Below are 110510 nucleotides of genomic sequence, written 5' to 3' on the forward strand. Positions count from 1 at the left end.
TGTGTATATATATATATTTATTTATTTATTTATTTAAGATTTTATTTATTTATTTGACAGATAGCACAAGCTGGGGGAGCAGCAGGCAGAGAGAGAGGGAGAAGCAGGCTCCCTACTGAGCAGGGAGCCCAGATATGGGGCTCCATCCCAGGACCCTGAGATCATGACCTGAGCCGAAGGCAGACGCTTAAGCGATGGAGTCACCTAGGCGCCCCTCAGTAAAAATTTTTAAATAAAATTAAACTTTTTTCAGGGCCAGTGTATAGCAATGACACTGACTCTAAGTGTGGTTTGGTGCCGTGCCTTCATTTGTAATAAGGCACCGGAAGTTTTATCTGCCTTCGCTTTTGCATCATCAGGTTAACACAGTGAGAAAAGGCAAATGGCATCTAGGTCTTATTATGAAAATTGTTTGGTTCTCATGTTCCTCCTGCAAAATTCTTAGGGATCTCCAAAGATCCATGGGCCCCTCTTGAGAATGGTTGGATTATGAGGGAATCTTGTCGGGTTGCCGGTTTCTGACCGTACATGAGTCAGACTAACTTAGCATGAAGCATGGTACCCAAAACATTGGAAAATGGTCCGCATTCAAATCATCTGCAACAGAATCTCTGGGGCTGGGACTGGGGAACCCGAATTTTTCCCAAGGGCCTCGAAACCAGTGATGTGTGGGAATCACTAGCTTAAGGCATTATTTTGCTTCCCCAAAGCCATGGCATGGTCCCGTTGCTCATACACAAAATGACTTCGGGCAACTATTTCTTAATTTTAATAATGATGTGCTCATTAAATCTATGATTTCGTCAAAATCTAATTGTCGTCAATTGTAAGAGATATTATTTTGAGTTTCAGAAACAAAGGAAAAAATGCATCGATGACAGTTCTCCTTTCATGGATTACAAGATGCTCTTCAAGTTCAGAGATAAGACTTTGTGAAAAATGCAAAGAAAATGAAAATTGATCAAGTAGGGTAATGTGTATTGTATCCGTTCAGGCTGGTGGTATAAGGCAGTGTTTCTCACATTTCAGTGTGCCTACGAGTCCCACAGGGTGTCTTACTGAAATGCGTGTTGTGATTCAGCAGATCTGGGGTGGGGTTGAAATTCTGAATACCTAACACATTTCTCAGTGGATGGTCCACATTTTCACAGCAAGCCTACGGAGTGGGGTGACTTTCAAAAACAAATCTAAGGAGGGACTCCTGGGTGGCTCAGTCGGTTAAGCATCGGACTCGTGATCTCAGCTCTGGTCTTGATCTCAGGGTCTTAAGTTTAAGCCCTGCATCGGGCTCCACGCTGGGCAGGGAGCCTACTCCGAAAAGAAAAAAAAAAAAAAAACAAAACACAAAAACAAATCTAAGGGGAAAAAGGAATCAGTGTAAATGAAAGTATTAATTGACAGGACTGGTATTAAATGGGTGCCACAAAACGTGTGATGTAGCATAGGAACAAAGCCCGAAGTCAGGGGGAAACCATAGTGGCTCATGGTTATCTCCGAGAAATAAGACCTCTGTCTTGTGGGTTTCAAGTCATGACCAGTTTGGAGGTGCAGACTTCTCATTTTGGCCACTACTCTAACCCAGACTCAGAACCCAGTGTCTCCTAATGTTACGACCTAGATGAGGCACGAGTTGTGTCTGCAATATTCCCGCAGAGGCGTTAGCCCGCCTACTTGAAGACCTTCAAGGACAGACAGCTCTTTTCTTTTAGGGCAGTTTTCACAGGCTGAAGATTCTTCTTGCATTAACCTAAAATCTGGCTTCCTGTAACCTCAGGACAATCGATCCTCATTCTGGCTCACCCTAACAGCAGAAGGAGTTCAAACCTACATCTTAGGAGACCGCCGTACACCCACGTGTTGGCTGCTCCGTGTTCTCCTTCACTCTATCTTCTCCATGTGACACAACTTTATCCTCTCCATGTGACAGAACCCCAGCTGTATTTTCATCTGCTTCTTCCGTGACATGCTTCTGAATCTCCTTTACTTTCATGGTGACCCCACTCCTGTTAATCTCCCGAAGTGTGACATCCAAACCACATGTCGCCCTCCAGCAGCCTGTGCCCTCACCTCTCTTGACCCAGGTGTAATGCCTGAGGTGGTGACTGCCTTTTGGCAATGGCATCACCCTGCTGACTCATCGCTCACTGTCAACCCAAACCCCTCAATCGTCTGTCTGCGTGCGGTTGCTAAGTCAAATCTTCTCGCCATATTTTCGCACCTGTGCTTTGGGACCCAACGATGAAACCATCCATTCCTGCTGGTAAGCTTAGCCTTGTCAGGTCTGATCCAACTCTCTAGGTGTGACTCATGGTGCCCCGGGACTCTACCCTTCCAAAGTCCCCTAATTAGGTCCTTCTCTGTTCCCAAAGCTCGACCTGCTTATATCCCTGCAGAGCTGTGTCCCTTCAACCACCAACTCTGTTTGTTTTTTTGGGGGGTTCCTCATTGAGACAGCCATCCCAGCCCACTTAATCTCCGTTTGCCACCTGAGTGCTCCCCCTTCCTCTGTCTGCTGCTCTGGATTTTCATCCCTCCCCTGGGAATTTCCCGGCCACTGTATCTTGTCAACAATTGTGGGGTCATGACTCAATCATACTTTGCTTTCCTGGGTCCTGATTCGTCTAGAATGGTCTCTAATAAAAACACAAAATTTGCAGGATGAGTGGCAAGGAATAGGTTTTTTATTATGACCCTGAGTATAGGTTTGAATTGATCTCTCTTGATTCTCTCAGTGTTATTTGTGAGTAAAGGCACAGGTGGGTGGATTTAGGGGTGTAGACGTGGCTCAAGGAGTAGCAACATTAGCCCGTGGATGAAAACTAAGTCATGACAGTATAAACATTAGGTTCTGAGCCAACTAACTATAGTGACCTGGAGCCTGCATGTCAAAAATCTGCATTGTATTTTACTCCTCTTGGTATAATAAGCAAATTTGGAGAATGATTCTTCTTTTGGTAGAACCTCCATATTTTGAAATTTGCCTTTTGGAATACTTAAGTAATTGGCTTCAATTTCCTCCGTTTTCAGTTTCTTATGAATGCGGGAAGAATGAACATCCATAAAACAGCATTCGTTAATTTTAATTATTGCATTCTCCGTCTGGTTAAACTTACTCTTACCTTCTTGGTTTCCGAAGTGACGTCCTTCAGGAACAAGGTGTCTTCTCGGGGGTTAGTTCAGAAACCAAAAGGAAACAAAAACAAAGACCAGATGAACGACAAGGAATTTAAATAAATATAGAAATTGTGTTAGCTCCTAGTTCTGCTTTTAAATAGGTACACAGTAGATGTGGCGTGGAATTGTATTTGCCATTTCCCCCCTTTGCTTAAATGATGACTCCTTAAGTAATTGGTTAATTACCACATACGATTAACACTTTTTAAAAAAAAGTATGTTCTGTGTGTGCAAAGTGCCACATTAGCTCCCTAAGGAGGTACAGAGAAGAATAAAGACAGTTTCTACCCTACGTGAATGCAAAATTTAGTAAGGGCTAAGAGAAATGCTCAAATTAGTCTTCGAAAGATGAAGAGTAGCACCAATTCTCTAAGACCCTAAATGAAATGTTATGGGGACTTAGAGGATGCTTCCGGCTAAGAGTAGGGGACTGTGAGTGGTCAGGAAAAAAAGAAAGGAGGGAGGGGGAATGATTCAAATTGTAACTCGGATGCTTGGAGCCAGTAGCCGAATTCTTTTGGCAGTAAGAGAAAGTGGTGAATTATAGGAAAGGCTCCTTTAAAGGATCTAGGAAGGGCATCCTTTAAATATTCTAAATTCTCCTAGAGAAGATGAAGGTACGTAGGGCAGCTGAAAATTCATCTAGGACTAAAATATCTCTGATTGCAGGAGTTTATAATCTACGTGATGATCTCCAGGAGCTGTGAGATTCAGAAACATTTCAACATCAAATTTAATTTAAAGAGACTTCCCGCGTATTACACAGTACTTTGGTAGTAGAAGCAGGGGAGCATGTCGTGAAATGCCATTTGGGCAGGAAGAGACATTTCAACACTTGGCTTACTATTTTGGTTGCCCCTTCCTTCTTTCTCTTATGAGTCTCTGCTAATCTCCAGCTAGCCCCTAAAAGTCTTCCCAATTTTTTCAAGAAAGAACGAATTGGTTACGTATTATATCCTGAATCCTTAGTTCCAAAGAAGTAAGACTTGGACACAGAATCTCAGTTTCTAAGAAGCTCTTGTAATTTCTTTGTACTTTGGTTTCTTTTGTAAAATGGGACAGACAGACCAGAAAAAACCTCCAAGTTTCCTTTCAGCCCTGTGAATGTATGACAGAAAGCACTCTGGTAGAGATGGGGGCAGGGAGTGAAAATGTCACAAGCCTCCCAATCCTGGAGCCCCTCTGGAAACCCTGCTGGGTCAGACATGATCCAGCCCACACACAGTCTGCAAAGGATGCCATGGAAGACCAGTCTGGAAACCAGCCAATCATGACCAGGCTATGGTACATCCTAGAACAGATCAAATCCTTGGGAGAAATTCTTCCTGTAGTCATCTCCCAGAAATCCTGACATGGGAACAAAATTTTCAGTACCCATAAAAATCTCACATAATAGTTCAAAGCAATCACAGAAGAGAATATCACAAATTAACAGGGGTTTAGGGACACCTGGGTGGCTCAGTTGGTTAAACGTCTGCCTTCGGTTCATGTCGCAATCCCAGGGTCCTGGGATGGAGCCCCATGTTGGGCTCCCTGCCTTTTGCTTTCCCTACTTGGGCTCTCTCCCTCTCTCTGACCAATAAATAAATAAAATCTTTAAAAACAAAACCAAATTAATGTGTTTATTTGCCAACTCCAAGGTAGAACCCTGACCTAAAAAATCGGGGGTGGGGGGAGCTAGCATCATATTCCGTTTTATTCTGCAAGTCATTATCATTATTATTATTATTTGGTCTCTTGATGGCTTATATTCTTTTCTTTTTACTCCTTGTAAAAACTTCTTGAAAGGCAATAACCTGTCTTGCCATCTCGTCACCCATCTTGTCCTTAACACCAGACCTTACACCTAGTAGGTCTTCAATAAAGACTACTGTATGGCTGGTCCTCCTTGACCAGTAACCTGATCAGATTTAATCACAGCGGCATGGAGCAAACAAGTGGGCACTTGTGGGTACTTACCTTGAGATGCTGCGGCGAAGCAGTTTCAAGAGTGCGGGCCCCCAGCTCTCTTTATACTCCCAAATCTGCCAGCCCAGCACTCTAACTTGGCTATGTTTGGGGGATCACCGTTTACTTGTGAGATGTAAATGCGTCGTAGGCCTGATCTCTCACTCTTGTTAAATTACTTGGATAAATGACCAGCGGAGGCTGCATAATGCCAAGTCAGCTGCGTAGGGATTTTGACGTTGGACACAGATCTTTGAGACTTAGAGAGTCCTAGGGGCTGAGTGCACTGGGGCAGAGTGTGCTGAGAAGGTCAGCGCAGGGCAGGACCATAGGATGAATTGTCAAGCAATGGGCGATCGATAGCACGGACCGTAAAGCCATCTCAACCACCTAGCATGGATGTGAGGAGGTGTGTGCCTCTTCTCAGAAGTTTCTGGAAAATTTAAGATGGACCATTGGACCCATCCAGTGTTCGTTATTTATTTATTAGTTAAAAAAGTGCACTGATGAAGGAAAGCTTTCTAAAATGTATTACATACCATCTTGTGTTTTTAAATATGTATCTGCAATAGAATTTAACTTTTTCTGGCTCACTCAGTGTCTGGGAGATGATGGAATGCAGTCATCTGGGATATTGTTTTTTTTGTTTTTGTTTTTGTTTTTGTTTTTGTTTTGGGGGTATGTTTTTCCCTGTGCTGATTTTTTCTAGATTGTTATGGATTGTGTTTATCTTTTAGTTTTTTATTTCTTCACCTCCATGACCAGGCTCTCAGGTGTGGTTAGAATGCTTGCCTCTACCAGACTGAGTCTGCTTTTTCCAATCTAAAGGGGAAACCGATTACAAAAGTCATTCCGAGCCAGCTAAAAAGTGTCAAGGAGCTCCAAATGGAGTTCTGGAGTTCTGATGAAAATATATGGTCTTTGTGACAAATTTTGTGGTTGCTGGGGGGCGTTTTTTGGTTTCATTTTGTTTTTTGCTAAAACATAAGCAACGGTCGAATATGTAGGAACCTTCCAGCCGTGGACAGGGATACAGAGTGATCTGCTTCCATTGTCTGTGAGCAACGTTTGCTGAATCGAGATTCTCATTCAGTCCTCCCGTGGGTAGTCTCGTGCGGGTGGGGAACTGCCTAAGGACAGTCCTCGCGAGTTGGGATAAAATGGAGGGTAGAGGGGTGCCTGGGTGGGTTAAAGCCTCTGCCTTCGGCTCAGGTCATGATCCCAGCGTCCTGGGATGGAGCCCCACATTGGGCTCTTTGCTCCGCGGGGAGCCTGCTTCCTCCTCTCTCTCTCTGCCTACCTCTCCGCTTACTTTTGATCTCTGTCTGTCAAGTAAATAAATAAAATCTAAAAAAAAAAAAAATGGAGGGTAGAGGAGGAACAGACAGGAATAGGACCTCCGCGTGGTGTTTTCCGAAGCGGGCTTGACAGAGTGCTGGTTCTGAGGGAAGCTGTGAGGTAAACAGTCCCGGAGTTAACTGAGTTTAGGAAATGTGGCAAACCCTGTTCCCTGCCTCAGAGCTTTGCCACAAATATGTACATATTCAGGGATCAGAGGCTTCTCTCGGTGAAGAAAGAGGAGTAACAGAGGAGTAACTTTGGTACCTGGGATCTGGTGGGGGGTCACCATCCTGGTCTGGGCTTCAGAAAACAAAGGCGGGGATAGGGGGTGTGGGGGGTTGCTGAAGGCTGTAATCCACATGGAGGGTGTCTCTGTTCCTTAGCAGCATTTGTCTCAGAAGAAAATAGCAGAACCATCAGGCATAAACACAGCTGCCTTTATTCGAGGGACAGCCTTTTGTCTGTAGCAGATGCTCAGTCAATGTTCCAGTGAATAAATGAATCAAGAGGATTCATGGGGAATCTGTGAGGCGAGAAGAAGGGAAATGGAGTCAGGTTCAATCCGACTTCATCGTTGTGGCTTATGCTCATTAAGAACTCACCACACGCCAGGCTTGAACCATACTGGCTCACTGAACTTCATCACCGTTCCTTTTGAGAGGTAAGTGGTAATATTTTTCTACCGACCTTTTTCCAGGGAAGGAAATTGGGCTACTGACAATGGAAGCGGCCTCCCTAAGGCTACACAGCTAGGAAAGTGGCAGGAATGGAATTTGAACCTTCTCTGGCTTGAGAGCCACAAGGTCATTGCCCTAGAGGAGCTGATAAGGACGTGGGGACAGAGCACGTGGACAGGAAAGTCTAAGCCACTTTTCCAAGGTCAAGCTAAGTGCCCAAATGAGTGGAATGTGCCATGGATTAGAGGTAGGTACAGGGCACTTGAAACCCCTCAAGCATGTTGTATAGGTGAAGTTGGATCAGAATGGTTCTTAATGCAGGGATACTGCCTTGGAGGAGGAAGAGATCTGGAGCAGAGTGGGAACGGCAGAGATAATCATGAACTTCTTGTAGTACTTCACACAGCACTTGTGTATATTTCATTATGTTTAATTTTCTTTGTAAACCTGAGGGGTTCATAGTATTCATATTCAGATTATTATTATTTCCATTTTCCAAAAGGGGAAACTGAGGCCAAATAGGGGTCAAGTAACTGGTCAAAAGGTCCCCCAGCTGGTGGGCAATAGGGTCAGAATTGAAATCCAGGGTTTCTGATTCCAAAGACTTGCTTTCTCCTTTATTCTGTGCTCTCTCTCTCTCTCTCTTTTTTCTAAGCTTTATTTATTTATTTGAGAGAGAGTGAGAGAGCAAGAGAGAGCAAGAGAGCATGAGCACTAGTAGGGGAGGGGAGGGAGAGAGAGAATCTCAACCAATGGAGCCTGACTTGGGGCTTGATCCTACAACCCCGAGATCATGACCTGAGCCGAAATCAAGAGTTGGACGCTTAATCGACAGAGCCACCCAGGCACCCTATTCTGTATCCTGTCTTAAAGAAAAGGGACTATTCCATGGGTGAGAGGAATAGGGAGGAGGTTCTAGGCTTTGGGATCATGGCTTTGAAACAAGACTGCCCTGGGTGTGTTTCAGGAGGGCTGGTCGGGCAAGCCTGGAACAGAGGTTTGGGGTGGTCTCATGGGTAGTGCGGAGGTAGAGACCAGATAAGTGAGCAGGGCTCATCTGTGAAGATGGGCCTGTGAAGGAGTTAGGACATTGTTCTGAGATCCCTGGGAAACTCCTGAGGTTCTAAGTAGAAAAATGAGCGTATATATATTTGAAAATGATTGTAGAACTGATGGTAGGGTTTAATGGACGGGGAGAACGTTGGGGAGCCTAGAGCCATTTAGCAACTATTTAAAAAACCTTCTTGTAAAACTTGCTGAAATGATTACACAGGCTAATCAGAGCCCACGGGGCAGGTGGGCAATTAGAGAATTAGAATTATCCCCTAGGTGCCTCTATGGACTCAAATCTGTGTGAAAACTCCCAGCAGCCTGTCACAGGGGGTTGTGCCTGTCACAGGGGTTGTGCCTTGTCTCTGAGTCCATCAGATTCAAGGAGAAAGTCCATTTTCCTTCCCACAGATGCTGGATCAAATGTGGACCAAAGTGTTTCTGCCTCACTGGTTCACGTAGGCATAGCAAGAAGAGAAAACTTTTAAACCCCGAAGGGTGAAAGACACCTGTGAGTTGTAGACTTATTTTTTGAGGTCCTAACCCCACATTATATCAATATATTATAATCTACTTGCATTGAATGCAAAAAATAATCATGCTGTCAAATGAAGAGGGCCTTGATTCTTTAAGAGAACTGAGATATAAAAGGAAAGAGTAGGGGAACCTGGGTGGCTCAGTCGGTTAAGCGTCTGACTGTTGATTTCAGCTCAGGTCTTGATCTCAGGGTTGTGATTTCAAGCTCCATGTTGGGCTCCATATTGGTTGTGGTGCCTACTTAAAAAAAAATTTAATGAGAGGAAAGAGAAAAAGGAAAAGGAAAAAGGAAGACCCTGGAGGCACGATCCATGGGACTTGATGACTGCCAGGTTTGAGGAGGGAGGAGGGACCTTTCCTAGCTTTCTTATGGCTCTCATTTCAACCTAGGAATCTAGGGTCATGACCCCAGTCCTGAGGTTATACAGAAAAGAGAAAAGACGAGTTTAGACTTTTGTCATTTTGAGGTTGAGATGACAGGAGGGAGAGACAAGTGTTCAAAGTTTAAAGAAGTCAACGTTGAAGATGTAGGTCTATGGGGAAGGGGGCAGTGGCAGGGGGCTGTCACCTGTATGGGGTGACCTTTGAACTCATTAAGGAAGTTGAGCTCCCAGAGGAAGGCTGTATGTTTAGGAGGTGGGAGGAGGGAATGAAGACAGGAAGAGTGGGGAGAAAAGGTTATTCTGTAGATAAGCAAATACCTGAGTGAGGTCTTGTTGGAGCCAAAAGAGCCAATGTGTCCATATTTTACTTCTGCCGTTTATTGACTATGGCAAATCACTTTACCTCTTTTAGCAATGATGTAGATGCAAAAGCTTGAAGATAATTCTGTTTCTGTCCAAGCAATGAGGATGGTGTGGAGAATCAAATGAAATATTGTCATCTCTATCTAGACATGGCTGTCTCTGCATGCAGTCTGTTTCCAGCCCATGCCAAACCTTATGTCTCCATCTGTGTCCTCCTTGGCATAGACCAAAGCATGTAATCCATTACCACCAAAAACCCAAGTGAGCAATGTGGACTTTACTGAAGATATTGTAGTGGAGGCATGGAAGGGTTAAATTGCCACCCTAGATTTAAGTATTCAAAGTGTGCATCAGAAATGTCACTCTAGGGATGACTGGGTGGCTCAGTCAAGCATTGCATTTGGCTCAGGTCATGGTCCCAGAGTCCTGGGATGGAGCGCTGCCTTGGGCTCCCTGCTTGGTGGAGTGCCTGCTTCTCCCTCTTCCTGGGCTATCCCCCTGCTTGAGCTCTCTCTTTTTCTCTCTCTCAAAGAAATAACCAAAATATTAAGGAAAAAAAAAGAAGAGAAATGTCACTCTACAAAGTCCATTTTCCTTCCCACAGATGCTGGTGGTTTATTTGTTTTCTTCCTATGGGGTGTCTCCGCCTCTGCTGGTACTCAGCTGTTCCTCTGTTCTGAGAGCCTTTTAGCTCTGCCACAGACGTGCTTTCCCATCTTCTTCATCTGGTCACTCAACAACATAAATGTCCTTAACTAAAGAAGACCACTTTTGGCCTTCCCAAGTTTGGTGACCACCTACATTTATACTCATATGCCCTTTGGGGGAATCTTATCTTTATCCCACTGCTATCCCCCATAGACCATAGCTCAAACACCACACCGTCCTCCCATCTCTCCCACATCAGAGAGGGGTTCCGTGAAGGACGGCTTTCTCCATTCTTGTTACAAAATCAGTGTGTGAACTTGAAAGCCAAGGAAGACTTATTATTCGTGTCCAAAGAAGGCAAGGGAGGTGATATTTTCAAGAGAGAGGAACTCACGGAGAGCACTGCTGAGAAGCCGGAGAAAAACAAGACCCAAAAAAGGGCACTGGGTTGGTCAGGGAGGTGATCTTGACATTCATAGCAGCAGGATGGTGGGGGTGGAAGCTTTGAAGGTCAGGGATTAAGGAGTCAGCAGGTGTTAAGGAGGAGGAAAAAGTTTTCCTGGTTTTCCTAGGAGCAAATCTCTCCACCAACCATTGCATGAGGTGCAGTCAGAGGAACTGTAAATTTGGATGGTGCAAGAAGGAGAGAGAGAGCAGTAGCAGGGCCAAAGAGAGGGGACGAGGAAACAAGTGTGATGAAGGTCATTCCTCAGAGGGCTACTTGAGAAGAAAGGGCAATTAATTGTGCTGCTGGTGGGATTATACCTTACCCCTCACAGCTATGTAAGAGCTTATGTAACAGATGAAATTTCAAAAAGCAGCAGGAAGTTCCTTGGCCAGGAACAGAAATTTCTGGGTGAATGTCATAAGACAGGTACATTCATGAATGACACTACTGCCTATCTGAATTGCCTGATTAAAGATTTGGGTGAGAAAATTAGATTCCAGAACCAGAGGGGACCTGGAATATTATCTAATCCAACTCTGACCTTACGGAATCAGAAATTGAGACTCTGGGCAAAGTACCTAGTTAACGGTAAAGGTAGAAACAGACCTCCCACCCCTCCCCCCTTGCCGTTCTACTCCCAAACCCAAGAGACCTAGGTCAAACATTTTTATGTGTAACATATACCCTTCTTCACTGCTGGCGTTTATACATGGAAATTTTGCAAAGCACAGTTGATAGGGGATTAACAAGAGAATATTTAAATAGATTCTCTCTAAATCTCAATGAGGAAAATAAATAAAATCTTTAAAAAGGCGGAGGGCATCTGGGTGGCTCAGTCATTAAGCATCTGCTTTCAGCTCAGGTCATGATCTCAGGGACCTCAGGTCAGGCCTTGCATTGGACTCCCTGCTCAGAGGGAGGCTTGCTTCTCCCTCTCCCACTCCCCCTGCTTGTGTTCCTTCTCTCACTGTCTCTCTCCCTCTGTTAAATAAATAAATAAAATCTTAAAAAAAAATCTCAACGAGGAGATAGATTGATCAGCTTTACAAGTGGGAAAACTGAAGCTTGGCAAGGTTAAGGGACTAGTCAAACAGCTAGTCAGTGGCAGAGTGGGAACTAGGACAAATATCTCTGTCTCCAAGTCCAGTTTGTCTTTTCAGTACAAGACAGCTGCTTCTGGCTTTGGAAGAGCCTGTAAGACACTAACGCTCTCAGAATTATACACGCTTCTCAGAATTACACACAAGCCGGGCACCCTTCTCTGAAACAACACAGAGAGATTGCGGGGATGGTCTGGGAACACTGTGTTCGAGGAAGAAATCCTATCAGCGAGGTCTGTTCAGTAAACTGGAGATTTCCCTGCCTGGCCTCAAAACCTGGATCGGTGCCTGTGAGCATTAGGGTCTCCTGTCATTTGCCCGTCATTTTTGTCCATTAGTTGTGTTTTGGTTAGTCTGGTTGCTCAAAGCCTCATTCGAGCAAGGAACAGCATGACAACTTACTTTCAATTACTACTGTCAGGGTCTTAAATGATGTACCCTAAAATATGCACTTTTTTTTTTTTTGGTGGGCATAGACAAAATGTGTATTTATATGGTTAAAATCTGCATGTAATGTAAGAACTAAGAGTGGACTTTGAGAGTCAGGATAGAGGTTCAAATCCTGACTTCATTTAAACTCTGTGAATTTTGGCAAGCTAGTTAACTTTTCTGAGTATGTTCCTTGGGGGTGATAAGAACACATAACTCATGGGGTTCTTGTGGCAGTCGAGTTAATGGGTATTTGGTAGGGTATGCCTACCAGGTATGTCATGGAAGTGAGGCAATGGTTTGGGAAAGGGAAATGCAGGTAGGGCCATGTCACCGGAACAGCCTGAGATTTAGAAACTCAGAGCTTTCTCTGGAGCTTTCTACCAGTGCCAGAGGGCCCTGGAAGCCAGGACAAGGTCTTTGTTGTTAATTCATGTCTTCTTTGTTGCTATTTGGTAAAGCTCATCAGCTGACCACAGGCTGACCATTGTCCACCGAGTCCTCCCATCCTACCCACTGCGTTTGGCCAAATTCCTGCTCAGATGGCTCAGAACACCCTCAAGTCAACAGCACCCCTCCCCCCCAACACATACTCACACACACACACCACAGTAAAACAAAACAAGCAAGATGGAGCCTCGACACTGGAAAGTAGGGTGAGCCACCATCCTAGTTGGCGTGGGATCAAAGAGGTTCCTGAGACTTTAAGTTTTAAAATCAATTTAGTCCTGGGTAAACCCAGATAAGTTCATCACCCTATCTGGAAGGTTGTTGAGGCATGAGGGCAAAGCCCTCAAACCTGGCTCAGAAGGGGCTACATGGGACCAGCTTGAGATCTCCCTCCAAGCCAGGATGGTGACAAAATTCATACCCGGAACTGTTAATTTTGAGGCTATGATGCACAGAACCAGCAACATAGGGGGCATGCACTCATTCAATCGTTTATTCATAGAACATTCATAGAGCATCTACTATGTGCTAGATTTTAGGAGCTGGGGGAACAAAACAGGCAAAGCCTCTACCTTTACGGAGATTCTATGCAAGTGTGTGAAAAAGCAGGTTAAGGATATAGTGGCTATGTGGGGTCTAAACATTGATCCAGGAAGGTTTCTCTGAAGGGGTAATATCTGAGCAGACACCTGTTGCAGTGAAGGAGCAAACCATGAGAACGTCAAAGGGAGGCTCTATTCCAGGCAGAGGAAACAGAAATAAAGGCTCTGGAAGGTGAGCTGCCTGCACAGGAAGGGAAGAAAGGCCAATAGGGCAGGGGCGAAGGGAGCCAGCCATTGAGGGAATGAAGCAGCAGAGGTGGCCGGGGCCAGATGGCTTAGAGCCCTGCAAGCAAAGGTAAGGACTTCGGGTTTTAAATGTCAGCTGTTATCATAACGGCAGTTTATTCTTCTTTATTGTGTTCCGAGTGTTGGCCCTATGAGCATCTCTGCTTCATCCTGCCCAACAGAAAAGAATTCGGCTCATGAAAACACTGTGGCAGGTATTGGGGATAAAAAGCTGGTTTTCAGTTTATAATTTAGTTGGGGGCTGGGGTGGAGGGGATGGATGGGCCAGCGCTCTGAAAACCTGGGAAAACACACCTATCCTGGGCTCTGAGGCCGCGCTGATCTACTAGAAAGAAACAGTGTTTCCATGCCCTGAGAGGGGAGGGGTCACTTCCGGTGTGCCCCCAGAGCATCATGGGAGGAGTCGTGGTGGAGGTGGGGAAAGACCGGAAGTGACCCGTCGCCACGGTTGGGACCCAGTGGGAGGCACTGATGAGACCTGGCGGGTAAGTGTGCGTGTGTCTGGGTTTGTGAGGTGGGTGGGGTTTGCGCCTCCGCGTCCCCGGGACCTATTCGACCTGTTCGCACTGGAGGTGACAGAGAATAGGCCCCTGGAGGCAGTGTGGCGGGGAAGGGACGGAAGTGGGACTGGGGAGCGAATTTGAAGGCGGGGCCAGAGGAATGATTCTGGAAACTTCTCGAGCCGCCAACTTGCACATGGCGTGTGGTGAAATCAAGCAGAGTCGTGTGCTGCGGCGTGCCTCATCCTGTTTGGGTACCGCTGTGTGGGTGTCAACGGCGTTATTTCTCCGAGTCCTGAGAAACAGTACGATTCTGTTGCTCGAAGGCACCTCCCTTCCCCCATTCCCAACCGCGCTTTTCACGCCTCCTCTCCTGGCTCAAGACCTTGGGCTTTGAACCTTTGAACCTAGGACCCCCGTCTCCCGGAGAGAGCGCCTCGAACCCTAGTTTCTGGGAGAGGGGGTGGGCACACAGCCTGCCCTCCTAGGAAGGTCGGGCTGCTGTAAGCCAAGAGAAGCCCTTTCCTGGGGGCTTTCCTCAAGGAGGGACTGTTTTTCCTAATTTCTCTCCTTCCCCACCGGACAGGCTTTGTTTCTCCTTGTGGGCTCCGGAAGCAGCGTCTTGGTGGCCGCCCTGGGAGCCAGGAGGGAGGGATCGGGCTGGCAAATTCCAGCCTTAAGTAAGGTTCTTGCCTTCTGCCCACGGCTGATTCTTGGGCTTCCCACTTAGGAAAATGTGACCCGTGAAGGCCGCCCTGAAGGTGGCCCGGGACACTGGTATGTGTAACACGGTCCCAAACCCCAGCCACGGCCAGGAGGCAGAATTTGGGTTTGCTCCCTGACAGCTGCTGTGTTGGCTCTGGAATGTTAATCCCTGCCCTCCCGCTGATAGCTTGCATGAAGGGCAGAGGCTTTTAGCAGCTGTGCTGATGGGCTCCTCCATCAAATGACCCTCTCCGCTTCACCTTTCTGCAGTCAGTTATATCCACGTCTTTGATGAGAAGTGGGTGAGAAATGTCCCCGAGGAACGGGTCACTTTTATTTTTTCTTTAAAAAAATAATATATATGTGCCTTTAAAACAATTCCAAAGCCGGGGCTCCTGGCTGGCTCAGTCATTAGAGCGTGGGGCTCCTGGTGCTCAGGGTGGTGAATTCGAGCCTCACCTTGGCTGTAGAGATTGCTTAAATCAGTACACTTAAAAAAATTCTCCTAAAAAAATTTCCCACAAATAGTGCTTACGTTATAGACTGAAATGTAGGGTCAAACCGCAAAGGAAAATTTTAAATCTCTCCTAAAATTAGCATAGAGTTTATCTAAATTTTGGGGTAAGTTCTTTTGCATTTCTCCCGCCGTGTTTGTAAACATAGACACAACTTTTTATTTTTTTATTTTTATTTTTTATTATTTTTTAAAGATTTTCTTTATTTATTTGACAGACAGAGATCACAAGCAGGCAGAGAGGCTGGCAGAGAGAGGAGGGAGCAGGCTCCCCATTGAGCAGAGAGCCCGATGAGGGGCTCGACCCCAGGACCGTGGGATCATGACTGGAGCGGAAGGCAGAGGCTTTAACCCACTGAGCTTCCCAGGCACCCCTAGACACAACTTTTTAAACCAAGTTTTTAAATCCATACACAGCTGGGATATCAGCCAATAGACAGGATTTTGTCAGACAGAGATCACAAGTAGGCAGAGAGGCAGGCAGAGAGAGAGGAGGAAGCAGGCTCCCTGCTGAGCAGAGAGCGTGATGCGGGGCTCCATCCCAGGACCCTGGGATCATGACCTGAGCCAAAGGCAGAAGCTTAACCCACTGAGCCTCCCAGGCGCCCCACACATCATGATTTTTTAAAAAAGAATTTATTTACTTGAGGGGGGAGGGAGGGAGTGAGAGAGGGGAAGGAAGGGGCAGAGGGAGAGAGAGTCTCAGGCAGACAAGTGAGGAACTGGAAATGATGATGACCCAGTAGGTGCTCCACAAGGAGTTCGGTGTCAAAGGATTAGGAAGGCCCTTAAAAATATTGACGAAGCCATCATACACTTCTGCAAAAAAGGACATTCTTGGGGCACCTGGGTGGCTCAGTGGGTTAAGCCTCTGCCTTCAGCTCTGGTCATGATCTCAGGGTCCTGGGATAGAGCCCCGTGCCTGGATCTTTGCTCAGCAGGGGGTCGGCTCCCTCCCTCCCCCTCTGCCTGCCTCTCTGCCTGCTTGTGGTCTCTCTGTCAAATAAATAAATAAAACTTTTTTTTTTTTAAAAAAAGGGCATTCTTTGTGACTGCATTGCAGAAATTGAAGATAAGGGATGTCACAGCATATAAGGCTGTTTATTACAGTTTGGCTACTGTAAATAATGGTGCAGTGAACATGGGCTGGGAGGGTGGTGCATATATCTTTTCAACTCAGTGTTTTCAATTTTTTTCAGATAAATACTCAGAAGTGGAATTGCTGGATTGTAGGGTAGTTCTATTTACAAATACTTGAGGAAACTCTGTACTATTTTCCATGGTGGCTGCACCAGTTTGGATTCCCGCTTACCAGTACACGAGGGCTCCCTTTTTTCCCCACATCCTTGCCAACACTCGTTGTTTCTTGCTTGCCCTTCTGTCAGGTATGAGGTGGTGAAATGCTTATTTAAATCTTTTGTCTCTTTAGAAATTGGGTGATCTGTTTTCTTATTGAGTTTTTAGACTTTTTCCAATCTTCTGGATACTAGTCCTTTATCAGGGATGTAACTTGCAAATACTTCCAGTCTGTGACTTGTCTTTTCATCATCTTTAACAGTGTTTTCAAAAAGCAGCAATTATATTATGATGAAATCCAATTTATCAGTTCTTTCTTTCTTGGCTTGTGCTTTTGGTGTTGTAGATAAGAAATCTTTGCCAAAACCAGACTCACAAAGATTTACTCTCATGTTTACTCCCAGAAGTTTTTGTAATTGGGGTAGTTTTGGTTTTCTCATTGATTTAAAATTTTCTTTAACAAAATTTATTTTATCTATTTTGAATTTTTTTTCATTTTAAAATTTTGTTAGTAATCTTAGATTTGAGATCATGGGCTATACAGTTTATACTGTAAAGGCTGAAGCTGACAGTGTTGGGAGCTGGGGAAGCGTAGATGCTGGAAGAGGGACAGGAGCCCATAAAATATGGTCTTTGCCTAGGTCACTGTTTTTGCTCTACTGACTCCCCTTTTTCTGGAGACCAAACTCCTAATGTTTGCACTGTACCGTTTCTTTCTTTTATCCTTTGTCCCTCATTTCTTAAGTTTTTTTTTCCCCCTCTGTCTTTCTCTTTGACTTCCTCATTCACTTGGTCAGAAAGTCCTTGTGTGCTGCCTTCATAATTCACCTAGTATCCTGCACTATCAGCATTTCCCAGGGCTGTTTTTCCAGTCTGAGCCACTGTCATTTGTTATCTTTTATTTACTGTAGGATCCCAGCTAGTCTCCCCGTTTCCATCTTTGTTGTCTGCAGTCTTTTTCTCAACACAGCAGCCAGAGTAATTTTTTAAAAATGTGTGTTAATATGTCTTCTCTACTTTAAACCCTCCAAAGCTTTGACATCTCTCTGTAAAGACTTAAAACTGTGGAAAGGCCCTCAGACCTTACGTGATTGGGCCCCTGGTTCCTCTCTTATGTTATAACTCTATCTTGCTCATTCTCCTCCAGCCCCTGACGTGTCAGCTTGCCCCCACCTCAGGGCCTGTGCATTTTCTGTTTTTCCCTCAGCCTGGAAGTATTCTGACCTCACATACTCACTTGGCTTATTCTGTTGGTTCCTGCAGGTCTCTGCTCAAATGTCTTTTTTTTTTTCTTTTAAGATTTTAATTATTTGAGAAATAGTGTGCCTGCATGTGCCTGAGTGGGACAGAGGGAGAGGGAGATGCAGACTCCCCACCGGAAGTCCAGCCCTGCTTCTTTATTTCCCACTAGCACTTATCATCTGACATGTTACATGTTTTCTTATTCGTTGGTTGCCTTTCTGCCCTTGCAGAATGTAAGTTCCCAGAGGGCAGGAACTCTCTTTGCTTACTGCTCTACCCACAGATCATAGAACATTGCCTGGCATAAAGTAGATGCTCAGTAACTACTTGTGGAGTGGATCAATGAAGGGGTCCTGTCTGGAGAAGGGGACTTAGGGAGTGTTTTCCTTAGTGATTTATATTTATAACAATCTAGAGAGATTTAATAAAATCAAGTCCAGCAAAAGATACTTGTATGTGTGTTTGTGTGTGTGTTGCGGGGGTGTGGTAGGGGTGGGAAAGGTGATGTTGGGTGGTGATGGAGGTACAAAATACCGAATGCTCTGCAAGGCCATATATAGTATTAAAAAACAGTTAGGTGAGAGCTGTATTTGAGAGTAAATAAGTTTGTAAATGAAAAAAAAAATGAGTATGAGTTTGCTCGAGTTTTTATTTACTCAACATTAAGAGAAAAATGAACACCACAAGTGGCCCAGAATAGCACATTTTGTGCATTTCTTCAGACTCTTGGCAGCATCAGGCAGATGTGTTCACTCTGCACTGATTTTCGTGTGGACCTCCCGGCTCTTCACCCGCAGCTTGTTGACCTGGGACTCGGCAATGTCAGCGCGTTCCTCGGCCTCCTCCAGCTCGTGCTGGAGCTTGCGGAATTTAGCAAGATTAGTGTTGGATTGTTCCTCCTGAGAGGAAAGATAAAATTGTGAGAATTAGACTTTGTGATTCTCACTGCACTTGTCACCAAATAGGATTATTTCCTCAACTCAGATATGTCCTTCTTATGGTCTGTCTGGCATATCTGACTTCAAATCTGGACAGAACTTGTCACTTCAGTTGTGTATTTTTTTTCGCTCTAAAGAATGAAAGAAGAAACACTTTTGAAGTGGAAGGACAGCCTTAGTGTGTCAAAGCCATGTGTACGTGAAATCTGTTTCTGCTGCACGGACTGGGTAGAAAGAAAGAAGAGAGCCATGTGCCCTGACAGAGTTTAGTAAGTAAATGCAAGGTCAGTTTTCAACTTTGAGACAACCTCACTTAGCAATTTTTTGTCATATATTTTGACTTTGGCATACAGAGAAAGGGAAAAAGTGGGAAAAATGGGTCTGAGAAGATGCATGCGTCTGTTGGTTTTACTTATTAGCACTTGAGCTCCTCTCTTCCTTCTTCCCTCTCCTAACTTCTTGTCTACTTCCAACCTACCACATTGTGTCTGGAAGAATGGAGAACATCAGGAATAGTGAGGCTGGAGAATCTTCCAGCATGTTCTTATTTGCTACAGTACATGTGGAGAGATGAGCCCCTGATGATACTGGTAGTGTCAGGAACGAATCAGCTGGGGTAAAGATTTATGTTTGGCTCTTGAGAACACTTGGTCTTGTACATTTCTAGAGGGAGAGGAATATTTATCATGGACTACATTTGTGATGATGTAGTCTTTGCCGCTATCAAGGTGGGTTATTTGGAACTTTGTTTTATTCCCCCAAATCTTACAAAATGCCCAATAATAAAAATATCTCCTCTTAAAGTCCTATTCTGTAATCAGGATTTGGGGATAAGTTCATGTTTATAATATCTCATACAATATGAGTGGTATATTAATTGAATTTAAATTCAAAACAAAACAAACAAAAAAATGAGTGGTATAGTCTTACTTTGCTTGTTTTCTCATTGACACATTCTCTTAATACACTTTCTACCCCAAAAGAAGTTTTCTTCCTCCCTCAAGGGCTTAAAGGTACTCACAGCCTCCTCAGCTTGTCTCTTGTATGATTTCACCTTCGTTTGTAATTTATCTACCAAGTCCTGCAGCCTGAGAACATTCTTGCGGTCTTCCTCAGTCTGGGGGTGTGGAAAAACAGTCTGCATTCAGTACAATGGAATGAGCCTCTCTCAGGCGATAAAGTAAACCACTTTGGTATGATGGTAGGTGGACCTCGGGTAAACTTGGTCAACCTTGAGCCTTCCTCTGTAGTATTAACAGTAGCTGTTCTTGCTAAAATGTCCACACTGTGCAGGCACTGTGATAGGGAATTCTGCACATCTTCTCTGATCCTCGCCTCCCTACTCTGAAGAGTACATGCGGTTACTCTCTTTTATAGGGAATGAAACTAAGGTTTAGAGTGTTAAGTAACCTACCCAAGTTCAGAAATTAAGAGGGGCTGAATTAGGACTAATACCCTGTTTATCTGGCTTTAAAACCTGTATCGTTTTCTCGATATACAGTTTTCTAAAGTCTTACATGATCCTCCTAGCTTAGAAAAGGGTCTGAGACAAGCATTTTTATCATTTGCCCCTTATGTTTATATATTGAGTTCAGGTGGATTTGTTTGTGAGCACCACATAAATAGTTAAACAGATTGTCAGTTTCCCTTTGGACAGGAAGTCTGGATGTTCTAGAAAGTTTTTCCCTTTACCTGGTAGGTGAGTTCCTTTACTCTTCTCTCGTGTTTCCGCAAACCTTTAACAGCCTCAGCATTACGTTTCTGCTCATTTTCAACCTCTCCTTCAAGCTCACGTACCTACAACCAAGAAAGATACGTATATAGCCAGTCTTAGGGGATATTAATTAGCTCACGACCTGCTGAAGATATTTTGGCTGAATGCCTTCAGCCTCAGAACAAAGTTGGGCTTTAATATATAGGGAGAGAGAAGAAGAGAGGGAGTGTCCTTTTCCCCTTCCCAGATTCAGAGAGATTGAGAGGCCCACCCTGGCCTCCAGTTTCTGGATCTGCTTCTTCCCACCCTTCAGGGCCAGCTGCTCAGCCTCGTCCAGACGGTGCTGCAGGTCCTTCACCGTCTGCTCCAGGTTCTTCTTCATGCGCTCCAGGTGGGCGCTGGTGTCCTGCTCCTTCTTCAGCTCCTCGGCCATCATGGCTGCCTATTTAGTAAGTGCATCAAGACAATAAGGAAACCTGGTAATGGCAGGCAACACACCTGTGTCAGTAAAACCAATACTTAGCTTGCTCACATCAGTGATGGCCTTCTTGGCCTTCTCTTCTGCATTGCGTGATTCTTGAATAACTTCTTCCACTTCACTCTGGAGATGTGAAACGTCATTTTCCAATTTCTTCTTGGTGTTGATCAGGCTGGTGTTCTGTTAAAAGTAGTCAATGGAAAGTTATAAGACTTGTTGTTTGTCAGTGTGGGATTTTACAGATGTCTTACTTGTTGGCTTGTGCAGGGGACCTGACAGCAACAGTTTACTCAACTTTAAATATTTGTTCAGTGCAAAATATTAATCATTTGAAAGATTGGAACAGCTCCCTCCCATTACCGCAGTGTCTATCTAATTTATGCATGAGGACTTTTGAGATTTAAGAATGCCTGTATTAATTAATTGCTCTTTCAATTATATTTCAATCAGACATTACTAGTGTTCTGTCCTCAAAAGGTTGGAAATAACGGAAAATAATTGATTTTTTTGTCAGTGCCTGGCATTGGGAGTTTTTCAGTTGAGAAAGGATCTATTCTCTGATAACTTTCATGATTTGCTCCCAGGGGGAAGACTGAATTAGTCTTAGGAAAACATTTTATTAAAATTTTAACCCAGTGCTTCTCAAAGGGAATCAGCACTGCCTCAGTGTGTATTTGGAAACATTTGGTGGTAGGTGTTTTTGCTTGTTAAAATGACCACCCGATGCTACTGCATTTAATGTCCAGGCAAATCAGCAATATCCTGCAGAACTCCCGTACAGTAAACACAAAAGTGCTAAATGCAGAAGGACTCCTGACGAGAAACACTATGTGGCACATTTTTGGATTCCGGAGTTAACAAATCATCTTTATTCAAGTTTATTCTAAATCATGGTTTTCAAGATCTAAGAGTCAAAACTCTAAAGATTTTTGAAATAAAACTCTCCTTTTAGAAATTAGAAAATCTTAAAAAAGACATATAGGAACACACACCAAAAAATCGCCTATCGTCCCACCATTCCAAGATAACTGCAGTTAATATTTTAGAGCATATCCCCCATCTTTTTTAATATACATATATTTATAAAAATGGAGCATTTTCCTGCTATAATTCTGATCCATCACTCAGCAGTACACCAGCATTTGTCTGATGTGGAGGTCTTACCTGGGTGTGCAGGAGCTGGACGCGCTCACTGGCATCCAAGAGCTCCTGTTCTGCGGTTTTCCTGCTCCTCTCTGTCTGCTCCAGAGTGGCCCGCAGCTCCTCGATCTCAGCCTGCAGCAGGTTGGCTCTGCGCTCCACCATGGTCAGCTGCTCCTTCAGGTCCTCCTGGCCCCGCAGGGCATCATCTAGGTGCAGCTGGGTGTCCTGTTAAGTTTAAAAAAAAAAAAAGGCTTAGACACTCTGAAGAGGATGAGAACATCCCAGGAGGTGAACTGGCAGAATGTACTGATGCCAAGAGCAGGAAGTGACAGGCCTGTCATTTGAGTGTGAAAATGGTGATGTCACCAACTTAGGTGAGTGAGAATGATCAGGAGACAGAGTCTCATTCTATTTATGCCATTAGCTGGTTATTTTTTCATGTGTATTTTTCATGTATTTTTTCATGTTTCATGTATTTTTCATGTATTTTTTCATGTTTCAATAACTAATGTCTGTCACTTAGAGAGTATTTTCCATATGCTCTCCCTAGTACTTGACATCTGTTATCTCATTTGATTCTCACAGGAACCCTATGAAGTGGGTAGTTTCATTCTTACTTTGTAGAAGCAGCAGCAGAGGTTCTGAGAGGTTAAATCATTGGCTTAAAATCAGGCAGCCGGTAAGTAACTCAACTAAGGCTCAGCCTCAGGCTTATTGGTACCAAAGTCTTGTACTCTCTCCCATCTCAAAGCTTATCTCTGGGCTTCTGTTTGTTCTTTTATATGGCATTTCTGTAAAAATATTCTGTGCATATTTAATTTAGCTGTCTCCATACTGTGAGCTGTATAATTTGTTAAAAGAAAAAAAAAATCTGGTTTTTTTAGCACAAGGATGTTTTGCTGAATGGAGGATAGGTCACTTCCCTGACTTAGCTGTTGATGTGGACCCGTTTACCTTCAGGATGCCTTGGGTGTTCCTGTAGTTCCTCAAATTCTCTGCAGCCATGCGATTTGCATGGTTCAGCTGGATTTCCATCTCATTGAGGTCTCCCTCCATCTTCTTCTTGATCCTGATGGCATCATTCCTGCTCCTGATCTCCGCATCCAGGGTGCTCTGCATCGACTCCACAACCCTGATGTGGTTTCTCTTCAGCTGGTCGATTTCCTCATCCTTCTCAGCAATTTTCCTGTCGACCTCAGACTTGACTTGGTTCAACTCCAGCTGGATGCGCAGGATCTTTCCCTCTTCATGTTCAAGAGATGCCTTAACAAAGTAGTGATCAATTGATAATGAAAAATAACTTAAATATTTGGAGTGTATTGCCTTGTGAGCCAAACTCTTACTAACATCAGTTTGTCTGATTTTACAAAGTACAACACAACAGTTCCAGGAACCTGCTAGGTAAATCATTTTTTTTTGTTGTTGTTTGTTCAGTCAGATTATATAGGGCAGCTCTGTAATAACAGTGCTTTGTAAGGTATTAAGTGCTGTGTAAGTATTATTCATGTTAGTACTAACAGAACTTACTTTTAAACTCATGTAGGAAAAATGAACCCTCAGTCTGTTTTATACATTAAAATGTTTGTAGAAATTCTCAATTTAAAAACATTTTTCTGATTACAGAATATATGTATTCACTGTAGAACATGGGGCAATATATAAAAAAAGGGGAAAACTTCCTATTGTGTGCCCTACCCAAAGATGACCATTTTAATATGGTACATATTTTTTAGTCTTTCTTCCTACTTATGCATATATTTTTACATGATGAAAATTATGGTGTATGTTCGCATGTGTCTTGGCTTTAAAATTATTGTCCACCATAAATACTTCCCCATATTAATTATATTTAGTGGCTGGATACAGTTGCATCATATGAATGTTCCATAGTTAGCTTCATCTTGTTCTGGGATTGGAAATCTTTGTGCTTAAAGATTTACCTCCATTTAAGAGAATTTTCCTGAGGTAGATTCTTATAGAATTGATGGGTCAGAGTATTACATTTTTAAGGCTTTTTCTGACTATTGCCAAATCATCCTTGATAAAGGCTGTACAAGTTCATATTCTCCCAAGTGCTGTAATAATGGATCCATCGCCCACTTTGAGTGTTTTCACCCATGTCTTTGATTTTCCCCCTTAGCAGAATAATATGTACCTCTGCTTCTTCTAAGGCAGCCTGAATGTCACATTTCTCTTGTTCCACTTGCTTCTTTATTTTCTCCAGTTCATGGATTTGCTTCCCTCCCTCAGCAATCTGCTCAGTGAGGTCAGAAATCTCCTCTGTGGGTGAACAGAAGGGGAGGAGTGGTCAGATTCATGCAACATTGCAAAGGTCTTGCCAGGGCTGTTGGAAGTACGGAAGTTCAAGAGCACTCACGCTGCAAGTTCTTATTCTCTCGCTTTAGGGTTTCCACGTGATCCAGGGATTCCTCATAGGCATTCTTGACCTTGAACAGCTCAGTGCTGAGCGCTCGGGCCTCCTTCTGGGAGGCCTCAAGTTCAGCCTGAGTTTCCTCGTACTTCTGTTTCCACTCCGCCAGGACCTGAAAAGCACCAAATTGTCAGCTTCTGCAAGGAGAAAGGGAGACCAAGTTTTAAACATCGATGAAGTTTAAGCAGGGCGGGCCACCTTGTCGAAGTTCCTCTGCTTCTTGTCCAGGGCGGCACAGGCTGCATTGGTTCTCTCCACATCCAGCATGAGATCCTCCACCTCATTCTGGAGCCGCTGCTTTGTCTTTTCTAGAGAAGCGCATTTGGCGTTCACAGCTTCTACGTGCTCCTCGGCTTCTTGCAGATGCTGGGCCAGCTTCTTCCTGAAACGTTAGCCAGGCAGTTAAGGAGAGTGGTCTGGAACAGGGGCAAGCGATAACATCATAGAAGCAGGCCTGCTTCTATAATGGCAGAGAACATATGGCTATCCACACTGTGGCAGCCAGAGCTGCTTTTTCGATCGGTCCTTCATGAAGCGGTCCGAAGTGGTGAGCCCCTGGGTTCAGCCCTTAGAAGCTGCTGCTGGTGCTCCATTGAACGTGTCTTACTACAGAAGTAATTCAGCATTTGCAGGACTTGTGATTGAGTCTGGTCGCAGAAAATGATTCTTCAGGACAATTTTATTGATTGATGTATATATCTCATCTCATTCCAAAAAGGATTTGAGGCTAACTAGATATTTTACTGGGCAGAAATGTACTGCGCATACTCATTTGCTTTCTGACTTTCCATTTCATTTTATGTACTTTTTCCTTAGAGAAAAATAGATAGTTTCTGTTAATATGTATTTGGAGTTCTCACCAGAGAGAGAAATTGATGGATAAATCAGGACAGTTTAAGCAAGGCAAGTTTTCTTTTTTCCTTTTGAATTGCCCACATTCTTCATTCCCCATTGAGTGCTAACTCTACATCCTAGTGGTATAGAAAAGCCTTTCACCCTGAAGCCCAAGAAGATCTACTTGAAGGCCTTCTGTAGTCTACACACAGACTAAGGGTTTATTTTATTTAGACCAACCCTGGACATCATGTACAGTTTGGTGGCCTCCAACATGGGTTTGAAGAGCTGTGTCTTCCTACTGCAATACTAAAGAAGGTGGGCTCTGGAATCAGGATATCTGGTTTTAATCATGTGCCCTTGGGTTAGTGGGTAACTCTCACAGCCAGTTTCCTCGTCTGTAACATAGGGGTAAAACATGATGTTGCTATGAAAACTAAATGAGCTAATGTGTATATATAGTAGTTGACACATAGTGTGCGCTCCGTACTTGAGACATAGTGTGCTATTACTGTTATGTTACCATCATCGACATTATCATCATTGTGTTCTGGGAATTGCTGAGTTGTGCAGCTAGAAACCATGTCATTTTCCTCCCCCAGTGTTCACAGCACGTACTTGGCCTCCTCCAGCTCCTCTGTGCGTTGGATGGCATCCGTCTCGTATTTGGTCCTCCACTGGGCCACCTCGCTGTTGGCCTTGGACAGAGCCCTCTGCAGCTCGGCCTTGCCCTCCTGCTCCTCCTCATACTGTTCCCGCAGCAGGTCGCAGTCGTGGCGGGAGGACTGCAGGGCATGGGCCAGGGCATTCTTGGCCTGCAGGAGGACTAGTTCAGTGACTTGAACGCATTTTTTCAGTGATACGTAATTTATATACCCAGACTAGAACCTAACGGGATGTGCTTTGATTTGCTCAGCCAAGATCTTTGGTAAAACTCACTTTAGTTTCTTCTTCCAGCTGACGTTTCAGCTCCTCGATCTGCTGCGTAGATGCTTGTTTGCTTCTTGAAAGCTGAGAGACTAAAGCATCTTTCTCATCTAATTGTCGGGAATATTCTCCTAAGAATAACAGACATAAATGAATTGGTTAACGGCATAAAACTAAGCTTAAGTGTTCATATAGGTGTATACCTGTACATTTATATATGTATATACGTCAAATATATATTTTATCTGCTTCTAAATATGCATATAGAGCTGGTTGGAACTGGAGGCAAAAAGCAGAAATGCCACAGAAGCGTCACAGGTAAACTATTCTGCCGATTCTCGCTTTGCATTCTTTCTTACTTGCTCAGCACATTGCACCAGATTGTTTATTTCCCTCTAAAGTGGGAGGGAGTATTGCTGTTTCTCCAGAACCTCTGGAATCACTTTTATCTAGTATATAGTTCCAGGGCCCAGGGGAAGGTCCGCACCTGCTTCAGTCTGCAGATGCGCTCTCTGAGCCGTCAGGTCATTGATCAGCCGCTGCTGCTCCTCTTCCTTGGTCTTAAGTTCACTCACCTGGTCTTCTAGAGTGCGACACATCTTTTCAAGGTTCCCCTATGGGATGTGGCAGTGAAAGATGAGTCACTGAATGCAGTAAAAAAAAGTTAAAACTTGAATAAAAATACTTTCAAGTATTTTTAGAGTGAATAAATTCAAGCATGAGTAGAAAGTTATGGTGCCAACTTGGATGGGACAGGCTAAGATTTCAGCATGGTGAGGGTAGAATGTCCCTGAAGTAGCCCTTGTTGGAGCCCATTCATTTTCTCCAACAATACTGACACTTGCTTAAAGTGGATTTTGAAATCGTCTTACTAGGTCATAAGGAAATGCTAACAGAAATGAAGTAGAATGGAATATATTAGAATAGGAAATATTAGATTAGTGCTATAAACTGCCAGCAAACAATGTTTAGTGACAGAACAATGAGTATTCTGTCAGGTTATTAATTACCATCAGTTAGAGATGGTTTGGGGTACCTTGGCTTTGGAAATGGCCTCTGTGTTACTGGCGAGGTCATCGATCTCCATCTTCATCTCGCTCTTCTCCTTCTCCAGCTTCTGCTTCACCCTCTGCAGGTTGTCAATCTGCTCCCCGAGCTCGGCCACGCTGTCCGCGTGCTTCTTCCTCAGGGTGGCCGCTGTGGCTTCGTGCTGCAGGGTGGCCTCCTCCAGGTCCCTGCGCATTTTCTGGAACTCAGCCTCGCGCTTCTTGTTCATCTCGACCTGGGCAGAAGTGGCCCCACCAGCTTCCTCCAGGCGCTCGCTGATCTCCTCCAGTTCCCGGGAGAGGTCAGAGCGCTGCTTCTCTGCTTTGGCCCGGGAGGCCCTCTCTGCCTCGATTTCCTCCTCCAGCTCCTCGATGCGGGCCTGGGGGTGACACATCAACATTAACATAAACTCATCTCAGTCTCAGGGTTTTTGGGGTTTTTGTGAGATCGTTCACCTGCAGCTCTTTGATCTTCTTCTGTAGTTGAACTTCTACTGCCTGTTCATCTTCAATTTTGCTTAGCAGATTGCTGATTTCAAATTCTTTCCTGTAGACAGAAGACCAAGACATATTACTACTCATGAATTCAAAGATGATATCACATGGAATTTTTTTCTGGAGTTCCTACTTTTTGAGTTTCTCATCAAGTTGCTGCTTGTCATTTTCTATATCCATTGTGGATTCTTGGGCCAATTTTAGGTCTCCCTCCAGTTTCCTCTTTGCTCTTTCTAGATCCATTCGAAGTTTCTTTTCTTGCTCTAGAGACCCTTCAAGCTAATGAGAAAGGAAAATATGTTAAACATTGAAAATGTTTTTTAAAGAAATCCTTTAGATGGATATCAAAAACACACTTACATCATCCACTTGCTGCTCTAGCTTAGCTTTAGCCTTGGTCAGGGTGTTGACTTTGTCCTCTTCTGCCTGCAGGTCATCCAGGGTCTGCTGGTGGGCCTCTTGGAGGGCTTTCTTCTCCTTGGTCAGCTTTGCGATGGTTTCGTCTAGACCTGCCATCTCTTCCGTGAGGTTTTTCACCTTAAAAAATTAAAAAGAGAAATGATAGCTGTGCTAAACCATGTTAGTAGGGTGGCAGAACGTCTGTATGGTAGAACAGAATATGACGCATACCTTGTTCTCTGTGGCGTGCTTCTCCTTTTCAACCTTGGCCAGGGTCAGCTCAAGGTCGTCAATGTCTTTCTTGAGCTCTGAACACTCATCCTCCAGTTTCCTCTTCTTGGCCGTCAGCTCAGCGTTGATCTCCTCCTCATCCTCTGCTCTCTCAGTCACCTCCTTGATCTTGGCCTCCAGCTGGATTTTGTTTTTGATCAGTTGTTCACACCTTTCCTCTGCATCAGCCAAGGCATCAGCTTCCTGTGGAGAGGTTCGTTAAGGTCATTAGAGAGCTTGTTACGGTTTTGAACTTGTTCTTTGCACAAAATAGTAGTGTTTGCTGACTTTTCGTGCCTTTTTCGGTATGAATATATATTAAACTTAATTGAACATTATTACATGGCCTGGAGAAATGGAGCTAATTAAAAGCAAGACTATAGACTTAGAAGCAAATTAATTTGAAAAATGACTGGATTGAAGTGTCTAGGAGAATGATAGGCCATGGGAATCCTGAAGTCTTGTTTCAGTATTGTCTCCATATGGATGAACATGGGCAAATTACTTCATTCCTTTATCTTTAGTTTTCTGATATGTAGCTGAGAGGGTGGGAATAAATGATCATTGGGAACATTTCAGGTGTGATATCAAAAGATTTTTTAAAAAGAATTTATTTATTTATTTATTTGTCAGAGCACACAAGCATGGGGAGTGGCAGGTAGAAGGAGAAGGAAGCTCGCCACCGAGAGGGAGCCTGATGTGGGATTTGATCTCAGGACTCTGGGATCATGACTTGAGCCAAAGGCAGACGCTTAACTGACAAAGCCACCCAGGTGCCCCCAAAGATTTTGACTTAGGTTGGTTAAATTTGGTTTTGCTCATTCCCTATTCAACTCAAGAAACTAGTTGTTTGGCTGAATTTAAAAAGGAAAAGAAAAAGAATTTAAATAAATTTATGCCTGTGAATACATTTCCATGAACTGTTTCTTGATACACTCACAACCTTCCTGATAGTCCACAGCAGTGCTGTAAATGTCCATAGTTTTCATTTGTACTTTAAGGATCACCTGTTAGTCTCAACATGAATTTTAGAATATACAAGAATGTGTAATTTTGAGGCATTACATAGCCCTGAACAGTTTTTATGAGTGACTGAGGAATTCCAATACAAATCAGCTCAGCCTTATTAGATTACTCTTGCCTGGGGAATTTCTTTAACTTCTCACTCAGTGTTTGTTTTGTTCATAGCTTATGTTTTTTAAATGCTTAAATGAATGACAATGGGGACTTCCCAGGGGTCCTTTGCTCTTATTTTTAATAGTGATGTATTTGGTAAGTGTTTATTCACTCACTGATGACAAGAACTGTGAAGAGACGCTAGGCTGAAGCAGCTGTTGGTTGCGTATTTTGGGAAAATGTAACCTTCATGTAAGTGAAGGTATCAGAAGGGAAAGTTGAAAATAGCTTTAAGATTTTAGGGAAACTATCCTTTTCACAGGTTTTTTTTTTCCCGACAGTGGTGGCTTTTAGACCATGCAAATGAGAGGTTGTGCTTGGCCAGAGTACTGGTCCAGTCTGTCCCCCACCCTGATTACAACTTCTTCCTGAGCTAGTAAACAGAAGCTTTAAGAGCTTGGGATGTCTGTCAGAGGAGGGCTCACAGAGGGAAATTGGCTCTACCTTATACTCTGGTTGCTCAGTTCATGTAACTGCAGGCAGATTTATTGAGCTAAATCTCAGGGGTTAGGGATGGAGAGAAATAAGAATAAGGGGCACCTGCACCCCAGTGTTTATAGCAACAATGTTCACAGTAGCCAAACAGGCAAGAGCTGAGATGTCCATTTGACAGATGAATGGATAAAGAAGATAAAGAAGATGTGGTTCGTATATACAATGGGATATTACTCAGCCATTAGAAAGGATGACATCTTACCATTGACACTGGTTGGAACTGAAGGGTATTATGCTGAGTGAAATAAGTTAGTCAGAGAAAGATTGTTACCATATGGTTTCACTCATATGTGGAATATAAAAAACAGCATAGAGTATCATAGGGGAAGGGAGGGAAAACTGAATGGGAAGAAATCAGAGAGGGAGACAAACCATGAGAGACTCTTATGTATAAAAAAACAAACTGATGGTTGCTGGAGGGGAGAGGAGTGGAGGAATGGGGTAACTGGGTGACGGGCCTTAAGGGGGGCACATAATGTGATGATGAGCACTGGTGTTGTATGCAACTGATGAACCAGAAGTTTCTGCTTCTGAAACTAATGAGGTACGGTATGTCGGCTACTTGAATTTAAAAAAAGAATAATGGCCTTTCTTTCATTTCAGTACAGTTTCAGACTTGCATCTGGAGAATAGGATGATCCTCGTAAGGCTGGGATGAAGCACGCCAGGCAGATGGGTAAGCTGTCTGACTGCAAGCTGGGTCCTTGCCCTTAAAAGCCTTCGTGGCTGCTAGATTTGTGATCTATTGAATGGTCTTTAGTCCTCCCTTTCCCATTTGTAGTGCGGAAGTCATTGTGCGTATCTTCTCATAGGCCTACTGAAAGGTAAGTGAAACACCTAAAAAAGTAACTTGAGATGTTTCTTTTCCAAGACAAGGCTGTTTGTAAATCTGAAGTAGGTGTGCCTTCCAGAAACGCTGCGGTAACATGTTGCATTCAGAATACAGAATACTCACGGACTGGACCTGGAGCTGCAGGTCATTTTTCTCTTTTAAGAGAGTGACCATTTTTTCCTCCAGTTCCTTCCTTTTGGCCTCTGACTTGGCGAGCTCGTCTTTGGTTTTCTGAAACTCTTCCTTCATGGTGGCCATCTCCTTCTCGGTCTCCGCGCTCTTGAGGAGTGGCTTGATCCTGAAGAAGAGCTTCATCCAGGGCCAGTGCTTGACGTTCATGAAGGCGCGGACGTTGTACTGGATGCAGAAAAGGGCTTCTCTGAAATGATGTAAAAATATCAGCGTCGATCAGGTCATCGGGGCCAGTGTTACTGTTGTCAGTTTTTATTTTACTCACAGGTTCCCCCTGTGGTGAGCCCCAGGTGTGAATGATGCAACAGATTTTGTGTATGTTCCATGCGGGCTTTATACAGACACAGACACACTCATCGTAGTGCCCAGTGTAACCAGTTTGCTAAAGTGTATGGCTCATATTGAATAGTTCTGTGTTCTCAAGACCCTTACCACACTAGCAAAGGAGCAGACCGTAGAGCGGGAATACTTCGCACATATGAGAAACACATACCAGTTTAAGATCCTTTGAGATATTGCAGTATTGGTGATTTGGGAGTGGACGTGGCATTTGTGAGTTGGTTGTGCTGCCAGGCTGTTGGCCTGCAGAGTGAGCTGTGAGATGACACCGGATGCTGGGATGCCCCGCCTGAGGAGTTTAGGATTTAGCACATCTTTCTTGAAGCCTTTCCTCTTATTTTGATTACCACTGAATTATCCACTCATAACTTTTGTTAGCTTTTTCAGATAATGTACTGGCTTTCCTCAGATTCTTTCAAATGCCTCATTCTTATTTCCTTAATTAGATTGTTAATATCTATAGGTGATTTAGCATGCATTGAGCACCCAAATTTGTTTTATCTAAGTACAATTTTTAAATAGTAATAAAAGATGTCCCTTCTGCAAACTGTAGCACCAGACTAGCAAGCTTTGCTGTATACCTCTTCAAGCTTATTAAAATGAAAATTCACTTTCTGTATAGGTCCAAATTATAAGAACCATGACTCTGAGAAGGCAAATACCATGACACAAACCACAATGTAGACACGTGGGAAGGACTTGGGAACATTTACAATACCAGTCCAAGTAAGCAGGGGAGGAGCAAAATGAACGCAAAGTGTGTGTGGTCAGGGTAGGAGGGGGCAGGGAGTGCATCGGTGCTGGATAGATAGAGCTGGATAAGTCTCGCTGGAGAAAGGACAGAGGCAAGTTCTGGATTGGTAAATAAGTAAATTAGGAGGAAGGGGAAGGGCTGGGGCAAACAGGAAAACAGGAGATAAGCAAATTACTCAGCCTGGCTGGAAAAGGCTGTGTGGTTGGGAATGACGGACGTCCTGGGGAATACAGAGGGCCTTGACAGCCACGCAAGGCAACTGGATTTGTCATGGGGGGCCGGGGGGCCACAGACTGAGATACGCATGTTGGAAACTGTGCTTATTAAACGTTATTCTGGCAGCTCTGTGTGAGGTAGATAGACAGGGAGAAGCTGGAGGGAGTCCAAGTGTGAGGGCCCAAGAGAAGGCGGATATGTCTTAGCAGTATGTTCTAATCGTGTGAAAAGCATGTATTTGCCACAAAATGAGAGTTAATAAATGAGAAAGGCTGGGTGATAGTCCCATAGGGACTTTACAATGCAGATAATCTGCACTGTTGTTACCTCCTTTGCAACATCTTCTGATACTCGACCCTCATTAGGAATCCCCTGCAGACGGCCTGAGTTCTTGTTATAATCTGGGCCAACTTTTCATCTCTCATTTCTTCCAGAAGACCCAGAAGTCCAGCTTTGAAGAAAACCTGGAAAAAAGGAGAATCCCGAATCTTCCCCATGGTACAGGAGACACAGAAATAGAAGAAGGGCATGGAGCAGGAAGGAATAAATGACAGATATACCTTGGTATGTCCAAATTTATACTGGGTGTGGTCAATATCAATAGAGGCAAGAAGTTTCTCCGAAGCCTTCTTGCTGTCGATGAACTGTCCTTCTGGAATAGCACTTGCATTTAAAACTTTGTATCTGTTCAGTCAAACAAAGGAAAGAATGATTAGCGAGGTATGATTATATGGGGCAACCAAATGACCCCAAAAATCTGAGAGAAAAAGTAAAAGAAAATCCAGCTGTCCTTCAGGTGCAGATAGTAACACAGTGTGATTTTTCTGTAGTTTAATGCATGCGTCCTTCCTATTTATAAAAAATATCACTTCTTCGAACTGTCATCCTGTCCTACTGCCAGAAGACTATATTACCTGACTTCTTAATTTTATAGCATTTACTAAGCAGGGCACATGAAATACGATGAACAGAGGACAGCAATTAAGATGATAGAATGTTCACAGCATTCAGTGAAATACAACAAAGAGACACTGGCCTTTGTTTAAAATCCCCATAAAGGATCCTGCTTGGGAACCCCTTCCTGCAGATGCGGATCCCTTCCAGCACCCCGTTACACCGCAGCTGGTGCAGGACAAGTTCATGCTCCATGGCCCCTGAGAGGAAGAGCACACATGCCTCATTTCATGGTCTAAAGCAAGCATCCTGGAGCTTGTTCAGGCAATGGGTGGGTCTTACCTGGAGTCTTGGTTTCGTTGGGGATGATGCAGCGTACAAAGTGGGGGTGAGTGCTCCTCAGATTGGTCATCAGCTTATTTAGATTTTCCTAGAAAGCCAGACAGAAGGGACTTGATGAGAAAGTTTGATTTCAGATTGCTTTTTTGTAATTATTTGGAGTGAACCTAGGCAGTCCCTTAACTGTGAGGTATAAGCCTCTGAGGCTTCAACTGCTCTGTGTTTTTAAGGTCTTCGGAGTTCTAGACTGCGAGTTAGTCACAAGGCCAAGTGCTGGGAAGAAATGCAGGTCTCCAGGGTATTCATTTATAACAGTTAGGATCTATTCTCTAAACAAACTGCAAATCCCATAGCCTTGATGCATAGGAATTGCTCTCGTCTGGGAATCAGAAGACAGAATCTGTGGTCTCATTCTGCTACTGATGAGCTGCTTGACTGTAAAATCCCACTTGTCTTTCTGGACCTTAATCTGAAAAGAGTTGAGATTACCTCTAAATCCTCTTTCATCTGTCTCAGTGCTAGTAATTTTCACAGTTGTAGTTGACACTGGGAACCTAAGCTAGCCCTTGTCCCACCTTTGCCGTTCCTTCCTTGAGGTTATTATTCTCCATGGAACCTGTGACTTCTTGTTTGTAAATTTTTTTTTTTTTTTGACGAGTCTAAAATCACGAGACTGTATAATCTTGCATGGGTGGTTCTTGGGTGCCTGGGAATGATCCACAGCCTGAAGCATCTAGGGGATGTTATTTCAAAAATAAAGTAATTGCTTATGACTGATGATGATGTCTTACTCAACTATAGAAAACTCACATGTGAATATTTCTCAATATTTCTTAGGTATAGTCTTTGAGAAGGCACAGTTGCTTTTTTCTTCTTTCATATCCCAGTTAACTATTAGGAAACAAAATAAGTACTGTGGGCTTCTCTTCTTGAAGGCATGTGCAAGGATAAGTTTATGAAGCAAGAGCCTACTTGGTGAGATAAGGCAAATTGGTAGTGCAAAAGAAAAAGAACTGGCCAGTCTTCCTGTTCTAGTCATGGGTTATAGTCTTCAGTTTTAAAAGGAATGAGATTTAGCTGTGCAGATTCTGACAAAGCAGCCGTGGTCCAGACATTTCACACATTTCCCTTTGGAAGAGTTAGTTGTTAAGCTATCTGACAAAATCACATTATTTGTAGTAAAATTATTTGTTATTTTAATCTTAAGAGATATTTTTTAGCTTAATCATCCAAATAAATCATTAGTCTTGGTTTTAGAGGATTTTCTGCCATTATAAAAAATTAAATCCACGTCAGAGGACAAAGATGTATATTGGGGGAAGGATGTGCTAAAGAGCATGTCTCTGGTTCATTGTCAAAGAACTCAGGAGTGTTCTCGAAGGGCAACATTAGTAGAATAAAGATAACAGCTTTCCTTGGGTATAGCTTTGAAGTTCAGCTATGCTTCTTTAAAAATCAGCCTGATTACATAATATGAAAGCTGCTAAGGCTGTTTGGGCATTACTGAACACATTAGATGATAGTAATGAAGAATAATGGGTAGAGCATCTGGCCCTGTAAGAGAAGTATTGCTTGGTTCTACCATGATAAGAGTGAGTATTTGAACATTCCACTCTCTCCTGATTTATTCTAAACCCTGTAATTATGATAATTTATAGAAACCGAATAGAGTTTTTGGGTGAAATTTGTACTTTACCCTGAAAAGGGCTGACACCGTCTGGAATGAAGAACCCTTCTTCTTAGCACCTTTCTTTGCGCCACTATCTGAGGTAGAAAGAACAACCTGTCAATTGGAGCAGAATCCTAGAGGCTGGAATGTTATATTGACATTTGGTGGGAATGGGCTTGATTTAGTTTAAGGGCACAGAAAGTACCTGCTTCAGCACTTGCATAGGTGGAAAAGAGACTGGCCAGAGTCTTCATCGCGGACTTCTGGTACAGCCCAACCACAGTGTCATTCAGAGGGTCCTTGTTCTTGTCAAGCCAGCCACCAATGTTGTAGTCCACAGTGCCGGCATAGTGGATCAGAGAGAAGTGGGCCTCGGCCTTGCCTTTAACAACCTTGGGCTTCTGGAAGTTGGCCGACTTGCCCAGGTGCTGGTCATACAACTTGTTCTTGAAGGAGGTGTCTGTGGCCTTGGGGAACATGCATTCCTCTTCCAGGATGGAGAAGATGCCCAGTGGCTGAATTCAGAAAGGTGGACATTAGTGTCAATGTATCTTTCCCAAAAGATGCAGACCTGGTGGCTGTATCAGATTGAATTATCAGAACTGCCAAATAAATAAATAAATATATGAAATAAACCAGGTCATAGCCCACAAAGAAATCCTTTTGTTATCATTGGAGTGGCTTTCCCACCATTCCTTGTCATATTCAATCCATAGCACACTTTCAGGTAAAAGAATAGCAGAATACAAACTCCAAATGTCAGTCAGTATAGCATGTACGGGCATTTTGTTAAAATGTTCTGTGTTATCACACTTTTTGCCTATTTAATGCATTAATCTACTGTCACTTTTATTTTGTTACGAAAGGGATTTACTGACTTAGAGTGATGTTTACTTTATATGCAGTAGTTGAATAATATAAATAATCCAAACCTTATTTAAGACATTTTCTGTATTTAATCCCTTTTGGATTATGGAAAACTATAAGCACTTAGACTTCTTGACTTCCAAACAGATTATCTTTCATAGAGGTTCTCGCTGAGTTATATGTGTACTAATTTTTACCTAGAAAAAATATTTATTTATGTTGCTGATGTCTTCGATTGTGATGGAGATAGATTCAGAGCTAGTGAGGTAGTTCTGCTGGTGGAGCTGATCATCTCAATTGAGTTTTCAGAGCTGCTTTAAAATCAGGTTTGAGTTGCTGTTAGGACAAAACTGGTTAGAACAGAATGAAACTAAACACGCTGATCCTCCTCCTCCTCCTCCTCCTCCTTCTTCTTCTTTTAAAGATTTTATCTATTTATTTGTCAGAGAGAGAGAGCAAGCACACGGGCAGGCAGAGGTAGAGGAAGAAGTGGGCTTTCAGCTGAGCAAGGAGCCCGATGTGGGGCTCGATCCCAGGACCCTAGGATCATGACCTGAGCTGAAGGCAGACGCTTAACCGCTGAGACACTCAGGTGTCTGCTGCCACTCTGATCCTTCATATGCAGAAGTTGAAAAGAGGAAGTTAGTTCTAAACAAAAATTCTGTTTGTTCTGATAGCCGTCTATGTAAGATCACCGTGATACTTTCTAGAATTGCTTCATACACTTGGGAAAGTTATCCTTGCACTCTGTCTTTCCTTTAGAAGTCAAACAGAGCAAGGTGCTGGGGTGGCTCAGTCAGTTAAGTGTCCAACTCTTGATTTCAGCTCAGGTTTTGATCTCAGGATTGTAAGTTCAAGCCCCGAGTTGGGCTGCATGTTGGGCATGGAGCCTACTTAACAAAACATGAAGAAAGTCAAACAGACCTTCTCGATGAGCTCGATGCAGGCAGCCAGGTCCATCCCGAAGTCGATGAAGGTCCACTCGATGCCCTCCTTCTTGTACTCCTCCTGCTCCAGCACGAACATGTGGTGGTTGAAGAACTGTTGCAGCTTCTCGTTGGTGAAGTTGATGCACAGCTGCTCCAGGCTGTTGAACTAAATAAAACAAAATTTTCAACATTAAATGGATTTTTTAGCAGTAAAATTCTGAAAAATTCTTTTATTGAAAAACTGAAAAATTCTTTTAGTGAAAAAAATATGGAATCCAGTAAAGAAATAAAATTTAAACTAATTGTTGTTCTTTCAGAGGTCCCAAGGGGAAAAAAATGATGATTTTTTTGACATGAGCCTTTATTGTGAATTCTGGGCATTATTTAAAGGCACAGGTGTCAATTATACAGCAAGACTTCTGGTAGAATCGACCTCTTCACAGCCTGTAAGCTTGCATAGCAAAAGCAGACCTTGAAAGTACAACCATGGTCCCATGAGATATGGTTTGGTTTTAAGGGTGAAGACAATTTATTGGAAAGACTCACTTCTTTTATCATCCCACTCTCCAATTCAGGATAAAGTTCTCATTTTCACTCTTGTCTGTCACAGAATAAGGAAAGCTTATGCTGCAACCTTTTAGTGGATGTACAAAGTGGAATAATAGGCAAGTTTTTCTCCTCTTCATCTCAAACGTCTAGACACTATTCCTCTTGCCGGGTCTGTCAAAGTAGGGACCTGATGACCTGAAGGAGTCTTTGTACTAATTTACACCCGCCTTTTACACATGCTACAGCGGATGCCCTGGAGGTGAAATAGTGCATGTCCGATGAGCCTGGGACAGGAGAGACTATGACCAGTGTGCTTCCTCCTCTACCAGAGATGCCCTGTCTACATGTCTGGGCTCTTGCCCTGGCTTTGCCTTAAAGGGCTGTGGGATCTGTAGCAAGGGTTTTCATTTCCCTGTGGCTCTTGTTTTTCCACATGTAATTCGTAGTAATATTCATTATCCTTTCATGGGTTGTTTGGAAGATTAAATGAGGGATCATTAAATGAGCATCTTAAAGTGCTTAGTGGAGTCCAGAAATACCCTCACTCCTCCACAAATGCCAGTGATGGTTGTCATTACGTTTCTGTTACTGCCTAGCTGTGTGGGAGGTCACTCCTATCCTGGGTGCTGATGGAGGAAGCAGTGTGGACACCATAAATATACAGGAATGCCTAGTGTATCAGAGCCCACAGTATTTTTCTCTCACTTTTTTGTTAATATGAAGACAACTCACATCAAAGATCTCAAAGCCGGCGATGTCCAAGACCCCGATGAAGTACTGCCTGGGCTGCTTGGTGTCCAGCTGCTGGTTGATGCGGGTGACCATCCACAGGAACATCTTCTCGTAGACGGCCTTGGCCAGAGCGCCCACGGCGTTGTACACCTTTGTGGACAGAGTAATGATTGTTGGCGCTACTGAAGGCATGTTGTGAAGGCCTGGGACGGGTATCATTCACTGAGGTCACACACTCACCTGCTGCACAGTCTGGCCTTTGGTGACGTACTCGTTGCCGACCTTGACCCTGGGGTAGCAGAGGGCTTTGAGCAGGTCAGCAGAGTTCAGGCTCTGGAGATAGGCTGCCTTGTCAGCAACTGCAGACACAAAATTCAAGAAACGTTTAATGGTGGATATCCCCTTTAACCCAATTTTCTATTTTTCTCCAACCCATTTTCTTCATTATTTAAATAAAAAGTTTTGAGTAATTCTGTAGAAAGTCAGATGAGGTTCCCTGTACATCAGAGCACATGCTTGCTAATAAATAGTCAGCTACATTGGTCTTTGGGGATTTATTGCAAGCAGCTTTTGAGAAATTCATCAACAGTTAACATATGTCCAGTGTATATGGCAACATTTTATGTAAGGCAAGAGCCATAGGGCCTGCTCTTAAGGCAGACACATTAGGTGTGGTAGGAGGCAAGAGATAAATACATCTTAATATTTGCTGTTAGGGAGAGGTAAAAGGACCAATATTTGGATCCTGATTTCAGTTTTGGTCCTCCCAGTTTAAATCCACTTTTTCAGTTTCATTATCTGAAGATGTGGGTATTAAATTTCACTATGTGCCCTCTTCGGAGTCTCTTTCTGAAATTCTGCCAAGGACTGTAATGTAAATGCCACAGGTCCAGTACCACAGAAACTGCTGACAAGTTTAGAGGAGGGAGAGATTGTATCAAGCTGGGGGAGGAGGGTTTCAGAAAGGCTTCAAGGAGCAGATAACTTTAGTTTCCTTGGTAGGTCCTTTATGTTCCACACATGGAACACATGATTTTTCTTTCTCAGTTCTTTGTTTATCTGACTGCCTAGAGTGCCTGCAGACAGCACACATGTGCACAGATGTCTAAGGATGTCCTTTGCCCCCTGCTCTGTCAGGCAGATCCTGTCTCCCTAGGCACTAGTGGGCCAACCAGTGCTGAAGTAGGCTAATATGCCAACTTGTCTCACGTACGTGGCCACCGTTGCCTTAGCAGAGCAGGAGCACTGTGCTGTCTCTTCCTTTCTCTCATGATCTGGCCCCAGTTGTGCTTTTTAGATATGTCTTTCTAAGTACCTGTTAGGGTTCATTTTCACTTATCTGGGCTGCTTAGAAATGATGAAGCTAGGACACATGAGGGAAGAAAGATGGGGAGGAAAGTGTGTGGTGTGTGTAAATATGTACATGCCCTCCAGAATTTTAGCTGTAACAAAGATGTGAGTTTAGAATAGACTTTTTTTCCTGCCGTAATCTTTAATTCAGACCCAGAAGAAGGTTCATCTGGTACCTTCAGTGCCATCCGGCTCGGCCTGCTCCTCACGCTGCTTCTGCTTGAACTTCATGTTCCCATAATGCATCACGGCACCCGTGAGCTTGTAGATGGAGACTTTCTCTTCAGGAGTGAAGCCCAGGATGTCAATGGCGCTCTGCCAGGAGAAATGACAGGACAAAGGTTAGGGCAGAAGACACTGACTTACTTTGGAGAATTTATACAGTATTGTAGAATAACCACACTTCCAGTGGACTCTTCCTGCACTTAATGAAATTTTTTTCAGAGAGAGAGAGAGTGTGTGTGTGTGTGTGACTTACATCTGTGGCCATCAGCTCTTCTTGGTCATCAATGCTGGGGACTGTGATCTCCCCTTGACTGACGAAGGCATAGTCATATGGGTTGGTGGTGATCAGGAGCATTTCTGGGTATGTATGGTTGAGGGTATACATTTTACATTAGAAATTGTTAATGGAACTATTAAAGTTTATCTGTGAATTTAAGTTCTTCCTTACCAATCAGATCTGGCTTCTTATTGGAAGTGATCTGATAAAAAATATGATAGCTTCTTTCTGCCTTCAGCTGGAAAGTAACCCTAGACTTTTCTAGAAGATCTGGAAATAGAAATATATATTAAATTAGAAAAGAAAACAATACAACTGAAATATATATTTTTTAGAAGGGGGGAGAAGGAGAGAGGGAGGGAAGGGAGAGAGGGAGGGGGAGGGGCAGAGGGAGAGGGAGTGAGAGAATCTTAAGCAGGCCCCTCACTCAGTGCAGAGCCTGGTGCAGGGCTTCTTGATCTTATGACCCTGAGATCATGACGTGAGCCAAAATCAAGAGTTAGATGCTCAACTGACTGAGACACCCCAGTGCCCCAGTGCTGCTGAAATACCAGATGAACCTCAGTGTCTTTGCTAAAACTGGGGGAATTATGTTAGACTTTGTTGAGATTTCTGCCTGATGATTGATCCTCTTGGTGCTGCATATAAGAATTCCAAATACATATGGCAACTGTGCAAGTTTCTCACCATCTAAGAGTAGAGACAAAAGCCTGTCTGCTCCAGTAAAAATAAATTTTTAATATGGGGGACCTGTGACCTCTGGATTATAAACGATATGTAATATCTCCTCCTTCCTCATGTCACCTGAGACTTTGTGGTGAGTGATTACTTAGAAGTATCTGCCAAAGCTCAGATGAAGAGAAGTACTGTAAGCCTATAGGTGACTTGCAGGAATCCAGATGTAGTCCTAGTGTTTGTCCTGGAAGGAATATCAGAGTTGCTTCTGTGGCAGGAATTTCAGAATGTGCTCCAGAACCATCAGTCTGCACTGAGGTTGACAGAGCACACAGCGGGTTTATGGATAAGTCCGGCATTTGCTCATGGGCAACACTGGCAGCAGGCTTGGCACATGCCAAGTGTTCTGAATATCCTGCATATGAAATCACTCATTTCTCTTTGGATTTTTAGTCGTCCTGTTACTCACATGTTTCAATATCTGCAGAAGCCAGCTTCCCTGTAGTACCAAAGTGGATTCGAATGAATTTACCCTTGAAAAGAGAAAGATTCGTATGGAAAAGTTGAAGCACACAGAAGGATGCAATTGAAATGATAATTCGGATATGCCTTCTCTGGCATGGAAGGGCTGAGAAGATCCCTCTGTGACCAGGAGACTTACAAAGCGAGAGGAGTTGTCATTCCTCACGGTCTTGGCGTTGCCAAAGGCCTCCAGTAGGGGGTTGGCACTGATGATTTGATCTTCAAGGGTCCCCTGCAAAGGCAAGAACGGTCCTTACTTCTGGGGCTCCAGACTATCCAAGAACCCTGAGAGTCTAGAGTCTGGCCGCAGACCCACCTGCATTTTGCCAGAGGTAGGTTCCTCCTTCTTCTTCTCCCCAGTGACTGCAATTGTTGCAAAGTACTGGATGACACGCTTGGTGTTCACAGTCTTCCCCGCACCAGATTCTCCGCTGTCCAACAGAGACCAGAGAAGAGATCAGAACTATTACAGCTCACGTTGTCTATATCTAAGACAATCAAAACCAGAGAAGGGAAGAATCACGTACGTGATCAGGATGGACTGGTTCTCACGATCTGTGAAAGAGAAATCAAGACCATCAGTTAAAAAAGAAAAAAAAAAAACATTGAATATAAGGATTAATGAGTCAGTTTAGATCAAATACAGCTTGTTTTTTTAACATTTTGAAGATGTCACCTCTGATTTTGGTTTTATGGTTAGTCCCCAAAGAGCACTTGGTTCTTGGAGTAAAATTTGTGACAATGACAGGCAGGCTCTTATCTGTTTCCTTTTATATCTTATTAATTTTTAAAGACTTCGTGATGATCAATTTCAAACACATACAAGTAGAGACAGTAACATAGGGAGCCCCCCTGTTCCCGTCATACAGCTATGACAATTATCATCATTTGGCCGATTTTATATCCTCTAGACTCCCATTGTCCCTGGATTATTTTAAAGAAAATCTCAGGCATCCCATGATTTCCTCGATCAGTACTTCAGTAAGAATTACAGAATTTTGAACTCACGAGGGATCTTAGAAATTACCAAGGCCAACTCTTATTTAACAAACAGATAAAGAAGAGGAAACCTACAGAGGAATCAGTGACTTTTTGAATAATAATTATGTAGCTCACTAAGGTCAAAGATATTCAAGTCTTTTGACTTCAACTTTATATATTTTTCTGCTACTTGCCCTCCTCCCAGCTCTTGACATGACTAATTTGAGTGCTGGTAACACTAAATAGGGAAGGGATCTGGAATTGTAAACGTGTTCATTTAGTCTTACGTTCCTTTTAATTTCATGTACATTTCTAAATAATAAAAACAGACATTTTCACTAGTTACATGACTGATGTTTTGGATTTATACCAATTATCTGATATGTTAAATCTCCAATTCTGTTTGAATGAATTCTCAAACCTAAAAATCTATCATTGAAATAGATACAAATCTGGTTGTTATTTCGATGTGGATGTAGACTTCAGAGAACTTATTCAGAGTAGTAAAAGGAGATTTTAGAACATACTCAAATGGGTTTTTTTCCAATAGCTGAAAAATTATGAAAGATCCTATCACATCTCATGGGAGCACTGATAAGAAAACAAAGTTCTAGTCTCTTTTGGCAAAGTTAAAATAAGATGAACCAGGTCAGAGGCCACAGTTTAGCATGGTTTTACATGCAGATCACATTTGCAAGCCGTAAGTGATCTTGAACTTGGAGCAGCCCCAGCGTTGGGGAGTGGAGACCTTGGTGTAGGGGTGGTGGTGTACAGAGCCGAGTGAGTGCAGCTGCTGAGTATTACAGCCTCTGAAACAAGCCAGCCCGTGGATCATTTCTGGAAGGTAGCTAGCTTCTGCTGACGATGAAAGAACAGTTTCCTGGCATGAAATCCTTATGGAATTGCTGGCCAATTTATAATGGAAGATTCCTATTTTATTCCTTTCTCTTCTCTCTTCTCCTTTAACACACAGCTTAAAAACAAGTGCAGCAAAACAAACCAAGCCCAGAAAAGAACCAAACCCTCTCAGTTTCCCAAACCCTATGGAACAACAGGAAACTCCGGAATTTGGAGTGTTTCCAAAGGCAGTACATTTGGTGTGTGAAGATAAAAGGTTTTGATGCTATACTTGGGCCTGTAATGTCTATCAGATCTGTTTGTTTATGCTTTGAGAAGACAGGAATAACAGATTTTGATACGATTTCAAAAATATTTTCAGAGGAAGAGGTATTTTTGTTTTCTTCTGTTCTAACAGGAAAATGCTTCAGAATCATTGGGAGGAAAGTGGTAGATCTTTCTACCCCAAAGGCTCACACTATTTGCTGTGTCGTTTAACCATGGAGGTAAGAATTCACAAAACTTTCCAGCTGTAGCTGGTAACCGTTTTCCTTGATTGCTGTGGATGTGCTTATTTTAAAATAACGGATTTGAACTTTCTCCTGTCGAAATCAGAAATTAAAACCTATGGGAAAGTGGCAGATGGCGTTTACAGAGGTCTGCTGATTGTTTCCGCCTGGCTCCCGCTTACTGGATGGGTTAGCTGGGCAGGTCAGTGAGCTCGGCCAGCTGCCCTTTCCTCTCTCTGAAATGCGGATGACACTAGCTCTGGGAGTTCCGTGAACATGGTGAAGCCCCATGTGGCTGCGATGTATTATTATAATCAAGGGCTAGACAGAGTCTGTGTGTTAAAGGTTCTCTTTCCATGTATCTGGACATAAATAGCTGCGTCACCCACTCACCGGTCAGCATGAACTGGTAGGCGTTGTCCGAGATGGAGAAGATGTGGGGCGGGGCCTCCTGGCGCTTCTTGCCTCGGTAGGCGGCCACCACCTCGGGGTTGTACACTGGCAGCCACTTGTAGGGGTTCACGGTGACGCAGAAGAGGCCCGAGTAGGTCTGAGAAAACCAGAAAATGTGACATGTGGATCTTGTCTTTACCCAGAGAGATAGACAGAATAGAGATATGCTGAAGGGCACTCACGTAGATCATCCAGGCTGCGTAACGCTCTTTGAGGTTGTACAGCACTCCAGGCTCGTGCAGGTGGGTCATCATGGCCATGTCCTCGATCTTGTCGTATTTCGGAGGGTTCATGGGGAAGACTTGGTCCTCCCTGACGGTTAGAGTCTGGCAAGTAAAGTGAAAGACCCCTTTGTATTAATGGTGGGATACAGAGTTGGTTTGTCTGTTTGCTTTGCTTATAAAACTATAATTACTGACGTCTTTCATTTATTTAGTATTCTTTAAATAAAGGGATGAAAGTATATTTGTTTGAGAGTCTGATGCTAAGAAAATCTGTCTCCTATGATGAACTAGGATACTGTCTTTTTTAAAAGATGGTTTTTCTTCCCACATCCAATCTAGGGGGAAGGAATGGGGAAACTAATACATTATTTAGCTCAGGAAATAACAATACTTTGCTGACAGGAGAAGCTGGCTTCTGTTTCTAAACCTCCAAACTTGGGGTTTGGAGTGGGAAGTGGGGAGTTCAGGGATATGGTGGCGGCTGACTTCAGTGTGTCAAAGTCCTGTGGATAGGTGGGAAGGGGGGACCCGAGGTGACTGCTGGGAACCTCCTTAGCCATCTAAATCAGGCATCCATAACGGATCAGGAGGGTGTCTGTGGTGGCAGGAGGCTGAGGTTCCCAGTAAGGAGAGCTTCACCTTGAATGAGGAGATGCAGGAAGACAGCTGGGAGTGTTTTCTCCCGGTGTGTTTACTTACTGCCCCACCTTCTGTCTTCACAGTTACTTTCCCTCCTTCCTTGCTCTGTATGGTGCTCTTCACGTAGGAGGCCTTGGGCTCTGCGACAAACACCGATGTTTTAGCATCGAAGGGTTTGTTTTGGGCCTCGATGCGCTCCTTTTCCGATTTTCGGAGGAAGGGAGCAGCTTCGCCAAAAACCGCCATCTCAGCATCCGAGCTCGCGCTCATGGCTGTGGTTTATTTAGCAGAGGATTCTGTCTTGGGAAGGAAATGGGGCAGAGAGAGAAACAGCAACCGGAAGTTATACCTGTGAGCTAGGATGTGTCATGAAAGAGGTGTTGTACCCTCATTGCTTGGGCTGTCAGTGCTCCCCCAGGCTGTCCTTGACCCGTGTCCTCACACAGGCCAATGGACTGGGCAGGCATGAGATTGTGACTGGAGGGCTTCATTCTTAGTAATTTGCAGATTTCCTTCTGGGATCACATACCTTGATCCTCAGGGGCCAAGTGCCTACAGTGGAACCCTTGCAGGTTTAAATGTCTGCCTTGTAACAGTCTCTACAGTGGTGGATTGTTCTCTAGCAGCTGTCTTTCTTTAATCCCTAGTTTTTCTTCAGCATGGTGTTTGCACCTGCCATATACTGGGACTGTCATATAGTCAGGAGAGAAGTTTTGTCTTGTGCAGAGCAAGTTTGATATTTTCAAAGCTTCAAAAACTTGCTTTACCATTTTAATTGGCCATTTTTTTTCCTCTTAAGGCTCGTGTTATTATTTTTTTTTTAAGATTTATTTATTTGGGGGTGGGGAGCAGAGGAAGAGAGAATCTCAAGCGGACTCCCTGTTGAGCATAGAGCCCAATGCGGGGCTCGATCTCATCACCCCGAGATCATGACCTGAGCTGAAATCAGGAGTTGGCCGCTTAACCGACTGGGCCACTCAGGTGCCCCAAGGCTTGAATTATTTTTAATATTTAGTATATGTTAATATTTAGTACTAAATCTCTCAGTGGGTTGTTAAAAGAACCATATAATAAATTCTTAATACCGTGTGGTTTTGTCATTTGGCCTGTTACCAAGAGACTTAGTGTTGCCTAATTCCACAATCTGTTTTGACACTTTCTTTTTTTGCATGAGAGATGTCAACTGTCAGTTAACAGATCTAACCACAGAGAAATGAGAGAGAGGGCCCTTCTTCCCACATACATTCCCCAGGCTTCTGTTCTTTCCATTAATAAAAGAAGAGAGAAATGTAAGGGTTCATCACATGTAAACCATTGTCCTCTGATGGGTAGATAGGCTTCTGCAGGATTGGCATGTTAGATTGGTTGAGTTTGTCCTTTCCTTTCAGGTGTAAATTACTTGGGGAAGGGCCAGGACCTCTCCTAAGTAAGGCACGGTATTTAGCACTCTGTGGGTGTACCACCAGGGACTTTTTAGATGAGCATTAATCAAACTTTCTAAAGAAACACATAACAATGAATCGTCAAAAGTAACTAAAACATTATGGTTGTCACAAGATGTTTGTCTTTTCATTTTTTAAAGGGATTTTTCCAGGGTGTTTAAAAAGATACCCATAAAATGTCTAAGGGTTAGTGCTTTGCAGGAGGTCAGAATTCATTCTGTCCCAAATGGTCCTTCAACCCTGGAACTCAGGCGAGGGGAGAGTGGAGGAGAAGGCGTCCTGGAGCCGCATTTTCCTAGCATGCACAAGCAGTCATTTGGAAGCCCCGGCTGCTCAGGTAAGAGCAGGAACGTGGAAATGGTATACAATTAAGAGTTGTTCCCAATTAAGCGTTCTTCATTAGCCTGAATGCCCTGTGTCATCAACACTCCCAGAAAGCAGAGGCTTACCTTGGGAGTTCCAGATGAATCGCAGGTTCAGAAGTGGCTGACACTGTAAAACGACAGGTCTTTTATTAGCGAAGCTCTGACATTCCGGTAAAACAGTGACAGAATTATATTGCCCTGCTCTAAAGCTCGGCTCTGTGGAGATAAAAATCAGACTGGGGAGGGACAGTTTCATGCCCAGAGGTGGGCCACCGGGTCAGTTCTTCCTGTCCCTGGGGGTCCTTTCAGCCCCAAGGTCCCCGTCACTCACCTCTGGTTCTCGGTGGAGATGCGGCAGGCGGGGCCCCCGTGCTTATGTAGGCACGAGTGTGCTGACGCTGCCGCCTCTCGCTTTTGTCAGGGAGGGCATTTGGCAACATGACCCTCGGCATAATTCGTACTGACATTTGGCATGTTTGGATATAATTAGAAGTATTCATATCATTTTGAGTATGTGAACCAATCTCCTATAAATAATTCGACAGGGACCAATCTGCCGGCAGAGAATGCTTTCTAGTATGCTGGGAAGGTGATCTTTGACCGTGCCTGGTGGGGCCTCAGAGTCCGTTCCCATGAGCTATATTCGAGCTGGCAAACTCTTCTACACATACCTGTGGTAACCCAGCGATCTGATTCTCGGCAACACATTGCTGTCGGACCGTATCCTCTTCTCTTTATTTGTTACCACAGGAGGCCTGCACTTCATCCCCCTGGGTCACTTCCAAGGCTCACCGTTGGAGTCTGGCCTTGGGCAGCAGCGCCTAGGAGGGAGGAGAGTCTCCTCTGCGCCCCCACCATTGGCCCAGTGCCCACCCCCTCAACACTGAAGAACATTAGTTCAATACAGAATCATATGCCTTCATTGCAGGAAAAAACCCACAGTTAAGCAGAGAGAAAAATTGTCTGTAATCCCAGTATGCACAGATAAGATAAAGATGTCTAAGTGGCATCATGCTATATATGTGATTATAGTACCTATATGTCCCGTAATCTACTTAAAAATTATATTGAAGGTAATTTTCATATCAGTGATAAAATTGGCACCCTTTTTAAATAGAGTATTTTATGATTTTTTTTAAAATTAAGATCTTTCCTTTTCAGTACATTGGGGTTTAATTTATATGCAGCAAAAAATTCACTCTTTAGTCGGCAATTGTATGAGATTTTTTTGGTGCTATTTAAAACATTTTTGACCTTGACGGTAAAATTCCCTTTCTCTGTTGCATGGTTCTAGTTTTTACGCATGAACGGATTCTTGTAGCCACTGTCACAGACAGGACACAGAACGTTTTTCTATGACTTTTGATAAATGTGTGTAGTCCTGTAATCTCTTGCATTTGAATTACATGAAAAATTAAAGCCTTGGACATGAGGCTAGAATTCCCCTTTGATGAACTCACAATGGAGGTAGCTCCCTTCTCTCCAGAGGTGACCAGTTACACCAGTTTGGTGTGTAATATTCCAGACCTTTTCTGTGCCCTTAACTAAGTTATATTTGGGAAAATATAAATTAATGAAATTGGCCTAAGGAGATTAGCCCATAGAAAATACATAACGAGATGTTTAAAATATGTTAGAGAAAGTATCATAGTTTACATATTTACCAACTTGGTTTTTTTTTCATTCTGTACTCCAAGATAATTTTCCATCTTAATACATAAACCAAAATAAGCAACAATTTAGAACATACACAAAAATAGAGAAAATAGTGTATGAACCCATTGTAGTTGTCATCCAGTATTACTAATTATCAGCTCATAGTCAGTCTTGTTTTGTATATACTCCAACCCACTACTCTGTTCCCTGGATTATTTTGATACCACTTAAAAATTTCTGTGTAGAATTCTCTTTGTTCTAGATTATAATCATTTCTTTTTTGTACAAATTCCAGAAGGTTTCTCCTGGTCTAATAGTGATCTTAACTTTGTTCTGGCATCTCAGTCTTATGGAAGTTTTTAAATTTTTATGTAGTGAAAGTTAGAAATACTTTTCATTTGTATTTTTGCTTTTTTGTGCGTATTTTAAAAGAAGGTCTTCTCTAATTCAAGGATTCAGGGTCATAAATATGTTCTTCTGCATTTCCAGCCTAATGCTTTAAAAATAGATATTGACGTTTGTAATCTAGCTGTATTTGTGTAATCTAGCTGTATGTATGTGTGTGTGAATGTAATGTTTCTGAATTCCGTATTTTGTACCATTGTTTCTGAGCCAAAAGCACATATGCTTTGATATCTAGTAGGGCACATTATCCCTAATTATTCGCTTATTTTAAACTTGTCTTTGACAATTCTAACATTCTTTTGTATACATTTTTAGTGTTTTGTTGCTATGGCGAATGGAATTATTTTCTTGATTATCCGTCCTACTTGGTTATTACTGGCATGTGGCACAGAACCTCAGGTCTGTTTGTGGCAGTCGTATGTAACCTTCCTCATTTCCCAGACGCCTTGCAGCATAGGGCAGCCATGTGACACTATTTTGGCTAATGAGGAAGTGTGAGCAGGAGTTGCTGGGTGGGACTTCCAGAAAGGGAGCAGAGTCCACTGGTGACTATCTGTCCCTTTCCCTTCTCAGCCCATTTCGGTGGAGAACACAGATGTAATGGTGGAGCTATAGCCTTGAAAGAAAGATCAAGAGAATTTCAAAGACAGTGTTGACATCTGTGAGTTGACTTTTAATATGTGAAGAAGAAAATGAACCACTGATATTAATAAGGCATGATTTATTCAGATTTTCTGTTACCTACAAACTCAGTCCTTAACAGATGTGTGGTGTTTCAGAAAGTTGGTTTTACTGGTATCTTTCATTTGACCCCCTTGCAGAGCTTCCTTATCACTTCTGACAGTTTATGTGAAACTCTTGGGGTTTTGATGTAGTATGCAAATAATCACAATTTTGTGTCTTTCTTTCATAACTTTTATGTTATTCATTTTCTTTTTCTAATTGCATTTTCTGAGATGCTTAGGACAATGCTGAATAATAACAGTAGGTTACTTATACCCTAGACAAGGTAAATGATCCTTATTTTGTTCCTGACGTTAGCTGGGTTGCCTCTGACATTTCAAGTGTGATATTTACTGGATACTTTATATCTAGTTTGCCAGTGATTTTAATCATATACATGAATTAAACTGCTTCATTCCTGGATACTTGATGAAGAGAATTGAAAACGTATGCTTATACAAAATTTCATACACAGGTATTCATAGCACCATCATCCATAATAGCAAAAAAAGTGGAAACAATCCAGATGTTTACCAACAGGCAAATGGATAAATGAAATGTGGTCTATCTACATGAGGGAGTAATCTTCAGCCGGGAATGGGAGTCAAGTACTGATACATGTTACAGCATGGATGAACCTTGAACCTCAAAAAGATTGTGCTGAAGTGACAGACATAGTGCACTTATATTTGACGATCCCTTACCTATCAAGGGTCAACAACAGGCAAATCCATGGAGACAGAAAGTAGATCAGTGCACCAGAGGAGCATGGTCTGGAGAGGGGACACTGGGGAGTGACTGTAATGGGATTTCTTTTTGAGGCGACCAAATGTTCTGAAATTAGATAGTGGTTATGATTGTATAACTTTGTGAATCTACAAAAACCACTGAACTTATATTTAAATGGTGAATTGTGTCTTTAAAAATGCATTGGATTTAACAAAAAATTTAAAAATGCATTGGATTTTTATTCTGCATTTATTGAGATTATTTTTTTCTCCTCAAATTTTAAAGGTAGAGAATTATGTAGGAGATTTTCTCACTTGTACTGCTAAAATTCATGAAATGGGAGCACCTGGGTGGCTCAGTGGGTTAAGCCTCTGCCTTCGGCTCAGGTCATGATCTCAGGGTCCGGGGATCGAGTCCCACATCGGGCTCTCTGCTCAGCGGAGAACCTGCTTCCTCCTCTATCTCTCTCTGCCTGCCTCTCTGCCTACTTGTGATCTCTCTCTGTGAAATAAATAAATAAAATCTTTAAAAAAATTCATGAAATGAAATCTATAGAAATAACATTGTTTAATTTTCTGCTGATCAAGTGTACTAATTTTTTTTTTTAATGTGGGATTTCTGCATCTGAATTCATTATGGGACTATGACGTGGTTTTCTTTTCTTATGTTGTCCTCTTCTGGTTTTGATATCAGCATCATGCTAGGTCTTATAAAATAAGTAGCTTCCTCTTTCTGTTTTCTGCAGAATTGTGTTTAGAATATGAGTACTCTGTTCTGCAAACATTTGGTAGAGTTCCTTCATAGCCTCTTTGGAGAAGGAATCTTTTACTTACTCTTGTAATAGAAGATTTTTTTTAAAAGATTTTATTTATTTATTTGACAGGGAGATCACAAGTAGGCAAGCGGGTGGGGCTGGGGGGAAGCAGGCTCCTCGCCAAGCAGACAGCCCGATGCGGGGCTCGATCCCAGGACCCTGAGATCATGACCTGACTGGAAGACTGAGTCTTAACCCACTGAGCCACCCAGGCATTCCAATATTTTGACTTTTGTTGTGCCTATCTTTTTATAATTGAAAACCTCCTAAACAATTCCACTGTATTTTTTATTCCCTTTTATTCCTCTTCTACATAGTTTAATTTTGTTCTTTTTATTCCAAATCGTATTTGCTAAAGTTTTGTCTTTTGTGTTGGTCTTTTTTTTTTTAATTTTTTTAATTTTATTTTTTATAAACATATAATATCTTTTTATCCCCAGGGGTACAGGTCTGTGAATCGCCAGGTTTACACACTTCACAGCACTCACCATAGCACATACCCTCCCCAATGTCCATAATCCCACCCCCCCAACCCCCCTCCCCCCATTAACCCTCAGTTTGTTTTGTGAGATTAAGAGTCACTTATGGTTTGTCTCCCTCCCAATCCCATCTTGTTTCATTTATTCTTCTCCTACCCCCTTAACCCCCCATGTTGCATCTCCTCTCCCTCATATCAGGGAGATCATATGATGGTTGTCTTTCTCCGATTGACTTATTTCGCTAAGCATGATACCCTCTAGTTCCATCCACGTCGTCGCAAATGGCAAGATTTCATTTCTTTTGATGGCTGCATAGTATTCCATTGTGTATATATACCACATCTTCTTTATCCATTTGTCTGTTGATGGACATCTAGGTTCTTTCCATAGTTTGGCTATTGTAGACATTGCTGCTATAAACATTCGGGTGCACGTGCCCCTTCGGATCACTACGTTTGTATCTTTAGGGTAAATACCCAGCAGTGCAATTGCTGGGTCATAGGGTAGTTCTATTTTCAACATTTTGAGGAACCTCCATGCTGTTTTCCAGAGTGGTTGCACCAGCTTGCATTCCCACCAACAGTGTAGGAGGGTTCCCCTTTCTCCGCATCCTCGCCAGCATCTGTCATTTCCTAACTTGTTAATTTTAGCCATTCTTACTGGTGTGAGGTGGTATCTCATTGTGGTTTTGATTTGTATTTCCCTGATGCCGAGTGATGTGGAGCACTTTTTCATGTGTCTGTTCGCCTTCTGGATGTCTTCTTTGCAGAAATGTCTGTTCATGTCCTCTGCCCATTTCTTGATTGGATTATTTGTTCTTTGGGTGTTGAGTTTGCTAAGTTCTTTATAGATTTTGGACACTAGCCCTTTATCCGATATGTCATTTGCAAATATCTTCTCCCATTCTGTCAGTTGTCTTTTGGTTTTGTTAACTGTTTCCTTTGCTGTGCAAAAGCTTTTGATCTTGATGAAATCCCAATAGTTCATTTTTGCCCTTGCTTCCCTTGCCTTTGGCGATGTTCCTAGGAAGATGTTGCTGCGGCTGAGGTCGAAGAGGTTGCTGCCTGTGTTCTCCTCAAGGATTTTGATGGATTCCTTTCTCACATTGAGGTCCTTCATCCATTTTGAGTCTATTTTCGTGTGTGGTGTAAGGAAATGGTCCAATTTCATTTTTCTGCATGTGGCTGTCCAATTTTCCCAACACCATTTGTTGAAGAGGCTGTCTTTTTTCCATTGGATATTCTTTCCTGCTTTGTCGAAGATTAGTTGACCATAGAGTTGAGGGTCTATTTCTGGGCTCTCTATTCTGTTCCATTGATCTATGTGTCTGTTTTTGTGCCAGTACCATGCTGTCTTGATGATGACAGCTTTGTAATAGAGCTTGAAGTCCGGAATTGTGATGCCACCAACTTTGGCTTTCTTTTTCAATATTCCTTTGGCTATTCGAGGTCTTTTCTGGTTCCATATAAATTTTAGGATTATTTGTTCCATTTCTTTGAAAAAAATGGATGGTACTTTGATAGGAATTGCATTAAATGTGTAGATTGCTTTAGGTAGCATAGACATTTTCACAATATTTATTCTTCTAATCCAGGAGCATGGAACATTTTTCCATTTCTTTGTGTCTTCCTCAATTTCTTTCATGAGTACTTTATAGATTTCTGTGTATAGATTCTTAGTCTCTTTGGTTAGATTTATTCCTAGGTATCTTATAGTTTTGGGTGCAATTGTAAATGGGATGGACTCCTTAATTTCTCTTTCTTCTGTCTTGTTGTTGGTGTAGAGAAATGCAACTGATTTCTGGGCATTGATTTTATATCCTGACACTTTACTGAATTCCTGTACAAGTTCTAGCAGTTTTGGAGTGGAGTCTTTTGGGTTTTCCACATATAGTATCATAACATCTGCGAAGAGTGATAGTTTGACTTCTTCTTTGCCGATTTGGATGCCTTTAATTTCCTTTTGTTGTCTGATTGCTGAGGCTAGGACTTCTAGTACTATGTTGAATAGCAGTGGTGATAACAGACATCCCTGCCGTGTTCCTGACCTTAGCGGAAAAGCTTTCAGTTTTTCTCCATTGAGAATGATATTTGCGATGGGTTTTTCATAGATGGCTTTGATAATATTGAGGTAGGTGCCCTCTATCCCTACACTTTGAAGAGTTTTGATCAGGAAGGGATGCTGTACTTTGTCAAATGCTTTTTCAGCATCTATGGAGAGTATCATATGGTTCTTGTTCTTTCTTTTATTAATGTGTTGTATCACATTGATTGATTTGCGGATGTTGAACCAACCTTGCAGCCCTGGAATAAATCCCACTTGGTCGTGGTGAATAATCCTTTTAATGTACTGTTGAATCCTATTGGCTAGTATTTTGGCGAGAATTTTTGCATCTGTGTTCATCAAGGATATTGGTCTGTAGTTCTCTTTTTTGATGGGATCCTTGTCTGGTTTTGGGATCAAGGTGATGCTGGCCTCATAAAATGAGTTTGGAAGTTTTCCTTCCATTTCTATTTTTTGGAACAGTTTCAGGAGAATAGGAATTAGTTCTTCTTTAAATGTTTGGTAGAATTCCCCCGGGAAGCCATCTGGCCCTGGGCTTTTGTTTGTTTGGAGATTTTTGATGACTGTTTCAATCTCCTTACTGGTTATGGGTCTGTTCAGGCTTTCTATTTCTTCCTGGTTCAGTTGTGGTAGTTTATATGTCTCTAGGAATGCATCCATTTCTTCCAGATTGTCAAGTTTGTTGGCGTAGAGTTGCTCATAGTATGTTCTTATAATTGTCTGTATTTCTTTGGTGTTCGTTGTGATCTCTCCTCTTTCATTCATGATTTTATTTATTTGGGTCCTTTCTCTTTTATTTTTGATAAGTCTGGCCAGGGGTTTATCGATCTTATTAATTCTTTCAAAGAACCAGCTCCTAGTTTCGTTGATTTGTTCTATTGTTTTTTTGGTTTCTATTTCATTGATTTCTGCTCTGATCTTTATGATTTCTCTTCTTCTGCTGGGTTTAGGGTTTCTTTCTTGTTCTTTCTCTAGCTCTTTTAGGTGTAGGGTTAGGTTGTGTACCTGAGTCCTTTCTTGTTTCTTGAGAAAGGCTTGTACCGCTATATATTTTCCTCTCAGGACTGCCTTTGTTGTGTCCCACAGATTTTGAACCGTTGTGTTTTCATTATCATTTGTTTCCATGAATTTTTTCAACTCTTCTTTAATTTCCTGGTTGACCCATTCATTCTTTAGAAGGATGCTGTTTAGTCTCCATGTATTTGGGTTCTTTCCAAATTTCCTCTTGTGATTGAGTTCTAACTTCAGAGCATTGTGGTCTGAAAATATGCAGGGAATGATTCCAATCTTTTGATAACGGTTGAGACCTGATTTAGGACCGAGAATATGATCTATTCTGGAGAATGTTCCATGTGCACTAGAGAAGAATGTGTATTCTGTTGCTTTGGGATGAAATGTTCTGAATATATCTGTGATGTCCATCTGGTCCAGTGTGTCATTTAAGGCCTTGATTTCCTTGTTGATCTTTTGCTTGGATGATCTGTCCATTTCAGTGAGGGGAGTGTTAAAGTCCCCTTCGATTATTGTATTATTGTCAATGTGTTTCTTTGATTTTGTTATTAATTGGTTTATATAGTTGGCTGCTCCCATGTTAGGGGCATAGATATTTAAAATTGTTAGATCTTCTTGTTGGACAGTTCCTTTGAGTATGATATAGTGTCCTTCCTCATCTCTTATTATAGTCTTTGGCTTAAAATCTAATTGATCTGATATAAGGATTGCCACTCCTGCTTTTTTCTGATGTCCATTAGCATGGTAAATTCTTTTCCACCCCCTCACTTTAAATCTGGAGGTGTCTTCAGGTTTAAGATGAGTTTCTTGTAGGCAACATATAGATGGGTTTTGTTTTTTTATCCATTCTGATACCCTGTGTCTTTTGATTGGGGCATTTAGCCCATTAACATTCAGGGTAAGTATTGAGAGATATGAATTTAGTGCCATTGTATTGCCTGTAAGGTGACTGTTATTGTATATTGTCTCTGTTTCTTTCTGATCTACTACTTTTAGGGTCTCTCTTTGCTTAGAGGACCCCTTTCAATATTTCCTGTAGAGCTGGTTTGGTATTTGCAAATTCTTTCAGTTTTTGTTTGTCCTGGAAGCTTTTAATCTCTCCTTCTATTTTCAATGATAGCCTAGCTGGATATAGTATTCTTGGCTGCATGTTTTTCTCGTTTAGTACTCTGAATATATCATGCCAGCTCTTTCTGGCCTGCCAGGTCTCTGTGGATAAGTCTGCTGCCAATCTAATACTTTTACCATTGTATGTTACAGACTTCTTTTCCCGGGCTGCTTTCAGGATCTTCTCTTTGTCACTAAGACTTGTAAATTTTACTATTAGGTGACGGGGTGTGGACCTATTCTTATTGATTTTGAGGGGGGTTCTCTGAACCTCCTGGATTTTGATGCTTGTTCCCTTTGCCATATTGGGGAAATTCTCTCCAATAATTCTCTCCAATATACCTTCTGCTCCCCTCTCTGTTTCCTCTTCTTCTGGAATCCCAATTATTCTAATGTTGTTTCGTCTTATGGTGTCACTTATCTCTCGAATTCTCCCCTCATGGTCCAGTAGCTGTTTGTCCCTCTTTTGCTCAGCTTCTTTATTCTCTGTCATTTGGTCTTCTAAATCGCTAATTCTTTCTTCTGCCTCATTTATCCTAGCAGTGAGAGCCTCCATTTTTGATTGCACTTCATTAATAGCTTTTTTGATTTCAACTTGGTTAGATTTTAGTTCTTTTATTTCTCCAGAAAGGGCTTTTATATCTCCCGAGATGGTTTCTCTAATATCTTCCATGCCTTTTTCAAGCCCGGCTAGAACCTTGAGAATCGTCATTCTGAACTCTAGATCTGACATATTACCAATGTCTGTATTGATTAGGTCCCTAGCCTTTGGTACTGCCTCTTGTTCTTTTGTGGCGAATTTTTCCGCCTTGTCATTTTGTCCAGATAAGAGTAGATGAAGGAGCAAGTAAAATACTAAAAGGGTGGCCACAACCCCAGGAAAATATGCTTTAGCCAAATCAGAAGAGATCCCAAATCGTGAGGGGGAGAAAGGGGATAAAAAGTAATACAAGAAAACCAAGAAAGAAAAAAATATAAAAAGGAAAAAAATATATATATATATATATTAGATAAACTAGTTAAAAAACGTTAAAAAAGAAAAGGGTAAAAGTTAAAAAAATTTAGCAGAAGAAGAAAAATAAATTGAAAAAGAAAAAAAATTAAATTAACTGCAAGGCTAAAGAATCATGGGGAGAAAGCCATGAGTTCCGTGCTTTGCTTTCTCCTCCTTTGGAATTACGCTGCTCTCCTTGGTATTGAAACTGTACTCCTTGGTGGGTGAACTTGGTCCTGGTTGAGCTTCTTCTTGATCTTCTCGGGGAGGGGCCTGTTGTAGTGATTCTCAAGTGTCTTTGCCCCGGGCGGAGTTGCACCGCCCTTACCAGGGGCCGGGCTGAGTAATCCGCTCGGGTTCGCTTTCGGGAGCTTTTGTTCCCTGAGCGCTTTCCGTAGAGTTCCGGAGGGCGGGAATGAAGATGGCGGCCTCCCGGTCTCCGGCCCAGAGGAGCCGAGAGCCCGGGGCCCCACTCCTCAGTGCGCCCTCAGAGAACAGCGCCGATTTACTCCCGTCACCCTGCCTCCGGCCGCGCTCCGAGCTGACCGAGCCTGCGACCGGTTCAAGGTAACCCCGAGCTTAGAGCTCACTCCTCGGCTCTGTCTCTGTAGCCGGCTTCCCCGTTCTAATACCTGCAAGCTCTGCGACACTCAGACAACCCCGATCCTTCTGTGACCCTGCGGGACCTGAGGCCACGCTGACCCTGCGTGGGCTTCACCCCAGTTAAGCCTCTGGAGCGATGTCCCTCAGCGGAACAGACTTTTAAAAGTCCCGATTTTGTGCTCCGTTGCTCCGCCGCTTGCCGGGAGCCGGCCCCTCCCCCCGCGGTCTATCTTCCCGTGGCTTTGGATTCACTTCTCCGCCAGTCCTACCTTTCAGAAAGTGGTTGATTTTCTGTTTCTAGAGTTGCTGTTCGTCTTCTCTTCCATCTCCCGTTGGATTTGTAGGTGTTTGCAATCTTTAGATAAGCTATCTAGCTGATCTCCCGCTACCTGAAGTAGTCTCAGCCTGCTACTTCTCCGCCATCTTGACTCTCCCTTGTGTTGGTCTTTTAAATTTAGTTTTGCCAAATAACTTTTTTCCCTGTTTCTCCTATTTTGTATTTGCTTTTAATCTCATCCATTCCTTTCTTTTATTTCTTTAGGCTTATTTTACTGGTCTGTATTCAACATCTTAAATTGAAAGCTTCATTTATTTTCATTCTTTCATAGGATCTTACAGGTTTATTTGTGGTTATAAATTTTTCTTTGGTAACTACTTTGGCTGAATCCATCCCACAGGTTGATAGGTGGTACTCTGCTTGTCCTTCAGTTATAATTACTTTAAAATTTCCATTTCCATTTCAATCCCCAAATTGTCTAAGGTACATTTGGTTTTTAGATTTTCAGATGAATAATTTAGGCATTGGGGAAGGGTTCTCTTTTAGCTGTTAATTCTTTTCATTGTGTGTGTGTGCTCAGCTTATTTCCTGGTAGACCCAGTAGGAATGAGGGATGTTTTTTGTACGTGTATGTTTCTGTTTCTGTTTGTGTGTGTAAGTAATAAGAAAATTCAGATAGCATCCAGGTAAGAATATTATCAGCGCCCCAGAAACCTTTCAGGATCCTCCTCATTATAACTCTGATTTCCCTCACCTAAAGGTAACTGCGATTTTTGCTTTTATGAGAATCATTTCTCTGCTTTTCTGTATAGTTTCATTATTTGTGTATGCATCTGTAAATAATACATACACATTTTCCTACCTGTTTTTGAATTTCATATAAATACAACTTTATTTATTGTTTAGTATCTCTCTTCTTTTACCTGGCATTATTGTGTGGTGTTTTTTTGCCTCATAAAGTTACATGTAACTGTAGTTTATTTTCTTTACTGTGCAGTATTACACTGTATGATAATACTTTAAAAAATTTGTTTATCTGATAGAGAGAGAGAGAGAGAGCGTGCACAAGCAGGGGGAGCGGCGGGCAAAGGGAGAGGGGGAAGCAGGCTCCTTAAAGGGTTGGGGAGTCTGATGTGGGGCTTGATCCCAAGACCCCAGGATCATGACCTGAGTCGAATGCAGATGCTTAACCAACTGAGCCACCCAGGTGCTCCTATATGATAATATTCTATTATAGACAAAATTTGGGGTTTTTCCCCAATTTTTTGCTGTAGCTTTTTATTTTATTTATTTTTTATGAGATGAACAGTGACTGTCACTTCTGTAGTCGGAAGTTTTTGTTTATTGTTCTAGAAATAGTTGATACTTCTTTTGTGGTTTTGTACATGGGTCAGATCTCCTCCTCTTCTTTAACAGCTTTATTCAGGTAGAATTTTATATACCTTAAAAATCACCCATTTTAAGTATAGTTCGATGGGTTTTAGTAAGTTTTTGCAGTTATGCAACATCACCATAGTCCAGTTTTATCAGCACTTTCATCAACTCAGAATGTTCCCTAGTGCCCATTTGCATTCAGGTCCCATTCCAGCCCCAGACCGCAAGCAAACACTTACCTGCTTTCCGTCTCTGTAGTTTTGGCTTTTCTAGAAATTTCCTGTAAATGGAATTGTACAGTGTACCTTCTCTTGTGTAGGCTCCTTTCCCTTGGCCTGTTTTGGACTTCATGCATGTTTTTGCTTATATCAGTTGTTTGGTCATTTTTAGTGTGTGAGCTCCTCGTATGGATGCACAACATCGTGTTCATCTGTTCACCAGCTAATGGACATTTGAACCATTTCCATTTTTGGCTGCCATGAATAATGCTGTTAATAATGTTCCATACAAGCCATTGTACGGACATTTGTTTTCATTTCTCTTAGGTAAATAGCTAGGAGTTGAATTGCTAGGTGGTGCAACTTTTTAAGAAACTGCCAAATTCTTTTCCATGGTGGCTGTACATTTTACATTTCCACCAATAATATGAGGGTTCCAGTTTCTTTACATTCTCACCTACAGTTGTGTTGTCCTTTCTCTTTGCTTACGGCCATCTGCCTGAGTGTAATGTCGTATCCCATGTGGTTTTAATTTTCGTTTCGTTAATGAATAATGCTTTTGGTTACTCTTTCATGTGCTTATTTGCCATTTATGTATTTTCTTTAGGTGAAGTGTCTATCTAATTCTTTAGCCCATATAGTCTTTTTTTCTTTTCCCTGCATGGCTCAGTTTTTGAGTTTTTGTTGTTGTTGTTTGTTTGTTTTTTTGTTTTTAGGTAGACTCCACACCCATTGTGGAGCCCAGCATGGGGCTCTAATTCATGCTGGTGAGATCAACACCTGAGCAAAGAGTCAGGCACTTAACTGAGCCATCCAGGTGCCCTAAGAGTGTTTTTAGCCTTTTTATTTTTCATTACTCCCCCCTGAAGAGAAAAATTAACTGAATTAAATTAATTAATTAAGTTTAATTCTTGCTAAGAAACACTAAGCAATAGTATTTTAATTAAATACATTTAGATTTAATTAATTTCTCCCTAACAAGAGAAATTAAGCAGTAAGTTTTTTTTTTTTTTTTTCAGTTAGGGTCGTTCTTAGTAGGCTGAGGGAAGAGGCACAAGTAATATAGTACCAAAGATTTGTTTTGCTTCTCTAAGAACTAATTTTCACTTCTTAAAGAGTGGTAATATCTCTGTTGAAATTGCATCTCTCAGGGTGTCTCACTGGCTCAGTTGGTGGAACATGGGACTCTTGATCTCAGGGTTGTGAGTCTGACTCCATGTTGGGTAAAGAGATTACTTAAAAATAAAATCTTCAGGGGCGTCTGGGTGGCTGTCATTAAGCATCTGCCTTCGGCCCAGGTCATGATCCTGGAGTCCTGGGATCAAGCCCCACATCGGGCTCCCTGCTCAGTGGGAAGCCTGCTTCTCCCTCTCCCATGCTCCCTACCTGTGTTCCCTTTCTTTCTGTGTTTCTCTGTTATATAAATAAATAAAATATTTAAAAACTTTTTCATAAAAAAGAATGCATATATTAGATGATTAAAAATCATTTATAGTTTCTCATTGTTGGCTATAAAATTTAATATTTATTCAACATAGAGGTTGGAAAAGGAAGGTTCCACAGTTAGAGCCTGAGGGGACTGGGGCTGGCACCATTGCCAACTAGATTTTTTTAATTGAAATGTACAAAATTTAATATTTATCTCAACAATTGAGGTTGTTATTTGTGTTATTCAGTCATCTATGTTTTTAGCTTTGTTTACTTGGTCTGTAAATTCTCTAGTAGGCCCAAGTTAAACTCCACTACTGTTGTTCTCACATCTTTCAGATTTTGTTTGTATAATTAAAAGATAGCCTCTAATAATTCCATAGAAATTTGTGATCATTTAACTTTCTGGTAAATTGTGTCTTTTAAAAATTAAATATAAACCACCCCTGCCTCATTTAGTATTATTTTGCCTTGAATTCTGTTTTTTCTAATATTTTTGCTATATTTTACTTTTTGGTAGCATATAGATGGGTGATCTTTTCCTATACCTTTATTTTTAAATTCTCTGAGTTATTTTATTTAACATTTAGCTTTTAAAAAACAAGTGGTAGGTACTGTAAAAATCCAATATGAGAGCTTTTTTTTAATAGGTTTTAGAGGCAACAAACTGGCTAGCATGCTTTTTATGATGTGTACAGTGTTTTAAATATAAGTTTAATCAGATGTTATTTTGTTTGATTTTAGGGAAGTCACCTAATCCCTTTAAGCCTCAGTTTGTTTATCTGTCAAAGGAAAATAATGACTTTCTACCATCTCACAGGACTAGTGTGAGTATTCAGTGAAAAATATATGTAGAGCATCTGGAAACACAGAAAGTATTTAAAAAGTATTGGCTATGCTCACTGTGTCTCAAATAGTGTAAAAAATGGGCTTTATTGCTGTGAGTCGTGGAATATCACTGGAGTCTTAACCAAGGAAATGACATTGTAAGATTTGCGTTTTAAACACAGTGATGGTAGCAGCATGGAAGGTGAATTGGAGGAATAAAGCAGAGATAAAGAAACCACTTAAACAGTTGTACTATTTTGGGAGAGCTGAGAATCTGCTCTAAGCCAGCAGCTCTTGGAAAAGAAGAGAAGGAGATATAATCAAGAAGTATTTGGGTTGTAGATCGACTGCTTGCTGCTGGTGAAATAGAAATAATTTTAGATGTTCAGGAATCATCTCAAGACAACTAAAATTACACTGAATTTCCTGACAACGGGCGGTAATATTTCTCACGGAAAGGGAACAGATTTGGAAGTACTAGACAAAAAAGAGAAAACTCGATGGAGCCTTACAATTTCAGAGTTCATGGTAAAAGAACAGAAATTTCTGGGAATAATGAGTGAGCTTTCACGAGACAATGAGGTGATAACCCATCCTGTCTGACATTAAACATGTTTAGGAATATGGTGATTAAAACAGTATAATATTAGTGTAGGTGAAGACGAGTAGATTAGTAGAACATAATATATATAGTCCAAAGATAGGTTCTTGCATGTTTGGCAATTTAAAATATGATAAATGTAGTGTTTTAATCGGGGGGGGGGGGGAAGAAAGACTAAGGTGGGGTTGAGATTTATCATTAGCAATGTAATTATGGTAGGTCCTTCCCTGACATCATTTATAAAAATAAGTTCTAGGTGAATTGAAGCCTTAAGCATTAAAACAAAGCCCAATAATGAAAGTAGTAGAAATTGTATACATATCCTTCAAATCAAGAAGAAAGGGAGTATAAGCAAATAGAAAAAGATAGCCAAAAAGATAGAAGTGGACGGAAGAGGCAGTACAAATGGCCAATGAACTTGATAACACACTCAACCTCAGGAGTTGCAAGATCGGATAACAGCTGGTATATCTCACCCATCAGCTTGACAAATAGAACCATTTCTTCGTAGCAAATGGTGGTGTTGGAGAGTGGATGCCCTCATACGGCTTGGGTAAGGGTGTAATTCCTGGGCAATATGTTGCTTCTTTTGAGATGTGAAATTGCAGCAAATTCCCCTCTTATTCTTCTTTCTACAGAAGCACAGGGAACTAGGAAGATATGTCAAGGGTTGTACATTTAGCATTTCTTCTAATAACAAAACTTTGGAAACAACTTAAATGTCCATTTAGTTCCTTTGTAATTTAGCTGAGTGGCCACCTGTTAAATGGTGGTGCTCTGATTATGTGGTCAGTGGTTGATACCTGATACTCGCTTGAATTTGAGAATAGGATTAGCATAATACATTTTCCACTTGTTTTCTTTGAGATGTAACCCTGGAAATGGAAAACCTTATTTAAAATAACAATGAAGAGTTTTAATGGGCAATATAAATAAGAAAACTGAACTTCTAGATAGATTTTTGCTAAAGCCTATTTATTTGTGTATTCCAACCTTCTCCAGTGTGTAGATATCTCTTAACACAATTGTTGTGTGACAACTCATTTAAGTTAGAGTAAAAGCCCTTCCAAGGTCTGGCTCTTATTCCTTGTCCTTGCTTTTCTTGCTAGTATCTGCTTACAATTAAGCCCGGGCCAGCATTAAATTACTCTATCTAATGATCCTTCTGCTCTAAGAGTTCATGTCAGAAGTTAGCTTATAATTCCTAAGATTCCCTTTGCCCTAAGGATTTATGTGTTCTCTCCCTCCAGTGAGGACAAGCAGCGGAATTACAGTCACTAAAGGAATCTCTGCCTCTCTTTACAAAGCTCTGTAATTATCTCATCTTTGAACAAAGGAAATCACTCGCCTTTCATAGTACTTATGCCAAAGAGGAATGTTATAGATTAATCTGTGGGGTTTTTAAAAAAGATTTTATTTATTTATTTGAGAGAAAGAGCAAGAGAGAGAGAGAGAGAGAGAGAGAGAAAGAGAGTGAGTGCGTGCACAAGCAGGGGAGGGGCAGAGGAAGAGGGAAGAAGCAGGCTTCTGGCTGAGCAGGGAGCCCTGTTTAGCACTCAACCCTCAGACCCTGGGATCATGACTTGAGCCAAAGACAAATGCTTAACCGACTGAGCCATTCAGGTGCGCCTCATCTCTTTTTTTGCATGTAGTTAATTTGGTGGTGATCGTATTTCATTATGAGGGTATAGTGTATTTTGTTCATCTGTTCTTTTGCTGATGGATATTCTTACCTTTTTGTGAATGCATCTTTCATTTCTTCTGGTTAAATTCCAAAGAGTAGAATTGGCAGATCAAAAGGTGTCTGGAAGTGTATTTAACAGATAACAAATGACCAAACATTTTTCAAAAATAGTTGAACCATTTTACATTCTCACTAATAATACATGAGAGATGTGTTGTCTAGCATCCTTGCCAGTATTTGTCATTGTCCATCTTTATAATTTTAGCCATTCTTATGGATGTCTAGTGGAATTTCTTTATGGTTTTTAAACTGTATCCTCCTGACCAATGATACGGAGCATCTTTTAATGTGGTTATTAGACCTTCACATACCTTCTTGTTGAAAGTGTCTGTCACATTCCTTTGCCCATTTTTACTGGATTGTTTTGCTTCCCTTATTGTTTTGTATATGTTCTCATAGATACAATAAAGTTCTTTGTTGGATTTATGTATTACATATATTTTCTCCCAGCTTGTGATTTGTCTTTTTGTGTTCTCAACAGTATCTTGGTGAGCAGTAGTTTTAATTTTACTTTTGAAGAGGAGATTTTATCATTTTTTTCTCTTTATTTAGTACTTGTGTTCTGTTTAAGAGTTTTTGCACACATCACAAAAATATTTTCCACATTTTTTTAGAGGATTTATAATTTTAGGATTTGCCTCTAGGTTTGTTTTCTGTATTGAGTTAATTGCATATTGTATGAGTTATTATTTGTTCATACAGATGTCTAATTGATTATCATTTTTTACAGACTTCCCTTTCTACATTGAATTGCATTTGCACCTTAGTAAAAAGTCATTTGGTAGTAAATATAGTGGATTTATTTTTAAGATCTCTATTCCTCTTTATTCTATTCCAGCAATCTCTATTTTTTCTACCCTTATGCTAGTACCACACTGTCTTAATTAGAGTAGCTTTATTTTAAGTTTTTAAAACGATTGAGTAACTCCTTCAACTTTTTACTTCTTTCTCATGCATTTAATATCAGCTTGCCAATTTCTCAAAAAAAAAATGCCTGATGGGATTTTTATTTGTGTTACATTAAATATTTGGATCAATTTGGAGAGAATTGACACACTTAAGATGTTGGGTCTTCTAATCCAAAACAATTGTGTCTCTTTCCCCTTCTTTCCATGTATATATATATGTGTACACACACACCCATATATGTATATACACACACACACACATACACATATATATACACACACACATGTATGTATAATTTATTTAGATATCCTATACTTTTTATCAGCAATGATTTATAGTTTACAATGTAGAGGTTTAAAAAAATTTTTTTATTAAGTTTATTCCTAGAATATTTTGTGATTTCTTTGATGCTATTGTAAATGTTACTGATTTTTAGAATTTCACTTTCCAGTTGTTTGCTGTCAATATAAATATAAAAATAAAACTTATTTTTATATACTGACATTACAATTTGACACATGCTCAGTTTACTTCTTGAATTAAGTAGTTTTTTGTAGACTTATTTAAATATTTTATGCAGTTTTGTCATCTACATATAAAGACAGTTTTACCTCTTTTTTTTTTTTTCCAATCTCTATGTCTTTTTTTCCCTTTTCTTGTCTTATTGCATTAGCTAGGGCCTCCAGTGTAGTTGGCTAGACAAGGTGAAAGAGGTTATCATTTCCTTAGTCCCAATCTTAGGTAGAAAGTCTTCACTGTTTCTTTGTTAAGCATGATATTTTAGCTGTGCTGTTTTCTGTAAAGATTTTATTTATTTGAGAAAGAAAGAGAGAACACACATAAGCAGGGGGAGGGACAGAGAGAGAGGGAGAAGCAGACTTCTTGTTGAGCAGGAGCCCAGGGCTCCCAGGATGCTAGGGCCCTGAGATGATGATTTGAGCTGAAGGCAGCTACTTAACCTACTGAGCCACCCAGATGCCCCTGTGCTGTTTTTCTAATAGGTGCCTGTTACACAGATTGAGAAGGTCCTCTTTTACTGGTAGTTTGCTGAGCTTTATTAAAATTTATTTTATTTTAGAGAGAGCGCACATGAGTGGGAGTGGGGGTTTGGGTCAGAGGGGGAGGGAGGAGGAGAATCCTCTAGGAGACTCTCCACTGAGCACAGAGCCAGATACAGGGCTCAGTCCCAGGACCCTGAGATCACGACCTGAGGTGAAATCAAGACTCAGCCACTCAACTGACTGAGATACCCAGTCACCCTGAGAGTTTTTCTTTTTTAAATTGTGAATGGGTGCTGGATATTGTCTAATCATTTTATTGCATCTAGTGAGATGATCATATAATGTTCACTTTATTCTGTGACTATAATGAATTACATTGAGTTTTGAATGTTAAACCAACCTAGCTAGGCTGCCCATTATTTTATTCTTTGGCTAGGGAGAGTAGGTGTTTTATGGGGCTTTTTTGTCTATGCCTGTTGGTGTTTCTTTGTTGTCTGCTTCTTCAGCTCCTTAGTCTGGGGGATATGAGGCAAAAAGAAAACCCAGGGAACTTACCTAGCCCATCTTCTATCCACCATTCAGAATCTTTTGTGTTAGTTTTATATATAATGTCCAGGGATTTTAGTTGCACTTAGTGGGAGGAAAAAGTAGGTCAACTCCATTTTCCTGGAAACAGAAGTCTCCTTACTGATTTCTTTTTTCTGTCAATTACTGAGAAAAAGGTACTTAAATAACCTTTGCTTTAGGATTTATTTTTTTGGGTGATAAATGTAAAATATCTAGCCCAGTGCCTGGCACAGATTAAATTCTTCTTGAATTATTATGTGTCCCACAAATATCTCTTGAGCACTTATTACATGGTGGGCCCGGAGAGGTTTAGCTGAATTTATAAGTGTAAATGCAGGGCTGTAGATTATCAGTGTAATTCCTCTTTGAAAGATTTGGTGATAATGTAGAACTGTGGTTTCCAGAGTGTGGTCCTGGACTAGCCACATTATCATCACCTGGAAACTTGTTAGAAATGCAAATGTTTGGGGCCCAGCCTAGACCTACTGAGTTAGAAGCTCAGGAGGTGGTGCCCCCCAGTCTGTGTTTTAGCAAGGCCTCTAGATAGTTCTGATGCATGCTAAATTTGAGAGCCCCTGATGTTGAGGCTCACACAATCCCTAGCCTCATGAGGAAGGGTGCCAGGGATCTTGATACCCAGGGTCAGGCCTGCGTTTAGGCAAATGGCTTTTGTAGGTGCACTTTTTACATCTCCCCCTTTCCTTCCCTTTAGGCATAGAGATCTCAAGAGACCTCTTTCTTTAGATGCGTTCTCAGCTGATTATTCTGTAATGCTAGCTAGGATGTAGTGGAAATAAGTATATTTACTAGGAATTTAATAGGTTAAATATCTTTCAGGATGCTAAAGATTTCAGTCTCATAGTGAGAGATTTACAAATAATAGAGAAGGGGTGGTGATGCTTCAGAAGAGAGGGATTTTGAGATTTCTTTTGTTTTTGATATACTTGGTTATGAATTGAGTTGAGCAAAGAGATTCATGGTATTTTCAAGTATCAGTATGTGAATGGTACTAGTACTTGCCTTCAGTAACCATGGTCTTGAAGTCCTTAGAAGATAAGGAAATAAAGAATCTGGCCTTATTATAGATTCTTTGATTTTATTAGTGTAACGATATTTGGCTGGATACCAAAAATACTAGGGCATGGCCATCTCTGCCTAGTTCATTACTTGTATGCTTTATGTTTATCTATAAGTTATCTCAGGGTTGCCCTTTGTGACAGCCCATAGTCTCCTTCCAGTCTCAGTTTTTTCCCATCACAGTAGGTCCTAGTGTTACTGTTTGGGAGGAGTCAGACATAAATTCCCTCTTTATCCTAATTCAGAGTTGTTCTTGGAGACAGTCTCCTGCGTGCATGCATCCCATTTGGGTCCTCATATCCAGCATCAGTAGGTTATGAACAGCTCCCACATCTCAATGAAAGGAAAGACAAGAGTATTATAAGCATTTCTGGATTTTCCTCGGTGGCTTTGTTGTGAGAAAGGAAATAAGTCTATAAATCACCTAATCTGTGAGGACGATGAGGAAGAATATTAATCAGAGTTTCTGTGACTCTAAATCCTTGCTGCTCTAATCAGGGACCCCAGGATAATCCCCCCCTACATAATGAAATCCACTCCCAACTCTCTTTATAAGCAATTATTTAAATAGTTAGGAGACAGAGTAATAAAGCAATTGCCCTGTGCTTTTGAGGTCAATAGGTTAACTCTACAGAGTTTAATTAAAATTTGATAATAAATGCCTGCTCTCGGCAGGATATTTCATTAGTCTTCATCATGGCCTGTGTTAAATATTCCTTATTAATTACTTTTCACCCCTCTTATATCCTCTTCTCATGAAGCAGGGTTCTCATTACTAATTAGGATTCCCACACTGGGGAAGGAGATTCCTTGAAGCAGCCACCTTGTTAGGAAGGGATATCCACCACCATAAAAGAATAAGATTTGGGATTCTATGACCTTATTTTTAAAATATCTACACAATGAAACCAAATGATAAGCTTTAAAAAAGTATCAAAGAAAAGATCATTTTTGGCAATAGCTATGGTATAATTTCAGTTACATTCTTTTTGATATTAATAAGTTAATTCCCTTTCTGATTCCTCCTCAAAATAGGTATGGTACTGAGAAAAATGAGGTTCCTTGGGCTTGGTAAGTAGACTTGCATGTAGAAATTAGGAATTATCTAAGAAGTTCTGTCCCTTTTCTTGGAGGGGTTCAGAGGAAGAGAATTTCCCACAAAAGGAAATAAAATGGGGGCGCCTGGGTGGCTCAGTGGGTTAAAGCCTCTGCCTTCGGCTTGGGTCATGGTCCCAGGGTCCTGGGATCGAGCCCCGCATCAGGATCTCTGCTCAGCAGGGAGCCTGCTTCCTCCTCTCTCTCTTCCTGCCTCTCTGCCTACTTGTGATCTCTGTCTGTCAAATAAATAAATAAAATCTTAAAAAAAAAAAAAAAACATATAGTCCCAAGCTACCTGGGAGGTTTGAAGGCTGTGAAACTGATTTTCTTCTCAGTGCTCTTCCAGTCCTTTCCTTGGACCAGTACTGGAAGCCTGCTTGCGTTCTGCATTCTTGTTCATTGCCATCACTATCACTTCTAATCTGGATCATTTTCATAGCCTCAGTAGTCTGCAGACTTTGGTCTTTCCTCTCCTGCTTCACTCTCTGGGCTACTGCCAGAGATGGGTCAGCATCTGACCAGATCCATACATATCCTGATTCCTCAGCACCCCACAGGAGGCTGTTCCCTTCACAGGCAGGCCTTCCCTTCTGTCTCTGGCCTCATCTGAGGGCCTTGTTTGTGGGGCCTATGCTCAAACTACTTTGAAATTGCATGCTTCTTTTCTCAGAATGACCACTTCCATTTCTCTTTCAGCAGGTAAGTGTCACTCATCTTCTAGGAAATGTTTGAATTGCTGTCTCTCCTGCTAGCTTGAGCTAGGCAGGGACGACTGTCCTATCCCTGGTGCCCATTTCTGTACAGACACACAGTTGGTTCTCAATAGAATTGGTTGAATGGATTTCGGGGTGCACTAACTGCCTTCGTATTTTCTCAGAGAGCTGAATTTCACTTGCCTTCTGTTAACATTGGTTCACTGACCACACTCATTTTTGTCATCATCATCTGATTGCGCCATTAGGAGCTTCACAAGTGTTGAAAATGAATCAATTCTCATAGCACTATAGAACTTGTAATTAAGAGAGACATGTATTTTTAGATTGGAAAAATCTCTGCAGATTTTATTGCCTTGATGCTACAGTGACATGCGACAGTGACAACTTCACATTTTGCACATTTCTTTGGTCACCTTTCAGCATATAATGAATTACTCTTCACTTATGACTTTCGTGTGGACCTCCCGGCTCTTCACCCGCAGCTTGTTGACCTGGGACTCGGCAATGTCAGCCCTTTCCTCAGCCTCCTCCAGCTCGTGCTGGAGCTTGCGAAACTTGGCAAGGTTGACATTGGATTGTTCCTCCTGAGAAGAGAAATGTATTTCAGAGAATAAGAAAATTCGGCATTTTCTGATTCTCACTACCTTTGTTACTAGAAGCAGCTACTGGATTTACTTTGTAAATGAGAAAGCAAAGTTTCTGTTATTTGATCACGAACTTATTTGGGGCAAGGCATCCCACATTGTTGACTCTGAATGAGTGGGCTCATGAGGGACCCTGCTCAGTCTCTCTCACTTGAATCCCTTCCTGGCCAACTTAAGATGCTGCAGTGACGTCAGGGAGATCAGAGCTGCAGGAATCTGAATCTATGAGACAAGATTTAAAAAGTAGGCATGGTGATAGTATTGGGTGCAGAGAACCTTAAGGAAAGTTTCTGAATTAATAAGATGAGAAAGGAGCCAAATGAAAAAGAAATATTCTGATGGATTTATTGTGAAGTCATCTAAAAGTCATCTAACAGATTTATTGTGAAGTCATCTATCAGACTTCAGAGCCCTCCTTTGTGCAGCCCCTGTGAGCACTAGAGATGGCTAGGAGTGGTAGAGTGTTCTAGATAGGGAAGTGGGTTGTAACCAAAAGACATTTCTATACTAACATGTCTGGAAAATTGCTGAAAGAGGTCTCAGAAGAAATGCACTTAGATCTCTAAGGATCTGGTAATTACTGGTAAAATTTTTTCATTCCAAATATTCATTTTCATACCTAATTTTATACTCTTTTGCCTTAAAGAAAGGCTCTTAAATTCTATAAACCTCAGGCTCAACAAAACCTGGACCTTTTCCTGAACTTTTCTCTTTTATTATGAAGCTACTCACAGCCACTTCAGCTTGTCTCTTGTAAGCTTTAACTTTGGTTTGTAATTTGTCCACCAAGTCCTGCAGCCTGAGAACATTCTTGCGATCCTCCTCAGTCTGAAATGAAAGAGGTAGCAAATAGCGTTGTTGGTTTGAAAATGCCTCATTATTTTTATTTTCTTGAGAGCAGCAGATCTGAGAAATATGGAAAGGTGGGTCACCTGGTAAGTTAGTTCCTTCACTCTCCTCTCATGCTTGCGAAGACCCTTGATGGCCTCAACATTGCGCTTCTGTTCATTTTCAACCTCATTTTCAAGCTCCCTCACCTGGAAGAGAACAAAGGCTTTTAGCAGTTTGGCTGTAACTAGCTGTATGAGCAAGTTGGGAATTGAATGAAGTGATGGGGACCCACCCTGGCCTCCAGTTTCTGGATCTGCTTCTTCCCGCCCTTCAGGGCCAGCTGCTCAGCCTCGTCCAGACGGTGCTGCAGGTCCTTCACCGTCTGCTCCAAGTTCTTCTTCATGCGCTCCAGGTGGGCGCTGGTGTCCTGCTCCTTCTTCAGCTCCTCAGCCATCATGGCTGCCTGATGAGTGGTAAGACAAAACCAGTTGAGAGAGCTGAACGAGCACATCAGGATTCAGATTTGACCACCACCGTGCTGCCCTCCGCTCACATCAGTGATGGCCTTCTTGGCCTTCTCCTCTGCATTGCGGGCTTCCTGGACAATGTCCTCCATTTCTCCCTGGATCTGGGAAATGTCTGTCTCCAGCTTTTTCTTGGTGTTGATCAAGCTTGTGTTCTGTTTCAAATTAACAAAAAAAGAAAGGAAAGCACATTTAATTACATTCTATTTACATTGTCATTTTGACTGTTGTATACAGGCAAAAATTCTTGATCTAGGAAAAATTCAGAATAAACACCAAATCAGAAGTTGACTCTAAGTTATGCCTTCTTTTCTTTTTCTGAAATTCTTCTGGGTAAAATGTGATTTTATTTTAATTTTTTTTAAAGATTTTTAAAAAAATTTATTTATTTGACAGACAGAGATCACAAGCAGGCAGAGAGGCAGGCAGAGAGAGAAGAAGGGGAGCAGGCTTCCTGCCAAGCAGCGAGCCCGATGTGGGGCTCCATCCCAGGACCCTGAGATCACAACCTGAGCCAAAGGCAGAGTCTTAACCCACTAAGCCACCCAGGTGCCCTAAAATGTGATTTTTGATACCAAAGATGTTCGAATATTACCAGTGGCTGCTTATAAGCATGAAGCACAACCCTAACCCAAGAAAATATTTAAAGTGCGGTATCACCACACAGCTCATGGAAAATGGATGATTAATTTGTAGTTGTTCATTCATGTTTGGTTGGCTTTATATTTAAAGGGCATAAGTAGCATTGTTATAAAAAATGGACCAAGAATCTGTTATGTTTTGGAAAGCTGATAGTATTTGAAATATTTAATCGATTCAGCATACTAAAAATGAGTAAGAAAGATGTTCTGTTTTCATATGAATTTAAAATTATTTGTAGTTTAACATTTCCATGATGGCTCTTTCCTTATAATCTTTAAAAAGTATGGCACGTGTGGCATGGAACACTGGGTGGGGTGCATGAACAATGACTTCTGGAACACTGAAAAGAAATTAAAAAAATAAATAAAAATTTTAAAATATATAATAATGTTTATTATAAAAAAATAGACTATACAAATCAACAAAACAAGAGGTAAGGAATGCTTATTGTACTCTCCCTACTCAGAGATAACCATTGATAACACTTTGTTTATTCTTCTGGATGTTTCCTATGTATTTTTAACAAAAGAAAGAGATCATGTTTTATATACGATTTTTTAAAAGATTTTATTTATTTATTTGACAGAGACAGAGCATGGGAGGGGAGGAGGTCAGAGGGAGAAGTAGACTCCCTACAGAGCTGGGAGCCCGATGCGGGACTCGATCCCAGGGCTCTGGGATCATGACCTGAGCTGAAGGCAGTTGCTAATCAACTGAGACACACAGACACCCCATATACTATTTTTAAGTTGCTCTTTTCATGGCAATAAATGCATACTAAATGACTGCTTACTAACCTTGTGAGGATAATATACTGCCATTTATTTGGCTCATCTGTTATAAACAACAGGGGCTGAGTAGCAGTAATGATGGACTCTGTGAATTTGAACTGAAGAGTTTCTTTCACGTAGTTAGCTTCATGTGTATACAGGATACACAAGAATAACTTGGTGGCTTATCCTTTTTCCTCTGTTTTATTTCCTTATGTATTTGTAGCTTAGAGTTGCAAAGGCAAGGTGGCCATTAATATCATATATATGGTTATTAGTAGATGGCCTTCTGTGCTTTTTTTTTTTTTAAGATTTTATTTATTTATTTGGCACAGAGAGAGAGGGAGAACAAGCATAAGCTGGGGGAGCAGTGGGCAGGGGAGAAGCAGGCTCCCCACTGAGCAAGGAGCCCGATGTGGGGCTTGATCCCAGGACCCCGAGATCATGACCTGAGCCAAAAGTAGCCGCTTAACCGAATGAACCACCCAGGTGCCCCTGCCTTCTGTGGTTTTTAACAAAAGTTTCTAGAACTCTAAATTTTTTTCGAATCAACATGATGATCCCAGGCCATAAATATACCCGTGAACTGGTCAGGGCCAGTACGTCTTAGTAATACTCATTTTCCAGAACTTCAGAAGGGACCCTTGCCAAGGTTTCTTTATTCCTTCCTTTATAAACAAGCTCATCCCTTCATATACTCTTCATCGGCAGGGTGTGCATTTGCTCAACCAGAGTCCTGAACCTCACCTGGGTGTGCAAGAGTTGCACACGCTCACTGGCATCCAGAAGCTCTTGCTCTGCCATTTTCCTGCTCCTCTCTGTCTGCTCCAGAGTGGCCCGCAGCTCCTCGATCTCGGCCTGCAGCAGGTTGGCTCTGCGCTCCACCATGGCCAGCTGCTCTTTAAGGTCATCTTGGCCTCTGATGGCATCGTCCAAATGTAGCTGAGTGTCCTACACAGAAAGAGGCAAAGGCGCTTACTTGTGCTTCCATTAAAGTGAGTACAAATTGGGTCATGTACACACTTTGTTCTCAATAACTTAGAGTATGATTAAAGAGGGAAAATCTGCAAGTCCCTTTATTTTTTTTTTAAGTTTTTAAAATTTATTTCACAGAGAGCACAAGTAGGGGGAGCAGCAGGCAGAAGGAAAGAGGGAGAAGCAGGCTCCCTGATGAGCAAGGAACCTGATGTGGGGCTCGATCCCAGGACTCTGGGATCGTGACTGGAGCTGAAGGCAGAGGCTTAACCCACTGGGCCACCCAGGAGCCCCTGCAAGTCTGTTTAATGACAAATTATTTGTAGCCTAGGGTAACAGGTCTACTCAAAAGAACAGGATGTTATATTTTAGAATAACCACGGCTAAAGTTACAAAATATTAGAGCAGGAAAGCATCCTCAGAGATGAGCTAGTCTAATGATGTTGTTTTATGTATATTAAACAAGTATAGAAATGTATATTTAAAAATATACATGTATATGTTTATATACATTATGCAGATGGAGTTCGTATAAATGATTTGTGGAGTGTCTTCTCTTCAGTTGACAAAGTGAACTTTGTCTTAGACTTTCCAGATGTAAGCTGTTCTTTAACTGTGTATGTGAAATTTTCATCTGATTACCATATTATTTAGATTTATGGCATATAAGTCACACAGTTACACCCAGACAGCATGACACTATGTGTGTTTATCCCAGTGTACCTTGAGTATTCCTTGTGTGTTTCTTAGATTCTTTATTGCCTCTGCAGCCTGGCGGTTGGCATTGTTCAGCTGGATTTCCATCTCATTGAGGTCTCCCTCCATCTTCTTCTTGAGCCGGATGGCATCATTCCTGCTCCTGATCTCAGCATCCAGGGTGCTCTGCATCGACTCCACAACCCTGATGTGGTTTCTCTTCAGCTGGTCGATTTCTTCATCTTTTTCAGCAATTTTCCGGTCAACCTCAGATTTCACCTGGTTTAACTCAAGCTGGATGTGAAGGGTTTTGCTCTCTTCATGCTCAAGAGATCCCTTTAAAAAGGCAACATTTAGGTTACTCTTGGCTTGCAACCCTCACAGATCTTCCCTGCTATAATCGGAACCTGGCCCCTGTACTTGGAAGGCAGGGAGAAGAACAAAGAAAGAGGCGGGCCACTCCAGCTTGGTGGTGGCAGCTTTATAAGAGGAAGGGAACTTACGTGAGAGGCTCACCTTGGGTGGTGGGATCCCCAGATCCACCCACCAAATTTTAAAAGGTTACAAAGAGGCCTTCAATAGATTTAGTCACATATACCGTGTAGGTGTTCTCAACACCAAACCACTGTCTCAAGACTATGTCTTTTGAGCAGTCTTTGGGAGTGGAGAAGGCAGGTGGAACTCACATTCCTAGGATAGGGGGACATTCAGCCATCCTGTCTTTCTGATGGTGATTTCCTCCTTGTTACCTAAAGAGCTGTTGTTTGTTTTGCACAGTATGATGGTTTCTTGAAGAAGGCATTAAGAAAACCAGAAACTTTCATGCATCTTAATTTAGCCTGTTTGTTCTGCATTCCCAAGACACAATTCAGTATTTCTCACTGAATTACATGAGTTATCCCCTGCAGCTCTGCAACATGGTAGTTGCTCTCAGTTGCTATGAATTTTTCAGTTTATTTATAATGCCTAAGTGAGCAAATGGAACGTGTACCTCGGCTTCCTCCAGAGCAGCCTGTAGCTCACTCTTCTCTTGATCTATTTGTTTCTTCACTTTCTCCAGTTCATGGATATGCTTTCCCCCTTCTGCAATCTGCTCCGTCAGGTCTGAAATCTCCTCTGTAGGTTAATAATAAAATACCACATTCAGTTGAGAAAAACGAAAACTTGAAAAGACGTCTCCCTACCGTTTTTGAAGTAGAATGGTTAACAAAGACTCACGCTGTAAGTTCTTGTTCTCTCGCTTGAGGGTTTCAAGGTGATCCAGGGATTCCTCATAGGCATTCTTGACCTTGAACAGCTCATTGCTGAGCTCACGGGTCTCCTTCTGGGAGGCTTCAAGTTCAGCCTGAGTTTCCTCGTACTTTTGCTTCCACTCTGCCAGGACCTGGAAGTACATCAGAACTAAGCCTCTGTAATCAAGAATCAGGCCTCTTTCCCCCAGGCAGCTGGTTATCGTGGGCCACCTTGTCAAAGTTCCTCTGCTTCTTGTCCAGGGCGGCGCAGGCCGCGTTAGATCTCTCCACATCCAGCATGAGGTCCTCCACTTCATTCTGGAGCCGCTGTTTCGTCTTCTCTAGAGAAGCACATTTGGAATTCACAGCCTCCACATGTTCCTCAGCATCCTGCAGACGCTGGGCCAGCTTCTTCCTGAAATGTTGGCCAGTGTGAGTGACCAGGAGCAGATTCAGAGATGCCACAGTGAACTTTATAAAGCTGCTGACTAGGAAAGCATATTTTCCCCAAGAGTCTTTGCTCCTCTGTCCACAAATTGTTAAGGTTTTCTAAAATGTCTTATCGCTACCCATTTTGTCTCTGTAATGTAGTTTTCCTTAGTGAATTCTTAATCTTTATGTCAGGGGTGGTTAAATATATCCATGAGACATTTTGTATGCTTGGTGGTGGTGTCGGCATGCATGAAAGAGACAGAGAGAGAATGAATGAGCCTCTTTGATTATCCAGCTGTGGAAACCACCATCTCGTCCTTATAGACCAGTGCATGTCCACTGGAGAATGGGCCAGGGCTACAGCCCTCCCTGCATCAGCTGAGTGAGCCAGGTGAGGACATGACCACTGTGAGCTGGAGGCCTGTCATCAAAGCATGCTGGCACTGGATAGTGGCGTTAAGCACTTTTTAACACGGTCCTCTTCATAAATGAATCTGTGGCCCAAAGTGATGCGTATGAGGTCATATGATTATGATTAGTCAATCACTGACTCTCTGGGTCTGATGCCCTAGACAGCAAATGTTATTCCAGAATTATATTTCCCAAATACCCTCCAAAGTTGTACTGGTTCCTTCACCAGCTCACACTTATCTGTAGTGTTACCTCTGCAAATGCTCACCAAACCCCTTCATTCTGTTTAATTCTAGCAACTGCTGAGATAAATGCAATTTAGAGAAGCTTCCTTCCCTGGGAACATAATGATTATTTCCCTTCCGTTTGTCACTCCCATGAGTTTTATTCCATAAGAAGCATGTGTAATTAAGTGAATCAGTTTATTGATACTGGTTGTTAGTTAAATGACAGAGTGTGATAGTCTCATTCTGGACTTGTAGATAGGGATAAACTGATTATTGTTAATTATAACATTCATAATAATGTACCAGATAGTCTCACTCTCTCCATTTTTCCTTATATTGAAGGAAATTAATTCTACTTAATCCATAAAGTATATGTTGATAATTTTTAATTCATTTTGGTGGAAAGAAATTTAAGATATCTTTGTAATAGACCAAAATGCAGGGAGAGCTGTGGTCTTGGCTCATTTTTCAGTGGATACATGACTGGTCTGTAAGGAGAAGATGGTATGGTGGTTTCCACCACTGTAAAATCAGATAGGCTGAAATTTTCCTCCTATCTTTTTTTTTTAAAGATTTTTAAAATTTGTTTTTTATTTGACAGGCAGAGATTACAAGTAGGCAGAGAGGCAGGCAGAGAGAGGAGGAAATAGGCTCCCTCTGAGCAGAGAACCCAATGCAGGGCTTGATCCCAGGACCCCGGGATCACGACCTGAGCTGAAGGCAGAGGCCTTAAGCCACTGAGCTACCCAGGCGCCCCTCCTCCTATCTTTATGCCTGAAATATTCTTTTTTTTTTTTTAATTACTTTTCCTTCACTGCCTTTAAACTTTTCTTTCTGCGTCCATCATTAAGAGCCCATACTTGGCCTCTTCCAGTTCTTCCGTGCGCTGGATGGCATCCGTTTCATATTTGGTCCTCCACTGGGCGACCTCGCTGTTGGCCTTGGACATTGCCCTTTGCAGCTCAGCCTTGGCCTCCTGTTCCTCCTCATACTGTTCCCGCAGCAGGTCACAGTCATGGCGGGCTGACTGTAGGGCGTGGGCCAAGGCGTTCTTGGCCTGGACCAACCAAAAATTGTGCATTGTACATTTATGTTCTGGTCACTGATACTCTGTAAGTGAAGTTCAATAGCATGTCACACTGCAAAGTTCAAGTGACTGAAAGTCTCAGAGAATTCTCACCTTAGACTCCTCTTCCAGCTGCTTCTTTAATTCCTCAATCTGTTGTGTAAATGCTTGTTTGCCTCTCGACAGCTGAGACACCAGAGCTTCTTTCTCATCTAGCTGTCGTGAAAACTCACCTGTGAAAGACAGAACGTGAATGGTTTAGTTCTGTCGTCTAGGTGAAGACTAAGAATGTGATAATATAACTCTTACTTCATGATGAAAAGAATAACTCAAAAATTTTGATGTGGTTGAGAAGGTTATTTTTTGCTTTTGCAAAAATATGAGCTTTGATATTTTAGGATTTTCTTTTCCTTCCTTCCTTCCATCCCTCCCTCCTTCTTTTCAAGTAATGCTGAGGTAGCAAAAATCTCCTCAGCCCAGGAAGCTTAATTTTCTTCCATTATAGCTTATAAGCATCCTTTTTACTGTCTCTCAATAAAAAGAAGAAGGAATGACAAATGATGACAAATGGGCATGTGTGGCTTAAGAAATGATGGGTGTTCAAGAGGTGTCCACAAGTGGAGGCTCACCTTTCTTTTTTTTGGCTCTCTGCGTGCTGGCTGTGTGTGCCCACTGACCTGATTCTGTGTGTAAACGAGCCTTCTGGGCTGACAGCTCATTGATGAGGCGTTGCTGCTCCTCTTCCTTCGTTTTGACTTCACTAAGCTGGTCCTCCAGGGTGTGGCACATTTTCTCGAGGTTTCCCTGTGGTGGAAAGTAGAAAACAGGGAAAGATGATACATTTTTATTTGTAAGTCTGAATTTGGACATAACTACTTGTGGGAAGGAGCTGAGTTGTATTTAATTCTCTAGCCACTCCAAAGCCCTGCACAGTGTCTTGGAAGTAGAGACACATAATTTGGGCTACATAAATAAATGGTTATGAAAACCAGATTATTGTCTTTGGAAAACATGAACATCATTTAAATTCTGCATCATGTGGAGTATGGTTTTTAGAGAATTCTTTTCTGAAATTACATTTTTTCATGGTTATAGTGACAAAAGATAACATGATTTCTACAAATCCAATAGGAAGACCAAAAGGATTCATTTCAATATAGTGATTCCTAGTAGGCATAACAGGAATAATTTTATTTAATTAATTTTTTTAAGATTTTATTTATTTATTTGACAGATAGAGATCACAGGTAGGCAGAGAGGCAGGCAGAGAGAGAGGAGGAAACAGGCTCCCTGCTGAGCAGAAAGCCTGATACAGGACTCGATCCCAGGACCCTGAGATCATGACCTGAGCCGAAGGCAGAGGCTTTAACCCACTGAGCCATTCAGGCACCCCAACAGGAATAATTTTAAAGTAAGATAACATTATAGCAGCAATGTCCACAATAGCCAGACTATGGAAGGAGCCCAGATGTCCATCGACAAATGAATAGGTAAAGATGATGTATACACAATGGAATACTACTCCTCCATCAATAAAATAGAAATCTTGCCATTTGCAGTAATGTGGATGGAACTAGAGGGTATTATGCTAGGTGAAATAAGTCAATCAGAAAAAGACAATTACCACATGATCTCACTCCTGTGTGGAATTTAATAAAACAGGATCATGGGGGAAGGGACGGAAAAATGAGATGAAATCGGAGAGGGAGACAAACCGTAAGAGTCTCTTAATCATAGGAAACAAACTGAGGGTTGCTGGAGGGGAGTGGGGTGGAGGGATGGGGTAAGTGGTGACGGGTATGAAGGAGGGCACGTGATAGAATGAGCGTTGGATATTACATGCATCTGATGAATCACTGAACTCTACCTCTGAAACTAATAATACATTATATATTAATTAATTGAACTTAAATTTAAAAAATAAAATGAGGTAACATTTCAAGTTTGCACAGTTAGATCTATTCATCTGTAGACTCTAATTTTGAATCATTGCAAATAGAATGAAGGAACAAGTTCACACAAACCTTGGCTTTGGAGACTGTCTCCATGTTACTGGCGAGGTCATCGATCTCCATCTTCATCTCGCTCTTCTCCTTCTCCAGCTTCTGCTTCACCCTCTGCAGGTTGTCTATCTGCTCCCCAAGCTCGGCCACGCTGTCCGCGTGCTTCTTCCTCAGGGTGGCTGCTGTGGCTTCGTGCTGCAAGGTGGCCTCCTCCAGGTCCCGGCGAAGTTTCTGGAACTCGGCCTCGCGCTTCTTGTTCATCTCGATCTGGGCAGAAGTGGCCCCGCCGGCTTCCTCCAGGCGCTCGCTGATCTCCTCCAGTTCCCGGGAGAGGTCAGAGCGCTGCTTCTCTGCTTTGGCTCGGGAGGCCCGCTCTGCCTCGATTTCCTCCTCCAGCTCCTCGATGCGGGCCTGGGGGTGACACATCAACGTGAATGCCGACTCATGACAATTTTGATTCCTGGAATGCACAGAAGAGGTGGGGGGTCCGACTCACCTGTAACTCCTTGATCTTCTTCTGTAGCTGCATCGCAAGGGCCTGCTCGTCTTCAATCTTGCTTTGCAGATTGCTCATTTCAAACTCTTTCCTGTTGGAGGAGCAACACATAAGCTCTCCATCAGTTCTCTTACCAGTTTTCTTTCCCATGTACGGTGGAATGTCTTTATACTGCTGTGTTGAGAACGTGAGTAGTACATGTTTTTACAAGTCAATAACGTACCATTTTCATTAAATAAAAAAGTCAAATATGTTATTTTTTGGTTATGTACTCCAAAGTAATAATTTAGAGATCTTTAAAACATTTATTTCACCTGAATTGACAGATAACAAGCAGGTTACTCACTTTTTGAGTTTCTCGTCAAGTTGCTGCTTGTCATTTTCTACATCCATTGTGGATTCTTGGGCCAACTTTAGGTCTCCCTCCAGTTTCCTTTTGGCTCTTTCTAGCTCCATGCGGAGTTTCTTTTCTTGTTCCAGAGATCCTTCAAGCTAAATGTATACTGGATTTTATTTATTTCAGTTCTAAGGCATTGAGCCATATGTGACTAGCCATTAAAGGTACACAGGAGAATTTTAAAAAATACACCAAATAGCATGGAAATTTTAATTATTGTTTTCAAAGCCACAATGAAAGACTTATGAGCATTATTGACAGTTGCATGTCGTAACTGTTTATTTTATATTGAGAGGAAATACTGTGTTTTTCACACTTACATCATCCACTTGCTGTTCTAGCTTGGTTTTAGCCTTGGTCAGGGTGTTGACTTTGTCCTCTTCTGCCTGAAGATCATCCAGGGTCTGCTGGTGGGCCTCTTGGAGGGCCTTCTTCTCCTTGGTCAGCTTTGCGATGGTTTCGTCCAGACCTGCCATCTCTTCCGTGAGGTTTTTCACCTTAGATTTGAACAGATTATAGAAATGTTAATGACATGTGTCATCTTGGTGAAAAAGAAGCGTAGGACAGTGTGGGCCTGAGATGGAAAATGGAGATAAGAAGTGAAGCCAGGTCTACTTCACTGAAAAGTGTGGGGGATAAAGGGTAAGATAAATAGAAATGGTGAAGACTAAAGAGACATAAATATGACAGCACTTTCTTTCATATTCAATAACTTTAGGATTAAACTTTTAATTAAAATACTTCAGTAACAAGCTAGCACTTATAAAGAGTCTAAAATGGATCATGATTGTACCTTGTTCTCTGTGGCGTGCTTCTCCTTTTCAACCTTGGCCAGCGTCAGCTCAAGGTCATCAATGTCTTTCTTGAGCTCTGAACACTCATCCTCCAGTTTCCTCTTCTTGGCCGTCAGCTCAGCATTGATCTCCTCCTCATCCTCTGCCCTCTCAGTTAGCTCCTTGATCTTGGCCTCAAGCTGGATTTTGGTTTTAATCAGCTGGTCACATCTTTCCTCTGCATCAGCCAAGCCATCTGCTTCCTAATGGAAGAAATGAAACAATTTCATTTATCTAAGCTATCTCTGCAAACACACTAATTTATTAAAAGGTGGATGCTTCAGAGCACCTGGGTGGCTCAGTCATTAAGCATCTGCCTTCGGCTCAGGTCATGATCCTAGGGTCCTGGTATTGAGACCCGAATCGGGATCCCTGCTCAGTGGGAAGTCTGCTTCTCCCTCTCTCACTCCCCCTGCTTATGTTCCCTCTCTCATTGTTTCTCTCTGTCAAATAAATTTAAAATAAAATAAAAAATAAAAGGTGGTACTTCAGTGACTCAATCAATTTGGTCAACACACTTGCCAACTTTTTAACAGTCTACTGTACAAAATGTTAGTAATTTTAATGTGCTAATTATAATAACAGATTTTCTTCAGCTATCCATGTGTGGAAGGTCAGATTAGGGAAACTAGCCTTTTGGCAAAATCTGTACCTGTACTACTTTGGAAAAGTCGCTTATTAATTCTAGGACTCTGTTTCCTCACATTCGAAGGAGTTGGTTAATTTAGCTTTTTCCCTGACCTTGTAAGAAAAACATAACTTCTATTTATGCACACAAATATTAACTAAGGAAAGGACAGTCTCATCTAATAGAAGGATCTATAAAGGAAGGAAAATGTCCATAGACATCTTTTTTTTAAAGAATTTTATTTATTTGGGGTGCCTGGGTGGCTCAGTGGGTTAAAGCCTCTGCCTTCGGCTCAGGTCATGATCCCAGGGTCCTGGGATCGAGCCCCACATCAGGTTCTCTGCTCAGCAGGGAGTCTGCTTCCCTTCCTCTCTCTCTCTCTCTCTCTCTCTCTCTCTGCCTGCCTCTCTGCCTATTTGTGATCTCTGTCAAATAAATAAAAATAAAATCTTTAAAAAAAATTAAAAAAAAAATTTCCTGAGATCACAACCCGAGCCGAAGGCAGAGGCTTAACCCACTGAGCCACTCAGGCGCCCCCATAGACATCTTTGTGACTGTGCTCACCAATGACCATGCTGCATATGAATGTGGATATGAGCATACACAGAATAATTGGTGACTTTGCACCTATTGCTTTTTTAGGTCTGAGTCTTAGTGTTCTTGAATGACAATAATAGTGCATGTTTTAGTGGAAACCATTCATTCAGAAACCTTAAGCTAAAACTTTTTCATAGCCACTCTCACAAGGTCTGGAGCATAAGAAAGGGCCGAACTGTGCAGTGGATGACACTCACAGATTGAACTTGGAGCTGCAGGTCATTTTTCTCTTGCATCAGAGCTACCATCTTCTCTTCAAGCTCTTTCCTTTTTGCTTCTGACTTCGCCAGTTCTTCCTTGGTCTTCTCAAACTCTTCCTTCATGTTGGCCATCTCTTTTTCTGTCTCTGCACTCTTGAGGAGCGGCTTGATCTTGAAGAACAGGTTCATCCAGGGCCAGTGCTTGACGTTCATGAAGGCGCGGACGTTGTACTGGATGCAGAAGATGGACTCTCTGTAGGAGACAACAAAGACGCAAATAAGGAACAATGTGGACAATGACCATCACTTAACAAAGTAATGACTATATCAGATTCAACCATGAAAATGTGGAGAATGGGGACTTGGACTTGTTCCCTCACCTCCTCTCCATCATCTTCTTGAATTCCACCCTCATCAGGTACCCTCTGCACACAGCTTGGATGCGTGTGATGAGTTGAGCCAGCTTTTCATCTCGCATCTCCTCTAGAGTTCCCAACAGGCCAGCTTTAAAGAAAACCTTGCCAAGGAACAAGCTAAATATGTTATTTCCACTCATGAGAAAGTCCAAAGGTGATGAAATTATGGTAGAGATTTAGGTTGATGGTACCTTGGTATGACCGAATTTGTACTGGGTGTGGTCGATGTCAATAGACCCTAGGAGTTTCTCAGAAGCCTTCTTACTGTCAATAAACTGACCCTCTGGGATAGCACTTGCATTTAGAATCTTGTATCTATCAGAATACAAAGATAAAAAAAACATGGTCTTCCTTTTTACTAGAATTGTTAGTAGCTATCATTGAAAAAACGATAGACTGAGTTTTAGAGAAAAAAAATTCCATTAAAACAGTCCAGCAGTGCTTTAGGTGAACCTTGGGAAAATAGATGTAAAAAGTTACGATAATAATAAAGCAAGCCATCATTCTTCTATGATCACCTTTCAAATACATTTCAGTTTTCAAGGAAAAGTTAAAAGATGTTTGAACTGTGTGGGGATACTCCTCTAGGCTAGCACATTGAAAGGGGGGAGTAATGAGAAACCTCTGTTTGAAGTCTGCATAAAGGATCCTGCTTGGGAACCCCTTCCTGCAGATGCGGATCCCTTCCAGCACCCCGTTGCACCGCAGCTGGTGTAGGACAAGTTCATGCTCCATGGCCCCTGGGGGAGAAAAAAAGACACGTTTTCTATATGATAGTCTAATGAGAAGTCACATTGGAATCTTACTTGGATATCATAAATGTCTTACCAGGAGTTTTAGTTTCATTGGGAATGAGACAGCGTACAAAGTGGGGGTGAGTGCTCCTCAAGTTGGTCATCAGCTTATTTAAATTCTCCTGCAAACCACATGAAAAGATTTGAAGTCATTTTTTATTGCATGAGAGTCCCTGTCAATGATCTGTAGTGAATGTGCCCCATTTCCTGAATAAAGTAAATGTAACTGACTACAGGGGCTGCTTTTAAGAGAGAGTTTGATTTCATGTGAAATGTGCTCCACTCTAGATTTTTAGATTTGGAGTTTTAAGGGTAACTGGTTCATTAATTGTAAAGTTTGAACCCACATTATGGATTTTCTTCTTGTTAAATTTTTCCTAACACATTTTTCATTTTCCTTTGTACAACACTGCTTTTTTTTTTTTTTTAGTTTCGTCAAAGTTTTTTTAAAGTTACAATAATTTAATTTTGTTACAGAAGTAGTCTTTTGGCATTCAAGAATATACTGTACCCTGAAAAGGGCTGACACTGTCTGGAAAGAAGAACCCTTCTTCTTGGCACCTTTTTTCCCACTGCCACTTTCTGAAAAATAAAATAGAAAAATTAAAACTATTTGCAGCAACTTTAGAAGCACTATCCACAGGTATGAGGACTGTCAAAATTCCTTCTGAAATTTAAATTTGCACTTGTTCACTTGTATCATTCCTGTATTTTCTTTCTGTATCTTTCTGCCGACTATAGATTAGGAAAATAGAAGCACTGGCTCACATTATAGGTATTCAGGAAAACAACGACAGTAAAAGAACTGGATGAAAAGGGTAGATGTGGGGGAGGGATGGCACTCCTCTCCTCCAAACCAGCAAAGTATGTCCCCTGAAAGAAGTACCCAGGAGACAGAGTAGTACTGTCCCCTTAGTGCACACGGTCCCAGAGAACCTAGTTGCATGCTTGCTATCAGGTCATTGGGCCTCTACCAAGCTGCAGGAAAGTCCTGCTTTCTATTTGCTTGTGCTTCTATACTGTTATGTGCACATTGGGTCTTAGGGGATTTAGGAGAACAGAACTTCCAATTCCTCAAGCACTAGTGCCTTGACAAAGGATTTCCTTATCTCCAGATTAGCTGGATCCTCAAAGGAACCAATACTACTAAAATAGTAGAAATGAGCTCTATGATCTCGAGCAAGTCACTTAACCTCTGAATCTGTGTTTCCTCATTGGTGAAATGAGGCCATGGACAAAAGGATCCATAGTATCAGCTTCAGCTCTGAAAGCTTATAATCATAAGACTGTAGCATACTAATTAAATACACTTCCTTTCATTAAGTCTATATTGGCCAGTATTTTAACTCTGGGAACATACTAATGATATTAAGAATGACCTGCTTCAGCACTTTGTCCCCCAGCAAAGAGGAAAGCCAGAGTCTTCATGCCAGACTTCTGGTACAGCCCGACCACGGTCTCGTTCAGGGGGTCCTTGTTCTTGTCCAACCAGCCGGCGATGTTGTAGTCCACGGTGCCGGCGTAGTGGACCAGAGAGAAGTGGGCCTCGGCCTTGCCTTTGGCAGGCTTGGGCTTCTGGAAGTTGTTGGACTTCCCCAGGTGCTGCTCATAGAGCTTGTTCTTGAAGGAGGTGTCTGTGGCCTTGGGGAACATGCACTCCTCTTCCAGGATGGAGAAGATGCCCATGGGCTGACAGTAGGAAAAAAGAGATGATAATAATGAGTTCCTCAAAAAAATATGCTCCAATAGTTTATGTACCTAGTGGAAACCTGAAAATGTTCCAGAAGAATGGATGATAAGATACTGAATAAGCACGATCTTTATTATCTCTGCTACTGAAATGTGAAACAGTCATGTGCCATGGACATATGGGAAATATGTTTGCTAGAAAGACTCAGTTAAAAAAAAAAAAAAGAAGCCCATCTGTACCATTTGGCCAACTTTATGTTCAGAGTATAAAATTAAATTCCAAAACTACCATTTCAGAGCTGAATTCTTTATCCTGTAAACGTATAGATCTAAATACTTTCTTACTTCCTGACAATGTAGCTTCCTCACCTCAAATCTAGACATGACAAAAGTATGAAGAGAAAAATTATGGATAATGATTAAAAATTATCCATCCCCAGGATGAAAGAGCTTCTCGTGTTGTGTCATTAGAAATCTTTGTACTCTGAGCCGTTTTCCCCCCACGGTGGAGTTAAGTGATGATAATTCGGTTTTGCTTTGTAAGCAGATTGCCTCCTTTCAATTGCAAGTTTGATAGGAAAGACTGATAGAAAATCCAACGTTGATGATTTTGCTTCAGTCACAAATTGTCTCAAAACTATTTCGATGTTCCAGGAACTGAGTGCCATGTCATTTTCATGAATAGCAGAGATAGTATGTTACCAAATTAAAATTATTTTCTTCAGATTGGGTAGACCTAGTCTGATGTGATACTCTCATCTTTCTTATTTTTATGAATTTTGGCACGCGTGTCTGCAGTTTCCATAGAAGGCAGTTGTGTTTGCTTTTCCTTTCCCCCTGCTTAGGGTAGTGTTCATCTATAACCATATACTTTATTGGTATTCACAGTTACGGGATGAGTTCCCAATATGCATTTGAAAATCTTTAATGATTGCTTGATGAATTTTAACATATTCAACACTAACAGAATTATTGCCCCATTTCCTTGATAAAGGAGAATTCAGGGTTCGTTTTCCAGGGAAGATTGTAGAGAGGTCTGGTATTTATTCAGTAGTTATCAGAGTCTTAATGCCTGCAACAACTGAAGAGCTACCCTTCCAGCCTGGAAGACATCTTGAAACATTCTGCCTTGATCTCCATGAAGGATGATCCGTGCATGACACACCATCATGGAATCGCCAGGATCAATGGCAGTGCTCAGAGGACTAGCTGCAGTTTCATTCCTTACTTCTGTGTACGTGAGGGAGAATGAAATTCTAAGAGGGAGAAATGTGCATCCCTGTGTCTGTGTATGCATTTGTAAGCACTGCAGACATTTTTCTATGAGAAGCTATTCCGGAGTACCGACACATCACTTGTGACACACCAGACAACTGATCAGATCATGAGCCTGTCATCAAACACCACTGCTTGTTCTCTGAGAACTGGGATTGCAATTAAGCATATGAAGGCGGACAATTTGTGTTTCATGTCCTGAAGGCTTGAAAAGTCAAACAGACCTTCTCGATGAGCTCGATGCAGGCAGCCAGGTCCATCCCAAAGTCGATGAACTCCCACTCGATGCCCTCCTTCTTGTACTCCTCCTGCTCCAGCACGAACATGTGGTGGTTGAAGAACTGTTGCAGCTTCTCGTTGGTGAAGTTGATGCACAGCTGCTCCAGGCTGTTGAACTAGGTGTTGCAAAGAGCAAGAGTTGGAGTGAGTCTGGAAAATCCAGTGGGGACTCCGCAGAAAAGACACAAAGTGGAAGGGCCTTAAGAGGCATTTCTTCAAACAACTCACGTCAAAGATCTCAAAGCCGGCAATGTCCAAGACCCCGATGAAGTACTGCCTGGGCTGCTTGGTGTCCAGCTGCTGGTTGATGCGGGTGACCATCCACAGGAACATCTTCTCGTAGACAGACTTGGCCAGAGCGCCCACCGAGTTGTACACCTTCAAGAACAGTGGTAGTTTGGCTTTTCGAATTGAACACAGTGATGGAGCCTTAGGTCTCCTGTGGCTCAAACAAATCTTAGGAGTTAAGTCATGCTTACCTGCTGCACAGTCTGGCCTTTGGTGACATACTCGTTGCCAACCTTGACCCTGGGGTAGCAGAGGGCTTTGAGCAGATCAGCAGAGTTCAGGCTCTGGAGATAGGCTGCCTTGTCAGCAACTGCATGAACGAGATGAGAACAGTGAAACTGACCATAGCGTACACAATTTAAGGTGGGAAGGGTAATGACAAAGAAAAAGTTTTGCTTGAAAAGGAATATGTGTAAATGTGACGAAACCATTTGTCACACTAATTTTAGTCCTTTTTTTTTTTTTTGAGAGGATAATTTGGAACTTAGGGAATCAATGCTCTGTATGATATTTAAAATATAGCTAAAGTAGACCACAGATAAAAATAATTTGAGAAAGTCTAACCTAGAGGAGGAGTGATAGGAAAATTCTGATCTGTTTTTTTTTTTTTTTTTTCTGACAGTGCATGTGGGCATGTAAATTATTGACTGGAATAAAAAAGGTCTTAATCAGATCGTAAATACTAGCTTACAGTAAGTCAGTGAAAATTGGAATGGGCAGAAATTACATCTCCACAAATCTTCACAGTCATTTAAAATATGCAGTGTGTCATTTCTGTCCTCTAATACTTCTCCCCACCATCAGATAGGTCAAGAAAGTGAAAGCTTGGCCCCTGACTTGAGGACCTGATGGTGTCAGTTCAGTCAGCTGAAAGATGTGAGCAGGGAGCAGTACCTTCAGTGCCGTCGGGCTCAGCCTGCTCCTCCCGCTGCTTCTGCTTGAACTTCATGTTCCCGTAATGCATCACGGCGCCTGTGAGCTTGTAGATGGCCACCTTTTCATCAGTGCTGAAACCTAGGATGTCCACAGCCCTCTGTGGAAAGATTTGAATTTAAATATGCTTCCACTTATCACCATGGCAGATACCCTCAGGACACTGGGCCCTCCCTCCCCTGCCTTCTTATGATATCTTGACTAACACTTTGGTGTTTTCAAAAGGTAGTCCTGTTCTTCAGCTCTTTATTCCACAAAGCATCATCAGTAAGTATGCGTCGGTTTCCCATTGAGTCCTGTGGGCAGTGAAGATCTTATGTGACCTGTCCACACTCACCCAAGACTCAGAGCCTTGGCTTTGGATGCCAAGGTTGACACTCTTCCTATTTCTCTGCATTAGCCGGGCCTTGCTCCACAGGTTTCTTATCTCATGGGTTTCCTTTGCTTCACAAATCTGTTTGCCCCTTTTCCTCCTATGTTGTCCAAACCTAATCCTAGCCTGCCTCCCCGAATGTGATGGATGCTGTTGGAAAGAGAGTCAGAGGGGAAGAGCAGCGGTGCTTGAGTTCTTCCTTCTCTGATATCAGGTCACAGCTCAGCAGGCCATGAGATGCCTGGCAGTGAACTTCACCTGATCGTTACTCATGCAGGGAAGAGACATTTGTGAAAAGAACTTCTTTTATTGAAATTATTGTTGTATATTTTTTCTCTACTAGATTTTGATCACTTTCTTAGTTGCCCATGCTAGGCTTTGCAAAAGCTCATGCAGTGGAGGCAGACATCAGACAAGGCAGGGGGAGTTTACCTATGTAACTTTCTCTAGATTATTTACCCTCAGTTCAGCTCACTGACTCAAGCTATTTAAAATGCTCAGAGATTAATAAAGTCTGGGAACAAGATTATGATGCTTTTTTTTTTAACCTCCAATACTAGGGGTTATTTCTCAGCTCCCTAACTCTTTTGGACTTATCAATAATAATGAAGTAAAGCTGGTAAAAGCTGATATTTATGAGATGAAGGCACACAAATAGTTTATAGACTTTTTGAAAATAGTATTTGAAAAGAAGAAGTGTTTTTGTAAGCAGCTCTTAATCCTATATTGGGAATGTTAGGATATTCCCACTGGTATTAAATTTAAGAATAATCAAAGATGGTTGACTATTCAGAAATGGAAAAGAAAACTTGAAATATGTATAAAGTATATGTATAAAGAAAATAAGCCAAAGAGTAATGATCCTCTAAAAAAAAAATCTGTAGTTCCAAAAATAAAAGTAAAGGTTCATGGAGGCCAAAAAGAGAATTTTTGAGGTTAAAGAATCAATTTCTTCAAACACTGCAAAGATGGGGGAGGGGAATACTATTAGCCCCGGAGTGACATTTGAAACAAAATTTGTGCTTACATCTGACTATAGAGGAACTGTGCAAATCATCATGTTCTGCTATAAAAATCTTAAAGTATCATATGTCTTTTTTCCCAGATGTCTTTTTTATTGGATATAGGGTCTGACAAAAAATAAGAGAAACATCACTATTGGAGTACAAAAATTGATTCAGAGGGCCTGTGAGGGGGGAAAAAAAAAAGAGCCAACTAGCCAAGGAATGCCTAAGACTTAAGATTTATTACAGACATTTTGAGCTTCCTAGGGTGGAAGGTGGGCATTGAAATACCCTGTAATTTTATTCCAAGAGTAAGGAAGCCTGAAAAGCAATATTGTATATTTACTGTCTTTCTGCTAATGCTGTTGACTCCATAGAGGGGAGTGTTGTATAGTGCAAAATGAATTTACTTCTTCCTGTTCTGTACCTGTTACTTACATCTGTGGCTAGAAGCTCTTCCTGGTCATCAATGCTGGGCACTGTAACTTCACCTTGACTGACAAAAGCAAAGTCGTATGGGTTGGTGGTGATCAGAAGCATTTCTGTACACATGAAAAAGAACAAGTATAGACAGAATTACTTTGGTTATCAAAAACACTTTAGAGGGACTTTCAGAAAAAGAGGCTTTTGTTCTTCCTTGGTAGAAAAAAATCATGGATACTTCTTACCAATAAGTTCTGGTTTCTTGTTGGACATGATTTGATAAAATATGTGGTAGCTTCTTTCAGCCTTTAGCTGGAAAGTAACACGGGACTTCTCCAGGAGATCTAGAAAGTCAGATTGAGCACACTTAAAAGAAAAGGCCACAATGGAAAATTAAGCATTTGAGAAGTTGACACAACATAGATATCACTATTTTCACTATATAACCCCCCCAAAATATTTTTAATCACTAGTGTTCATTAACTTACATGTTTCAATATCTGCGGAAGCCAGTTTGCCTGTTGCACCAAAATGGATCCTGATAAATTTACCCTTAAAAAGGCAAAGGAAGACTTCTTTTTACATACTCAAAGGCAGACAAATATTTTCTTCAGTTATGGACTAGGTGGATGGGAAAGATGCTGATACCACAGGCACAGAAACGTCTGTGCTGGTCCTCACCCGAAAAGGAGGACCAGAAGACTTACAAAGCGAGAGGAGTTGTCATTCCTCACGGTCTTGGCGTTGCCAAAGGCCTCCAGTAGGGGGTTGGCACTGATGATTTGATCTTCCAGGGTCCCCTTAAGAGAAATGAGTAAGACAGATAAGGAGACCCTGGAAAAGGTGAGATAACTTTCCATCAGCTTCCTCCCCTGCACCCTTCCCCTTCACAATATTCTGTAACTTTGGGGTAAGGCTGGTTGGCTTTCTCTTTCTTCGTTTCTTTCTTAACACATTTCTTTTTATAATTTAAGATTTTTTACTTGAGAAAGAAGGAGTTTTTGAGTAGGGGTTTCTAAAGTGAGTAGAAGGAAGACAAACAGAAGGAAGGGTGACATGGCCTTGAGTTCTGTATTGCTCAGGCTCATTTTTTCCCCCTTGTAATAAATGGTTTGGAGAACTTCTGTCTGTTGCATCTCATAGGCAACACATCTCATCCTCACAGCCCATCCAAGAGTTATCTTCTAAATTTTGACATCACTTGCAGTTGGTTGCTATGGCTCTGAAGTACCTTGGTCAAATTTTTAGAAGCTTAGGATTTCTTCTGTCCTGGGATGAATATCATACCCACCTGCATTTTGCCAGGAGTAGATTCCTCTTTTTTCTTCTCTCCAGTAATTGCAATTGTTGCAAAGTACTGGATGACACGCTTGGTGTTCACAGTCTTCCCTGCACCAGATTCTCCACTGTTGAGTCCACACAGAGGAAAAGTCAGAATCTAAGTAACCACTACAGTGATCAAAAATTCAGCAGAAAGAAAGGCATGAAATCTACATACGTAATCAGGATTGACTGGTTCTCACGATCTGTGAAAGAAATCGGAGATAATGTTGAAAAATATACTTAGCACATATATTTTATAAACTCAGAGTTGTCTTTTAAAGCTCCTCCCCCCCCCACAAACTATATCTATTGTTACTTTGATTTTTTACAATTTTCTTTTTAAAATAAGTGGCAAAAGATGTGCTAATTAGTCCATGTGTTATACTCCTGTTACCTTTAGTGTGATAGAATATGTAATGAATGCACTATTTCACTGTACTACCCGTGGGAATGACTTACCAATATCAGATGAATACTAGTTCCATGTTCCATTTTGTCACTTGGTTCATAGTTCAAAATCATGTTATTAGTGTCCGATCCAAAGTTTTGTGTAGTAATTGGGATAACTTGTACTGTAAGCTTTCAAAACTTTCTTTTTAGGAGAGGTGATATATTAGCTATAATTAAAATACATAGTTCATTCCTAAATTTGGATTAATTTTGATCTGGAATTAGCATTAGTTTGGGTTGTAGCATAGAACTCTAAGCAAAATTCTCTCTGCTTTTGAAACTGATCCATTTTACTCTTTTTTTTTTTAAAGATTTTATTTATTTTAGAGAATGAGCATGCATGGTGGGGGGTGGGAGGATCAGAAGGGGAGGGAGTGGGGAGAGGAAAAAAATCTCTAGAAGACCCCACTGGTGTAGAGCCTGACTCAGGGTTTGATCCCAAGACCCTGAGATCACAATCTGAGTCAAAACCAAGAGTCAGACACCCAACAGACTGAGCCATGCAGGTGCCCCGGTCCCTCTTATTTTAAATATATTTCCCTAATTTTATTATATTACACTATTAATCATATTAGAATACTATCATTATACTGTTATTATTACTATTATGTTTGTGCTGAGCATTTTATTCTCCAGGCACTGCCTCTGTGTCTTCTGTGTTATCACTCTACATGTACTTTATGAATAGCTCTGCAGACTGTAATTATGGACTCACTGACCCGTCAGCATGAACTGGTAGGCGTTGTCTGAGATGGAGAAGATGTGGGGCGGGGCCTCCTGGCGCTTCTTGCCTCGGTAGGCGGCCACCACCTCGGGGTTGTAGACCGGCAGCCACTTGTAGGGGTTCACGGTGACGCAGAAGAGGCCCGAGTAGGTCTGTGGGAAATGACAAGGTTGCTTTGTCTGCAGTCACCTCATTAATCTGCCTTGGAAATACTGCTTTATGTGCCAAGTGAGAGGGACCCAAGCACCGTGTCCGTTCTCCTAGGGTTTAGGACTCTCATTCCCTGGCCGCCTCCCACCCCCAGGAGCTCTACACAGTACGCTTACTTCTGCTTGCACATGGATTCTGCACTAAGCACATGGCTTTTTGCTGCACAGTGTCAAGTACATCAGAATTCACAATACTAACCCAATGATTAGTCTTGAAATTGTAGTAGCCAAATTGGAAAGTAGTCTTGGATTGGTTTTGGCTAACAGTTCATGGACTTAAGTTAGTGAAAAGTAAAAAGAAAAAGGGGACGCTCACATAGATCATCCAGGCTGCATAACGTTCTTTGAGGTTGTACAGCACGGCAGGCTCGTGCAGGTGGGTCATCATGGCCATGTCCTCGATCTTGTCGTATTTGGGAGGGTTCATGGAGAAGACTTGATCTTCCTTAACTGTGACAGTCTGTTAAGAAAAGAAGGAGCTGGTGCATGTCAAACTAAGTAGGAGAAAGGATCAGTTATGTCTTACTACCCCACTTTGTGTTACTTACAGTCCCTGCGTCGGTCTTCACGGTCACCTTCCCCCCTTCCCTGCTCTGCACCATACTTTTCACATAGGACTCCTTAGTGTCCACCACAAAGACAGAATTCTTGGCGTCAAAGGGCCTATTCTGGGCCTCAATGCGCTCCTTTTCAGACTTTCGGAGGTACGGAGCTGCCTCCCCAAAAATGGCCATCTCAGCGTCGGAGCTCATGGCTGGGGCTTATTGGCAGCAGCACAGCACCGGGGTACCTGGAGGACAGAGACAGAGCAGGACAGTGACCCAGGGTGAGGGTGGACGTTGTCCTGTTGATTTCACACTCCTGTGCCTCATTGGCCTGGCCCATTTCCTCAGCCCTGCCTGTAGGGATCACACCTATGTCTTGTGCAAAGGTGCTAAGAGATCGGATCAAGGATTTCAAAGCCTTATATTGGGGGAACTTAATTCTTGTGATGTTGTAAGGCTCTGTTCCATCCTCTGTGCTGTGAGCCTTTGTAGATGAGTATGAAGGGGTTTGAGTTGCAGTCATCAGGGTTCAGGATGCCCAAGTGTGCTTAGAATCTTTTCTTTTTCTCCTTGCTTTGCCTTTTCTTTTTCTACTCCCCCTTCCCACTTTTTTTTTTTTGACATTCCAGTGATATAAAGAAATACAAAATAACTGTTTATAATGGCTTTACAACCTGAACCTATTTTAAAAACTCAGATATTTAGTAAAATTTTTCTCCTGGCCCCAGTTTTTAAAATCACGTGGATAAATTGGATGCAAGTATTATTAAAATTGGATGGATGAAAGGTACCTTTGTTTATTCAGGATGCAGTCCAGATTGAAAACACTTAATAAGCACAAATAAACCCCTAGTTTAGGCGTAAATTGTTTATGTATCAAGTAATAAAGCAAAAAGTAAACGCAACAAAAGTTGAAAATCTAACAAATGATTTGTCCTAAGTCAAAATTAAGTCTCATTTATTCTCAAATTGTATGCAAGTAGTATTATCAAGACAAAAGATAACTTTAAATGGTTCCTGGAGAAAAACATTTGGATGAAAAACATAAAATATCATAGTGTTTATATATTTTTAGTTTATAATAATTTGTTTTTAGTTGGATTTCAGGATAATGGTTGTTTTTACCTGGTTTGTATGATTTCAGATCTTTCTCTCTCTCTCTCTTTCTTCCTCCTTTTTAAAAAAAGTACCAGTTCTCTAAATATCTCTTCTGAAGTTAGTAGCCAGTATAAAATTTCAAGCCAAGATGAACTTTAACATTTTTTCCCACTGACACATGAATTACGAGATGGCAGAGAATTTCTCTGATGGCAAGGACAGGACGAGTGACCAGTGACAGAAGCTGACTTCTGTGGAGGGAAGGGGGCTGGATTGCATTAAACATCCCCTTGATTGTTAGATATGGAATTTGCTACATATTTTGTCTCTAAAATCAAACTAATTCATTCCTATGAAAACCTCTTGATGATACAGTGCAATTTAGAAATACTTCCAGGGGACAGATATTAAATATTTAACCTTAGGGTTTTTTCTTCAAAAGAAAAATCTTATCCTGTTAATGTTATTTTTTGTTTCTGTGTTTTTACACAAGGTCATTTTGCATTAACAACACACTACTGTGGAGAGATTATTGTAATACAGTGCATTCACCAAACACAGAAAGGATGCCCTCCTTCCCCCCTTATCTGAGATCATTGGTTTCCCTAGCTGTGGGTCACAAGCCCCCAGGGATTCTCAGGGTTGTTGCAGAGGTTCCCGAATCTACTTGCTTCAAGTTTGAGCAAGTGAACAGTATGTTTTCTGTTACGAAGTCTAAATCACTATAGCTTCTTATTAAATATAAACTAATTAAGAATTTATCAAAAGTGTAGCAGGTTTTCATCATTATGTGCATTTTTAACAGAATACTTAAAGTATAAGTCCCAACATATGGAGATGGGGAGGAGGTCTGTTGAAGGTTTTGATTGTATGGAGGAGTAGTCAGAAGCCACGGTCTGAGGTTGTAGATGCAAGTGCTGCAGGGACCTTACCCATCACCTAGAATGCAGCCTCCTCATTTCACCGGTAAGAAAACTAAGGGCCAGAAAGGTGAAGGGTCATGCAGTGTCACAGAATTATAAGTGGTGGGGCTGGGACGTGAACCCTGCTCTCCCAAATCCAGGTTCAGTGTTGATTCCACTGCAAGATCTGGAAGGCCACCTGGCTTCGCTCAGGTAGCCAGAGTCCTTGGAAAGCCTGGATTATGTTGACTGCCCAGTCAACACGTTGTTGATTTTATCAGATGGTCTCTGTAATGCATCTTCAGTGGTCAAGCTGGACTAGCAGCTCACACTCAATATTACATTGTAATTGCTGTATTTCTGAAGTGCTAACAACACGTGGAAGAGATGAGTCATTAAATTTTGTGTGGTTAAATGGTCTGAAAAGTCAATATTTCACGAGAAGCCATTTTTAAAGAACAGCTCCTCCTTGTATTACCCCATTCCCATTACTAGCCCAGGAAATAAGTTGGTAGTTTTTTCAAGACTTAGTAGTAGAGATCCCTTTGTTCTTTAGAGTGTAGTAATAAATCCCTCTTACCTCTCGTGTTACCAGGTGAGGAAGTTGGCGGGCCCGAAGCAGACAACTACTGCTGAAAGAGAAAAGACGAGAATGCAGATTCTTCTTTTTCCCATTTAGTTGCAAAATCCTAGTTAACTATATCATGTACCATATCATCCTTAGGAATGATGGAAAGAAAAATTAAAATTTGGGAAATAGAGGCCTTTCCCTTAAGCTGAAAGATAATTATCAGCAGGAATGTAGAGCTGGCCAAGAGTTCATCAGGTATACATACCTTGAAGAATTTTGAGGAAGGACAGGACGAGGCATGTGGGCTCCCCTTTTATAGAGACCGTTGTGCAAGCACAGCAGCCACCTCAGCTGTCCTAGCTGGAACCTACTTGGCAAAACCTTTTTTGGCAATCTCTTTGCACAATATTCACTGACTGTGGCTGTGAATGGATATAATTAGAAATATTTCTTGTCACCTATAAATAATTTGACAGAGGATAATCTAGGGTTCTTTATAGGCATTTGATAGGGGATGTGGATTCAGGGCCTTTAAGGCTGTTTCACCGGCTTTACTGTTACATCATTCACCACAGAATCCAAAGCCAGGTTCCCACTTACTGTCCTGCTTGTAAATTGGGTCTGACAGTATGAGCCAGACTCAAGGAGTCAGGACTAATTGATATGTTAGCACTCAAAGCCATTACGGAGCTGGGATGAATTTTAGATCTGACGCTATGATTGGAAGTAGCAAGTGATGGATATTAAGGCAGAAAATTCCTCGTCAGGGTCCAGATTTTACAAACACTGGCAGTAGATTCTTCTAAAGTTTGAAAAGCTAAGCATGCTGGAGAAAGCGTGTTGTCAGGGTAGGCAGTGGTGGTGACCAGTAGGGGAGTCGGAAGGGATTTAGAACAGATACAAACACTTGTTTTGCTAAAGGACTTGCCATGGATATCTCCCCCTCATTTGTGTTCACTGAGGGGACCCCAGGATGCTGTGTGATGCTCCATGCTTGATGTTTCCACTGCATAATGGAAGGAGACCCAGACATGCATTTCTAGTTCATGGGCACATCCCCATGACTAGCGGTAGCTCTAATGAGGTGGGTACTATGTACTTTTACTTAAGGTGGGAGGAAGGCTGATGTATCCACAGAGCTGTTGTGGGTGGAGAACATGAGTGGGCATCACCTGTGCCCATGATGCTTACCAGTTGGGTTTTGGTGGCTTCACCACCTACACAGCTGTTGCTGAATATGATGGGAAATCTGTTGACTCTAAATGTGTCCCGAAGTCCTGATGTGGTATTTTTTACTATCATCTGCCAGCTTAAATTACTGATTAATGTGATCACTTTTTGTATGCATCCTATGGACTTAGAATTTTCTCTTTAACATATTAACAGATTGAATCTTTTATACTTTTTTGCTTCTTTTGATACAATACTATGGAATGGGCAGACATTATTTTTTTCCATCTCTGTGGAAATGACTCTCGGAAGCTTAGTGATTTATGCAAAAGGCTGGGCTCTAAGTCTGAAAGAGGAAAGTTCTGATTATGCTCTATGTTAAGATTTTCACAACTCATTTATTTTTACTTCTTTTGGAACCTGATACCTAAATTAGAGACAGAATATTATCAAACACATGCAGTACTTTTAGAACTGACAGATAAAAGAAAGCACTATGGATAAGACCAAGACACACAGGCTAAGTCACACAGCAGTAGCTAGTGAGGACCACACCTGGAACTCAGGGCTTTGACCAGTTGCAGAGCCTGACTGATCATCCAGATCTTGAAAGCTCTAAAACGGAGTGTAAGTGTTCTGGTGGAGACTGGCACAGACCACCAGGAGTGGGTCAGAGAACCTTGCAGAGCTTGGACAAGGACGGAGAGCAGCAGCGCTGAATGAGGGAGGGGCGTTTTCCCTTACATCTGCTTTTCTAGGGACTGCCTGGATAGGACCTATAGGGAAGCAGCGCTGAGCCTTCTTGTATTTGTGTGGTTATGATTTGGATGCTGTATTTATGCAGTCTGGGTAAAAGCTTCTCTCTAGCATTTCCCCCCATTATCCTTGCAGATTTGGAAATACTATAGGCTTTAGTGATTTTGCACTTCTTTATCTACTAAAAACATAAATTCAGTAAAAACCTGATGTTCCCTTTACCTTATTGAGTTGAATGAATTAAATTAGGCTATATAAATAATCTTTAGTATAAAAAGCTTTTATAAGGAATGGATGTATTATAGATTTTTACTATTGGAGATTATAGATAATCACTTCATTCATATATATATAAATGGACATATATATATATACATACATATACATGTGTGTGTACATATATATCATATACATAAAATGCTTAGAACTGTGTCACCAGGGGCTGATGAAACAGACATTTTGTAATTATGCTGGCACTTCTCCTGAATATACACTGGCTGTCAAAATGGTAGTAAGGGCTACAAAGAGACAATGGCTAGAAAATGTTGGTGAACAAGATTATTTTTGTTGTTGTTATGTTTTTAAAATTTTTAAAAAGTAGGCTCCATGCTCAGTGCGGAGCCCACCATGGGGCTGGATCTCATGACGCTGAGAGTCGAGATCAAGAGCCGGACACTTAACCAGCGAGCACCCAGGTGTCCCTGTTGTTATGTTTTTATTAGATAAGTTTAGTTGAAAAAGTATAGCTGGAACCCAGTTTGGAGATGTTGGTGTCTTACCTTCTGTGGTGCCCAGCATAGCATCACAAACTCAGTAAAATCCCTCGGGATGTGGCAAGTCAGATTGTTGTTTTACTTTTTAAAAATTTCTTAGGGACGCCAGTGGGTCATCACTTTTGAAAAGAAGTTGCACATTCATTTTAAGTCAGTTGCTTATTACATTCTGCAGAATTCTCATTCCAGTGTGGTTATAGTCACTCACTCACTTTTCTAGTCTATACATACTTATTAAATGTCCACTGTGTGTCAGCTACTGTCATAACTCCTCCAAACTGGCCAAGACCATTCCCTAATGGCAGTTTCAGTCAATGGGGGTGGACATACACAAACAGATAACTCAACATGTGATATGCCAGATGATACTACATGCTTCAAAGAACAATGAAGCTGAGTAAGGGAGAGAGAGCATTGTAGCAAGGTGGGTGGTCTCATAATAAGGTGGCATTTGAGTAGAAGCTTGAGGGAAGCGAAGGAGCAAGAATTGTGGATATCTGAAAGAGTATTTCAGAGAGTGAGAACTGAGTGTAAAGACCTTGAGCCTGGAGTCTCCCTAAAGTGTTGGAGGATTAGTAAATAAGCCTGCAACAAGAGCAAAATGGACAAAGGGGAGAGTGGCAGGAGGTGAGGTAGGAGGGTCAGTTAATGTAGGAGCTTGTGGGACAATGCAGGGACTTTGGTTTTTAATCTGAATGGGATGGAGAACCAGAGGAGAATTTTCGGAAGGGAAGAAATATAATCAGACTGAAGATTTAAAAGAACCACTCTGGGTTCCTGTGTTGAATATAGATTGTAGGACAGCAAGGGGAGGCCAGGCAGAGGCAACAGGCCACTGCAACAGTGTAGGTAGAATATAATGGTGGCTTGGGCCATGTTCCATTTAGTGTTGCCAACATAACATATTCCCCAGACATAATGGCTTAAAACAACCATCTTACTATGCCCATTGGTTTTGATGGTCAGGAATATAGATTCTGAAGGGGACATAGCAGTCTCTGTTCTGCAAAACCTGGGTCATTTGAGAATAAAGCCTGGGGGTGATTCAACAGCTAGGGGACAAGTGTTTTGTTTCATAATAAATGTCAGAGGGAAAAAAAAAAAGGATTGTTGGGAAGGGTAGCTAATAAATGAAGTAGTGTCTGGAGGCAGACATGGGGTCAAGGGAAGATTTGTTAAAAGAGGGAGAGACTAAACATATTTGTATTTGTGAGAAGGATTCTGGAGAGTTAAGACAAATTGATGACCCAAGAGAAGGAGGGGATTATTGTGGGAGACAAGGCAGGAGGGACTGGAGTCCAGAGGCCAAGAGGCAGATTTAGACTCTGAGGGGGGCATGGACACTGCATATATTAGGAAAGAAGACAGAGTGAGGGCAAGTTGCAAGTTAGTTGATAGAGTTGATATTGGGAAGATGAGGGAGTTCCTATTTGGTTCTATTTTCTCAGTGAAGTATGAGGTGAAGTCATTGGCTGAGAGTGAGGGCAGGAGACATAGCAGGTGTACCAAGAGGAGGTGTGAAGTGTTCCTTTTGGAGAGCGAGAGGCTTGGCCGGAAGTATTGAGTTCAAGTCAGACAGTTAAAGTTAGACCAGTTTAACAGATCTGTTTTTCTCCTGCAAGTTCAGTTGCTTGGATGTGGCCATAGAAAATCCAAGTTGAACCCAGGTGAGACTTTGTCCAGCAAGAGAAATATAGGGCCAGGGCCGGAGGAGTTAAGAATCTTTCAAGTGAGTTATTATAATATTGGGCCATGAGATTTAAGCTTGGACAAGGAAGAAAATGAGAGGACATATCAGAACAATGAAAAAGTAGTGGCCAATGGATAGGAGGTCTTGATGATGTGGAAGAATTGCAGGCATGGAATATCTAGAGCAGGCAACCTGGAAGAAGAGGAGGTATTAGAGGAGGTATTAGAAACCCTGCTTGGTTGACGTGTCACTACTTTATATATATGGTTGCATTGGATTTGCTAGTGTCTTATTAGGGAACTTTGCTTTTATGTTCATAAGAGACATTAGTCTGAAGTTTTCCTTTGTTGTAATGGCTTTATCTGGTTTTGATATTAGGGACATTCTGGCCTTACAGAGTAAGTTAAAAATTTTTCCCTGTGCTTTTTTGCTTGAAGAAATTGTGGAGAATTGATGTTATTTCTCCTTAAATGTTTGGTAGAATTCACCAGCAAAATTATTTGGACCTGATGCTTTCTTTTTTGGAAGCTTATTAATTATTGATTAGTTTCTTTAATAGATGTAGGCCTGTTCACATTATCTGTTTCTCCTTATATGCCTTGGTTATTGGTGCAGAGACTGAATGGGATGCTTGAGATTGTGATTTTTGTGAAAATCTTGGTCATGGCAAGGTCAGTGATGACTATATGCTTAGCTACCTCAAATTACTTTCTGGGGGTGATTTTCTCTATATACAAGTACATAGTACATATAGTGGTACTCATTCATTTAATTGGTATTTATCGGGAAGACATACAAGATTTTAAGAAAAGAAATCCCTGCCCTCTTGGACTTGACATTTTGATGGAAGGGGGTGGTGGAGACAATGAATTCCTAGGAAAAAAGTTAAAGATATATTTCTTATTCTATATGATGTGCTATGGGAAGTAAAAAGTTAGAGTCATGAGGTAATAATTATTGTAGTCAGGGGGCCACATTTAGGTTGGCAAGCAGGATAGGCTTCTTTGAACCGAGACTTGAATAATGCAAAAGAACGACCTCTGCAGACCTCTGAATGAGACACATTCTAAGCCAGGAAAATTGTGGGGAGGTGAGTGAAGAAAAAGTAGGTCTGTATTTTGAGTACCTACCAAGGGCCTTGTATATATTCTAAGTATTTGATTTACATTGCTTCATTTTATCCTCATGCAAACCTAAAGAGTAGAAAATGTTAGTACTGCTGAATACTGAAAAGGAATCGGGCCACAGTCTGGTTACATAAATTGGCCTGGATCATAGAGCTGGTGTGTGTGGTAGAGCAAAGACTCAGCTCAGGCAGGGCAGCCTCAGCGGCCATCACCCAGCTCCTAGCTGTACAGCCTCTAGCGCTCCTTCCAACTCAGAGGCTCTGTGTTTATCTAATGATGTTACTGACACGGTAAAAGCTATGCCAGAAGTAAACAACTAACAGAATAATAAATGAGAGACCTCCCATCAAATGACTCACATTTTGTGAAAACTGCCTCCATAAGGGCAGCATGTGGTGTTACGTGTCCTGTTGTTGGATGCGTCATAATGCTTGCCCACCAGAAGCCAGCATACAGAAAACCAGAATGTCACAGACTACCCCATGACACATAGAACCGTGTGAAGTGCATGCCGCTAAAAAGACAGAGATATGTAGAGACTTACATTTTCTTTGCTACAAGATATAGGTGGAACCTTGAAAATGTTCTTCAGAGATTCTGTCTTGGTTGCATATCAGTAATCTGTCCCTACTCACAGGCAGCAGCTTTGCTCACTCATCCCCTGCCCCTCTAGCGGTCTACACCTTTCACTTGAACGGAGTGAACAGAGAAGCGTCTCCTAGGTGTTATAATTAACTCAGAGGCACATAGATTCCCAGAGGAGCAGGTCCACATGGGAAAATAATGGGGAGACAGAATCATTCAGCTCTTTCTAGTTATTCTATTTTATACTTTAGGGCCTTCCTGGTTCCTGGGGGTTGGTATGTGGTTGTCTGGCTCATTCTTACTTTCTCCTCGAGTTGGTATCTGATATTTCACCTCTTAGGTGTGAGAAGTCATGTGCCTTCCCTACTACTCGGGAAACAATTAATATTTGAGAATCTAATGTCCCCTGTACTGATGAACTTTAATAAAAATAAATCAGTGGACAAATTTAACTTAAATCTTTTAAAATTCTTTCTCCTTCTGAGTTCCAGTTAGACAACAAGACATAGTTTTAAGATCTTTTTTTCTGGTCAAGTCTTAGGTATGGTGCTAAATTCCCTTTGTTTTAGCAAAGAAGTCCCAATAAATTGCTGCTGTCCATGTCGACAGTTGGTATCTTCTACAGAATTGGAAGTAGAGTAGAAAGAGAATATATTACATTTCGGAGTGGCAGGATATCAAGGAGAGGTAATTATAAAGAAGAGGCACTTGTGTAGGGGGAATGGGAGTAAATGTTTTAGTATTCCTGTGCTGGTTGTTGGTGGATATTTTGCATTTCTGTAAAGGTCACTGTGTGTTTTGAAGGTGTTGAAAGTAAGAGAAAAAATTACGAAATGTGTTTTTTTTTTTTTCTTAAATACATTTGTAGATGGGGACAGTTCAGAAGTAAACTTGAATAAATACAAATATTTTTCTTTAAACAAGTAAAATGGACTAAGCAGTCTAAAATCTGGACTTTCCTTGAGTACCAGGAGAGGTCAGACAGGACATATTAACCAAGCAGGAGGCACGAACAGGATAGAATATCTGAATAGAGGAGCTAAAACAAGATACAGGAATTGAAGGGGAGAGACAGGGAAGCATGCAATAAAGGTGAGGAGGGAAAGAAGATGGGATTCAAAAACCGAGTGGGAAAGATAAGACACAAAGGAATCACGGAATAGGAGAAGGTACAGGCGAATGCTCTAGAGAGATTCTCCCTCCTGCTCGGGAAGTCTGCTTGGAGCCAGTGCCCTTGAAGGATGAGGAGGGTGGATTCACAAAGAAGAGGAAAGGGTACTATGGTCAGAGGCAGCAAGAGCAAGGAAAACATGACAGTGATATTAAAATACAGGAAAGGGTGTCCTAGAACATATAAGAATAGACGCTTTGATGCCGAAAGAAGGCATGAAAAGGAGCCATGTGTAAGCAAAGACTTGAGGAGTAGGTAAACATTTGCCAGATGGGGAAGGGTTGGAGGGCACACAGACAGTAAATCCAAAGGTTCGGAAGCATTCATTCATTCATACTTCAGAATGTAGTAATTGAGCATGTACTCTATTCAAGGCCCAATGCCAAGTGGAGGGATATAGGGATGAATGAGTAAGATCCCAAACCTGTACTTCACGTAGCTTACATTTTAATGAGGGAGAAAGACATTATTTGCAGTTTTGTAAGTGGTAAGTAAAGAGAACATATAACAGGAAAATTGGACCTATTCTGGAGGGCCCAGGTCTTTTTCTTAAAGTAGTGCAATTAGCTAGTCTAAGTATAGAGATGAGAAGTGAGAGAATCCTTGAAGCCGAGGCAGCAATAGTGCTAAGTCTGTGATGTGCGAAGGAGGCTCACAGTATGTTCCTGGAACTGAAGGGAGGTCATGAGGCTGAGACACACACAGGGAGGAAGAGAGTATCACAAGATGGAGCTCGCAAGGTGGGCAAGAGCCGTCTTCAGGGTTTTAGTCTCTATGCTAAGAGCAAAGAGGGTAGTTTTGAGCTGGACAGTGACATGATCAGTTCATTATTTTTAGAGAGATTTCTCTGGCTGCAGTTTAGATTCTATTATAATGGGTTAGACTCAGGATGGAAGAGTAGAATGTGGGAGTCCAGGCAGTAGACAATGGCCATTTGGGTGGGGGATGTGACAGAAGAGACAGAGAAGTTGATGGTTTTGAAAGGTATTTAGGATTAGTAAAGAAAAAAAGCATGATGACAGATTGGATATGGGTGAGTGAGGACAGGTCAGTTTCAAGGCTTGATTTTCTGAGTATTTAGCTTGAGCAACTAAATGATCACTGTTGCCATCCACTGTGATGAGAAACAGTATAGGAATGTAAGAGAAGCTTAAGGATTAGGGGCTACAGTCATGGATTAATTTTGACTGTGTTGGGTTTAGAATTTCTGTTAGTAGGAATATCAAGCTTGGAGCTCAGAGGAGAGAACTGGAGTTGGGATATAAATTTAGAGCTCATAGTTTGTGGATGAAACCAAGGGAGTGGACGAGATCCTCCAAGGAGGAAATGTCAACAGAGGGGAGAAGGGACCTACAATGGAGATGTGGGCCCCATTGCACTGAGCTCACAGAAACACGTGATGGTAAGGCAGAGGCAGGTGAGCTGATGGAGGAGAAAGAGAAAGAGCCTGGAGAGCCTCAGTTGTGATGAATACCAAAGCAGGTCTGAATTTTGGAAATCAAGGGAAGAGAATATTTCCACCTAGAGAGAATGGTCAGATGTATAACATGCAGTTAAAAAGGTCAAGTTGATTAAAGATTGGGAAGTGTCCATTTGATCAGCAATGAAGAGGTCACTAAGGATCACAGTGAGACCCATTTAGGTGGAGCGGAGTGAGCTGAGGAGTAAGTAGATGGGAGGTGAGGAGATGAAGACAGTGTGTATATGCAATACTTCCAAGAGATTTTGTTGCGGAGGAAAGTGGAGAAGTGAGAAAGGAACTAGAAGAAAGAAATAGGGTCAAGAGACAGTCAAGAAAGGATGCAGTAGAGTGGGAGATATTGGGGATAAAGTGGGAGAAAAGCGGTCCACTGTATAACTGTTCTAAGAAGGGAGGGGATGATACTTAAAACTGGGCTGAGGAGGTGGCCCTGAAATTAAATTGGAGGAGCACCTCTGCATTGGAAGGATAAATATGGCTTGGCAGCAGGAATAGGAGGCCATTTCTATCTGGTGGCATCTAGTTTTTCTTTTAAGCAGGATAGGAGCTGATCTTCTAGGGCCAAAAGGCAGTGAATTGAGATTTGAGGAGAGCAGAGAAGATATGTAATAAAAATAGAGAGAGTGAGCAAGTTGACTGCATAACTCCAGCACCAAAGGCCCAGTGGGGCTTGTGGTTGGGAATTTATAGTGGTACCATCTTCTTGCAAGTGTGGAGTAGTGAAATGTTGGGTTCGTTCAGGTTGTTTCTTTCTACTCAAGTGTGACAGGGGACAGGAGATGGCAAAGAAGCTTAGAGTGGTGTGAAGAGAGTGGATAAAAAGATAGATTATGAATTTTTGTTTCCTTGGGAAGGAAGTAGGGGCTAATGAATATGGAAGAAATAAAAGGTCAGAGTGCTGGAGGTCCCATATGGTTAAATAAGAAAAGCCAGAAGATCAGAAAGGAGTTGCTTGACTTGGTGAGTGAATGTGAGTAGTTTGGGGATTTTCCAGAGGGAGGCAATGAACAAAGTGGAGGGAGGGAGAAAGCACCAAGGGACTGGAGTCAGTATATTAGAGGCATCATCCATATGGACAGTGACATCTCCCAGGAATGTCATAAGAGTTGGGTAGATAGAGAAGAGGAGCCAGAATCGTAATGAAGGAGGTCAGTGGAGGACAGCAGTAGGTATGGGGAATAGCAGAAGAGCATGAATCTCTGAGAAGAAGAGCTTTCTACAAGAGGATAAGCAGCAGAACTTAAGTTCTGAAAGGCCTATGAGAGGGTAAGTCACCTCTCAGGAGAGTTTCCTGGGAAGTGCTGTGATTAGGGAGCAAAGATTTCAGTGTAAAGTGCGGGTCCAGATGTCAAGCTAGAATAAACAGTTGTCTCCAAAGATCCACAGAATACAAGTGGAGGCACCTAACAACCCACGGGGATCTTCCCCAGGAGCCGAGGTCTGGATGAGGGCAGCTAGATGATTTAACCCACCAGATAGTACCATTTAAAACATGGAATCGTATATTGTTCTTTTGAAATAGGTGTATGATTTCTGTAAGATCTTTGTTACCTTGCTAGCTGACAAGATACTTGCTATTTTACCTGCTCCCCATCTATTAAAAATGAGGTAAGCAGGAGGCCTGGGCTACTCTCAGCCTTGTTGCTCTAAAGTAGTGATACCCTTATAATCAGGATGGTGGTTTGTTGCAGTTCTGTAGAAAGGCACAGTGTCACAGTCCAGAGACCAAATAATGAGAGTAGGGAACTGACGGGAAACAATTAATTGGCCTTCCACTGCTGTGAACAAGACTGGGAGAAAGCCTTGTAAGAGTCACAGAACTTTCCAGAGAGAGCATAGATACTGCCAATGTATTCATTCTTAACTCCCTCTTGTTTCCTGTTCTAATGTGACAGCAAGGGAGGATGCCCAGGAAAACCACTTAAACACTAAAAATCTCTTACATTGAAAAAGAACTAGAAAATCCACAGAATGTATTTCCCTCTCAAGGGATCCTAATCCTGACTTAATAGTTGATATATTTATAGTGGAGAGTTTGCATTTGGAGCATTTTTGAGTGTCCAATCCAAATATTTTACAGTTTCATTTATCTTATGTAGGTAATTACTATTTTATTTTTACTCAATCTTGAGATTAAAATAAATTACTTCATTAACAGAAATCAGCCTTTTCTGATAACTAGCTGGTGTTTCGCCTGGTGAGATTTATCATATGCTATGTTCTATATGCCTCATGCCCACCTCTAGGCCTCATCTGCTCCCCACAGGGACAAGTGTGGCTGAGGGCATTCACTATCAGGGATTGGCCTGGCTGTTCCTATCATGTTTTATTCTTGGGGACTAAATCCTGCTCCATAAGATAAAAGCCAAAAATCTTTCTTTCTCTCTCCTTCTTTCTCTCTCTTTTCCTCCCTCCCTCTTTTTCATCTTTCCTCCCTCTCTCCCTCCTTCCCTCTCTTTCTTTCTTTTCTTGATGCAGAAAAAGATTAATTGACACAGTTGGGCAGGAGAAGAGTCTCACAAGTTATTTGCGGATAAATTTTTTATCTGCAAAAAAGCAATGTAGAAAACAGAGTGACAAAGATGTTCACATTTTGTGCATTTCCTTGGTCACTGTTTAGCATTTCATTGAATTACTCTTCACTTATGATTTTCGTGTGGACCTCCCGGCTCTTCACCCGCAGCTTGTTGACCTGGGACTCAGCAATGTCAGCCCGTTCCTCAGCCTCCTCCAGCTCGTGCTGGAGCTTGCGGAATTTAGCAAGGTTGACATTGGATTGTTCCTCCTGAGAATGAATGGAGATGCATTTAGGAGGGAAAAGAGTTAAGAATTTCTAGTTTCTTAGGTCAGTTGGTCTCAAATTTCTTTTTACTTAAAAATGCTTTACTCTAGTAAACCTTAAAAAAAAAATAAAAACTAGACAAAAGCTCTTGAATTTTTTTTTTTTTTTTTGTATTAACTCCTCTCATGCTTCTTGAACTCATGGATATGAAGGAGGGACAGGTGACATTTGCTATCAACATTCCTAAAAGTTCTCCTTTTTAACATGTAAACATCTTAGAGCTACTGCTAAATATGTCAGGTTTCCAACCTCTTCTTCCCCCTTCCCCCCGCCAGAGTTTGGTGAATGAACCAAACCTTCTAAAACACATAAAACAAAACCTTTAAAAAAAAAAAAACCTATATTATATCAAGCTATTAGCGTTGAATATTAATTATTGCCCCTTGAGTATTTGAGTGTAAATTATTGCCACTTAGTGCAATTTAGAAATGAAACAAAATTTGTTTCCCAGAATACTCTTCAGTAGTCTCTGATGATGTTCGAACAGATAAGCAGTGAATTTGGGAAGGTCGGTTTGGGTTTAGTCTTTAGTAATTGTTCTTTTTTAAAAGGCTCATTGACGGGGCGCCTGGGTGGGTTAAAGCCTCTGCCTTCAGCTCTGGTTATGATCCCAGGGTCCTGGAATCGAGCCCCACATAGGGCTCTCTGCTCAGCAGGGAACCTGCTTCCCTTCCTCTCTCTCTGCCTGCCTTTCTGCCTACTTGTGATCTCTGTCTTTCAAAAAAAAAAAAAAGGCTCATTGACAACAGTTCAAAATATGGCATTCAAATTCAGAAATTAATAAAATTTAGGATTACTAAATAGTAGAGTATGAATAAAACCTCAGATCTTCCTGTTACAGATGAGAGAAGTAGGGGTTAGAGACACATTAAGTTCTCTCTCTCTGTCCCCCTTATGCCCTGCTTCTCACACTAGACCTTAGAGGTCAGCCAAATCATGAAAACCACCAATGAACAGAGGAACTAATTTGTGATGAGTAGGTATATATAACCGTACTTACATATTTAGAAAATTTGTATTTATTATTTTAAATAAATCATAGGTTGGGGAAATGAGATAAGGTGGAGTGCCAAGAACCTATTAGTCTGAACATGAGCAAGACAGTCTGAGCTCCAGACTTAACTGTTCACTTGTCACCTTCACTTATGTATATGTTGGCATTTCAAAGATTGTTTCCATGACAGAATTCCTGTTTCTTTCTTTTTTTTTTAAAGATTTTATTTATTTGACAGAGAGAGATCACAAGTAGAGAGAGAGAGAGAGAGAGAGAGAGAGAGGGAGAGGAGGAAGCAGGCTCCCTGCCTAGCAGAGAGCCTGATGTGGGACTTGATCCCAGGACCCTGAGATCATGATCTGAGCTGAAGGCAGAGGCTTAACCCACTGAGCCACCCAGGCAGCCCCCTGTTTCTTTCTTGCCCTGTGAATCTGTCCCTCCCTTAGTTCCCCATTGTAGTCTTTGTTGCACCATCCAACTGGTTTCTCAAACTGTGAACTTGATGAAGTACTCCTGATTTCATTTCTTTCACCTCCCAGGGCAACCAGTTAGCACATCCTGTAGTTTCTCCCTCCAGAATGTATCCTGAATCTCTTCCCTCTTCTCTATCTGCTTCACTACTGCCCTCAGGCAAGCCACAGGCCTACCTGAAAAGCTTCTTAGAATGTCATCCTGTACCTACCTATGTTATTGGGCAATCTATTCTCCACAATGTATCCAGAATATTATTTTAAAAAGTATAAACCAGGGCATGACTGAGTAATTTAGGACCCTCCTGTGGCTTCCTAGTGTCCCATTGTACTTAGAATGTGATCCAGACTTACCAAGACCTAGAAGACCCTGTGATCTGCCTCCTCTTTTGCTCCTTGGCCCTTTCTCTACTGCTCTGTCTGTGCTTCTTTCTGCTCCTTGAACCAGACTCTTGTCCTCTCAAGAGCATTGTGTTGCTCTTCTCCTTTCTGGGAAGTGTTCCCTGGCTCATCAAGTGGTTGGTTTCTTCTCATTCTTCAGAACATTGTTGACCCTTTTCCTTTGATCCTTCCTCATTGTATCCTTCTTTCCTCTCCTTTCATTCCCCTAACTAAGCTGGGTTGGGCATACTGAAGTCTGGGGCTGGGTGGGGTGGATTGTATGGTGACTCCAAGGGGTTCAGAACTCACCGCTTCCTCAGCTTGTCTCTTGTAAGCTTTCACCTTCGCTTGCAGTTTATCTACCAGATCTTGGAGTCTGAGCACATTCTTGCGGTCTTCCTCAGTCTGAAATAATATTTTGGAGGGTGAGTCTCTTGAAAGTGCAAATACCATGAACATTTTGTTGTACATTAGCTTTTTGAGCCCTTGCAGACTAGGGTGAAAACCTAGACAGGCCATTTTCTTTACCTGGTAAGTGAGTTCCTTCACTCTCCTCTCATGTTTGCGTAGACTCTTGACAGTTTCAACATTGCGCTTCTGTTCACTTTCAACTTCTCCTTCAAGTTCACGGACCTGCAAGAAGATAGGTATTTTAAAAAACATTTACAGTGATCCATTCACTCAGTGGATTTCTGCTTCTTCAAATGATTTGCAGTGCTTCTTTTACTCTGCTTTATATGTATTTTGATGCCCTAGTCTAGCTGTACCCTTAAAAGCTCTTGGGCAGGAAGGAACATTTCTATTCATTCTGTATGTCCCAATCATTCAGCAGTATAAGGTACTCAAAATCAAGAACTGGATTCGAATGAGGTGGGAAATATGCTGATCAGAAGACCCACCCTGGCCTCCAGTTTCTGGATCTGCTTCTTCCCGCCCTTC

General features: G+C 41.7%; 3 protein-coding genes across 7 annotated transcripts in view; all 3 read right to left on the reverse strand.

Moving 5' to 3' along the window:
* Positions 1 to 18287: 18287 nt before the first annotated feature.
* On the reverse strand, positions 18288 to 45272 carry LOC111161156 (myosin-8). 4 transcript variants are annotated; one of them, XM_022524688.1, is made up of 38 exons: positions 45063 to 45272; positions 44322 to 44465; positions 44080 to 44236; positions 41887 to 41914; positions 41676 to 41790; positions 41499 to 41591; positions 41307 to 41370; positions 40334 to 40432; positions 40139 to 40242; positions 39837 to 39975; positions 38551 to 38669; positions 38311 to 38460; positions 37025 to 37195; positions 35444 to 35748; positions 35261 to 35336; positions 33568 to 33655; positions 33368 to 33485; positions 32892 to 33015; positions 32659 to 32795; positions 30954 to 31209; positions 28289 to 28531; positions 28019 to 28195; positions 27792 to 27937; positions 27620 to 27710; positions 27154 to 27543; positions 26605 to 26731; positions 26130 to 26248; positions 25809 to 26005; positions 24555 to 24738; positions 24303 to 24468; positions 24081 to 24205; positions 22880 to 23188; positions 21947 to 22150; positions 20837 to 20962; positions 20576 to 20746; positions 20283 to 20387; positions 19612 to 19707; positions 18288 to 18551 (listed from the first exon to the last, which is right to left on the reverse strand). In XM_022524688.1, exons 1-38 carry the CDS (start codon positions 45270 to 45272, stop codon positions 18402 to 18404), a joined length of 5823 nt encoding a protein of 1940 aa, XP_022380396.1. In that variant the 3' UTR covers positions 18288 to 18401. The 4 variants fall into 4 exon arrangements, with proteins under 4 accessions (XP_022380396.1, XP_022380394.1, XP_022380393.1 ...); XM_022524686.1 differs by having other exon boundaries at positions 35261 to 35347; positions 35443 to 35748; XM_022524685.1 differs by having other exon boundaries at positions 35261 to 35328; positions 35439 to 35748.
* A 24391-nt stretch (positions 45273 to 69663) lies between these two features.
* LOC111161154 (myosin-4) lies at positions 69664 to 93768 on the reverse strand. 2 transcript variants are annotated; one of them, XM_022524684.1, is made up of 38 exons: positions 93565 to 93768; positions 93333 to 93476; positions 92803 to 92959; positions 91809 to 91836; positions 91609 to 91716; positions 91018 to 91114; positions 90799 to 90862; positions 90556 to 90654; positions 90326 to 90429; positions 88472 to 88610; positions 87769 to 87887; positions 87518 to 87667; positions 87235 to 87405; positions 85426 to 85735; positions 84558 to 84628; positions 84081 to 84168; positions 83875 to 83992; positions 83444 to 83567; positions 83217 to 83353; positions 82834 to 83089; positions 81372 to 81614; positions 80899 to 81075; positions 80528 to 80673; positions 80182 to 80272; positions 79707 to 80096; positions 78360 to 78486; positions 77797 to 77915; positions 77477 to 77673; positions 75778 to 75961; positions 75533 to 75698; positions 75306 to 75430; positions 74342 to 74650; positions 73391 to 73594; positions 71261 to 71386; positions 71000 to 71170; positions 70809 to 70913; positions 70609 to 70704; positions 69664 to 69816 (listed from the first exon to the last, which is right to left on the reverse strand). In XM_022524684.1, the coding sequence occupies exons 1-38, from the start codon at positions 93766 to 93768 to the stop codon at positions 69664 to 69666; spliced, it is 5817 nt and encodes a 1938-aa protein (XP_022380392.1). The 2 variants fall into 2 exon arrangements, with proteins under 2 accessions (XP_022380392.1, XP_022380391.1); XM_022524683.1 differs by having other exon boundaries at positions 91018 to 91110; positions 91602 to 91716.
* A 13644-nt stretch (positions 93769 to 107412) lies between these two features.
* The window catches only part of LOC111161092 (myosin-2-like), a 38537-nt gene continuing 35439 nt past the window's right edge, over positions 107413 to 110510 (reverse strand). Inside the window, exons 32-35 of the mRNA XM_022524575.1 lie at positions 110471 to 110510; positions 110100 to 110204; positions 109881 to 109976; positions 107413 to 107669 (exon numbers count right to left, since the gene is read on the reverse strand). Coding sequence (XP_022380283.1) covers positions 107517 to 107669; positions 109881 to 109976; positions 110100 to 110204; positions 110471 to 110510 — 394 coding nt within the window. The 3' untranslated portion in view covers positions 107413 to 107516. The remainder of the gene's footprint in view (positions 107670 to 109880; positions 109977 to 110099; positions 110205 to 110470) is intronic.

The sequence above is a fragment of the Enhydra lutris genome, unplaced genomic scaffold (genome assembly GCF_002288905.1).
Source record: "Enhydra lutris kenyoni isolate GAN:26980312 unplaced genomic scaffold, ASM228890v2 scaffoldscaffold82, whole genome shotgun sequence".
Classification (NCBI taxonomy): Eukaryota; Metazoa; Chordata; class Mammalia; order Carnivora; family Mustelidae; genus Enhydra; species Enhydra lutris.

Coding starts and splice junctions, on each gene's coding strand:
- LOC111161156 (XM_022524686.1), bottom strand. CDS start 45,272: ATGAGCGCGAGCTCGGATGCTGAGATGGCGGTTTTTGGCGAAGCTGCT. Junction 33,486..33,567: donor CAACGAAACCAAGACTCCAG/GTAAGACCCACC, acceptor TCTTCCTCTCAG/GGGCCATGGAGCATGAACTT. Junction 27,544..27,619: donor AGAAGATCAAAGAGCTGCAG/GTGAACGATCTC, acceptor TGTCACCCCCAG/GCCCGCATCGAGGAGCTGGA.
- LOC111161154 (XM_022524683.1), bottom strand. CDS start 93,768: ATGAGCTCCGACGCTGAGATGGCCATTTTTGGGGAGGCAGCTCCGTAC. Junction 71,387..73,390: donor TGCAACTCTTGCACACCCAG/GTGAGGTTCAGG, acceptor AATTTGAAACAG/AACACAAGCTTGATCAACAC. Junction 69,817..70,608: donor AGAGACAAGCTGAAGTGGCT/GTGAGTAGCTTC, acceptor TTCTCTTCTCAG/GAGGAACAATCCAATGTCAA.